This window comes from Cibotium barometz, chromosome 24 (assembly GCF_041138505.1).
Source record: "Cibotium barometz isolate CiBa-2024 chromosome 24, ASM4113850v1, whole genome shotgun sequence".
NCBI classification, from domain to species: domain Eukaryota; kingdom Viridiplantae; phylum Streptophyta; class Polypodiopsida; order Cyatheales; family Cibotiaceae; genus Cibotium; species Cibotium barometz.
The window spans coordinates 10,562,463-10,706,641 of NC_141069.1; the positions used below are offsets into that span (position 1 = coordinate 10,562,463).

At 43.3% G+C, this 144,179-nt stretch overlaps 1 protein-coding gene across 8 annotated transcripts; it reads right to left on the minus strand.

The window, feature by feature from the left end:
• Positions 1 to 40,225: 40,225 nt before the first annotated feature.
• Positions 40,226 to 121,000, minus strand: LOC147624907 (uncharacterized). 8 transcript variants are annotated; one of them, XR_015268882.1, is made up of 13 exons: positions 120,551 to 121,000; positions 119,816 to 120,367; positions 119,529 to 119,718; positions 116,818 to 119,444; positions 116,588 to 116,708; positions 116,346 to 116,419; positions 86,731 to 86,969; positions 79,509 to 79,595; positions 79,273 to 79,372; positions 78,655 to 79,165; positions 78,019 to 78,527; positions 40,389 to 40,541; positions 40,226 to 40,271 (listed from the first exon to the last, which is right to left on the minus strand). XR_015268882.1 is itself a non-coding variant. In XM_086818153.1 (12 exons), the coding sequence occupies exons 1-12, from the start codon at positions 120,620 to 120,622 to the stop codon at positions 78,361 to 78,363; spliced, it is 4,701 nt and encodes a 1,566-aa protein (XP_086674279.1). In that variant the 5' UTR covers positions 120,623 to 121,000; the 3' UTR covers positions 77,979 to 78,360. The 8 variants fall into 8 exon arrangements, 3 of the variants coding, with proteins under 3 accessions (XP_086674279.1, XP_086674277.1, XP_086674280.1); XR_015268881.1 differs by adding an exon at positions 42,602 to 42,905 and having other exon boundaries at positions 40,226 to 40,541; XR_015268883.1 differs by having other exon boundaries at positions 40,226 to 40,541; positions 78,133 to 78,527.
• Positions 121,001 to 144,179: the final 23,179 nt, after the last annotated feature.

Sequence of the window (144,179 nt, forward strand, 5' to 3'; positions counted from 1 at the left end):
AGAGATCGAGAGAGAAAGAAGAGAGGCCTTGTTCCTAGAATAGAGAGAGAGAGAGAGAGAGAGAGAGAGAGAGGGAGAAGGCTTATTCTTGGAATTGACATAGAGAGAGACCCTAATCGTGCCCTTCCCCTTCATTCTACAATCTTGAACTCTGAGAAAGGAGAGAGAGAGAGAGAGATGTACACCATCCTCCTCATTTCTTCATCGCAAGGCCATCGTCCAACTTTGTTGGCTTTTCAACTTTCTCCATGCCACTTGCAGTAAGTGACCACCTTTCTTCACGTGCAAAGCTATCATCCAGCTTTTTGCTTTTTTTACCTTCTACGTGGCCCCTTGCATTAAACAACCACTTGAATTGCAGTTTCTTTCACGACACATCACACACATACTCTTCCAAGATATACTTGCCATTTTAAGAGATCTTATTAATAAGTAATAAATTTCATTTATCTTAAGGTGGAAAGGATTTTGTAATTCATGCGGCTGGGAAAACATGTCATGGGGAGCTTATTCAATGAACTAGAGCTAGGCCACTTAATAAATTTAAATTAATGTGGAGATTACTAGGTGGACCTAAGCTTAGCACCAAACTAAGTAAACTGCTAATAGTTCTCCCATAGAGTATATACAAGCGGTCCATAATGTGAACACGCCAAGTGGAGTGGGTAAGTGTGGACTAGTTGGTGTAGTCTAGCTGTAGAATCTCTGGTGAAGATATGTCGGTGCCAGCTACCAAACCCGCTAGTGATGTAAATGTCGAATGATCATGCAGCCTCATGAGTGTCAACTCATGTTGAGCTTGACATCTCAACACTTGTAACCTCCATTGTTGCTTCCTGTGAACCTTTAAAAAAAAAATCTTCAAAATCAGCAAACAAGTTGTCCCATCAAATAGCCACAACTCATAAGTTAGGTCGGACTCAATGTCATCTAAGCTCGTCATCCTCATGCAGGTGCCTCATGAGTGTCAACTCATGTTGAGCTTGACATCTCAACACTTGTAACCTCCATTGTTGCTTCCTATGAACCTAAAAATCAAAATCTTCAAAATCAGCAAACAAGTTGTCCCATCAAATAGCCACAACTCATAAGTTAGGTCGGACTCAATGTCATCTAAGCTCGTCATCCTCATGGTTTGATTCTCTCTCTCTCTCTCTCCAAAGCAAAAAATACACTTAAGATCTTATCACACATAAACGTAATCGTGAAGCCATCCAAAGTACATGTAATGCATGGTCGCCAACATATCATTGGAATAGGTGGGTTGGCTAGCACTCACCACCCAACCATATGCTCCAATCCGTACACAAAACGTGAAGCCACCCCCAAGCTAGAGACCATACACAATGGCCTAATCTGCATTCTCGAAGTGTGTATGTCACCACATAAGATTCATGCCTATTTGATTGCACAAGGATTTCAAAATAGTCGTACACGGAAAGCACTTTATATGTGAAAAAGGACAAGCAAGATTTGCTTATTGCCATTCTCTATGTAGATGGCATGCTCATGACAACATGCACCAATCAGGATTTCATAACAACCTCAAATTTTGAGATGCCAGATCGTGGTCTTTTAAACTACTATTTGGGTATACAATTTATAAGCAACCTCATCCTTAGTTTAGGGTTGCTGTTCATTTTGTACTTCATTGTACCTTGAGCTCTTGCTCCTACTACTGAACTAGCCTTCTACACTGTCTCTCTCTCTCCTTTGTGTTCTCTTTGATCTGTGAACATTGAGTGAGTGAGTGTACTTCATTGTACCTTGAGCTCTTGCTCCTGTGGGGTGAACTAGCCTTCTACACACTCTCTCTCCTCTATGTTCTCTTGGATATGTGAACATTGAGAGTGAGTGAACGTTTGCGGCTTTGCTTTCATTCAAAGCTAACTGAGATGGTCATGAAGCCACTTGCCCTTAAGGCCGACCATGAATCAGTCAATGGGTAATAAACCATCTAGCCTTTCTTGGGGACTATATCTCATATAGAGATACTTGGTTCTAGTAATGTAGTCTTGCATGGTCTCACTTTCCTCTTGTTTGAGGTTGTATATTTGTGCACATACCCACCATGATACTTGAATAAAAACGAGAGGGGGTAAATAGAGCTATGGAGCACGAAGTTCTTATCCCAAACCTATGACCAAGGGGGTGTACTAAGCTTTGGGATCTTGTTTCAAACCATATAAAGCTTTTTTAATCTTGCACACCTTCTGTTCTTAACCAATTTGGGCAAATCTAGTTGGTTGACTCACGTGAACTTCTTCCTCTACAAGTAACTATTTAAGAATGCTATTTTAATGTCCAATTGGTGCACTTTCCATCCATAATGACGGCCAAAGCAATAACAAATCGGATAGTGGTCATACGACAAGTGGGAGCAAAAGTTTCATCATAATCAATCCCTTTCTACCACTGGGTAGGACCTTTTATTAACAAGTTTGGCTTTGAATTTTTCAAGGGATATATCTGCCTTTCTTTTGACTTTGAAAACCCACTTAGTACTAATAGCTTTCTTGCCAAGTGGTAGATCCACAAGTACCATTTTTCTGAATGGAATGAATTTCATCTTGCATGGCCTTCAGCCAATTTGGATCTTCTTGAGCCTTTACAAAAGACTTAGGTTCATCTACATCATGTAGAGAACTAAGAAATGCAAACTCAGCAATATTTGTGAAGAAGTGGTTCAGCACCGGATGTGGTTCTACTCTACAAAGGAGCATATAATTTGCTATCATGCAAGATGCTTCTAACCCATCAAGGTATAATCTTAGATTCATTAATTGCTGATATTTCAACATTTATTGCATCTTCCAAGTGATCTGAAGTCAGTGCATCAATTCCTTGAGCATTTTTCCCTTACAAAATAAACAAGGATCAGTAGACAAAATCTATTGAGAATCAACCAAAACTGTCCGGAGAATTGGCATAGGCATACTTATTGAATTCTATCATTAGATAGATAAAATCCTCTATAAAAACAACATCCCTACTGACAATAATCTTCTTAGTGAGAGGATTGTAGAGATGATAACCTTTGCTTTCAGCACTATAACTAATAAAAATGCATTTCACTACCTTGTCACATTGAGCTTAGTTCTGCTTTCTCCTAACATAGGTTCATATGCCAAATAACCAAAAACACGCATGTCAATTCCATCATTGGATAGACAGAATCCTCTACAAAAACGACATCCCTACTAATAATAATCTTCTTTGTGAGAGGATTATAGAGATGATAACCTTTGCTTTTAACACTATAACTAATAAAAATACATTTCGTTGCCTTATCATCGAGCTTAGTTCTGTTTTGTGCTGGCACATGTGCATATGCCTTCAAAGCTTTAGTGAGACACCTATTCAACTCACATAGGTAGCACTGTTGTATCTAACTGATAAGAACCAAAGGAAGAAAGCTATTGAAAGCTTGAACACAAGATATAGAAGCTTACACACAATGAAGATGAAAACTAGGAAGCAAGCTATGGAAAAGCTTTGCTCTGATACCACTATTAGCTTTGAATGAAAGCAAAGCTGCAAACTCTCTCTCTCTCTCTCTCTCTCTCTCTCTCTCTCTCTCTCTCTCTCTCGCTACAAGTTCTCTTGGTACTATATTAACCTTAAAAAATCCTTCTAAATCCTTTTAGGATAAGGCCATTAATATTGATATTGACATTCTTAACTAGAGTGTAACAAAAGCTATGAAAAGGTGACTATGTCTATGCCTACTTGACTAAACCTTAAGCTACACACTTGATTTTTTTTTTTGTGAGAATGTTTTATATATGTTTGAGATGCTTATGGGACCAACGAGATGCCAAGTCACAAATGCATCATCTTCGATTATAGCGGTTCAATGCCCATTTATCTACATATGCTAAACTTCAAGGGGTATATTCTAAGGTTAGATCCCATTCATATCACATTCATAAAGTGCTAAGGATTATCAAATGAAACCTAAGGGTGACTATTCATTTATTTACTAAAAGGATATGGATCACCATGCAAAATGTAAGGTCATTAGCATCATGAGTTTACAAAGTTAAATGTAGACTTTATGGTACCTTAGACAAGTATACGACATAATTTGTTGCTAAAGTTTTTGCATAGGTCAAAATGTAGCTTTTAAGATACTTAAGCTTCCATAACCAAATTAAACACATTTTGCATCATCCTAACTTTGGAAGCATGGGAAGGTGAAATGATTCTCTACAAAGTGTATGTAAAATATGCTTTCTCAACATGACTCTCAAGGAGAAGGTGTATGTGGAACAACCACCATAGTTCATGGTTTTCCTACTCCAAAATAAAGAAAGGTATACAAGTAATAGAAGGCAGTCTATGTGCTAAAATATCCCCCCTCCCAACACATCAATGAAATGATGCTTACTTTGTGATTATTGGTCTCTCTTGCAAGATACTTTAGCTTCCCCATAACCAAATTAATTTTGCATTATCCTAACTCCGAAAGCATGGGGAGGGGAAATGATTGTCTACCAAATATATGTCAAAATATGCTTCCCTCAACATGCTTCTCTGGGACAAGGTGTATGTGGAGCAGTTCATGGTTTCCTATTCCAAAAGAACAATATACATGTAATAGCATTCTACATACAAAAATTACCCCCCCCCCCAAGCATGATGATGAATTAACTTACTTTGTGAGTACTAGTCTCTCTTGCAAAATACTTTAGCTTTCATAGAAAAATTAAGCACATTTTGCATCATCCTAACTTTGGAAGCATGGATTTTAAGCTACTTAAGCTTCCATTACCAAATTAAGCACATTTGGCATCATCCTAACTTTGGAAGCATGGGGAAGGGAAATGATTATCTACCAAATACATGTAAAATATGCTTCCCTTGACACCAAATGTATGTAAACTATGCTTCCCACAACACCATTCTCAAGGAGAAGGTGTATGTGGAGCAACCACCATAGTTCATGGTTTCCTATTCCAAAAGAAAGGCATATAAATAATGGAAGGCACTCTATGTGCTAACAAAGGAGAGGTTCAAACTCACATAAGAGAGGAGTAGTGGAAAAAAAATATTTTTTGCTTCCTTACCTACTTCATCAAATTGAGCCAAAAAATAGCATGTAATGGCTTGCCTCTACTTATTTTAGCATGATGAAGGGTGAGAGAAGGTTCTATACAACTCTAGAGAGAGGAGAATGACAAATGTCATCATGCTACATTGCTTGCTAAATTAACATTATCTCATTAATATTATTTTTAATAATTTCTATTAACCATAATCTTCAACCTTAGTTGAGGGTTGTGCCTTTTAATTTTTGCAAGGCTTTAATATTTCAATGATTTTTCAAGAATAATTTTGCTTTGCTAATGAGGTTATGAAGGTCATTAAATTCAGGGAAAAATCCCCTGACAATGGGCACCAAGGCTAACTTTCGATGACGTCAATGGCTAAGCTAGTTAATTTTGTATATGATTTTTAATAGTTTGAAAGGGTCCAAAAGAACTCATTTTTCTTCTTCTTTTAAAGCCTAATCTCTACTAATGAACCTAGCAATCAAACCAACATTTGCTATTATTAGCTAAAAACAGCAACCAAAATATCTCACAAAAAATTATCCAATACAGGGTTCTAACTACAACCTTAGACACATAAGAGAAATTCTAAATTTATACCGTCCACTTATAACATCACACACTCGCCCTAATTAATTACGTAAAAATGAGCCCTGCTATGACCACCAAGTGATGAAATCAGGCCCTCGATCACACGAAAGTAAGTTAATTTCTCATTTTTATCCTAGACCAATTGTCTAAAAATTTACATTACATATTACTTAACCCACAATACCTAGAGTTTATACTACCAAGAAAGTGAGAAGGGTAAGGGTTACCTTATAAGCTCCCTTACTAAAAGAAATTAAGTTGTCCTCTCACAAAGGAAGGGAAGTATGGATCTCATCAAGTTGGTTCCAAGTAGCATTTTCTATTGGGTATGACTTCCATTGAATATAAGAGCTCTCTAATAGAGTTTATACTACCAAGGAAAGAAGGGTAAGTGTTACCTTAATCCCCCACTAAAAGAAATCAAGTTGTCCTTAAAGGAAGGGAAGTTTCGATGGATCTCATCAAGTCATTTCCAAGTAGCATCTTCTATTAGGTAGAACTTTCATTGAATTTCTTGAATATTCAAGATTTTCTTTGGTCCGGTGGGAGATTCTGCTTGGCCTTTAAGACGAGGAGGTAAAAGGAGCTTATAAGCTTGCTCTCCAATTTTCTTGATTATGATATACGATCTATAATATCTATTTGCTAGCTTGTAAATTTTTCCCGATGCTATAGAACTTCTTTTGGGTTGGACTCAAGGAATACCATATCTCCTTCTTCAAAGGCTTTAATATATCTATTTAAATCAACATAGCTTTTTTGAAGGTCTTGAGCTGCTTTCAGGGTTTGACGGATGAGTTTCATTTGAATTTCCATCTCATCCAATATTTGTTTAGTAGCTTCAACTCTGATCATCTTGTGGTGGTCAACAATCGAAGGATTTGGAATCCAATTTTCCAGATCTTATCTATACAAAGCCTTAAATGGAGACATACTGGCTCCTATGGTGGGAAGAGGCATTATAAGAAAAATCAACCAAATGGAGGTCCATTATGGGGTTCTTGGCTATAATAAGCTCTAAGCATATCCTTGATCACTTGATTTACCATTTTGATTTCCCCCCCTGTCTTAGGGTGATTAGCTGAGATCATATTTATACGAGTTCCAATGGACTCAAATAAAGCAGTCCACACCCTAGAGATAAATTTGGAATCTTTGTCACATCACTAACAATTTTGTTAGGTAGACCATATATCCTTAAGAAATAATTTGGCTATATCAACAATTGTATAAGTCTTCTCTATTGGAATAAGATCCGCCACCTTAGTTAGCCTATCAACTACCACCCTAATGGCATTGTGTCTTGCTTGAAATTTAGGGATCCCTTGTAACAAAATCCATGCTAATGCATTCCCACTTAATTTAGGGGGATCTAAGGGTTTAAGGGCTCAAGGTAACTTGATTCTTTCTGCTTTGGCTTTTTGACAAACTAAACATCTTTTTACATGATTTAAAACATCCTTTTTCATGCATGGCCAAAAGAAACTCTTCCTTATAGAAGCATAGGTCTTATGCTATCCAAGATGAGTAGACATATAGGTCCATAATAATGGGCTTCCGCCAAGAATCTACCTCCCAAGCTATCTGGTACACATAATCTTTTGGTGAAATAAAGATTTTCTTCTTCCAAGATGAATCCTTTTGTCTTAGATATTTCTTCTCCTTGCTAGAGTTTCTAAAGAATAGGTTTGAAAAATTGGTCTCCTATCAATCCTTGTTTGATTTAATTAGGAATTGAGTTAGACGGCTTAGAAATAGCAGCAATAAAAAGATTTCCTGCTAAGAGCATCAGTGGCTACATTTTCTTTCCTAATCTAAACTTAATCTCAAAATCATACTCATTCAATCTCTATGTTATGTTTAGACGTAATCGAATAAAAATCAATTTCAAGCTCTTATGATCAACTAAAATTTGTTGCCCAGCCTCCAAAGCTTGAGAGCATGAATCATATTCAATAACTCCAAGTCATGGGTTGGATAATTATTTTTGTAGGATCGGAGCTTCCTAGATTCATAAAATCCCTTGACTATGCATAAAATATCAACTTGCTTTGCTATAAGCCAATCCATTCCCAAGATTCCATCATACATTCCTAGAGGTAGGACCTGTATTTTTTGAGAGGTCTCATTCCCAGTAAGGGTAAACTTAAGGTTTTCATTTATTAAATGGGCCTTCTCTTCCCTTCCACTAGCTAGTTTTACACTAAGCCCACAAGAAGATTTTTCTATGTTGAGATTCAAATTTTTCACACATGATGGAGATAAAAATGAATGGATACTCCCAAAATCAATAAGTAAACATAGTAGCTTGATAAGATCCCTCACCCTCAATCATTGAGCTTTGCTTGTTTCACCCTTTGCCTTTAAACAACATCATGAATCTGGCCTTGCTCGTCTTCTTCTTCATCCAAGAGGGTAATTGCATGGGCAACATTGGCAGCATAGGCAACACTGACCAATTGGCCTCAGTCTTCTCATTTGATTGATATAATTAGAGAGATTAGGTTTGGTATTGGCATTGGTGAAGGTAGCCAGTGCATTTTCTTGACAGTTAAAGGGCGATTGTCACAACCTTGGCTTCTAGTATTAGGGGTGGAAAGGTCTCTTTTTTCCTTTCAAAGGGGGTAGAGGGGATGGCTTTGATTAGAGGCTCTTAAGTTTAGCTTTGGCCCTAATAACATCATCCATAATTGACATAGGACTCAAAGATTCTAGTTCACTTGGAGCTAAGCCAATGATAAACCTACTCATCTCATAAGCTTTTCTTCAAACATATCATGAGCATATTTTGAAAGATAAATAAACTCTTCATGGTAAGCTTCTAGTGGCCGGTTCCTCTGTGTATAAGAAAAGAATTTGTTCATCTTTATATGGCTATGAGTGGGGAGGAGGTAGTGACTCTTTAGCATATCTTTAATCTAAGTCAATGAGAGGCCACCTTCATTCAAGCCCTAAGTTCGACATGCCAATTTCCATCGACTCTTGGTTAGACCATCAAGTTTGAGTCGAGCTATGACAACTTTGTTTTCGTATAGTTAGTAAGTTTGAAATCCTCTTCCATGGAGGTTACTATCCACAAATGAATAGACATGCTGAAAGTACGAACAAGGTCCTATGCATTGTGCTTACAAAGATAGTCATATTGAGAATAGACTCGGAGTAGAAACTCTCATCCACTTTATGGGCTTATAGAACCACGTACAAAACCTCAATGGGAACTACGCCAAATAAAATAGTCTTCAAACTTGACACTATACTCCTAGTTGAATTCATGATCCCAACCTTTAGGGTAGCAAAGCAAATGGAATGGACGGGCAATGATTTGTCTGAATGACTCATAGAAGATCTCGAGAAACTAGACGAAGCAATGCTATAGGCATGTATGCTAAGAAAAAGAGAAGGAAAAGGTGGTTCGATGCCAATATCAAAACCAAGAGGTTCAAGGAAGGGGACTTAGTCCTACTTTATAAGCTCAAGAAAAATAAAAGGAAATTGAAGTTGAGAGGGATGGGTCCTTTCAAGATTGATGAACTCATGACTAGAGGGGCAGCACGCCTAGAAACCCTTGATGGAGTCCAAATGGAAGGATTCCTCAATGGGAGTAAACTTAAAAAATACTATAGACCGTTTTCCTATAAGCAACTTTAAGCTATTTACAAGGCTATAGAAAAGAAAAAACATGAGGCCGAGATGAAGAGACGAGCCCAATGGCGAGAAGCTAAAGTCTAGGTAGAAAAAGAAAGGCACAGGAGAGCTATTATACCTATCCACATGGCTGAAATGCATAACGATCATAAGGAGGAAGAGGTCAAACCTGTAAGGCTTTGCCTAAAATTCCTTGTAAACACACAAACCTAAGCCCAACTTGCTTTATTGGATATAGGAGAAAGAAGAAACTTAATGTCATATGAGACTTGGGCCGCACGAAAACCTGCCCTTGATCCAACACAAGCTCTAGTACAAGCAGTCTCAAACCTTTATAAATGAATGTAAAGGGATGTTAAATCTTAAGTTCCACATTGATTCTTATCCAATGGAAGGTAGTTTTTATGTTATGACTATAGGTATAATGCCATAAGAGATCATCCTTGGAAGAGGATGGATTGCCAAACATGACTATAGCATAGATTAAACCATTGGACCATTAGGACGACCATAATCAAGCTAGCACAATGGACATTGAGTGTTCTTCTCATTAAAGGAGAGCTAGAATAGATCTTTACCTACATCTAGAAGTACTTAACATTACTACAACAAGAAGGTCCCATCAAGCCATAGGTGGGTAAGTGCAATCATGCGTAAACTCAAGCCCTCATCCAATCAACCTATTGAGCCATGGGCGGGTAAGTGCAATCATCCGTAAACTGAAGGCCTCAACCAATCAACCCTAACCACATCCCTTAAAACCGAAGGCCAAGGAGCCAAAGGCCCAACCAAAGGAGGAGAAGCCTTGTCAAAAACCAAGGAGGAAACAATGCAGGAGAAACCAAAGCTCAACAACCAAGGAAACACTGCAAGAGAAACCAAAGGTCAACAACTAATACTTCCAATCGTGCTACCTCAGTTCCTCAAAAAGCAGTAAGGAACCAAATGAAAATCCCACCTTCTTTACCTATTAAATCCTCTAATAAGCATGACTGCCCCATCACAAGAAGGCCCAAGGACAATCAAAGCCTCATCTCATTACCTTGGAAAAAACCCAAGCTCATCAAGATGATGTTGACCCATTGATCTCCCACACTTGCAAAATTCCACATCAATCATCACCTAGCTGATACATGCATTAGCACTCTTCTATCCATTGTCCTAAAAACTTACAAAATGCTATATCACTCATGCACTGAACACTAAAAATCCTCTACATTGAAAGCCTCATTGAACACTAAAAATGCTATATCACTCATGCACTGAACAATAAAAATCCTCTACATTGAAAGCCTCATTGAGTATCTTGCATGAGCATCTTACATAGCATGATAAAACTACATTAACATAACTAGGGCACTAAGACACTACATGGTGCAACATTATGCACAAAAAGTTATTGAGACACCCAGGCAACAACACTTCAAAATTTCCAAAAAGTAACTTCTTAAATCAAAAGTAACTTCTTAAATCAAAACAATTAAACTCTCAAAACGACCCTACTTCATGAATTCCCGACCCAACTCTCTAAATGACCCTACTTCATGAATCCCCAATCCAGCTCTAGGATTGCTAGTTTCAAGGATCACTAGACGTCTGGAATCATCATCTTATAGATCATCGATCCTACCCCTTAAATCACCTAATCCAACTTCTTGTATCACTAAATTCTTAAATTGATCCAACCTTATGCCACATCATCAAGTGGGTGTAAAATTGCTCAAATCCTTGAATCGTTTGCTTCTGAGATCAGTCAAATTAACTAGTGTGGTCGCCCAATCCTACTCCAAGGATCACTGATCCAACCTTATGCCACATCATCAAGTGGGTGTAAAACAAAGCATTACATCGATCCGACCCTATTACTTCACTTAAAGCTATTGATGCCAAGTGACCATACTGTTTTGAAACATGGTACATGTAACCAAAAGCAACCACACAAATCGACTACAACTCGTATACTCAAGGTAGGCACCAAGCCTTGTCGTTTCTCTCATATTTATCAAGTTTTCTTTCATTCATGGTGCGCACATAAGTCTTATTGGAAAAGCATAGAGATTTATAGATTTTGAGTGTATAGACACATTGAGGTACCTTGAGTCATTTTGGTGGCAAAGAATAGAGTCACTTACATACACTTGTTGCAGAGCACTAAGCAAGGTTAAACAAGATAGGCCTTATTTCCCTTAGTGGTCATACAAACATACAACCACACATAGTGAAATCATCCACCTCAAGGATCAGTTTGTTATGCAAGATCACCGCCACAAGATGGATGGTTTGATATTTGGATTGCCCTGTATAGAGAATTCGTGAGCAGACTGTAATCATTCATAAAGTGGAATCATTTGGGTTCAAATGAGGAATTGAGAATCACCATCTCCTTTTGATGATTAAGTCTACGTTCCTCCAGATCCTTACCTCTCTTCTCTCCCATTATTAACATCTCTTAGCATCCCCCACTACCACGAATCACATGTAACATTACTTATGATTGCAAAAAACAAAGTGAGCAAAAAGCCCAAAAAAAAACATGCTCACACAAATATGCAATCATTCACAAAAAACCCCACCCCATTAGGAATTCCCAATAAACCACTAACCTTTTCATTCACTAACTAGCTTTTTTTATTCCTTCCGAAGGGCCAAAGACCATTAAGTGTCAATTAACTTCAAAGCCATCAATAAAGCTTGTCCATTCTCCCCACACAAAGGTCTTCAATGTGATCACACGAGGACGCGATCGCCATCAGGAAGGGGGGGATGTTAACCCAATTCTAGGGTTAACAAGATCTACCGCCATTATCTTATATTAAGGAGTCACGATAGATACACCAAAAGGTTATACACTCAAGATATAAAGCAATAGTGTCCAAAGCTACAACGTGGAAGGCGGGCTCCCGTAATGGTGTGATGGAGTATTTATGGCGATTCCCGCTTTAAGAGCATGTGATAACAAGTTAGGATGAAGTCCTAAGTGATGTACTTCATGGATATATTATGAGAGTAGTCATTGTAATAGTATTAGGCCTCTTATAAGCCTAAAGTTCCCAGTCACCCACAGTTTAAATGAGTGTGAACACTTATGGCCATGTATATAAGTGGATATCTCTCACATAATACAACAAACTCTCCCATTGTGCAATTGAGTCTTGCTCTTGCTAATCTTTCTCCCTAATGCATGTTGGTGAGTGTGTGTGAGTTAAGGCGAGAGGAGGACGAGTACCTGTAGTGCAACTCGGCGGTGTGATAATGCTTGCGATGGGAGGCGTGGTGGAATTGCTTAAGGAGTTGTAGAGCTTGGAGACCTCAAGGGTTACAAGCTTGGCCATTGGAAAGATCCTCACGATAGTTACGGTTCACTAGGTAATCTCTTTTGGATGTGTTTCAAAGGAGGGTTAGGGTGAGCCATAACAGGTATCTTCTTTGGACCCATCCTGAATTGTGACCATGGTATCGCCCTTGCACACTTTCTTCACTCTTCTTCTTCTCCCAGTTTTAGAAGTTGTGACATCTACTGGGTTATTTCCCTTGCCCGCTTGTTTTGCTTGCGCTCGTGTCAAGAATTCAACGGCGTGATATTCCCAGGCTGCACACTTATAGTCTTGATAGTGGTATGGTTAGAAGTGGAAGCTGAACCACTAGTGCTATACGTACATTCTTTAATCAAATGATCGACCCCACACTGAACATAGGAGAGTGTTGGCATGGTGTTGGTCGATGCTTCCAAGGGCTGGGTGTGGCTTGCATTAGTTAGTCACATTCTTATTAGGGCACTCCGCTATTCGATGAGGTCCACCACAGCCAAAACACTGTAGTGGCCCCCTTCTCATCATAGTTGAGTTTATGTCTTTACCTTTCTATTATACCGTGGTTTGGAACACTGGACCGATGTGTTATTCTGTAAGACATAAAACTTTGGCGCAATCTCCGTGGCCTCCTCATAGTAATCATCATTGATTTCTACCTCACGCATGACTTCATCCCTCATCCAAGGGCTCCTCAATCAATACTTGGTTGATTTTAGCATGTGAAGGTTGTGGTGGTAGAATAGGTGGCGGCAACGATGACATGTCCTATATCCAGAACATCCCTCTTGGTAAGTAGGATGGGTTTGGTTGCCCTGTAGCCACATTGGTTTGCACTGGTGGTGGTGGAAGGGCTAACGGCACTAGTGCTGGCGATTGTGCTAAGGGCTGGGCCCTTGGATATTGGCACATGGCAGTGTCATGGTTACCCAATCTCACGCAATGAGCACAATAAAGTAACTGCCTTATTCTTAATTGAGCACAATAAAGTAACTGCCTTATTCTTAATTAAGGACATTCGGTGGTTGTGTGATTTTGTATACAAATAGAACACCAAATTAGATCTCACCAAGGGTAGAGATAAGCATGCCCTAATGCTTCTCTCCCATCCATGACCTTGATTTTTTCTAGGATGGCATTATTGAGCTCTTCCATTGTCATATTTTCAACTTGTTTATCTTTGGCCAAGGCTGAGCACGAGGCTAAAAATGCTATGGCTCAGACAAAAGATGAGGAGGATGACAGACCAGACCTACTCTCAGTGCCTGACAATTTTAAGACATACAACATTGACAAATGAAAAGTGGTTCGACTGACGGCTAAAAGGGTAAAGGAAGATAGTCAACCTACGTCTTACGATGGTCCAGCTGAAGTTAAGTAAGTTGACCTTGCTGAGCCAGGGGAGGATCCCAAACATGTCTATATTGCTAAGGATTTAACTACAACTGAAGAACAAGAACTCATTGCTCTCCTCACATAATTTAAAGATTGCTTTGCTTGGAAATATACGAAAATGAAGGGTGTACCACCCGAGGTGGTCTAACACATGATTCCAATCATGGACGAATAAAGACCATCTAGGCAAAAGCCATATCAAATGAATCCGAAATATGCAACAATTGGAAAGGATAAAATCGATAAACTCATTGCTGCGGATTTCATCTATGAAATCGAACACATAGAATGGCTCTCACCAATCTTGATTATTCCAAAAAAGAATGGAAAATTGAGAGTGTGTATTGATCTTAAAAAGGTCAATGCTAAAAGACCACTAACCATTGCCGTATACTTAACATGTATTGGAACGGGTAGCAGGTGAAGAAGCTTTCAGCTTCTTAAATGGGTTTTCATGTTATAATCAGGTGTCCATAGCACTAGAAGGCTAGCAAAAAACATCCTTCAATATGATGTGGGGAACATATGCTTATAAGGTTATACCTTTTGGCCTCACCAATGCCCCAACAATGTTCCAACAATTGATGTACATAGTCTTTAAAGACTACTTGCAAAAGTGGCTAGAGGTATTCATTGATGATCTATGTGCACACTCACGGTGGACTGAACATTAGGCTTGCTTGAGGAAAGTGTTTGAGCGATGCCAATTATATCAGATATCCTTAAACCCTTTAAAATGTCAATTCTAGGTCAAACATGGTGTAATCTTAGGGCACATTGTGTCTAAGAACGGTATTTCCACGGATGAGAGCAAGGTAAAATTGATCTTGGAATTACCCCCACCAACCAACTACAAAGGGTGTACATAGGTTTATGGGCCACGTTGGGTATTATCGTCATTTCATCTTATTCTATGTTAAAATCGCTAGACCATTGTACAGATTACTCATTGTCTTTGAATGAACTAATGACACAAAGAAGCGTACAATAAGTTGAATGAACTAATGACTACAAAGAAGCGTACAATAAGTTGAAGAAAGCATTGGCAAGTGCACCTATTCTTAGGCCACCTAACTGGGATCTTGTATTCCATGTACACATCGATGCATCAAATTTTGCGATAGAATGTGTATTGGCGCAACCTAGGGGATTCAAATTGGATTACCCAGTTTGCTTTGCGAGTCGTCAACTAAACATGCAAAGATGAATTACACCACTTCGAAGCGCGAAGGGCTAGCCATGGTTTATGCTGTAAAGAAATATCGACATTACTTATTACTGGCTAACAAGTTTGTATTCTTTGTGGATCATCAGGCCTTATTATATTTGGTGAACAAACCCTGCACACGGGAAGAATCACACGCTAGTTACTTTTATTCTTGGAATTTGACTTTACGATCACAGTAAGAAAGGGAACACAATATATATTGGCTGACCATATGTCTAGAATTCCAAACAGAGAATCAACAGGCATTGATGATGACCTCCCTGATGCTTGTCTGTTCAAACTTGATATGGTGCCTAAGTGGAGCAAGGAAATTATGGACTATCTAGCTTATGGGCTTCCATAAGATCGACCTTTGAACAAGGATAAGATGCGTCGCTCATTAACTTGGCCGCACCTTATTAATTGATTGCTGGAGAATTATATAAGCTAGGCAAATATGATATCTTGAGAGAAGATGTGTGCGAGACGATGAATTTGTTATGATATTAGAAGAAGCACACTCAAGAATAGCTGGAGGACATTTCACAGGCGAATCTACAGCTCGCAAAGTGCTTCAAGCAAGTCTATGGTGGCCTACGTTATTCGGGGACGCCATAAAGTTTGTGACAAGATGTGAAGAATGTCAAAGATTTGTTATTCTAAAAAGATAGGATGCCACTCACTCCTGTAATTGTAAGACAACCCTTTGAGAAATGGGGGATTGATTTTGTTGGACCCATTAGTCCAGTAGCGCATCCATGGGGCCACATATTTTTTCATAAAATGGGCAGAGGCAAGGGCTTCTAAATAAGCCGATGCTCGAACCACAGCCAACGAACCACAGCCAAGTTCTTATACGAACATATCATTTCTAGATTTGGTTGCCCACTTAAGTTAGTCAGTGACCTGGATTCACATTTCCTTAATGAGGTGATCAAACACTTACTTACAGGATTCCTTATAGTACATCGCGAGTCATCACCTTCTTACCCACAAGCAAATGGTCAGTAGATAGCACCAACAAGATTCTATGTGCTATTTTGATGAAAACCTTAGAAGTCAGTCGCACGAATTGGGAAGACAAGCTGACTGCAGCTCTATGGGCTTATCATACATCGTATAAGGTAGCAACATGGTAGCATCACATGGGCTTATAGTTGAGAAATTCCAAAGAAAATGTTGGTTTGATCATAACCTATAACACAAGGAACTAAAAACGAGAGACCTCGTCCTCTGGTATGGTGTTGGGAGCACCAAGAAAAAGAAACTCAAGTACAGAGGGTTAAGACCTTATCACCCCTCAAGGGTCAGTTCGAATTGAAACCATTGAGGGAGTAGAAATGGAAGGATACATTAATGGGAGAAAACTCAAAAAGTATTACGGACCCCTGACCCAGGAAATGCTCGCCGCCGCAAGAGCATCTTCTGAAACAAAAAAAGGAGCTAGCCAAAGAAAAATTCTCTCAAGCTCTAGAAGAAGCCAAGGCAAGGGAAGCCAAGGCAAAATAGAGACTCCAGGGAAAATTACTACATGTGAACATGGCTTCACTCACCTTGCTTGATGAGGAAGACCTGGACATTGAGCCGGCACATCTCAATGTAAGAGTTTATACAAAAGAGAGTCATACCAAAAGCATTGCATTGATTGATATGGGATCAAGTCATAACTTGATCTCCTATGAAACATGGGTTGCCCTAGGCAAACCTCACCTCGAGGCATCTAATGCACAAGTTTGCAGTGTGCATTTTTCAACCACAAAAAATCGTGGGATTTTTTACTGTTAATATTTCTATTAGAAATAATCCCTTGGTTGGAAAGGTATTTGTTATGCCTACAGGTTCCATGGAGGAAGAGTTGATTATGGGGAGATCCTGGATATGCACCAATAATTGTCACATCTAATGGGATAAACGGGCATCACAACTCAATGACGGCCAAGACACCATCACTATGCAGTTATGGAGTCCATATGTAATAAAGGAAAACAGGCTGTGACATGTGACATGCAGTTATGGAGTCCATATGTAATAAAGGAAAACAGGCTGTGACATGTGACATGCAGCCACCAGTACCAAGGAGAACAGAGGCCACAACAGACAAAGCATCCACGTCACAAACTCATCTCCATATAAGAAAACCACAAGCAAAGTAGCAAAAGTACCCAGTATGTCAACAATGGATTCCCAAAACCTAGCTTTAAGCCCAAGGGTATTATGATATAGGCTACAAGCAAGGGGCCAAGAAGGCACCCTAAGGACAAAAGAAAATATTCCAAGCAAGACTGCAATCAACTTAGCATTCAAAAGTGGTGGGTCCGAGAAAGGACTTCCTAACAACACAGGGCTACTATTAAAGGGAGTAAAACAATATGGTTACCAAAGACAAATCCTAAAACCAATGTTGTGAGCACCTTCAGGACAATGGAAGAGACCAAGAACAAACAAAACCAATCCATTTCTAAATCAAGTGCTAAAGAACAACCAACATTGGTTTGGCAAAAGAAAACGGTTCAACCAAGTAAACAAGGGAGTGCGCCACCACCAATGTCATCCACCAAAGAGAAAGAACTAACTAAATTTGTGGACTAGGGGAAAGAAGACGTGCACTCACATGCACAAGAAATAGAACAGGTGCACTAGGATTCGGTGGGGATACACTTCTTAATTGGATGGAGGGAAATATCTGAAGCTCTCACTCTGAACTGAAGCGGTTACAACAAATACCCACAAGTTCCAAGGCACCCCATTGGTTTGCTTGGCCATATAAAGGAGGAGGATCATAAGAGGCACCCATTCCCAACTAATCTAAGTGGGCGCACGGTAAAAAAGTATGCCTTTCATGTTATGAAACATGTTCCTTCATTTCACGTGTACTAATCTCCTCCTCTGAATGCATAATGTGTGGCATGGAGTGTTTGAGCATATAGGCAGCCATAGGGTATTAATTTACATGCATAAGGGTTGGAGATGGTTTCACTCCATGAACTGGTCTGGGATACTTCACGCCATGAAACACTCAGAACCATTTCACACTTCAACATAGTTCATGACATGAACCAACTCTTGCACTTCACGCCATGAAATGGTCACAAGCCTTCCACCTATCTTCGCAAAAAAGGACACATGGCATCCCTAATTAAGCTGGCCCTGTCGGGACCGACGGCTGAGTTATAAATACTATTTCTTCCCTTTTTGTGCATTCTTTTTCGACCTACTCCGTTTTATCTCGCTACATTCGCTCTTCATCAACCTTCATCGCTTACCTGGCTGAATTACGTCCGAGTTGGTGTGCGTCCATACTTCCTTGTTTGTGATCGTCCTCCCAGGTAGGAGCTTGTAATCCACCCATGTTTGTTTCATTTATATGAATAAAATCATTGTGGATACATTGATTGCATATGTTACCTTCCCTTTATTTTGTTTGTTTCATTTCTTCTCAATCAATTGCTTATGTGACCTTCCCTTTCTTTTGTTGCTATTTTCCACAATGCATTGCATGTAGAATTGTTTGTCTCTTACCAAATCAAATAGCTTCTAAACCTGTGAAATAGCAGTCTTCTATTTTACGAGGTTCACACCAAACCCTCTGGAGGAAATACTGCACCTAACAATTAGTTGTGCATACCACAAAACATCACTAACCCCTCTTCTCCACCACTAATAATCAGGACACACCAAACCTTGCACTCTCACAAATTAATAATCTGCTATTTCACGGCTTAAGACTTTCACGAATTAACACTGCATTTTCACGGCTTAAGCACTTTATGTGCTAAGCCTTTCAAGTGTTAACAGTTCACGGCTTAAGCACTTCACGTGTTAAGCCCCTCACGAATTAACACTCCGTGCTAAGCCTTTCACATGTTAATAGTTCACGGCTTAAGCACTTCACATGTTAAGCCCCTCATGAATTAACAACATTTCATGGCTTAAGCACTTCACGTGCTAAGCCTTTCACATGTTAACAGTTCACGGCTTAAGCACTTCACATGTTAAGCCCCTCACGAATTAACAACATTTCATGGCTTAATCACTTCACGTGCTAAGCCTTTCACGGACTAAGCACTTCACGTCAACCATTTCATGCACTGTTATCTCATGACCTACACTTTCACATATTAAAGCTCATACCCACACACATATGTTATTGCTCACTCCACTAGCCCTCTTTACATCAGCATCCAATACACACACACACACACACACACACACACACCCACCCCGCATCTCCACCAAAAAAAAGAAAAAGAAAGAAGAAGGACTACGGGCTCCTACTAGTCATCCAATACACACACACACACACACACCCCGCATCTCCACCAAAAAAAAGAAAAAGAAAGAAGAAGGACTACGGGCTCCTACTAGTCATTATGACAAACACTTTTTTCAATATTCCAAATGGCTTCCTCTACTACATCAAACCCTGAGGTAGAAGAAAATTCGGCAATAACTCAAGCCAGTACAACAAGGTCACCAGTGGGCAAAAGGAAGAGACCACCCCGCGGCACTAAACTCAGCTATCTTGGGCCGTATGTGTAACAGTTTTTTTAGGGCTCTATAATCAGCACAAATATACACATAGCTCATGGAAAGATTTTGCTCCAATACCACAGCCCATAATGTTTATAGATATTGCAGGATGCTAAAGTCAAAGACAAGCTGGAAAAGATGGGCCTGGGATGAATAGCGGAGATCCTCCCCGCACCATCAACACAAGATGATGTGCAGAGTACTTGAAGACTTAATCCACCAAGAGGGGTACAGTAACAAAGGTAGATGGTACAATTGAGCAGGTACTCATCACATAAGAACTGCTACGCAATGCTCTGCAGTTACCACCACCAATTCCTAAACATGTACACAGCTTGGAGCAAATGCCCATGGAAGATATGCTAAAGCGGGTTTCTTATAACTCCGATGGGGTGAAATATGATAACATCAAGGAGGAGGTGGACGAAAAGGCTTGCAGAGCCATGTCCATTATCATACAAGTCAAACCCATGGACATGTATAATACGGTCCCCCCCCTAAACCGACTTGCTAAGGTTCATGAAGAAAAAGAAGAAGACTGGGCATGGTATATTCATCGGGAGATGGAGAATTATCTGAAATCACACCAGTCCAAGGTGTGTAACCCTTACCTCCTTACGAGAGTGCTCAGCCATGCAGCTAACCTTCCAGGCACACAGGAAGTACAGGTACCTCAAGCTGCAGCACCCTTGGAACCATCTACAAACATTCATGTCAAGCTGCAACAAGGACAAGCAGTCTTGAAAGAAGTAAAAGATCTCTTACAGGAATTGAAGAAGGGTAAGCGAACAAAGATTGGGATTTGAGATTAAGTGAGCTCTATTAAAGTGTATGAGTAGTCCTACATCCACTTGGGTCATGCGATGTGGCTTGTAAAAGGAGAGATAGGTGTAATACAACCTATATGGCATGTTAAGATATGGCAAAATCACATCCTCCTAATGCAGCTTATTCTTGTTAGTCCTGAAATAGGCTACCTTCTCTATGCATGTGTATTTATTATTTGGAAATCCCATTCCCTACTAGTGACCATGGGGGTAAGTTAAATGTCTATCAGATCAACTCTTATGTGAGTCTTACTATTATTCTTTTCATTGCTTGTTGGTGGCTCCAGTGGTGGGGTTGTATGACAAAAGATTTAGTTCATTTCCCATGGCGGAAACTCATGGTGGCAACTCAAACAAGGGTAGTAGCCCAATCTTCTACAATACCTATCTTGTTGGCTCATCTTCCAATGTAAGCTTGTGGCATTCAGGGGTGGGGAAAGTGCATGAAGACTAGTGGACCCCAGAATTGGAATTTAAGGATCATGCCACCATGGCTTTAAGGCTTGCTACCTCCAGATAGCTCTCTATGGCTTCAAAGAGCTCTAGGGGTACATACAACTCAGGTGGGGGCACTTGGCTCTCTTCTATCAACTTCTTGCCCTTCCCTTTAGTAGGGGATTCATTATTTGAATAAATTGGCCTTCGATAATGTCCCTTTGTGTGGCAGGATTCTTGTCAAATATTGTCTAGTAGGACCTGTTCTTGCTTTCTTCTGCCCATGTGCTGTTTATGTTTTTATATATATTTAAGTGCTCTTATGAAGCAAATATACATGGAGTACTAGAAGTGAGTCATATAGACTCTTATTGAACTGCTCTGTGTTGAAGTAGCCACTTGTTGGTGAGGATTGAAAGACTTACGTCGACTTGCAAGGCTAATATAGATATCTTCACTAAGGATTGAAAATCATTGATTTGTGAAGATGGTTACATCGTTTGGAGAGGTTTGTAATTTGAAAGAAAATTCAAGGCGATGGGTTGTACCATTGACCAGGCTTTTGCCCACCATGGCCCCCCCATTTAGAGATGTACCTGAAAGTTGTCGATGTTGAGGCTGTGGTGTAAATGTTCTCTAGTGCTTGAGTATGGATATGTACTCATGCAGCTGGTGCATTAATTTAGTCATAAGAATAGTAAGCAATAAGTTTAGCAAATATATAATGGCTATTGAATAACATTGGGAAAGTGTTAGTACGTGAGATGGCTTAATCCATGATGTGGATTAAATCGTGAAAGTGTAGCCTCTTAAGCCATGAGACTATAATTCGTGAGAAACCTGAACTCGTGAGATTATAGGTTTTCTGGCCGTGAAGGGATATTCTGTGAAATGGTCTAATCCGATGAGATTTCATGTTTTTTGGCCGGCCGTGAAATGAAGGGAAATTCCGGGAGATGGAATTCCGAGAAGTTTAATTCCATGAGATGGAATTTTGTGAGATGGAATTCCATGAAGTTTAATTATGTGAGATGGAATTCCGTGAAGTTTTTGGTTGCTTTTTTAGGATTGGCATTGTGAGGCTCAATCACAACCAGAGATCCTATAAGACATTCAAGCAAGCTAGGCATGCTTTCCTGAGCTTGCTTTCCGCGCATTCTGTATATGTCATGTGATCATTATTATCAATTTGGGGTGGTTGGGTGGGTTCTAGTTTCTTGATTGGTCTATGTGGTGCACTGAGTGAAGAGTCATGTGATCATTATTATCAATTTGGGGTGGTTGGGTGGGTTCTAGTTTCTTGATTGGTCTATGTGGTGCACTGAGTGAAGAGTCAGAACTTGTTTCATCGTCACTTAGTGATGTACTAGACCTTGTTTCATTTTCTCACTTTCTTTAGATTGTCAGTTTTTCATTATGTTTACCCATGCGATGAGATCGAATTTTCTTTTGAGCTTTTGTACCCTGTGTCGCACCTATGGGTTTTCTGGTTCATGTGGTGGCCTTTGAGGTGGATGCTTCTGCATCATGTATAACTTTGGCTCCTTTGGGTTTTTGTCCTCTACAGGCTCCTTTTCCCTATCTTTTAATTCAACTTTGGTTTCGATAGTTTGTTGTCCCTTGTCTTTCTTGGGTTTAGAAGGTCTTGCTTTTTCTATTGGGTTTTGCTTTAAAGCATATTCTTCTACCCATGTTGAGGTATTCTCTTTTGCGTTCTTTTTTACTGTTCCTCATGCCTTGGCTTGTAAACGTGTAAGCACATTCAAGGGTACTGTGGACAATTTCCCATTTTGTATACTTAAGATGTTAAGAGTTATACTTTATGAGGCAAGTTGCATTGAAGCAATTCTTCTTGGGCAATCTTGGAACATGTGATCAATGCCACATCGTTTACACATGGGTCGCAAAGTGTTAGTGACTATGGGCATGGAAGTATTCCAAACTATGCAGTCTGCCACCTTGTGAGGTCTACAACAATAGAAACACTAGAGTGTTCGATTAACTACTTCCTGAGCAGTTTCCACCCGTTGAACTGTTTCTGTTTGTTGCATGGGAGGTTGCATGGGAGATGGAGGTTTTGAGTCAATTGTAGATGAAGTGGGATACAAAGTTCATAAAGCTTATTACCACTTTATGAGAAATTCTCTTAAAGCAAGAACAAGATAATTAGAAAGCCAACCTAGTGTTGGTAATAAGACAATAGTAATGTTATTATCCTTAAGTGAATTGCATTAGTGCATACACATGAATTTGATTTACAACAATAGATAAGCATGTATGTCACTCAAACCTTAAAATATGAGATAAGGTTTAGTAAGCAAAGTGTTATAAATAAATCAGTTATATACAGAAAGAGATCATTAGAATTTGATAAAAACTAATTACTTTTTGTCTCAGGACGCCTTGAATCGTCTAGGTAGACAAGCTGCACTACCTTTAGAGGAAGAACTTGATAGGGATACACTTCACATGTCCCAACCCGGTCCTTTCAAAGGCGAAGGAAAATATTTGGGTGAAACACTATAGACTTTGATTGATTCTATGGACGAATACTTTGAGGTAGCCGAGTACAATGAAAGGAGTAAGATGGCACTTTCTCAACTCAAGGTCCTCGGAGTAGCTCGTGTAGGATGGAAGAATTACTATGAGTCCAATCAGCTAGAGCAGGTACACTTAAGATGGGGAGACATGAAAGCATACCTCTACCAAAGGTTTTGTCCCACAAGATTCCAAGAAGATAAGATGAACAGATTCTTAGAGCTATCACAAGAAGGAAGAACTATAGAGGAGTATCACCAAGCCTTCGCTAATCTCTTGAGGTTTGCCCCCCTATAATGGATGAGGCAACCTTACTACACATATTTTTTTGGAAGCTCAAACTTCTTGACAGCCTAATCAAAAATACAAAGCCCTCTTCCATTTCAAAAGCAGCATTGATGGTCAAAGATTTTGCCAAGGCCTTTCTAGCCAAAACTTTATAGAAGCCTATGCCATCATTTTTCCCAACAATAGATCCTTAGTTTTGGGAAATTTCTCCAACCCTCCTTCACCAAATAATCATGGTGGGGGCCAAATTTTAGTCAAGCCCAAGAGACAGGACGGTTTAGAGTTGAGGAGAAACCTCACCCCCAAAGTTTATTTTCAAGAGTGCCTTTCTTAACAAATAAATAGCGTGACCAATTCCATCAAAAGAATGGATGTTTGAAATGTTAGGAGAGAAGACAATAAATAAATATTGCTCGAACCTTCCTAGATCAATGTGTTAGTATGCACTCAATGCATGCCTCTCACCATGTATCTCACTTTGATGTATAATACACATTTGTTAGGCCCCCATTATGAGGAGTAGCCATGGTGCACATGTCTTTAGTGGGACCCCCGGCTTAGATGCCGATGGGGTCATTACTGTGATCATTGATGATGGTTAGGAGATGGTCATGGTTATGAGCACATCAGGTGACAGTATGAGGAATATTTCCTAGAATATTCTCTCGGGATACCAAGTCTATCATTAGTGGGCGGTGGTCAGTGGGCTGTGTTCTTGATACCGGGCGATGACTGTGTCTATATAGTGTAACTGCCCTCGTTGTATACACGTCTACCACTTATATATGGACATGGTTACTATGAGCTAAGGCATCCAATGCTCGTGAGTATTTAACCCCTTCTACAGTTAGTACATCCTCCATCTAGAGTCTGTCTAGATCACCATATAAGCTCTACTTGAGAGCGCATGGGTGGACAACACCATCATTTGTACCTCTTTGGTATAATCAAAATTTCTAATTCTCTCCATTGTGTATCTCTATTACATTGTCTATTGTGCTTTGTCTTGCTATCTCTCTTTCCGTTGTGCCATATTCTTATATGGTATCAGAGCTTCGGTTCTCTTAGCAGGAATAGTGCATAAAGTTTAGTCTTTCTTTGCATAGAATCCTACGAGTGATGGCTTCTATCTTTGCTGCTCTACTGCACTAGTCTTGCACATTCGTCCACCTTCTCGGAAGGCAAGCTTGATGGGATGAACTACACTCTCTAGAAATTCAAAATCAATTCCATTCTAGACTCTTATGAGCTCCTAAAAACTATTCTGGGAATGGATGCAGAACTAATGGGAAGTCCCAACCCCAACAACCCTGCAAACATGCTTCTGCCAGATGCTACACTTATTTGGGCATGGAGAAGGCGCAATGCTGACGCACTTTGTGCCATTTTCACCAACATAAGTGATTCTATTCTCACTCTGATTCAACATACTACCAAGGCTACAGAGGCTTGGATCATATTGAGAAATCAATATGAGACTCGAAATCAGACTAAGATTCAGAACCTGGAGAATAAGCTTGCTGCTGAAAAGTTTACTGAAGGAGAAGCTGTTGAAGCATTTATCTCGCGGATCAAAAATCTGCAAGATCAAATGGCTGCTGGGATTACACACACTAGTGAGAAGTTGGCCCAGAGGTGCATCTGAATTCTTCCACAGAAGTATGATGGCTTGGCTACATCAGTAGACACTTAGGTTAGAGTACCAACTTTATCATTTGATGAATTTAGTGCTATGTTACTTGAGGAGGAGATGTGGTTGAGATCCGTGATGGTGGTGATGCTGCATTTTCGGCCAATGTTAAAGGCAAAGGCATGACATCTTTTGAATGAGAAGAAGAACAAGTTTCAAGGGAGCTGCTATTACTATGTGACAAGAAGGGTCATGCTGTCAAAGACTGTAGAAAGAAGTTGAAGTCTTCATGTAAGGGAAAGGAGTTAGTCAACAATTTCGAGACCAAGCTTGAACTTTGGGTCACCATTGAAGAGCTATGGTCATCTGCTCAGGCTCCAGTTGTTGATGATTCATGGATTTTGGATAGTGGAGCATTCCGACACATGATCAGTAAGAAGGTTTGGTATATTTCTTGTTTGGAAGCCTCTCAGGAACCCATCAGTGTTGTTGTTGGGAATAATGCTAAATGTCCAGTCGAAGGGTCTTGAACCATATCTTTTTTGGTAGCTCTACAGGTGAAGAGAAGAAGCTGTTAGATGTGCTCTATGTAACCCAAATAAAGAGAAATCTACTATCAGTTACTGTGCGATGAATGGATCATGGGCTTGAAGTACGCTTCAAGAAAATTGAAGTAGAAATTCTAAATGTTGTTGGCAAGGTAGCCGAAAAAGGAGTAAGGCACAACAATCTCTACGAGCTGAGTGCCCTTATAGTGTCTGCACAGCAGACAAGAGCACAAGCAAGCTTTGGCACATGAGCGATTTGGTCACATTGGATTTGCAATGCTAAAAAAGATGCAGAAAAAGGGTATGGTAGAGCTGATTTGCCTACATTTTTAGAATTGTAGGAACCATGTGAAGCTTGCATGATGGGAAAGCAACAACGCAAGGCATTTCCACAGGAAAGCAGCAATCAGGCAAAGACTCCTCTAGAGCTAGTACATGTTGATCTTTGTGGTAAAATGTCTACTACTGCATTATGGGGATATTCTTACTTTATGCTATTAGTCAAAGATTACAATAGGAAGATGTGGGTTTATTTCCTTTGGGAGGATAAGGCTGAAGCTTTGGGCAAATTCAAACAGTGGCATAAGCTTGTGTGCACCTTTTTTGGTGAATATTTTAATGAGAAATTAGTAGTAGCATTGTAACTATCTATTAATATACATTAGCTAGGGATAACATTACTCATTGTGTAATTCACATGGGCACTCATGACCATTGTGGGTGAGGTTGGTATCTCTAAATAAAATGTTGCACATGTTGATTGAGCATGGTAACAAGGCTACACGCAAGCATATTAAGTCAATGTAGCATAAGACATTATGACAGAGATGTTGGCTTCAAAGATGATGCAATGATTTCTTAGATAGTTATGAACTCTCTAAGGTTATTGAGACAATCACACCATTATTTGAGAGAGGAAGGTATATTTATTTGTCTAGTATTTCCATTGCTTGGGACATATTTTGTAAGTGTGACTTTCTAGCATGTTTTGTACTATCCCAATGTAGGAAAGATAGCATTGAGGGGTGTTATTGACCTATCTTAAGCATCAATACATGTACCATTTTTCCAAAGTGTTGTTTTCCTAGGTTAGATTGATGGTGAGTGTGAGCCACCTATATTTAAAATGAGCACAATTAGTCATGGATCAGGTGTGAACTTGCTTAAAGGAACTGATGGATATTTTGAAAAAGGCAATGGATACACTTTAATCATATGGACCACGATGTCAACTCATGTTTATTATTCCTTTATTAGGGAGCTCCAAACCATTGCCACATGTGGGTTCAAAGTGGAAAATATAAGTGCAATTTCGGGGAATGCTTAATGTTCAAATGTAGTTTCATTTATGCACAATTGAGAGGCTCATGGAAGATGAAACTATTAAAAAAATGGCTATAATGAGAGTTTTAAAGAAAGTTCAAAAAAATTTTGCGATTTTGGGAGAGAGAGGTCTTGCCTTTCATCAAGAATGAAGAATTGTGCATCATGCTTGCACTTTTATTTTACCCCAGTTCCAAGAAGAACAAAAATTTATTTTTCACAAAACAAGAGAAAAAATTCACCTTCCAAAGTATCATTGGTGTACTATTGAGATGAGTTTCATACTTGATGATACTTAAGTCATGCCAAAAATGATAAGATCATCTCATTGGAAGCATGGATTTTTTGGTGGGATGTGAAAGCTTCCCATTGGGAGATTTTGTTCAGCAAATTGATGTGACCAAGAATTCAAACCTTGTAGAGAGAATGTGTGAGGGCTCTACACAGATGCTCAAACCAAGTTTCACTTTATGAGGCATATGTTGTTAACCTTGCTATGGTTGTTTTGCAAAGTGCACATTGTAATGCATACTTGATAGGGAGACATATTGGGATAAGGCCAAGTTTAGTTATGAGAATACTTCATGTCATTAGATTTACCTTTTGCTTTGGGAAAAGTTTGGTTGACTTGGCACTTGTTGCAATTGACAAGTCACAGCATATCAACGCCTGAGATGTAGAGAGAAGAAGAATGGGAGTAAATAATTCTTAGGAGAAAGAGTAGTGTGACTAACCCTTGTGTTATGTTGAAAATATATAGTAATTGCTTGTAGTATGTTACCACATCACCACAAAATTCTAAGAACCTTGTATAATTGAGCCAACAACCATGGGTGATGCTCCTAACACGTGCATGGAGAGCCAAGTATATGATACACATTGACATATTAATAAAACCCTATTCAAAGCATTGTTACTTGCTTTGGTAACATATCTAATACCAAAAGTATATGTGGTGCACTTACCAACCCCCCAAAGGGTAGGGAAGACGTATTAGTAGTTTACTATATGTGTCCATGATTGGTAATATAGCATGCCACTAAGATACTTGTTCATGTCTTTTTGTTGTTTTCATTGGTGTAGTTAAAAAACTTGAAAAAGGAACCTCATTGAGAAGCGGTTACTCAAAATTTGGTAATCCTAGATTAGTAGCCATTTCAAAGTTGCATATTGATTGCAATTAGGCCCAAATGGGTGCTTAAAATCCTAGGCATAGTTCATAAAAGTTTAGCCTAGTTAAAATCCCAAGTGGTAACACCCAAGAATCGTAGATGCATAGGTCTATGGTAAACCTTCCAAAATGACATAAGAATTTTAAACACTTTGGAGGAGTAAGGAAAGGTTGGGGGGGATCCTTTCCCCATATGAAAATGGGGAGCCATATTCGTAACATGACCGAGGACAATGATAAATATGACATGTAATCATTATGTTCTTTTGAAGTAAAATAAGTGGTTACGGGTTGCGGGTTGAAATCTCCTCTTTACATTTAAATAGTTACTCACACTTTATGATGCAAGCCTACAAATCCTCCCTCCTCTTCTTGAGGCATCCTGTGTCCCCTATAGCAATTTAGGTACTACCAAAATCTCTATACTATTATTCTCACTATTCTTGCCCTTACCACAACATTCACCCACGTGTCACTCTGTGTGGCCATCTCATTTTACCATGTGTAAGAAGGGAGAATTAAAGAGTGAAGGATAATATTTATTCTCATTTTAAACTCAAATTTTAGTGTAAAGAAGGGACACTGTTGTAGGGAGGTCGCTTATATGATGACACTTATATGATGAAAATGTATATCTCTTTCTCTCGATCATCATTCTTTAAAAATAGAACAGCCCATCATTATATATGTAAGGTGCATCTATTCGAGGATATAATAAGTGAGCACACCTCACACCACATCTCCACCAATTAAAAAAAAAAAGTAATAACCATTTCTATTTTTGAAAAATTATTTTTCATTACAAAAATTCTACATACATGCACACATACATACACATGTACCCACACAAATAGACACACAGGCATACACACTCTTACGTGAACACACACACACACACACACTCGCGTGCACATACACACACTCCCTCGCACTCATGCACACTCACATACACAATACATACATAGACACATGCAAGCATACATGCACATAGTCATACACTTATATACACACATGCACATACACACACACGACTACACATTTACAAAGTCAAACACACACATGCCTGCACACAGAATCGACACACATCCAATCACCCACATGCACATGTGTGCACACACGTGCACATGACGCACATATATACACTCACACTTACACACACAACATAGACACACAGATACACACACTCTCGTGCACACACACACTCGCACCACACACATGCACTTACACACAACATAAATGCACACACACACTCTCATGCACACACATGCACTCGCATGTACTCACACAAGAGAGACACACATATGCACACACACACACACTCGACACACACACGTACTCGTACGTACTCATGCACACTCACATACACATACACACATACACACACAAGCATGCACACACATAGTTATACACTTGCATATACGTACATGCACACACACGACTACGCATACACGCAAAGTTACACACTCACATACGTGCATACAGAATTGATACACACCCAATCACCCACATGCATGTGCGTGCACACACCCATACCACGTGCACACACACATCCACACATGTGCACACGTGCACATGACGCACATACACACTCTCACGCTTATACACACACATTTGCACAACACGAACACATACAAATACATGTGCGCATGCACACACTCGAGTATAGACACACACACACATGTACGTATACATACACATGCATGCACACACAAGTGCACGTATATACATGCATGCATCCAACACATAGGCACATAGAGGTGCACACACACACACACACTCTTGCTCATGTGCACACAAAGACACAATGCACAAAGAGTCGACACACAGTCTCAACGATAGAGTAACGTGAGCCACCTTTATTAAGGCTTTAAATAGATGAGGGTGCACTCACACAGACATCTGCACACACTATTGACACATAAAGGCACACACACTCGCATGCATGTCCGTATACACAGAGTTGGCGCGTGCACACACTCGGCACACCCATGCACACATGTACATACGTAAACTTCCACTCATGTGCACACACATGCACACATGTACATACGTAAACTTCCACTCATGTGCACACACATGCACTTCCACTCATGTGCACACATAAACATAGAGAATCGACACACATTTGCACGTACACACACACACACAGATGCACACCCACACTCTTGTGCATGTGCACTTAGAGACATACATGTGCATACATCTAGGCACACACACACACACACACACACACACACGCTCTCTCTCTCATACGTGCACACATCCCCACATGTGTGCGCACACACACTCGAATGCTTGCACACACACAACACACAGACATACACATGCACACTTGAGCGTGCACACATACACATGTACACAAGTGCACGTGCATGCGCACATATACACAAACACACACACATACACATGTGCATCCAAACACATAGGCACATAGATGCACACACCCACACTCTCTTGCGCATGTGCATACAGAGATATCCATGCACATACATATATAGGCACAGACACACACAGTCTCATGCGTGCACACATCTCCACACGATGTGCGTGCACATGATGCACATACACACTTGCACGCTTACACACACAACACACATACATACACATGCAAATACATGCACATGCACACATGTGCACATATGTAGGGACACACATGCACATATAAGTGCACGTGCATGCGCACACGTACACAATCGCGTATATACGCTTGTGCATCCACACAGAAGCACACAGATGCACACACTCTCTTCCATATTGGCACATAGAAACACATGCACACATAAGCATACACACGGTGCTGCACATGCACATATGATTTTTGTCAGCACACACAATCATATGCGTGCATACACAAAGTCGAAACACACAATCTCAGCACGAGGATAACATGAGAGACACCTTTATTAAGGCTTTAATACATAAAAGTGCACTCACAGACATGTGTGCGTATGCACACACTAGCACACACAGGGTACTCGACACATATACACACATACACATACAGTTCTGCATGTGTACACATACATACACAGAATCGACACACACACAATCACACCACTTGCGCGTGCAAATACAATCGATACATACATGTATATGCATGCACACACCCACACGTGCACACATGCACATGATGTGTATACACATAAATGCATACACGTATATACACATAAATGCATACACACGTATACACACACTTGCATGCTCACACACACACACTTGCACACACACGCATAACACAAGCATACACGTGCACATGTGCACTCGAGCATGTAGCAACACACGTGCACCTATACACACACATGCATACACAAGTGTTCGTGCATACACACGTGTATCTACACATAAGCACATAGATGCACAACCATACTCTTGCGCATACACATCAACGTGCATGCACCACTATGCCCGTAGTGGTGTTACAGTAATCTAATATTTGTATCAAAACAAAGGGTCAGGGTCCGTGCGCGTGACCGGGGACCGGAGCCCACTCAATGGTTTTCAACCATTGAATAAAATCTTATCCTTATCTCCACAATCGAGTGTGTGGAGGGAGGCGGCCATAGCTGGAAGGAAGGGTTCTTTCTCTCTCTCTCTCTCTCTCTCTCTCTCTCTCTCTCTCTCTCTCTCTCTCTCCGTTGCACACACCCAAGCGCTCCATTGCAGGTAAGCAATTTTATTTTATTTTTTGCTTTGGAGCTTGTCTACGAAAGAAGAGTTTTTTGCTTTGGAGCTTAACTACGAAAGAAGAGTTTTTCATCTGGTGTAGAGAGAGAAGTCGGCTGTGAAGAGAGAGGCGACTGGAGCTTTTCGTCTGGCGTATGTAGAGAGAGAGGTCGGCTGTGAAGTGAACCGGCGGCCTGCCCAATGGGAGGCCTACCTGGTGCTGCCGCGACGGCCAGCCCATACGCGGCCAGCCAGGCAGCGCAGTCGACGGGGCCAGCCCATAGGCGGCCAGCCAGGCCAGCGCAGCCCCAACGACGGCCAACCCACAGGCGGCGGCCAACCCACAGGCGGCCAGCCAGGCCAGTGCAGCGGGCGGCCAGCCACAAATTTGTATTTTTTATATTTTTATATTTTTTTTAGAAAAAAAATTTAAAAAAAAAAGAAAAAGAAAAAAATCAAACGAACACCTCTCTCCCGGCGGGAGTGGAGGGATAATCCCGACGAGGGATAATCCAGGGTGGTTCGAAACAGGTTCCCGCGGGGATTAATTTTTTTAAATGAGTTGCAAGCACCTTTCTCTCGGATCGGAGCATCCCGGAGTAGCGACGCTTGTAGATGCTCGCAGCAGCGCAACACAAATCGGCAGTCGAGGACAGGCGACCGTAAGGGGGGTGACTTCTCTCTCCACCACTCCTCATCTTATTAGCGTTTTTTTATAATTTCTGAGTTCTCGTATTTTTATTTGTGCAAGAATTAAAGATGTCTGCTAGGCGTAGTGTGTCCCCACCGCCTTCTACTTCTCTAGGGTTTTCAGGTCTCTTATCCTCGATTGCGGGTTTGACCCCGACTGAATTATCAGGCCGTATATACGCCCGATCGTTGTCTGGTCCGGAGTGCGCTCGTCGATCACGCGTGATCCGCCAACGCCCTCCTCGTCTGTTGACCCCACCTTAGGACCCAGCGAGCCCGCAGCGGCCGCAGTAGTAGCAGATGACCCCTTTCTGGCCAACGAGCCAGATGACATGAACACCGACATCGTCGAGGGGTCCGAGGAGGACCTCTTGGAATATGAGGACGACGATTATGACCTATTGGACCTTGCTGACGTCCTGACAAAGACGGAGCTCTCTAGTGGACTTTTTAAATATCTTAATGCAAAACTGAACAATATGGGTAAAGTCCAGGAGGTTGACTTAGTCACGATGCTACAAAGCATCTCCACACGGTTAGATGCACTGACAGCCGCCTCGGCTAGTACTCCGACTCCTCGTGATAGACGAGCTCCTGTGGCACGGGTGAGTGTAGCCTCGCCAGTGGTTGCAAGAGTACATGACGATGCGCCTGCGGGGCCGTCCGTAGAGACAGCTTCGTCATTATTGAAAGACTTGAAGCCGCCTAGTTTTAGTGGCGAGGAGAAGGAGAGAAACAAGGACTCGATCAACATGTTTCTAGCGAAGTGGTCAGACTTGCATGCGCTCTCCATGCGCTGTGACAGCAATCTAGCCGGATACAGCCCGTTAGAGGCTAGCCTCTCATTAACCGGCAAAGCGTACAAGTGGTGGATGAGTTTGACAACTCGTCCTGCCACTTGGACGGCGTTTGAAACGATGTTTCGAAAAGAGTTTTTGCCTGTTAATGAGGTGGAAAGAAGCTGGGAGTTATGGAACAAGTGCTCGATGGAGAACAAATCCCTGACTCAGTACATCTCAGACTATAGGGAGATAGTACTCAAGCTAAAGGGGATCGATGCATTCCAGACATTGCGAGGCTTTAAAAGAGGCCTCAAAGATGATTACCTTGAGTACGTAGAGCCCTTATAGCCTAAAGACTTAGCGGAGGCAATTTAGTATGCGCAGATATTTGATGACATCAAGCACCGTAGTGCATGTGGTGGTTCTAGCAGGGCCGAGGGTAGTGAGAAGAGGAGGTCAGGCCTTAAAAGAAAAGGGTTCCACAGTGATAAGTAGGGGGATAGGATGGACCAGGAAGGACAGGATTGGTCTAAAAAACCGCGACCATCCAGGAAGAAAAGAGACAGCGAAATCCAAAAGAAAGAGCAGTATATTAAAGCGCGAAAGAAAATTTGCTGCTTTAATTGCAACGATGTAGGGCACACGAAGCTGAGTGTCCAAAGCCTAAAGCCAGCACGAGTGGCAACGAGCCCAAAAGAGATGGTAAATCCTCTAGGCAGTTGCATACAGTGTAGAGACTCCCTCTCAGTTCCGCAGAGTTCAGAGAGGTGATAGTGTGTCATTGTGATGAGCATCACGCTTATTCAGTGACACCAGCGATATGGCAGCCTACTGTAGGTTTGCATGACATGGTGCGCATGTATGGCACCATAGGTGGCCGTAGAGTCACAGTTTTTATCGATGATGGAGCTAGCCACAACTTCTTGAACTACTCGTTAGTTAAGAAGTTGGGGTTGACTGAGACCCAGAGCGATCATGAGTATATTGTTGGCCTAGCCAACGGGTATGACAAAACGGTATGGAATACCATAGTATTGGGGGTCCCATTATCTATGCAGGACTACGAGGCTCCGCGTGACTTTCAGGTCATGCACTTAGCCAGAGCAGACGTATATCTAGGCAAGGAGTGGCTGTATGGCTTGGGCCCTAGTCTAGCTCGGAATTACCTACATAATACGCTACGTTTTGAGCATGGAGGTAGAGTCATTACCCTGCAGGGCGACCGTACTGTCCCCGCCACACCACTTATTCCCTCCATGGAGCTGTGCACAGCGGTCCGCAGAGACTAGATAGCAGAGGTATATGCTTGTTACCCTCTTTTAAATTCTGTTTCCGTAGATGAAACTGTAGATGATGTTTGTGTAGACAAACAAGGAAAACAAAATAGCCTTGGACGAGACCCACTGTTTGAAAACCCTGTTTGGCATGCATGCGATTCAAACAAGGAAAAATCCAAGGCGAAAGAGACATTAAAGAAAAAGTACGTAGATACTTTAATGAATTTATTAGAGGAATTTCAGGATGTTTTTCCTGATGATTTGCCAGATGGCTTACCACCATCTAGAGAAGTAGACCATGGCATCGAAGTTATGCCAGGATCAAAACCTATAAGCAAACCTACTTATAGATTAAGCCACTCCGAGGCACAGGAGGTGGAAAAACAATTGACGGAATATTTGAACAAAGGCTTTATTCGGCCTAGTTCAAGTCCGGGACACAGACGCTAGTAATGAGGCCATTGGGACCGTACTTATGCAAAGGGGACGCACAATTGAATTTGAGAGTAAAAAGTTAGATCATGCGTAGCGTAACTACTCGGCTTACGAGCGAGAATTACTAGCGATAGTTCATGCACTGAAAAAGTGGAGACACTATTTATATGGTGCTTCTTTTGAGGTTCGGACGGACCATGAAAGTCTGAAATGGCTTTCAAGTCAAAGTGAACTGAAGGGTAGAAAAGCTCGGTGGTGGACGGAGATTCTACAGGAGTTTGACCTTCAGATACGTTACCAGAAAGGTAAGTATAACGTGGTGGCAGATGCACTTAGTCGCATGTCACAAATTAATGAACTTAGTTTCACAGTCTTCAAGAATGATTTCTTGGAGTCACTACGTGGTTTATGTGAGCACAATCCATCTTTTACAGAGGTCTGGCGCGCTGTACGCGTACGCACTTCTTCACAGATGCGACCACCTCCCTCGTTGGCACAGATTGCTAGTCCGGAGAGACTGGCCGAAGGTGCAACGGGAAGGGAAGCGAGAGTTAGTCCGGAGAGACTAGCCGTGTCTTCCGGGTATAGTTTGGAGCCGGAGAGCTCTGACGTAGGCCCTTCATCACCTTTGACTGCCACGGCTTCAAAGGGCAGTGATAAACTTTATCGGGGAGAAATATGCTAATTACTCCATTGACGACGGGTACTTACTCTACAAGGGTAGAGTATGTGTACCAACTATTGGACTTTCGGGCCCAAATTCTTAAAGAAAGTCATGATAGTCTAAGTGCGGGTCATCCCGGGATTCAGAAGACCTATGCACACTAGTAAAAAGACAGTTTTATTGGCCTAGTTTGTTTAAGGACGTCCAGACTTATGTGCTGAAATGCAATAAGTGCCAGGTCAATAAACACGAACGTCTTAAGGTTGGAGGACTACTCCATCCGCCGCTGGAGATTCCTCAAGAAAAATGCGAAAGCATTTCCATGGATTTCATTACCGATTTACCCAAGACGAGTCGAGGGAATGACTCGGTGTGGGTGGTAGTGGACATGTTAACTAAAATGGCAAAGTTTATCGCCACGAAGAAAACTGTTAAAATGCCAGAGTTGGCAAAACTCTTTATTGAACATCTCTACAAGCTATATGGTCTGCCCCCGCAAATATAGTGTCGGATAGAGATAGAAAGTTCAACAGTCATTTTTGGAGGGAAGTCTTCAAAAAGTTGGATACTACTCTGAGTATGATACGGCAGATCATCCGGAGTCTGATGGTCAAACTGAAAGAGTTAACCAAATTCTAGAGGATATGTTGCGTTCTTATGTTAGTAAGAAGCAATCTAATTGGGAAGAGTACTTGCCCTTATTGGAGTTTGTCTATAACAACTCCAAACACTCAGCGACGACTGGATTTACACCATTCATATTAATGTATGGATTCCAGCCGAGATCTCCGATGGCTGTAGGCCTAGAAAAGGAGAAAATTCAATCTGTCAAGGATTTCCTTGAAGATATGAATGATATGCTCAGAGCCGCACGTGAGAGCATTCGTAGTGCTCAGGATCGCGCTAAAACTTATGCGGATAAAGGACGTAGAAAGGTGACCTTTGCAGAAGGTGACTTTGTATTCCTTAAGGTTCCTGCGCGCAGTCAAAAACCATGAAAACAAAAAAGTGTGATAAACTTTCTCCAAGATATTGTGGTCCTTTTAAAATCCTTAATAAGAAGATTGGGGACGTAGCATATAAACTTGAGTTACTGGAGAGTTCTCAAGTCCATCCTGTCTTCCATGTCAATAAATTGAAGAAATCAGTTCACGGGTTAGAGAACGCAGTTTCTCCAGAGATTTTGGTGGACTTGATAGAGCCACCAAAGATACCACATGAACCTGAAAAGATTCTAGAGTATCGTGACAGACAAACCCAACATAAAGTGTACCAGGAGATACTTGTTAAATGGACAGACAGGGATGAGGAGGCAGCTACTTGGGAACGTCGTAGTGCAATTTCCAAGAGGTTTCCCCAGTTTGTTTTCGAGAACGAACACTCTTCTTAAGGGGGAGGTAATGTCACGTAAGCTGTAACGCCTGTGCCGATGGGGGCAGACCGGATGGCCAGACGGGGCTTTAGCATCAACGCCTCGGTCGGAGCGCCGAGGACGTGGCCATCTGGGGTTCAATTGGAGAGGACACCCATGCGGAGTCATAGGCAGCCAGGCTAGTGTGGACGACATGCCACACACTATATAGCCTGGGGGATGAGTGGCAATCCTTATTCTTCCTCTGCGGCTGGGTGGTGAGCCAGAGGCCGTCCCCTCCTGTGGTAACACCCGTAGTGGTGTTACAGTAATCTAATAACCATACTCTTGCGCATACACATCAACGTGCATGCACACACAAACACACACATAATCGCACACGTGTATACACAAGGTTGACACACACAATCTGAACGTGAGGATAGCATGAGTCACTTTTATTAAGGCTTTACTACATGACAATGCACTCACACACGTGTACGCACTATCGACATATAAAAGTGCACACACAAAGTTGGCATGTACACAGTTGACACACATGCACATATATGCACATATATGTCCACGTGTGCACACGTTTATTTACAAAAAACACACATACATGTGTGTGTTTTTATGTGTGTGCGCGCGCGCGCACACACACACACACACTGTGTGAGTGCAAGGGTATATAGTTGCGGTAGCACGAGAGTGTGTGAGGGTGCACGTGCAGGTGCATACATGTGTGTGTGTGAGTGAGAGAGAGAGAGAGAGAGAGGAGTGTGTGTGTGTGTGAGAGAGAGAGAGAGAGAGAGAGAGAGATCTATAAACTTACACACATGAATGTGCACACACATGTATACATACATATTTATAGTTACGTTTATCCCAACAAAACATATGCACATCTCACACCATGATTGTTTTCACACATATAGTCACTCACATTTGAATATAAGCTCACAAGTTGGTACACAGTGCAATTTTGAGGCAATTGACGGTGTTGACACCCTTTCTTCAACCAATGTTCAGGCTTCGGTTCTTTCAACTACTTTGAAACACAAAACTAAAAATATATACAAAGAAGAGGAAGAGAGGGAAAAGAATGATAAGTAAAGTTATATCTTTTTGCCAAGTAGAGTAAAAACTAAACTACTTACTAAGGTCCTCTATGAACAAAGCAAAAGAAACCCTCTTGTAGGCCTCTCCCCAATTGCTAAAATTTATTGGCTATTGCTATTGTTTGGATTGAATCTACACTCTCTTCATACGAGTCTTGCCAAGGTTAGCAGGGGGAGGAGGGGCAAATAGCATGAGGTTGCCCATGCAAGGGTTTGGTGAGAGAGACAAGCACTCCTACCCAATACACACAGCAAGTGGGTTTGGTAAGAGGGACAAGCACTCCTACTGCCCGATACACACAACAAGACAGCAAGAAGCGATGGTTTTAGTGGGGATTGACTCAATGGGGTGAGTAAAGCTACGTGGAAAACAACATAGTACCTAAGTTTTTCAAAGAAAACTTGGAGAGGCTATGTATCCATTTGTGTTGGTTGTGTTTTGGCATTCATTGTATTTCCCTTCTATCCCTTTGTAGATAGGGCTCGCAACATGAGCTCATTCTTGTGCTAAATCCTAACCCTAAAGAGCAACCCTACCAGGTAACCTAGCAAGGTTGACATGTGCATCCAAAAGTTGGAGCCGATTCATGTGACATCATGTCATCCATTGTTTCAACCATGCACTACAACAAGAAAAATGCAAACTTAGACACATGAGCTTGACAATACTTTTAAATAGCACCTCTCTTTCTCCAATATGATTGTTGTTGTCAAGCCCTTGCTCGAGTTGTTAGTTCACTACCCACCCTTCACGAAGGACGTGAATTCAAACCTTGACACCTATGGCGCTTGTTCCGGTCTCCACCCAAAGGAAGAGATGTGCATTCTAAAACAAACAAATGAATACATAATTTCGATCTTGGAAAAAGGACAAGAGTCCAACTTTTTTCAAACCACCTATGGACATGAGCCAAATTACCCAACTGATTGAGTGTGCATCCTCTACGAGGAGAATGACACAGAAGGTGCCCAAAGATGAGCCAAACTTGCGTGTGGATTCCTTAGAGACGAAGGAAAGGTGAATGCAATGCCCATGCATACATGCCACTTGGATTGCTAGGCCATGCCTTTAGTGCGTGCTTGAGATCATTAAATGATCTCTTAATGCAAGGATATTTAAGAGAGGACATAGATAACACAAGATATTTAAGAGAGAAAATAGATAACATAAGGCAGAAAAAACCAAGCCTACAAAATTCACATCTCTAAAATACAAGCACCAACTTGGGATTTAACATTGTGAGAGACGGCTTGCAAGCTTAAAAATGCACTTCAATGTGATTCAACGCGCACACCATAATGCTCGGTATCAAAAGATGCATTTCAATGTCCGACATTGTAAGGTTGGACATTTAACCCTTCCAATAGAGCTAATGCCAAGACTGCTCGCAACGAGCTATCAAAACCATGTGAGTAGTACATCTTTCCTTTTAATGAGCAGACGAAAACATGTGGTATTGAAGCAAAGCTTAATCACAACACCACCAATTTAGTACATCAGAATTTACTCTAAAAGTGAGGGCCCATTACAAGATTCTGTTTCCCTTCATCTGTTCGCTAATCAATTTAGGAATGGGTGTATGATGAAACACCCAAAACAATGTTTCATGATCTTTCTTGACCTGTACAGATAAATAGATAATGTCAACTTTCTTCTTAAACAAGAGAAAAACAAGTCTGTAGATAAATGCAATATGATTTACCTCGAACGATCCTAGCCACCATATATTTGTTTCAGATTGCACGCTGAAATATTGCGGATTATCATCCTTCATGCATTTATTGAGTGCTCTTATTGCTAGGCAAACAAAGAGGTTTATTTTGACATTAGTCTTCAAAAGGATAATCTTTGCACCCGATTGAAATTGCAAATTTTTGCTTTGGATTGCAAATAAGTGATTGATGCAGAACACACCTCCACTGTGTGTGGTGTTGAATGTCCAACATTGGTGGCTTTGCCTTGCCCTCTCTACCAAAAATTGAAACTCTTTGCCATGCCCTCACTTTCACGTTGCAGTGTTGCCTCTTTGAAGAAATTCAAGTGGAGACTCGGGCTACAACATCTCACCTGTAAAATAACAAATCCCTATGTCATCTGTTGTATGCTTGATCATTAATTTTAAGCACATCACTCCCAACAAGCATGATCTGGATATATTAAGTCCGCTGAAGGGTGACTATTGCAAAACAGCCACAAGTCCACATACTTTGAATTTTAGTCATCTTGCAAGTCATGGAACCAACCAAGCAAAGTTTCTCAGGGCTGTTTCATCAAACCATAAGTGCCAATGAAACAACTGAATTCAACCATAGCAAAACTTTTTTAGGTCTGTTCAGCACAATGCTTAAAATGCACACGGAGAATGTCAGCCAGCCCTTGCTTAAGTGGCTAAAGATAATAGCTCAGAACGGGGGGTGAGTTCAAACCCCAACACCTGATGATAGTACCACACTGGAAGGGGGGGGGTGAGTTCAAACCCCAACACCTATGATATAGCATAAACCCACTACAAATGAAAATTGCACACTTGTACTTTCCTAGAATGCACACTAATACTCTGCTATGTCGTGAGCATGCGCTTGTACTCTCCTAGAATGCACACTAATACTCTGCTGTCATGAGCATGTGTAGGGATGAGTTGGTGTAGCTCAATGGCTCTCAAAGCCAAATAAAACCGGAGTTAGAACCCCGTCCTTGAATCTAGCCTCAATGGCAAAAATTCCCATAAATCATCATCGCAATAGAAAAAAATACTCTGATATGTCCATGTGGAGAGCCTGCAATCTTATTTGAACCCCCCCCAAAAAAAAAAGCCAACCTTTTACAAATAGCAAAAATTATAGCTGAGAATGTTTGAAGTCAAGCAAACAATCATCACGAGTCTCCTATGAGATGAAGGATTTTATTATTTGTCAAAGATTGGAAGGGTTACATGGTTATAAAGTTCTCTAACAATTTCCTCTGGTGAGCTAATGAGATCAGGCCCCTCTACGCCAATGGGATGTGTCCAAGTGTAATCAAGACGCCTAACTTGGGTCCTCTGACAGAGATCAGGTCTCCAACGTTAACTGCGTAGGCACCTAGAGGCAGCCAACCGTGTGGTCATGGTTGCTCTAGTCACACTCTGGTCAAGCAGCTTTGTGCTATATCGTCATCCTCTTCCAAGTGTCTCGCTGGCTCTACTCTAGACAGAATTCAAGGAAAAAGATGTGAGAAGTGGCTGATTGCAATCCTCTAGTCCCCCACTCTCTGATGAGATTGGCTGGGCCACAAATAAGAGGACCAGATCCCTTAAGCAATGGAATCTCCCCCGCACCACATAGAATGTTGGGCATCGCAAGACAGCATGCTCCAACTACTAAATCTTTTGTCACACATTGCCCATATTGTTAGCACCTGGTTCTCCGCATCACATCTTCCTTGCTGCTTGTCTGAATATGGATCTTGTTGTGATGAGACCTTGAGATGACCCATTGTGATCCTGAGTGGATGTAACCTCACACTAGCACTTGAATAAAACCGTTGTTAGTCACTGTTGTGGTTTTCAATCCATTTCCTGTAGATATACATAAGCCAAATGTGGTCTACGCTAACTCTGTTTATGGGATAAACCAATAAACTGTAATAGGCAATGCATGTGGTCATAGAGCAATTCATCAAGCAAGAGAGCCTATGTGAAGTCATCCATGTTATTCCTCTTATTTCACCCTCCTTGCATTCACCAATAAAACGTTGCCTACTTCAAAAAGCCCCTTTGCTTCTATCGGAACTAGGCTTCAGTTCATCACAAACACTACTAAGGCACGTCCCTGAATGTTGCCTTAGGTGTGGCTGTCTACATGCAGACTTTTAGCTCAATTTCACCTTTGCAAATTCTCCATCTACACCTCACATGTGCAGGGTTTGAGGCAGAGCTGAATAAACATGCCCATGGAATGTGTAGGAGATTAATAACAGGAATACCTGTTGTTTTAATGCCTGTATATCGACGTGTTCTAACATTTCATTAGCAATAGAAGTGCATCGTTTTGTGAGACCACATTGGAAAAAGCTATCTTAAGATGCTGAATCTGGTACTGAAATCTGGGATCCAAACCCATGGGCTGCAAGAAACCAAATCTTACTACCTGCGTTATTGAGATTGGGTCTGAATCATGGTGCCTTCAATCCATCCTCTCCAACTACCCATGAGTTTCTCTGTAGAGCACCATGAAAAATCTGACCAACGTTGTCTTGTTTTTGCTAATGCCATAGTAAGATAATCAAGAGTCGAGCATTATTCTTCCAGAGTCTCACCCTCCATCTGCCACCATCCAATCCCGGATCTTCACATGGATGGGCTCCTTAAGTAGTGTGCCAAAAGCCTGTTGCTTGGCTTCATAACCATATAGCTTCATTCCAATGATTGTGTTAAAAACACAGCATATATACCTGCTCCAATGATTGTGTTAAAAACACAGCATATATACCTGCTCCAACCAACCTACTTATGTCATCATCACTCACGTTTGCATGTAAAAACATGTCCACCTTGCTAATCTTATCATTCTATAAACGAGCAATGTGTCAAATTCTGATCAACACTGTTTTTAATGAGGTAGAAAACGGTATAAGCACATACTAAATTCTAATCACTAATAGTGAACATGCATGCGCACACATGGACAAAGATGGTATCAGCAAACACTGATTTCTAATCACTAACAGCACGCGCGTACACACACACACACACACACACACACACACTGTTTTAATGGGGAGAAAATTGGTATTAGCACATAATAAATTGTAATCACTGACGGAGACAGAGAGAGAGAGAGAGAGAGAGAGAGAGAGAGAGAGAGAGTTTTAATGGGGAGAAAATTGGTATTAGCACATAATAAATTGTAATCACCAACAGAGAACATGCACGAACGCATGCACACAGAGAAAGACGGTATTAGCACATACTGAATTCTCAAGCAAACTGAAATCTAATCGCTGAGCACACGCATAGAGAGAGAGAAAGAAAGAAAGAAAGCTGTATTACCGTCTACTAGAGGCCGACCTCGACCTATGAGACAAATCAATGTACAACTGTCAATGTCTTTTGGATGTCCAAAAAAAAAGGACAAAATGAACATGAAATAAACTATGAAAGTAATGAGCTAGTGGGGGGGTGTGATGGATGGAGCACTACTGCTAGAGGCTCAGTATGCAACCTATATGCGTAGGGCATACAAGAATGCAATGCAGATCTGTCTAGCTCCAACCAGTACCATAATGGGGGTGTAATATGTGATACATACGCGATAGCGAGGCAAAAATACCTCGGAGCATGATCTCCGGGTGTGAGTGTAAGTGAGCTAGCCGCTCCTGGATACGGTGCTGATGTCGAGCCTGTATCTCTGTGATCTCCCTCTGATGTAGTCTGGGAGTCTGGTAGCCTGGTGCTCTCGGTCTCCGTCTGGCTTGGAGGTCTGCAGCGCGTTGAAGTGTAACCCCCTCCTGTGTCAGGGTAGGCACTAGGATAGATCTCTGGAAGAAATCAGTGAGCTGGAGCTCGAGCTGTCGCCCACCTCTCCCTGTGGTATGAGTCCGTAGCAAGTGTCTCTCTGTGGCGCTGTCTCTAGCAAGAACTGGCCAAATTTGCGCTGGTCTGCGGACTCCATGATCTGGCGGAGTGAGGGATGTCCACTGAAGATGGTGGTGTATCTCTCTCTAATGACACTATATGCTCTGCATCTGCATACATAATGTTCCTCACTCTCAACCTCCTCTTGGCATAGTCTGCATATCCTCTCTGCTCTCTCGGGATCCGTGCTGCCCTACCTGCCTCAATCTAAAGCTGGTGTGATGACACTCTGAGCTGGCCAATCACCACTTGGGCACTGTGAGGCATGTACACATCCATGTATCCGGGTCTCTGTATCCGCTAAGATATGCATAAACTGATCTCTGTAGTATAGCATCTTCGGCGGTAGAGGCTGACTCAGTGTAATCCAAGTCTCTTGAGTGTATCGCTGCCATAAATCCTGCCTAAGGACTCTGTTCCTCTCACTGTGAGAGCTGGATGTGTGGTGCATGTATATCATACTGGAAAGGTGGCAGGTGATCTATGTCAAGACCATGCTGAGTGAGCCACTGTATCATCTGTAAATACCATGATCTCCTATCTCCACTCTCTGCGAGCTGCCTGGACGCCTCAAAAGCTCTATGTGAGAGTCGATCTGATGGCATATCTCTGATCCTCTGTATGAAGCAGATCGTCTGGAAGAGGGCCTCTACTAGCATAGGAGGTGCAGCAAACTCCGTCCGGACAGTGTCATGTGGGACGGAGGGCTTGCTGCGGATCATCCGTGTGAGAGCATGAGAATCTGAGGCCTCTCTATCTGAGACCATGTGGAGGTGGCGAGCCCAGGTGCCCATACTGCTGCAGCATACATCAAAGCAGGGGTGACTAGTGTGTGAAACAACCACTCCTTCGTGCGGGGCTCCTAGAAGTGTGCCTGGTGACACTGTCTCTCTAGCATGGCCAGAGCTCCATACCCTCGTGTGAGTCTATCCCTGGCTGCCTGTGCCATAGTAAATCTTCCTGGCGAAGTCGTAAATGTAATCCCGAGGTACACATATGAGTCTACCACCTCTACCTGTCCTCCTGCTAGTGTGAAGATGGCCTGTCGTCCAACCGGCCCTGAGGTGTGGAAAATCATGGCCTTGGTTTTCCCATGGTTCACTGTAAGCCCCCTTTGTGTGCAGAAGTCATTGAGTGCATGGAGATGGTGCTATAGTCCCATCCGTGACTCAGAGACCAGAATAATATCATCTGCATATAGCATAATGTGGATTGTGGTACCTGAGATGTCTACCTCGTCCCCACCACCGTGACCAATGAAGTCAGCCACCTCATCGATGTATAGCCCAAATAGTGTAGGAGAGAGTGGGCATCCTCGCTTCACACCTATGGTGCTAGCAATAACATCAGATAGCCCCCCGGGGCATCGTATGCGCCCGAAGACCTGCTCATATAAAGCATAGACGCCCCAAACCATCTCTGATGGGATCCCCAATGACTGTAGGCGCTGGAAGAGTCTCTCTCGTGGCACCGTGTCAAATGCTTTGCCGAAATCCACAAAGCAGTAGTATAATCTCTTCTCCCGTGCCCTAGCCTGGTCAATCAGACATCTCAGAGTGAATATATGGTCAATAGTGGAGAAAGCTCGTCGGAATCCAGCCTGCCCCGGTGCTCGCAGTCCCTCCTCCTTTGCATATGAGCTCAACTCTGCCTCAAGCACTGCGCCATAAAGTTTGGCCAATGTATGACCAATCATGATAGTCCTGTAGTTGCTGGGGTCTAGCATGTCTCCCACTTTGTGGAGAGACACGATGGTGTGCATAGTCCACTCAACTGGTAGGCCCTCCACTAGTGCCCTATTAAAGAGGTGAGCAACAAAGGGTCCCAGTGTGTCAGCTGCATAAATAAGATGCTCACTCTGTATACCTGTGTGGTCAGCTGATCTCCCATGCTGTGACCATCGAGGCAGTAAAGAAAGTAGAGGTGGTAGGGCGGGATTCCTGTGGCTGTGGTATGGGTGGCTGCTGAGGGATCTGGTAGAGGCTCTTTGCATATGTGTGCCATGTGTGTGGATCCTCAATCGGGGTACGAGGGCGAGGCTCTCTCATCCTGCGCCATGCAGTGGCTGCATCTCTGCTCATGAGTGGGTGGTATATATCCCAGTACTGTGCCTCCTCATATGCACGCCTCTTACGGCGTGAGAGGATCCTCATCTGTCGGCTCGCCTATCTCTGTGTAATGGTCCCCAGTGCTCTATGGGCACGGAGGTGTCTATATAGCTCTCTGCACTCATCATCATACCACCGATTCTAGGGCATGCTCCCAGATCTATCTGTGTGTGCAAAGTGTGTATGATGGGGGAAGCTGTGGGTGGCGGCTGTATGTAGTAGAGATGACAGCTGGGTGGTGAGTGTGTCTAGAGGTGACAGGGGATCCATCTGGAATAGCCCGTCATATACATGATGCTCATATATGTCTGCCAAGTCATGGGTGAAGTAGAAAGTTGTATGTGATGCCTGTGTGGGTGCTGATGTGGAGCTTGCCAGTGACAATAAGAGGTACGTGTGATCCGCACCAATAGGACAGGGGGGGATGGTGAAAGATGTCACTGCCTGTGTGGTCTCCATGGACCCCATGATGTAGTCCACTGTGCTACCTACCCCCCCCCCCCCCCCCCCCCCGATCGTGGAAAGCATGTCAGTGCTCTTGAATCCTGCCACTGTCTCATCCCGTTATAAATAACGAGATGGTGTCGCGCTCCCAGCTCAAGTAAGTGATGACCATATCTAGTGTTATCCGGCCCCATGTCCTCTGACACCCTGCAAGCTCCCGTGTCCTCCACCTCTAGTGTGTGCATCACCTCGGGGTGCTCGAAATCATAAATGTCGCACTGTCGGCTCTGTGTCCATGCATTGAAGTCCCCCATAAGGAGGACTTCCCCCAGGTTGGAGTAGTGTATGATCTCATCTGAAAGGGCTGCATATGGTGACTCGCCCAATGGCCCTGTGTCCTCCTCCTCACCTCTACTCTCATCCTCTGCTGTCATGGCATATCTCGATCCTCTAGGAGAGAAGTAGCATAGAGCAATGTATAACACCCTGTCTGCTGAGAGCTCCAGTCTAATCCACATGTATCTAGCCTCCTGGTCACGTGCTACCACCTGTAGAAGGCGCTCCTGTAGCTCTCGCTTGAAGAGTACCGCTATACCTCCAGATCCTCTCGATGTGCTCTGCCGTGTGGTCCCCCTATATGTAAACTCCCACTGATAGCCCTCTACTTTGGGTAGCCCCCTCTCTGGGCTCTGGTGCGTCTCTGTAAGTAGTATGATGTCCCGTCCCTCCTCCATCCACCCAGGATGTGTCCAAAGTGCTCCATTGCAGTTCCAAACTACTATGTGTATCTGTGAATCTGGATCCTCCATAGCCGATGTCCCATAGACCGCCTGGCGCTAATCGGTGGCCTTGCGATCGATGATGACATGGCCATCGCGATAGAATGCTCTCTTTCCCTCTTTCCGGGCCTGTAGGACTCTCGGCATGCATGTTTTCCTATGTTCTATCTGCATCCTTGTAAGCTCGTCATCCAACTAGATGGGATCTCCCTGTAATCCTCATAGAATCACCCTCTTCCTCATGAAGGTGACCCTCTCCGTCTCTCTTGCAAATTGTAGGATGAGGGCTTTCTTGCGTGTTGGGTCTTTCCCAGCTCTCCATGCTTTGGTGAAGGGGAGAGGGTCCTCTTCCCTGTAGCCGAGCTTCATGCATAGATGCTGTCCATCTTTCTCGGGAGTGGAGTCGGGTGTCTCGGCTATACTTGTGACTCGAATGTTGAGGCGGCGGGCATGCCTCATCTTCTCCTGCTCAATGGTGGTGTGAATGATCTGGTGTTCTTCCCTTTGAGTCTCCTCCCTCACTTCTTTACGGATGTTCTTCTTGACCACCTCAACCCATCCTGACTGCTTGGCTTCGAGTTTTCCCTCCATGTCCTTTGTGATCTCCTTGGAGATCTCTTCTTTGATGGCCGTGAGAGTGTTGTCATTGATCTCCCCTTCTTCCTTCTCAGTGTTCTTGACGGCTACCGGTTCCACTTTCAATGCACTCACCTCCTCCTTGAGTGCCGTGTTCTCTTGTTCAAGGTCCGTGACCCGTGCTTCGAGGGCCATGATGTGCCGGTGTAGTTTGTTCTCCACCTCATTGAGGTTGGAATCGGATGTCTTCTTGTTCTCCTTGATTAGTGCCTTCATTGCCGTCTCGAGAGCCTGGAGCTTCTCTTGGAGACTCGGAGCCATTCCTCGAGATTACTCCATAGCGCTTCCCACAGACAGGGAGGAGAGAGAGAGAGAGAGGGAGAGTTATGTTGCTGCCTTGGGGGCTTGAGAAAGAGTGGGTGGGAAAAGAGACACGGAGGGACTAGCAGACAGGGAGACGGGCCAGGATAGCGCGAGCAGGGCAGCGAGGCGAACAGAATAGCATGGCGGGTCCAGACAGAACAGAGCCTGTCCAGGCGGCTACGCACAGAGGCGCGAACAGAGCAAATAGAAGGCGGCGGCGAGGAGGGGAGAGAGAGAGAGAGAGAGAGAGAGAGAGAGAGAGAGAGATGAAATGTTATATTAACGTCTTCAAAAGGCCATAATGACCTATGAGACCAAAAAGTTACATCATGGTGGATCTGATACAATGTCTGGATAAAAAACCAGAAAATGAAAAATAAAGATGATACTACTGGCACCTAGAAAATGAAACTAGAACGGGAAGGTAAACAGAAACTCTTATAGGGTGTGAATATAGTGAGGGGGGGGGGGGGTACGCTATGGAGGTGAGTGGAGTACAGTGAGGGGATACAATATCATGTGGGACGGGGGGGTACACTATGGAGGTGCCTCCATCTCATAATATATGCCGCATCGAACGCTGGCAGATCTCCTCAATATATCCTCTGTGGTCAGCACCCTGACTGGGTGTCCCGCATGTCTACAAAAGACCCAAATGGTATATGAGACCAAAAAGTGGTACACGTAATCCATGAGTAAACTCGAAACACGAAAATTTGAAACAATATCTGCCAAAGGAAACAGGACCCCCGTACTTTATATACGTTGAAATGGGAAGAACTCATCCCGTGTCACCCTCATGTTTTAACGTTACAAAAGACCCAAATGGTATATGAGACCAAAAAGTGGTACACGTAATCCATGAGTAAACTCGAAACATGAAAATTTGAAACAATATCTGCCAAAGGAAACAGGACCCCCGTACTTTATATACGTTGAAATGGGAAGAACTCATCCCGTGTCACCCTCATGTTTTAACGTTACAAAAGACCCAAATGGTATATGAGACCAAAAAGTGGTACACGTAATCCATGAGTAAACTCGAAACACGAAAATTTGAAACAATATCTGCCAAAGGAAACAGGACCCCCGTACTTTATATACGTTGAAATGGGAAGAACTCATCCCGTGTCACCCTCATGAATGGAGTACAAACCTTCAATGTCCACCTCCTATGCCAGTGCCTCTATGGCATTGAAGTATGTTGTTGGGGTCGGGAATGCAACAGTAGCAATGCAGACACACACATCAGTAGATGCAAAGAAGCGTGAGAGGGAAGACGAGCACACAACTCGATGTAGATAGCTTGATAATGAAATGTGTACAAAGTACAAAAGATAAGTACACCCTAAGAGGGTGTTCACACGGTCAGGAAAAAAAACCTCCTAAAGAGGGAAAAAGTGCCCTAGCTTAGTCCTATATGGGTTCACATATCACTACCATCTACAAATCCCCCCCCCCTCCCTGGAGTGATGATGTGAACATGTACAATATCAATCCTCAAAAGGCAATCGGCCCAAAGCTTTGAGAAAAGCTTCAATTAGGTGCATGAGAAAGAGCCTTTGTGAACAAATCCGCCATGTTGTCATGTGCAGACACATAAACCAAGATGATCTCTCCTGTAGAGAGAGACTCCCTATGATAACGATAGTGCGAGCATGGAACACAATGTTCCTCCAACTGCCAAAGCATTCTTGATTGTCAGTGAATATGGTAGTGGAGAACAACCGTTAACACCCAAATCATCTCAGCCAAGCACACTCAACTTTGGCTATAAAAGCTACCTTGTACTCAACTTCACAGCTCGAAGTGGCCACTGTTAAATAATCCAAGGTATTGAGTGCCCCGTATGTAACTTCGGGAGGGCCCACGGGTTTCGCAAAACACTTGACCATTAATACAATTAAACACTGAAATTGGCCACAGCCTTAAACATATGCCACAGAACTGTAAAAGAGAGATGTGCACGGCTGACACCGCATAGAGACCAGAATGGGCCGACCCCCCTCCACCGGAGTAGTTTATTACCCAAGGAGAAATTATCATGTACAAGCTTTGAGGCCCCGTGGGAGATGCCGGATTATCCATATACAACACCATACACACCGGCTATCATCAAAAGAAGCCCCTAAATACCATGAATGTGTGTAAACCACCTCTTCCCATGAGAGTACTGATCTTCAAGGGTCTTCAAGATGCCATATGTGAGAAAAACTCAGCTGAAGCAAATAATATACCATATACATCACCATGAACAAGTCAGGTAGCACCATCGGCAACCAATAGAGTTGGTACAACAGCTACAGAATCTGAAACAGTAGGTACGGCCCTCCACTCCTTATGTTAAGAAGACTACAGACTCCAGAGGATTTTTTGGTCATCGTTCTATACGTTGATGACATGCTTCTCACATGTCCTTACGATGAGAAGATTTTAACCATCAAGGCATGAATTACATGTGTCATTTGAGATGATAGATTTGGGCTCGTTGCATTACTATGTGGGCATTTAGTTCCTTCAGTGGTGTGACGATACCCTCCTTAAGGCCATACAAAGCTTTATGTAACATGCATACTTTCTTCTCCTGTCCCTTCTGAACAAAACCACGAGGTTGAGATACATATACTCCTTCATGTAAATCATCGTTCAAGAAGGCAATCTTAATATCGAACTGATATACATGCCAACCATGGTGTGCTGCCAATGCGGTGATACACCTAATGGTAGTCATACGTGACACGGGAGTAAAGGTTTCATTATAGTCAATGCCCTATTGAGTATAACCCTTTGTAACAAGCCGGCTTGTAGCAATCAACACTACCATCTGCCTCCCTCAAACCTACATTGTACCACTGGTTTTCCTCAAAGGAAACAAGTTCCTCTTTAGGCAATGAGAGCATGATCTACAACATAAGTAAATGCATAATGAGAACATGTGTGTGTTCTGCTAGGCAAAGGAGCTTCCATTCTTCTATCACTTAATGCATCCAACTAGATGGTCGATGCAAAACTCTAGTATGACTCCAACAAAGCATCGAGGACAGTAGACACCAAAGAATTATCCAGATAGGCCTCATAAACACCACTAGCAAGTTGCTCTCCGAAATCCTTGATCCTAGTAGCTATTTGGTCCCCCTAGCTCTATTTCACATGATAAAACCCATGCCCAAACACTAGACAAGTGGAAGAAGACCTGGGGAACAGGTCCATAAGGTTTGATTAAGAAAAAATACGAGTTTTGGTCAAAAAACGAACTAAATGTAAAAAGTCAAACTAGGTTGACCGTGAGCAGGGACACCACTGGCAAGACAAGACTCAGCCGGACCAAAAAGCTGAAAGCCGCTTTTCCAAAAAGAGCTCCAATGCCAAAAGACAAGGCCCTAAAGTTAGAAAAGCAAAAGCTAAATAACTTTGAAAAAAGTTGAGTAATATTTTATTATTAAAAAGCAAAGAGTAAAAAGGCAACAGCAAAGCATGGATAAGCTTTTGGCAAAAAGCAGGACCCTCTTCAAGTATAAAAGAAGCATGAGCCTCTCTTGAGCATCAAGTTGGAGAACAACCTCTTCATCTTTAAATTGTTGTCATCTCCGTTGAAGCTTGGAAATCATCTTCTTAATCATGAACGAAACCATGGAGTTCTTCATCGTTCTGCTGCTTTTTGGACGTTTTTATCACTTGAAAACCATTAAAACAACTTTTATATCAGTTTTCTTGCCAAAAGGAGCTTTTCCATAGTTTTCTTCATCGACAAGGCTGTAGGAGTTGTGGAGATTATTTATGGGATGAGCGAGTGTGATTCTTGGAGTTGGATTTGGACTTGGACTTGGACTTGGATCTGGACTTGGACTTGGATTTGGATCTGGATATTGGATCTGGTACTAGCCCGATGAGAGATTCTTGTGGGTCATCCCCGTGGTGTGCTCGACATCAGAGATCTTGTGCCTCGACGCCAACTTTAACTTAGGGATTCTACATCGGCATCATAGTAGCCAGGAGTTTCATAAAAAAGGTTTTTGAAACGCGTTTCGAAACGTTTCATTGCCCGACCCAAAAGTATGAAACGGGAGGGGTACCTTGGGGGGGGGGAGACCCAACAATAGGGACCCTCAGCAAGTTTCATATCAGTTTATAAGACTGCAATGTTGAAAGTTGAAAGTAAAAAAAGCTTCCTGTTGAAAGTTAATCACATTATGCTGCATGCACAGACTCTCTCTCAATTACACAATGCAATTTCTCTCTCAATTTCAATCTCTCTCTCTCTCTCTCTCTCTCTCTCTCTCTCTCTCTCTCTCTCACACACACACACACACACACACATCTCAAATTTCAATTTTCAATTGAGATGTGTGTGTGTGTGTGTGTGTGTGTGTGAGAGAGAGAGAGAGAGAGAGAGAGAGAGAGAGTCTTGAGAGAGAGAGAAAGCTAGAGGGGAGAGAGAGAGAGAGAGAGAGAGAGAGAGAGGTAAAACCTGCTAGTTGCAAGGCTGTAGCAAACACGCACGCACGCTCTCTCTCTCTGTGAAACTCGCACGTAAGCTCTCTCTCTGTGAAACGCATGCGCAAGGCTGAAAAAGGCCCAAATTTTGAGCCGTACGTTTTCAAACGGCAAAAATCCCCAATTTTGACATTAAAAAAAAATAAGCATAAAAAACTCGTTTCAAATTTAACGAAACGTTTCGGAACGTTTCGTACTTCAATGGGGATGCGAAACGCGTTTCATTGCTACTATGATCCGCATATTTGTTTGCTTTTGTATTCATTGATTGTATTGATCCTAGCCAACGTGCCCGTGGATTGTTCCTGAATAAACTCCTAAAAGAGAGCGGGACCTGTTCCTCGCTCAGTGGTGTACTATGCAAGATCCCTATTCTCTTCTCCCTCTCCCCTCTCTCTCTCTCTCTCTCTCTCTCTCTATCATTATATCTTGGACACGTGGTTGAATCTGTCACGACACGTCCCGCAGTGCTTACAAAACTCATCCATCGCGTCTCCTTCACTCGTGTTCAGACTTAAGTTGCGTGCATAAGTAAGCAACATGTGCTTCATTACGTACATGATACATTGTTTCAAGTGCATCCGAAGCGTCTTTGTGCGGAATAATACCCCTCTTCACCGACAACACAATCAAGGCATGTGCATTTGCATCTCTGCCATCTCATCTCGCTTTCTCTGCAGTAGGAGGGGGTGTGTCACCATTTGGTCCCTCACCCATCTCGACCAGTGTTTTATACACTAGGTGGAACCAAGGTGTGAACGGGGATCTTTCCACAAAAGATTAGCAAAGGGGTGGACATATTAGTATTTGGGCATGGCTCGAAAAGTCAATGAAAGCCAGGCGCCTACCTTTTATAAGGTATTTTCATAATCTAGACTCTAAAGATGGCAAGTTTGGTCATTACTAGAGTGATTGGCTATATAAAGCACAAATTTGGATATTTTTATGAGGGAAGGCCACTTTTAGCTAAGGGAAAAGCAAGCACATGCTGAAAATAGAGGAGATGACTCTATGAAAAGGGGGAGAAGGGATGTGCCTTTCAGGATCAGCAGGCGGACAGTTCTCTCCCTCTTTTCTATCTCTTGGGGGTATGCGCACAAGCTCTTCAGAAAGCAACCAGCTTTTATCTCTCTCTCTCTCTCTCTCTCTCTCTCTCTCTCCTGCACTATTATGTCCATACAGCAGTGCCGCACAGTTGCTGCCACTAGAGGAAGAAGCCAGCCGTACAGTTGACAGTTTTGCTCCCTCTTATCCTTTGCTGGTCGTACACAGCAGGTAGGGACTGTCGAGTTTTGTTCTCCCTGACTGTACAGTGGGCAGCTGTCTGGGTACTTGTGTTCTCTCTTTTGAGTCTGGCTGTACAGAAGAACTGCAAACAGAGCACCATACTTTCTCTATCTTTCGTTCCCTTTCTACGCCGACTGAACTTACCCGTACAGTTGACGGTCACCGTACCTCTTCACACGTGTTGAGGGTGGCTGTGTGCAGGCTATACAACGGATCGGTGGTGTCAGAGGACCCTTTATCTCTTGCATATCTGGTTGATCTTGGAGCTGAGATTTGGGACTGTTTTGAGGACTGTTTTGGAGGAATCCGGGACAGTTTCCAGGCTCAATTTCGGAGCTGTTTTGGCACAGAGTTCGGGACAGCTCTTGGCTTCGTACTGGGCTGATTTATGAGCTGATTTGGGAACTGTTTTGTGACAGTTTTTGGACAGCTTCTAGAGGTGTTTGCATCTTGGCACCGGATAGTTTATTTGGACAAGATTCGTGTTGATGCTTTGGGGAAAGATCTGGAGTTGTTCACACCCGTACCTTCGTATCTTGTAAAAGCTTCTACGTGAATAAAGAAGTTCCTACAGAGGGCCAGCCGTTCTGGCTCAGTGTTGTGTTCCTTTTAGCATTGTTTATGGTCATTTCAGCTGTGTTTTCACATCTTTGTTTGGCATTTGAAGTGTTTGTCCATTGTTCCGGGTTCTCATCCGGTTACATTGGTATCAGAGCGCAACTTCTTGCCTATTCTATCTAGGCAGCCGGTCATATGGCTATGGACAGGACCCAGAGTTGCGAGGAACACAAGGAGAGGATTAGAACTCTCGAGCACATGGTGGAACAGTACATCTGGATCATCGATGAACAGCTTGACCATCATAACTCTTTGACGAGGCAGATTCGTCAAGAACTTCAGGAAAAGGATGCAAATTTGAAGATGTACCAGGAAGATCCTCATGTGAGGACAGTTATGGAAAGCAAAAGGGTTATGCAGACCAATGCGACAGATGTTTTCCTTGACCTGGCATCAATGTTGGAAATGAATCCCAAGAAATTAGCTTTTCACTATCTTCTTCAAGAACGGGATATTGTTCTTGATGCACGGACGAAGTAAGTGAGGTAAAGCCGGTTTTGGGGTTGGTTGAACCTCATCAATCTTTGGTTTCTGAGGAAGCTTCCATGTATTCTAATTTCTTCTAGAAAGAGAAAGATGGCTCCTGTTCCCGGAACTACCTATTGTTCGAGGTGGAGACAGGCATTCTTTTAGGGAGGCAATGGCTTGGAAGATGTCTCGGAAGGAGCACAACGAACATAAGATGCAAGTTCCTCTAGTGGAAGATGGACCAACCGGTTGTTCCAAACCCGACTATTTTGGGAGCCAGTGTTCCGGCCACAAAAGGAACAAAGTTTCAGAGGAAACTTAGACACTCTTCTGCATGTTTTGGACTTTGGTTTTCTCCTCGATATTTATGCGATGTTATCCCAAAAATTTTGATTGTACATAAATATATTGGCAATAGGCTTTTTATCGAGGTAAGTATTCATATACCTAGATGAATCCAAGAACATGCCCAAATTCACCTTTTAGGAACGTGCGTGTTATATAGTCATGGTAGTCAACCCACAAGACTACATAACTATTAACTCCATTATGCATAGTATGGCCTAGATACTACGACATACATCCCCACTAACGTCATTAGTGCCCAATAGTGGATGTACAACTCTGTATCAAGATATGGTCTCACACACGCACTCCACACACACACACACACATAAGAGCATATATTCACACAAAGCCCTTCGTACTGAGTTTCTATCAAACCTCGAGAGACGTAGGGCAGACTCAGCCATAATGAAGCGTAGCACTAAGGGAAGTAGCAAATAGAAAGAGTTAGTACAGCAAATAAGTAGTTGATAGGAAAAATGCACCGCTAAAGATAGAAAGAATTAGCGCAATATCAACTCGCCGCAACTCAGACGAAAACTTCACAGTGTGAAATTTGCATGTCCGCTAATACGGCTGAATTATATACCTAGATGAATGCCCAAATTCACCTTTTAGGAACGTGCATGTTATATACTCATGGTAGTCAACCCACAAGACTATATAACTATTAACTCCATTATGCATAGTATGGACTAGATACTACGACATCCCCACTAACGTCATCAGTGCCCAATAGTGGGTGTAGAACTCTGTATCAAGAATCAAGATATGCTCTCACACACGCACTCCACACACACACACACACACACACACACACACACATAAGAGCATATATTCACACAAAGCCCTTCGTACTGAGTTTCTGTCAAACCTCCGGAGATGCAGGACAGACTAAGCCATAATGAAGCCTAGCACTAAGGGAAGTAGCAAATAGAAAGAATTAGTGCAGCAAATAAGTAGTTGATAGGGCAAATGCACCGCTAAAGATAGAAAGAATTAGCACAATATCAACTGGCCGCAACTCGGACGAAAACTTCACAATGTGAAATTTGCATGTCCGCTAACACGGCTGAATTATATACCTAGATGAATCCAGGAACATGCCCAAATTCACCTTTTAGGAACGTGCATGTTATATACTCATGGTAGTCAACCCACAAGACTATATAACTATGAACTCCATTATGCATAGTATGGACTAGATACTACGACATCCCCACTAGCGTCATCAGTGTCCAATAATGGGTGTAAAGTATTCATGTTTAATGCTTTTCTTTTGCCAATATTTTGGATTTTATACATGTTAAACTCCCTTACTGTAGCAAGTGGAGAGTGTTTCTCATGTCTATCTTGAGATGTGTTTTAGGAAAATTTCTTTTTCTGAAAGACGTTTTCGTTGGAAAACATTCTGATTCTGGAAAAGGTTTTTCTATGGTTTTGATAAATAGTTTATGGTTTTGGTCTTGTGTATTGGACGCTCCTAGCAGTATGGAATGCTAGAACTGTCGCCTACACAAGGATCTCATATGGGGGAGTATTCTAGTGGTATGGGATGCTAGAACATGTCGCATATGCGGTTACAAGACTATGAATTATTTATCAGAATCATGGATTGGTTGATTCTAGTATATGAGCTGTTTTGAAACCAACATGGCAGGTATTCTGCGCTCGTATGGTTGGTCGAAGATATGCAAGGCTGTCTTGGACAATAGAGTGCCAGTTGAGCTTCCCTAGCGTGTGTGAACATGTGCTTATTTTGGCAACTTTGCAGAGAAAGATTTGCTCGCATTGATCATGCCATGGCACATCTGTTTTGCATGTATGTGGATGGATCCCCAGAAAGACTCCGATGTGTGCCCACTGACATGTCAATAGGAGTTTACGTCTTTTGCATGTATGTGGATGGATCCCCAGAAAGGACTCTAGTGTGAGCCCATTGACATGGCAAGCGAGCATGTATGGCTTGTGAAGCTTGACATGACACAGAACATGTATGGCTTCTGAGGCTTGACATGACAAGACATGTATGGCTTCTGAGGCTTGAGACGGTAACATGTGTGGCTTGTGAGGCTTGACATGGTAACATGTATGGCTTGTGAGGCTTGACATGACAGAACATGTATGGCTTCTGAGGCTTGACATGGTAGAACATGTGTGGCTTCTAAGGCTTGACATGGTAACATGTATCGCTTGTGAGGCTTGACATGATAGAACATGTGTGTCTTCTGAGGCTTGACATGGTAACATGTATGGCTTGTGAGGCTTAACATGATAGGACATGTGTAGCTTGTGAAGCTTGACATGACAGGATATGTGTGACTTCTGAGGCTTGACATGACGAAAACATGTATGGCTTATGAAGCTTGACATGACAAAACGTGTGTGGCTTATGGAGCCTGACATGACAATACATGTATGGCACATACAGCCTGACATAATGTGCTTTTCTTACAGTACATGTATGGCAGATGCAACCTGACATGGTGTGATCTTTCTCAAGACTAGCAACCCTTGTGCTCACTTCGTACTTATGTTTTGGGAAGAATTCAGCATCCCTGAACATTTAGAAAAGCAGCTTATGGATTTATGGATATTTGGAACACAATTGGCTCTTGTGCTTGTGTCTGGTTATTATCAGAGTTGTTGGCTCAAGATATGGATAAAGTTTCTTTCTTGATATGGTTGGCTCTTGTGCCCGTATGTGGCTTCTGATTTGTGCAATCTACATTTATAGCTTTAAATGCATGGATTGTGCATTCGCAGTAGATTTGCTATTCTTGAACGATATCTCAGTGGTGCACTTGCCGACAACTGCTTTATAAGACGGAGGGGATATCACCATTGGGTCCCTCACCCGTCTCGACCAATGTTTTATACACTAGGTGGAACCAAGGTGTGAACGGGGATCTTTCCACAAAAGAAAGCGGGAGCATTAACCGGCAAGGTTTTGGCCTAGAAGATGGCATCTGGACAAAGATGGCATGGGATTTTCATCATTAAAGTGATGTGTTAGTGTTCTATGGGTTTGGTCATTAATAGAGTGATTGGCTATATAAAGCACAAATTTGGATATTTTTATGAGGGAAAGCCACTTTTAGCTAAGGGAAAAGCAAGCACATGCTGAAAACACAGGAGATAACTCTATGAGAAGGGGAAGAAGGGATGCGCCTTTTTGGATCAGCAGACAGGCAGTTCTCTCCGTCTTTTCTATCTCTTGGGGGTATGCGCACAAGCTCTTCAAAAAGCAACCAGCTTTTATCTCTCTCTCTCTCTCTCTGCTGCGCTATTCTGTCTGTACAGCGGCACCGTACAGTTGCTGCCACTAGAGGAAGAATCCAGTCGTACAGTTGACAGTTTTGCTCCCTCTTATTCTTTGCTGGTCGTACACAGCAGGTAGGGACTGTCGAGTTTTGTTCTCCCTGACTGTACAGTGGGCAGCTGTCTGGGTACTTGTGTTCTCTCTTTTGAGTCTGGCTGTACAGAAGAACTGCAAACAGAGCACCATACTTTCTCTATCTTTCGTTCCCTTTCTACGCCGACTGAACTTACCCGTACAGTTGACGGTCACCGCACCTCTTCACACGTGTTGAGGGTGGCTGTGTGCAGGCTATACAACGGATCGGTGGTGTCAGAGGACCCTTTATCTCTTGCATATCTGGTTGATCTTGGAGCTGAGATTTGGGACTGTTTTGAGGACTGTTTTGGAGGAATCCGGGACAGTTTCCAGGCTCAGTTTTGGAGCTGTTTTGGCACAGATTTCGGGGCAGCTCTTGGCTTCGTACTGGGCTGATTTATGGATGGTTTATGAGCTGATTTGGGGTCTATTTTGTGACAGTTTTTGGACAGCTTCTAGAGGTGTTTGCATCTTGGCACCGGATAGTTTATTTGGACAAGATTCGTGTTGATGCTTTGTGGAAAGATCTGGTGTTGTTCACACCCGCACCTTGGTATCTTGTAAAAGCTTCTATGTGAATAAAGAAGTTCCTATGGGGGGCTGGCCGTTCCGGCTTAGTGTTGTGTTCCTTTTAGCATTGTTTATGGTCATTTCCGCTGTGTTTTCACATCTTTGTTTGGCATTTGAAGTGTTTGTCCATTGTTCTGGGTTCTCGTCTGGTTACAAGGTGCAAGATTTGTAGCCACAATGGACACAACATCACCCTCCAATGCACCTGTAACACCCTGCAGACTTGCTGGTAAGGCTAAGCGTGCCTCAACCCCACTAAGCACATTCGGGTGTTGGAGCGAGAGCGCTGAACGTCGGGTGCGAGCAAGGGTGTGAGTGCAACTGCCACACAAAGGGGCCAGAAAACGGGGTTCCTCAAGTAGGGCCCTGCGGACTCTGGTTGACCGGAGCTGGCAGATCACCACCGTGCACCGCCCAAATTCTTGCCCCCCTCCCCCTAAAGAGCGGAGCAGAGTGGAGGAAGCAGAGGAAGTACAAAGCGGGGCAGAAGTGGAGGTGGAGCGCTGGGCACATTCATGAGGTGAGCGGCCAAGGTGTGGACTGTAGGGTTCTTGGGGACAGCGACGACCGCGGACAGCAAGGCAGCTGGAGATGGCGCGCACGACTGGTTTCCAAAGGAGATAGTGTGCTATGAACAGAGGCGGAGATGCAAAGAAGCGTGAGAGGAAAGTGAGCACACAACTCAATGCACATTGCTTTATAATGAAATGTGTACAAAGTACAAAAGATAAATACACCCTAAAATGTGGATAAGAGCATGCTCACATGGTGGGGGAGAAAAACCTCCTAAAGAGAAAAATAGACCTCACCCGTTCCTAGATGAGTTCACATATCACTACCATGCCATACAGTCTACATATGTTCCAGATCTCGAGCTCGCCAGGGGGAGGACTTGGATCTCTAAAGACAGGGTAATCTAGCTCTTTGGAGGGACTGTTCCCTCTCTCTGATCACTCCATTCGTGCATGGGGCCAGGATCGCGTGCCGTCCATGATATGTATGCTTTCTCTCTTCCTGTTGGGGCTGAGAGTGACCGCCTCCCTCCAAATCACCAATCATCCATCTGGCATAGTCTTGATGGCGAGGAGCCGCATCCCTCCAAATCACCAACCATCCATCTGGCATAGTCTTGACAGCTTCCATACTCAACATGTTGTTGAACTTTAAGCAACTGAAACTCACCTGAATTAGCTGATTTTGACCACATTGACCTCCACCAGCCCTGGCCACCTTTTTGAGATGTGGTTGCCCATCCCGAAGCTGTCCTGAAGTGTGTTAACTTGCAGGCTGAAAAAGACTTGCAGTTTCCGCTCTTAGGGATGCCTAATGATGGGTAATTTTCTCTGGAGGATGGTTTGACTTTTCTTGAGCTTGGAAACCTTAGGAATGAGCTAGAAACTCCGATATGACCCGAAAGAATTGGCTGCTACAGCAAAAACGAAAACCCTAGCTTTGTAGGTCCTTTTGCTGCATGCTATGATACCAATGTAACATGAGTGCTGCATTCAATAGACAAGATAAATGTAGTGGTAAGCAACTATCATTACTAACATTTATTTACAATGATTGCTGCTGATGAGAATCTAATGGTGCTCACGGTATGTCAAGTGTGGCCTTATCTTGCTTGCCCATCACTATCTCCGAGCACATGCCTAAACTCATCAATGACCCTCAGCCCTAGCCCTCTATTTATAGTGTATTATGGGCTAGTTGGTGTAAAAGAAGGGCAGCTGTAACACGGAAATCTTATCAATCATGAAAAACTGAATAAACACATAAGCATGCCAGATAAAAGAAAGATGTCAGCTCTGCACAATACACCACACTAGGGGCCAGAAGATGGGCTGACTTGCCCTCCCCCTTATGGTTAGATTACCAAAAAAGAGTCTGCTTCCGAATACAACTTTGCACATGCCCAGGGATTCTCCACTGGCTAGCACCCATTTCTTTCAGTACAGTATGAAAACAAAACAAAACATATGCTGAGTTTTGATGTCAATCTTCAGCACCAAAGAGCATTAAGCACATGTAGAACAACCATGGACAGCCCATAGCACTCCCACATCAGCCCGGGACAGCCCTGAATCTTCATCTTCCTCCTGTCTGGATCACAAAGCAAGTAAGTTGATCAGCTCTCAGAAGTCACAAGGGAAGTCGACCAGTAGCAAATCACAAGCCAGATAGTCTCCTATCAATAGAGGATGTCTCTCCCAAAAATCGGCTAGCACTTCCCTGCCTCCGAATGCTGTGACCAGCAATTTCTTAGGGCTGTAAACAGTCGGCCAGCATCAAAAACAGCCACCAGATGAAGTCGACCAGCCTTGGCCACACGCATGGTTGAATTCCGTCACGGTCGGTAGTGGTAGATGGCTGTAGGAGAATGTAGAAGCAATCGACCAGCTCCTCCTATGCACCAGAAAGGAGGCGCCTATCCAAAACTGGAGTTCTCCCCCCATTAATAGAGTTCCACCCCCATAATAGAGTTCCACCGCTGAAAATAGCCCAGGCGTGTGCTTTTCTGGTCCAAAAGGGGTCGCCTAGAAGAGATTGCTCCAAATCTTGTCCAGTGCCCATCTATTGGCTACCACGTGTATTAAATTGGTCCTGCCCAGTGTGAATAACTTATAATTTGTCCACTCACTTATACGTGAGTGTGGACCTACTTACAAACTTACAAAATTGTAAATAAAAGCAAGATACTGCAATTTGCATATATCAAACTGAAGTCTGAGACATGCTAAAACTTAACACTCAAGTTTCACCAGCCCACATAGCACAACTTACAAGTAATCAAAAAGATTGTCTAAAGACTCGAGAGTAGCAATCCAGAAAATCAAAAATGTGACATGGGCCATGGCCATTGGCCGAGGCAACTAACAATCTGGCACATGTGACATAATACATTTTAAAAAAACTGAAGGCTATGGGCTAATAGCTACAACAATGTCCAATGTGAACATGTGACATGCCCATAAATGAACCTGTAAAAAAAACTGAGAGACTAAGTACTAAGTCGATACTAGAGTCTAGACTCTAGAAGCCTAGTCATCCTCCTCTGCATCATCCATCTCCATAGCCTCATCCTCATCAACATCGGATGCCTCAGAAGCTGTAACCCAGCCGGACAAGTCATCCACATCCTCTGCCCCCGCTGCCTCAGCTGCAACACTCGTGCTAGCACCATCTGTGCCAAGTGCAACCCTTGTACCAGCACCATGTGTACCCACTCGAACTCCGACCATGGCTCGAGAACAGCGGCAACGGGTTTGCCTGGTTCCCTGCATCGCCTCCTCATATAACATGGTGTAAATGTCCTCCTCATCAGGTGGGATCTCCGGGATATCTCACTTTCTCGATGTCGATTTTGTCGACATTCGGGCTCTGTGGAATTGCCTCTATGTTGCAATGACAATAAACCAACCGCTCTAATTGTGCAGTGGTAAATTTGTTCCTTTTCTTTGTGTGGAAAAGGGCCAATGTACTCCAATTTCTCTCACAAGGACCTCTGCTAAAGTCCGTTGAGAGCACTCTCATAGCAAGCCTCTTGTCACGACCCTGTGTATTTGTACAACGTATCCGAACGTTGGGAATGGTGGTCAATGTGCAAGACACAAGTGTGCAGAACATTTATTAAATGTGCACACTTGGGGTGAAGAAGTGACACTAGGAATTAAAGTCCCTTTTCATAACCCCATGTGTGTGTGGGGGGGACTGGTTTGGAGGGGACAAAGGTTTAAAAGCCCATAAAAATAATAGAACCCCTTTTTGGGGAGAATCGTGGCCCTTTGGGGAGTCACACTATTATTGGGGAGACCCTCTTTTTGGGAGGAGTCAGCTGCAGCTGCACGGGGTATGATTATCATGTGAGAAGGCTAGCGGGCAGGGGCTGAACAGCAGGCTTTTCTGGCTCCCTCTCTCGGTGGTGGAAGGCGGCTGCAGGGGAGGAAGCACACAAGGCGACTAGTGGGCTGGATGGAAGCGCAAGGGCTGGACTGCTCTTTCCCTCTCTTGGATGCAGGCGGGCAGTTTGAAGGCGGCCACAGAAACGAACAGCTGAAAAGCTCACTCTCTCTCTCTCTCTCTCTTTTGGAAGCGGCGGAGGACTGCAGGCAGCCACAAAGGCGCAGGGCTGAACAGCACGCATAGCTCTCTCTCTCTCTTGGAAGGAGGCAAGCTGAAGGAGGCACCCAGGGGCTGACAGCCGAGAGCATATCCAGACAGGGAAGCCACCTAGATCCGGGGACATGCCTCAGAATAGATGGTATGATAATGAGTGCAGAGAGCTTCATCAACATCTCCGAGCCCAGATAGCGAAAGGGGAAATAACACAGCAGCGGGCCAGTAGACAGATGCGGTCTCTTACACGCCCCGTAAGCGACGCACATATGAGGAGGCTCAATACTGGGACATCTACCACATGCTCATGAGCAAAGATGCAGCCACTGCTTGGCGACGACTCAGAGAGCCACGCCCCCCCACCCCGATTACTGATCCTCAACGCTGGCAAAGTTATGCAGAAGGGCTTTATGATGTTTCGCACCGGCCACTCATCCCTCGCCCCACCAAGACTCCACCGACCTCATCGGTTTTCTTTACTACCGATATGGTATCTCGAGCTATACATAGATTCCAACATGGGAGAGCTGAGGATCACACCGGCTTACAGGGTGAGCATTTCATTTATGCAGCCGACACACTCTCTCCTTTTATTGCTTACCTCTTTAACAGGGCTCTAGTAGAAGGTTTCCCGGCTGAGTGGACGATGCACACTATTGTACCGATCCACAAAGCTGGGGACATGTTGGACCTCGGTAATTACAGGACTATCATGATTGGTCATACCTTGGCCAAACTCTATGGGGCTATCCTGGAGGCAGAATTGAGCACACACGCTAAGAGGGAGGGGCTTCGTGCCCCTGATCAGGCAGGTTTTCGACGAGCCTTCTCTACTATTGATCACATTTTCACCCTGAAATGCCTGATTGACCAAACTCGGGCACGGAGACAGAGACTCTATTGCTGTTTTGTGGACTTCCGCAAAGCCTTCGACACAGTCCCGAGAGAGAGCCTCTTCCACCGCTTACAGACACTGGGGCCTGGGCATACCCCCCGACATGATGTGGGGGATTTACAGATTATATGAGCAAGTGTTTGGACGAGTTAGATGCCCAGGGGGACTATCAGATATGATTGCCAACACCATTGGTATGAAGCAGGGCTGCCCTCTCTCCCCGACACTCTTTGGCTTATACATCGACGAGGTAGCAGACTACATCATACACGGAGGAGGCTCTGGGATTGACATCTCAGGTACGACTGTACACATTCTATTATATGCTGATGACCGTACTAAGGGGTGGCTATTTGATACACTAGTTACTCCAGCATTGATGTATGCAGCAACAGTATGGGCACCAGGTTTGGCTACATCGTCATGGACACAGATAGAGCGCCCTCAGATTTTGATGCTCTCACGGATGATCCGCAGCAAACCTTCAGTACCACATGATATCCTTCGAGTGGAGTTTGCTGTACCACCTATGTTAGTAGAGGCCATGTTCCAGACTATCTTTTATACACAGGATGTGGGAGCTCCCACTAAATCGGGTATCTTGGGCTGCTTTTGAGGCATCCAAACAGCTTGCTGAGAAGGGGCATACCTGGTCATGGTACTCCCAGGTGGTACAGTGGATATCATCACACAGGATTGATATTGACAGATTACCACCCTTACAGTATGACCTAGCTGCACCACACATACGCCTCTCTCAAACAGAGAGGAACAGAGTCATGAGACATGACATTTGGCACGGCCACATACAGGAGACTTGGCTATCTCCCAGTCAGCCACTCCCGACGAAGATGCTCTACTACAGAGACCACTTCTTGAGCACCTCCACATACGGCTTCATCCAGCGACCACGATACTTGGAGGTCCACTTATCACATGGAGCCAGAGTAGCCATTGGGCGACTAAGGGTCTCATCACACCAACTAGAGATCAAGACTGGGAGAGCAACACGCATCCCTCGAGCAGAGCGCATTTGCAGATTATGCCAGACGGGGGTAGAGACAGAGGAGCATTTTGTTTGCCAGTGCCGTGCTTTGCAGGAGATCAGGGCATGCTATCCTGAGGTTTTTAGAGGGACCACATCACTTAGACAGATCTGGGAGATATCGGACCAGAGACAGCTAGGCAGACTACTACTAGCACTACAGAGACATAGGGAGATCTTACTTCAGACACCCGCACATCATATCGGAGGAAGGCAGTCCCAGTTGACTGACTTCTTCCAGAGATTGGCACCAGTAGCCCAGCCACACACACTGGGAGTGACATCTCAGCGAGCGGAGGAGATTCGAGCTAGGCGACGACCCAAACTAGCCGGCTACCAGACACCACGGCTACACCACAGAGAGATCGCGGCCATCCGGTCTCGACACCAGTAGGAGGTCTAGGAGCAGCTGGCACATTTTCGCTCTGATCCAGGACGCATGTTCCAGACATTTACGGCATCCTCAGATCGGATGTATGACATATTGTACCCAGACTGGATGGAGTAAGGAGTAGATAACATATCATACTTGTATCACCCCTTCAGCATATAGAGATGCATTAGTAGCCCTAGTACTCCATCCACACCCTCTCATTTGTACACCACTATTGAGTCCCCTATGGTCGTGTTGTCATACTTGTACATTTTATTCTCACTCCACATTTTCCTCTTGATGACTGGAGGAACATCATTGTACTACTTGTTTGTCTCATAGGCCAATTTTGGCCTTTTGCAGACGTTAATATATCTTTCTCTCTCTCTCTCTCTCTCTCTCTCTCTCTCTCTCTCTCTCTCTCTCTCTCTTTGCGAGCAGGTGGGACTGCAAGAAACGCACAGCCGAGAGTCTAGAGACCTCTCTCTCTCTCTCTCTCTCTCTCTCTCTCTCTCTCTCTCTTCCGGCTCGTGGGCTGTTTGGGAGTGTTACTCTTGGTCCCTTGTGAGAAGAGGGATTTGCAGCCTAAGAGGGCAGAAACAGGAGCAATTCTAGCATGTTTTGGAAGGGTTCCTAGGCTGTTTTATGGCAATGTGCATGGGCCAATTGGCTAAATTTTCAGGGCCTTGTGAATGTACCTTCTTGGTAGATTAGAGGTGAAGAACATTGTGGTGTTTTGAGCATAGGGCTGTGTGAAGCCTCTATGCTGAGAAGACCAGAGGACTGGCAGTTTGGACATGCATAGGTATAAGCCATGTTTGGCCATGTTGTACTCAGTTGTACTCTTCTTTGAATGTGAATAAAGAAATACCGAAAGGGATGCCAAGCTTTGGGGCCAACAGGTGTCATTGTTTCCTTGTAGGAGCGCTCTAGCTCCCTTTTGTGTGTTTACTTTGCTGATTTACAGCCGTGTTAGGGCGACAGTTTGTCCACCGCACTTTGGTTTCTACTAAAGGCTGATTCCAAGGTTCCATTGCCGAGACCATCACCAACTTTCCCAAGGGGGTGAGCTCGTGGTTGTCTTGAGGAAAGTCACTGCTGTAAATTTCAGCAAGATGTCTAATCAAGAGGAAGACTATGATTATGATGAAGAGGAAGAGGAGGAAACCACCCCTGAGAGGACTGAATTTGAGGATACACATGCAGAAGAACAGGCTGCAACACATGCACGTTATGAGGATGTAACGCAGCCAAAAGAGATGCCAAGTAAAAAAGAGGAAGAGGATGCCCAATTCAAAGCCCGATTGGCAGGTGCAGTGGATGTGCTCATGCAGTTCACGCACAGTGAGAAGTTTGCTGAATTTATGAGGGCCCCTTCTGAGCCTAAGAAGAAGAAGAAGAAGGCGCGTTCTAAGAACCCACCTCAGGTCAACAATAGTGCTATCCCACAAGATCCGGCTTATGGACAGTTTTCCAACATGCAGAACACTTATGGTGCTAACCCACAGAATTTCTTTTTCGGGCAGCTTCCTCCTCTTCCGCAGCAAACTTTGCGTACAAGCTATTTTGGCCGAGGTTCTGTGTTCCAATCTATGACTGGGGGTTATCCTCAAGGAGACATGGGAATGCAAGGGAATTTTGGTGCTAGTTTCAGCCTGGAATGCAAGGCAGCATGTATGGTGGTATGCGGCCTGGAATGCAAGGAAACATGTATGGGGGCATGCAGCCCGGAATGCAAGGAAACATGTATGGTGGCATGTTTGGAAACATGGGTGGATCAGCAGGACTGCACGGTATGCAGGGTGTGGGAACTGGCAAAGTTGACCCTAGTATGGGTATGAATGCAGGGGGTAGCAATGTTGTAAAGCCACTTCCTTACGATAATCTAACACCTTTGGATAAGGCAAAGGATTATAAGGAAGGCAGAGCTACAGTGAAATTTGACACATTCATTGGGGCAAAAGACAGGCTCAATGCTCTTAACTTTTTACAGCAGTTTGATGCTTCTTTTTTTGGTGGCAATTACACTGAGTCCTCGAAAGTGAGAAAAGCTGCTACTTTTCTCAAGAGCAATGCATTGTAGTGGTGATCCACTCTTCTCTTGCAGGGCATAGCACCAACTACTTGGGTACACTTTAAACAGGTGTTCTCTTCTGTGTGGCTCACATCTACATTTGAGGTGGATGTAATGACAACGTGGCATAAGTTGGATGCATCGAAGTGTCAGAATCTAGAGGATTACAACAAGAAATTTTGGGAAGCTTTACTCCCAATTATTTCTTATCAGGCAATGCCACTGTCTGAGCAGGTTGAGAAGTATTGTTGTGGTTCGCCCAAGGAAGTGCGTGACGATTGCATTAAGAACCGAGTAACAAATATGTCGCAAATGATGAGAATGCTATGATAGCAAATGCGTTACTCACTAGGGTTTCAACAGGATTTAAGGGCAGCAAAAGCACTGGCAAGAAAACTGAGAAGTCAAGGCATGCACCTCGGGATGCAACAGTGGTTGCAAAGAAGCGGCGTAAAATATTACCCATGCCTAAGTGAAGTCCTAAGGAGAAGCAAGCATTATTGGATGCCAAGAAATGCTTTTTCTATACCGAAGAGGGACATATGTCTTTCAATTTTCTTAAGCGTAAGTCTAGCAAGGACTCTGACACTAAAGAGGATCCCAAGCCTAAGAAACCGAAGCCTTTTGTAGGGCTAGTTCTTGATCTTGATAGGGAACAACCACGTGGTGAGGAGACAGAGTTGTGCAGAGCATGGGGCAAGGTCAGAGATCAGACAACTTTGATTTGACACAGGTACTAGAGCCAACTTTATCTCACCGGATTTGGCAGGCAAATTGAGGATCCGTGTAGAGGAAATGGGGCCTATGTATGAGGTAAATATGGCTTGTCCTTGGTATGCAGAACCCGTTACCCCTATCATTGGGAAGCTGAGGCTTCATGTGTAGGGTTATGTTGACGGTGCGGAGTTTTATATCATGCCACTTGATGGGTGCAATGTTTTGTTGGGTATGCCATGGTGCCATAGGGTACATGCAGTGGTGGATACGTACAACAAGAAGATTACTTTGACTCAAAGAGCACATTTTGGATGTAAAGCTTAAAGGGGAATCTGTTCCTATTGTATCGGCTTCGGCCATTTCATCCGTAATGAAAAAACATCTTTCCCCGTACTTGGTTTTCGTTAAGGATGCAAAAGATGATGAAACTTAGTCTAATTTGTCTATGTTAGATAAAGACAGGACCGATTTCCTACGTGAGTATCAAGATTGCTTTTCCGAGTCATTGCGATGAGAGCTTCCTCCGAAAAGGCCGGAAGATCATGCTATTGATCTTATTCCGGGGAGTACCCCACCAAATAGACCGCCATACCACGTTAGTGCAGTCCAACAAGAAGAAATTATGAGCCAGGTACAGGAGTTGTTGAAAAAGGGGCTGATTCAACCAAGCTCCTTGCCTTTTTGCTCACTTAAGCTCTTAGTGCAGAAGAAAGATGGTTCTTGGCGCACGTGCATAGATTACAGGGCACTAAACAAGAATACCATCAAGAATCGATTCCCAATTCCAAGGATCGATGACATTTTGGACCGTTTATAGGGCTCTACGATCTTTAGTCGGACAAACTTGAAAAGCAGGTATCACTAGATCCGCATTAGACCCGAGGATGTGCATAAGAAAACCTTTCGAACCACCTTTGGGCTATATAAGTTCTTGGTCATGCCCTTTGGCTTGACAAATGCTCCCGCCACCTTTAACAGGATAATGGACAGGATTTTCCGAACTCATCAAGCGTTTGTGGGCACATTCTTTGATGATATGATTGTGCATTCACGCTCAAAGGAGGAGCATAGGGAACATTTGGCCACAGTGTTTGAGGAACTCCAGAAGCATACGTTGGTCACAAATGGCAAGAATAGTGAATTCTTCTAGGAGAAAATACATTTCTTGGAACACATCGTATCAAAAGATGAAGTCCGTATGGATCCGTAGAAGCAATTCTTAATTGGTCAGATTTGAAGACCGTGCATGATGTACACAGCTTTTTAGGATTGTGTTCCTATTACAAGCGGTACATACGGTATTTTGCTGAGATTGCTTCACCCCTTCATGCTTTAACAAAGAAGAGAACTATGTTTCAATGGGCTGATCGAAAAATTACAGCCTTTAAGAAGCTTAAGGAAAAGGTTACTTCGGATCCCGTATTGGTGCAACCGGATCTCCGAAAGGCTTTTGTTGTACATGTGGAAACAACATTGGGACAGTTCTCATGCAGGAAGGACATGTGATAGCCTATGAGAGTCACATATTGTAGAATGCCGAGAAGCATTTACAAGTCTATGAGAAAGAGATGTTGGCTGTAATTCATGCTCTTTCTACATGGAAACACTATTTGCTTGGGATTGATTTCACTGTGCACACAGATCATCAGACCTTGCGATAATTTCTCACGCAGACTAAGCTTTCTGAGAAGCATCTCAGATGGGCCAACTTTTTGTCTATGTTCCACTTTTAAATTGTGCATGTGGAAGGCAAAAAGAATGTTGTGGCACATGCTTTGTCACGCAACCCACAGGTCTCAGCAGTTTCACTTGCTTATCATCATAAGCTTGATGAGATGAAAGTGCAGTATGCGCGAGATGAGAACTTTGGCAGGGTCTATGATCAAGTGTCTTGAGGGACACCGGCACAATCATTCTACTCTCAGGGATGGATTTTTGTTGATGCATGGTAGACTATGTGTTACCGAGCAGTTACGGCTCAAGGTTATGATTGAAAGTCATACTCCACCGTATGTAGGTCATAGGGGCATTGAGGCCACGATAAAGGCAGTTGAGGCTTTCTTTTATTGGCCGACCTTGAAAAGGGATGTTGATGCTTTTGTTAGGGCATGCATCATATGCTAGAAGGTGAAGTTTGACCATCAAAAGACACCAGGGTTACTTCAACCTTTACCTATTTCACATCGACCATGGGAGAGCATTGCCATGGATTTTATATTTGATCTTCCAAGGACACAAACGGGGAATGATGGCATTTGGACTATCATATGCACATTCAGTAAACAGGCTCATTTCATTCCCGTGCGTAAGAAGATCAAAGTAGATCACATGGTGAAGTTGTTCATAGCGAACATTTCAAGTATCACAGCATGCTTTCATCTATCGTCAGTGACCGTGATCCACGGATGACTAGTTTATTTTGAAGAGGGTTGTTTGACAACATGGGTACAACTCTCAAGTTTTCATCATCGTTTCATCCACAAACAGATGGGCAATCGGAAGAGGCCAATTCCACAGTGTTAGATCTTCTCAAGTGCTCTGTGTCAGAGCACAAACAACAATGGGAAAAGTATCTTCCTTTGGTGGAGTTCGCTTATAACAACACCGTCCATACCTCAACAGGCAAGGCGATTTTCGAGATTGTGGAAGGAGAGAAGAAGGTACCACCCATTTTGCACAAAGGATAAGATCTTTCAGGCTGACCAGTATGTGGAGAGTATGGATGAAGCTTTAGGAGAGTTAAGTTGGCACTCCAAAAAACTCAACAAAAGCAAAAGAAGGCAGTAGACCTATCGGTGAGGTGGCCTATCGTTTGAAGCTACTAGATCACTGGAGGCATTTCATGTGAGTCTTCTTAGACCTTTCTGAGGGGATGTGCCTGAGGATGTATCAAATGAGGCTCAGCCGGAAGTGGAGGAACTTGATGAGGTTCTTATTCCCGAGCAGATACTAGCACACAAGGCAAGAAAGGTACGAGGTAAAGTTTTCCGTCGCTATCTTGTGAACTTCAAGAACTGTTCACCGATGGATGCGAAGTGGATGGAGGAGGGTGACTTAGCAGATTCACCTCAGGTATTGCATCTTTATCTTGATGCCTTTGAATTGGAGCCGACTCTTGCTACAACTCATTCAGGTTCAGCAGTGCATAGGTCTGTAGCATTGCCTAATGCTCAAGAGGGGGATAGCACCTCCACTCCCTTGCTAAAGACAAGCTTGGATGTCATCTGGAGGTCGCTTGGTGATTTTGTCTCACCCGAAGACACTGACAGCTGACAGTACATCTGCTTATGGGACTTCTATGATATATGTCTACAAGTCACATTGGATGCTATGGTTATCTATGGTTCATAGTGGTATAAAACTTGGACTATTACTATTCGTTTGTAGAGAATGTTGCAACATATGTATGGCTTAGAGAGATTGGGATGTTGATCTTGCCATATTCTTCTTTTCACTTTCTTTGGGATCACATGGCTAATATCTTGCTGTATGGGTAGCCTTCATTATCAGTGTGATTCTGCTTTGGATGTCTTGATGTATTACCAGGATGCAATCAAGGATGCTTGCCATTTTTCAAAAGGGGGTATGTCACGACCTTGTGTATTTGTACAACGTATCCGAATACTGGGCATGGTGGTCAGTGTGCAGGACACAAGTGTGAACAACATTTATTAAATGTGCACACTTGGGGTCAACAGGTGACACTAGGAATTATTAAAGTCCTTTTTAATAACCCTATATGGGGGGGGGGGGGGGGAGAGGACAATGGTTTGGAGGGGACAAAGGTTTAAAAGCCATAAAAATAAAAGAACCCCTTTTTGGGGAGAATCGTGGCCCTTTGGGGAGTCACGTTATTATTGGGGAGACCCTCTTTTTGGGAGGAGTCGGCTGCAGCTGCACGGGTTATGCTTGTCGTGTGAGAATGCTGGCGGGCCGGGGCTGAACAGCAGGCTTTTCTGGCTCCCTCTCTCGGTGGTGGAAGGTGGCTGCAGGAGAGGAAGCGCACAAGGCGACTGGTGGGCTGGATGGAAGCACAAGGGCTGGACTGCTCTCTCCCTCTCTCTTGGATGCAGGCAGGCAGTTTGCACGCGGCCACAGAAGCGAACAGCTGAAAATTCTCTCTCTCTCTCTCTCTCTCTCTCTCTCTCTCTTTTGGAAGGGGCGGAGGACTGCAGGCGGCCACAGAGGCACAAGGCTGAATAGCACGCATGGCTCTATCTCTCTCTTGGAAGGAGGCAAGCTGAAGGAGGCACCCAGGGGCTGACAGCCGAGAGGTCTCTCTCTCTCTCTCTCTCTCTCTCTCTCTCTCTCTCTCTGCGAGCAGGTGGGGCTGCAGGAAACGCACAGCCGAGAGACTTCTCTCTCTCTCTCTCTCTCTCTCTCTCTCTCTCTCTCTCTCTCTCTCTTTTCCGGCTCGTGGGCTGTTTGGGAGTGTTACTCTTGGTCCCTTGTGAGAGGAGGGATTTGCAGCCTAAGAGGGCAGAAACAGGAGAAATACTAGCAGGTTTTTGGAAGGGTTCAACATCCCTGAATGCAATTCCACAGTAGGTGACCCATAATGTTTTCCTGTCTTGTTGCGGAAGGCAAGCCATTGCTACTCCAAGATAGCCAGCTCAGCCACATCTCCACCCACCCACTGCCCTCCATGTTGGTGATACGCTGCAGAAAGGTTGCAAAATTTCACCAACTCCTCTGATGTTTCCCACCACTCACCACCCATGATAGTGCTGGCAAACTTATCTGACTTTGGAGACTTATTGTCAGCCTCCCAATCATACCACTCCTTGGCCACCACTATCCGTAAGAGTCCCTTTCGGACCCTTACTACTCTGTCAAGCACTATGAACATGTATGCAAACCTAGTGGGCAAGGGTTTACACAACTCCAACTCACCCTATGCCTTGTAAGTAGAAAGTATCTTGGGCCTCTTTGTGAAAAATTTGACAATGAAGCAAGCTGTATTCAATATGTTCTGCACCCAACAAACCTTGCCCATATCCTCCATCATAAGATCCATGCTATGACTGGCACATGGTGTCCAAACAATGCGTAGGAACTCATCCTCAAGCATGCAGCCCATACTAACACAGTTTGAACCATTGTCAGTTACCACCTGCACAATGTTTTCCGGCCCAACTTCCAGCACAGCCTCGCGCAAATGGCGCCAGATAAACTCTCCTGTCACCACTGTACCTGCCTGGGATGCATCATGCATCAATGGCACGCAAGAACATTGTGCCCTTGCAAGAGGACACCAAGATGTTGTAAACACTCCTCTTGCGTACATCGGACCACCCATCACAAAGCAATGAACAACCATACTTCTCCCATGTCTTCCTCAATGGCTGAATTTCATGATGCACCTGTGCACGCTCTCTACGGAGCTCTTTTGTGCGCATAGTCTCATAGCTGGGCCCCTCCCACTCATATCCAATTCGGCTGATTGCACGCATGGCACATTTCCAGCAATGAGTGCGTAGTATATTGAAAGACAAGGCACACTGTATGAAAAGTTTAGTCAGCTCCTAAGTTGACTCTTTCACATCCTGTTTTTGAATACCAACTTTGACACTACCTCTCTTGAGAGACCCCACAATCGGCAATTTAGAACAAGCCACTACTGGCATAGAGCTCGAACCTCCATGTACACCACCTGCATATGAGTCTTATCTCTTGACCACTGGTGTTTTGCCGCTCTTTGTCACCACCTCAGAATTCTCTTCTTCCTCGACACCTGTACTTGTTTTAGAGTCAATAACCCCTTCTTGCATTTTCTTCCAAGTTTGTAGAGTCATGCACAGCCTTTGGCACCTTGGGACAAGCAAAAATATTCTCCCCCTTCAAGCCAGACAAATGGGCTTTGATGCGGGTTACACTCTCGCCAGCCACTAACAAACAGAAATTGCATCTCCATTTTTCAGCCTGGACCCACCATATCTTCCAAGAGAAGTGACGTGTGCCCACACAGCATCACGAGTTCGACCCATCTCTAGCAAAAGAAACAAAAAAAAAAGCTCGCTGCTGAAAATCCCCAATCTCAGGAAGCTTCACAAAATGGCCAAAAAACATTTAAATTGATAACCTGCTTAGCACAATACGCTGTGGGAATGCCCTGCGCAGTAGAAATCTCCCTCCCAAAGGGTGTGTGTGTGCAGGAAACGTGTATGCAGAACGCGTAGTGGTTGACGGTCGTGAGCAGCAAAAGCATAAAAAGGGCCAAAAATTTCAGCTGCACGTTTTCTACACGTTCCAAATCCCCAAAATCTTTTATAAAAAAAACAACAGATAAAAAACTCGTTTCAAAAACACCGAAATGTTTCGTACTTTCAGTGAAGTATGAAACACATTTTTTTGCTACTATGCACCTGACATTATCCTGCCTCATCTATGGCCCTTTGTCTCCACCCTATGTGCCCATGAGCTAATATAAACCTTGAGTGTTGCGCCATATGTATGATCAATCATGATGGTTCAGTAATTATTTGGATCCAAGAGGTCTTCTCCTTTTTTGTGGATAGTGACGACGATGTTCGTAGTTCAACAAGAGAGGAAGCCTTCACAATAAGGCCTATTATAGATGTCAGCCAAAATTTTCTGGCCCTAGAATGCTCCATGTGGTGGAGGTCTTTGTGATCCTTAGCTCTACCATTACGTCACTTTAAATATGGCTTTTGTGACACTGGATATGGTGAAAAGGGTGGCAGATGTGGAGCATGGCATGTGTGATATGTTAGATACAGACTAATTTGGTATGCCTTATAGCTTATGGGCATAAGCTACACATTTTCTTTTCTTCAAGGATACGCCAACCATCAGAGCTAGCCAAACTCTGAAAAAGTAGGTATGATTCCTCCTCAGTCAAGAACACATGCTTTTTCTGGCAAAAGAGGTGGCAGAAGGATCTCTCCATCAGGCATGCAAAGAACCAGACACATTCCCTTTCCCTGCACTTCGTGAAGCCACATGGCTCCACGCTCATCATACCAGCCATTCTGAGGCTGAGCCAATAGGGAATTTGGCAGTAGAGCAGACTGTAAATGGAAAACTAGATTGTGTGGATTCATGAAGAATAAAGGTGTGTTGTGAGGTGAGGACGGACAGAGGTGATGAAAAATTCAAATCTGTTGTACAATAATATAGGTGGAGCCGGGAATCTGGGGAGGGACATTCAGAGAATATGGATATTGTGAAGACCAAGTATGTGTGATCATTACCTTTAGGATGGTGAAGTTCTAGATGCCTCGTAGAAAGGCAACGTATACCATGAAATATATTGTCCACAACGCTCACGCCACCTCCATGAGGGATGGAGGTGAGTCCAACATACTGAGGCCTAGTGATGTGTCCAATGTCCTCCATCCACTGCTTTCCCAACTCCCTTGGCTCTGTCTCTGAGGGGATCTCTCAATCCACCTGGAAGTCATACATATGCACCTATCTACTTGGTGTCCGAGCATTGAAGTTGCCAAAAAGGAGGTGGTCTCCTTGTTGGGAAAACTCCACAATGTGTACAAATAGTGGGGCATAAGGTGACTAGACATCCTACACAGTAAGTCGTGTACAAAGGTGGGCATAAGGTGACTACACATCCTACACAGTAAGTCCTATACAAAGGCTGACGTGAGTCCTATACAAAGGCTGAGTAACAATCGCAATGTGTACAACCCTGGCTCCTGGTAGTGCTAAGCGGACCCACATAAACCAGGCCTCCTCATCCGGCTAGAGAGAGAGAGAGAGAGAGAGAGAGAGAGAGAGAGATATATTAAGACCCAATGGGCCTATGAGACCAAAGTGGTACAATAATGTCCATGGCATACCTCATCATGGAATGGAAAATAAAACAGAATGAAAACATAAATATAGCTATCTCACTGGGGTGATACAAAACTGTCCATGGAAACTCGTCATGGAATACTAAGAACATAAAAACATGGAAGTAACATCAGCTCCGAGTAGATGGTATACCACTCTCCAAAATGTCAAGCATGGGGTTGACGAGTATGGCCGAGAGGTCTCCCTCAGCTATGTCACGTGGAAAGGTAGCTCAATGACAGTGGAGCATGTCCTAGATCTGGAGTGATGAGGTGATCGTGGCCGACGGGGGGGTCGAGGGCGTCGGGCACGCTGGAGTGCAGAGGCTCGGTCCGAGGTAACTCCTCTCGGGCGAGGTAGGTCCAGAGCAGCTCGTGGAGGGTCCACAAGATCCACTATGTCGGTGTCCTCCACCTCCTGGGTCCGGAAGAAACTGGTGATGGTTGGCTGCCAAGGGAGGGGGCGGGGTGGTTGGGGCCTGTGTCTCAAGAAGGTGTCCCTGTGTCTGCGGAGCTCAAGCAGGAAGAGGCCCAGGCAATGCTGGTCCTGGAAGTCAATGATCCTGGAGAGTGGACCGAATCCCTCACGAAATAGACAGTGAAACCTCCCGCAGATCTCATAGTATACTGGGCAGCGGCATATGTAATGCTCCTCCGTCTGAACCTCTGTGTGGCATAGTCGGCAGATCCTCTCCTCTCTGGGTGTCCGTACGAGCTTCCCGGCTCTAAAGATGCGCTCAGCTCTACCTGTCTCCACTTTGAGGCGGTGGGAAGAAACCCGTATCTGGCCAATCACAATCCGCATGGCATGGGACATGTGAACACTCAAGTAGCCCGGCTGCTAGATGAAGGAGAAGAGAGAGAGCTGGAATGTAAATAAAGCCAAATTTTGAATTCAAGAGATTCTCCAGACATTAGCTTTAAAACACACACACACAGACACATTCTGAAGGAGAAGGGCAAATGAGAAAATGATTGTTAGTTTTCTGTGTAAGTGGACATGTACAGGGAAAGGTGTGACTTACCAGTGTCCAGGTTGACCCTGTTAAGGGTACACAGCAACAAACTTTCTGAACTAAGAATAACAGCATCATTCAAAAAAACTTTATAAACTGAAAAGGCTCTCAAATTTATTCAGATAATCACACACTTCAGAATCTTCAATAGCTGAACGGTCGTTCAAAAATCCTTATTCCTCACTAGATCTGGCATCACTCCTTTTATGGTTTGATTATGACAACCCACAGAAATATGCGCTGAAGGAAAAATGAGTTCTTTAAAGAATGTGGTTAAGAAAGAATGAACCTAACACTACCACAATACACATACCAATGCACAAGGCAAGAAGCTTTATATTTCAAGAACAAGTCACTAGACCTTCCAAAAAAAAACTGCAATTGAGAAGGCTTAAGACAAGAATCGGTTTTCAGATTAAGAGAAAATTGAATACTTGCTCTCCATAACAACGGTGCTCCGCTTCTCAGGAGCAGGTGAGTGTGTCACTGCATGACCTAAGGGATTCAAAACCGGCTTGAGGCTCTTCAAGCATGCCGTCAACTCTCACCTTCTAAAAGGGTGATTCTACACAGTCTAACTGCTGACCCCCTGCAGGTGAAACTGGTTAAGTACTCTGTTTGACCATATGCTGGCTCCCTTGAGTACTCTGTTTGACCATATGTTAGCTCCCTTGAGTACTCTGTTTGACCGTATGCTGGCTCCCTCTACTTTGCATGAGATCAAGTTCTTTGAAAGACCAGAACAATCCATCACCCCTTGTCTTTCCAAAACGCAGTCAAGTGACCTGTGTCCTCCAATTCGTCTCCCTGAAGAAATCTTCTGCAAACTCCACTGCGTGGAAGCCAGAACTGGAAGCATTTCCTAGCATCCAATCCACCAAACCCGTGGATATTGAAAAACCCACACTTTTGAAAATCCTTTCATCAGAATTCGGGTGTTCAACTACAAACTCCCAAGAGAGGCCATCATCAGTATAACCCTAACATTGTTTTTCTCAAGTCACAAAATCTTCTGGAAGACATCAAAGAAAAGAGAGATGATATATAATGGTATTACATTCAAACACCACCTCCTAGTGATGCAGGATCAGTTTGGATAGGCTCTTCGCTTGGTTCTGCTGGAAATCCTGGATCGGTTTGGACAGGCTTTGCACTTGGTTCTGAATTCTGAAACCCGTCATCTGTTACCTCGTTGTGCCTCACACTGCCTTCTGCAACCGGTGAACAATCCCCCCTTGCACTCCCTAATAAGGTATTCTGCAGCAAATCGGTTCTGACAACTGTCACGCTTAAGTCTGTGTTTTCAAACCTTTGAGAAGCGTCCAATTGCCTATCATCATCACGTTGTGTAAGCTCTGAACCTGAACCTGGTTTTTGCAACACTACTGCATCCCCCGTAAGACTTTCTAATAGGGGTTTCTGCAGTAATTCAGTTCCCGGAAATATCATCATGCTCAAGTCCGTAATTTCTGACCTTTGAGATGCATCCAAAGGTCTAAAACCAAAAGCATGTGTCCAAGTTTCAAAGAGTTCAGGAATTGCAGGTAAAATGAAGGAGGCCACCTCTAGGGAGCGCAAAAGCTGCGAGAGAAACAAAAAACAGAATACATAGTAGTACTGCAAGTCACAAAAAAAAAAAAGGAGATGCTCCGTAACTTTAACTAAAAAATAGATAAGTAAGAACCCACCTTCTCAATAACACCAACAAGTAATCTGCACATGCCCTGGCGACGATACTTCTGCCGAGTCCCTATAAGGGGCATTTCAGCTAACCGCGCACCATGTATTCTATGGAAACACCATAAGCATTATCAAACTCCAAAATGAGTAAATTGATGCAAATACCAAGTTTACCAATTCATATTTGAGTTAATTACAATCAAACACTCCTTACAAGCAAGACTAACATATAAAGGTGAAATACCTTATTGATGCTACTGAGATTATTTCACCTTCCCTCTCCAAAACTGCCGTATAAAACCCCACATAGTTCAAACGATCAAATTCCAACCTACATGTAGAGGAGAGAGAAATGGGTTGACTCAATGCTTGAGTAAACAGAACATGGAACATCCGATGTAGGCTATTAGCACTTAAATTTTTTGAAAGAGGAGAGAACAGCAGAAGATTTCCACCACCTCACTCGAACACCAAACTGACCCACTACAATGTCTAAATTGCAGAAATGAAAGAAAATGCAGCTCAGAAGAATTACAGCACCTACTTGTCAACCCTAATCTCTCCAGTCAGGTTCCTCATTAGTGCAATTGTAAGCACCTCTTGAGAAAAGGAAGCTCTAACTCCTCTTCTAAACCTTACACTCTACCCTCGCCTAGTCAACGCATACTACAGAGGAACCCTCTTGCGAAGCACCTCTCGAGAGACCTCTTGCCGCGAGTAGTGCCCTGATCACTCCAAGTCCTTGGAGAACCACTTTCTTTCCCCAGGAAAAAGATCCTTCTATTAGTTAACAAAAAACCAGCCTCAAGGGGCTAAATACAACCACGAAGGGCTAGATACCAACTCACCTCCATGTACGGGGCGGGGATCCGAGAATCAAAAGGTGGAGAAAGATGCTCTCCCCCTCTGGCTGGCCACTCTATGAGGAGAAGGCTATCTCATACAAGGGAGGGGGGCGGGGGGGGGGAGGGGGGGGGGGGTGGCTGTTGTGCCAAGTGGGATCACCACCTCTATTTGTGAGAGAAGGGCCCAGCTGCCAAAGCCTCAAGAAGGATTCCCGCCACTTCCACATGCGGTCACAGCCACACCCTGCAAGCCAAATGCTCCCGATGGACTTCGCAAGCAGAGCATGGGTACCCTCAATGGCTTCGCTGCATCTAGCTCTCCATATGTGCCAAGCTGCAATGCTACTGCAAATCTCCCATCTCTAGCACGAGCCCAAACTCTAGTGATCAATAGATGGGAGTGGGACGGCCGAAATGCGAAGGTGAGAGACCTGATGGGCTAGCCCCCCACCTTCCTCCTCAAAAGCCATGACAACCTCAGTCCCTGTGGCCCAAGTGACAGTGCCCCATGAAATGATACGCGTCGAGTACCTATCCATCGTGAAAATGCAGAGAATCCACTGCCAAACCTGGTGAGCCTTTGAGCAATCCCAAAGACAGTGTCGTTGAGATATATATATATATATATATATGTATGTATATATACATATACATATGTATATATACATATACATATGTATATATACATATACATATGTATATATACATATACATATGTATATACGTATATGTATATGTATATATGTATATGTATATGTATATATGTATATACATATATACATATACATATATATATACATATACATATATACATATACATATATATATACATATACATATATACATATATACATATACATATATGTATATGTATATATGTATATGTATATGTATATGTATATGTATATATGTATATACATATACATATATATATACATATACATATACATATACATATATATATGTATATATATATGTATATATCTATATGTATATGTATATATACATATACATATACATATATACATATACATATACATATACATATACATATACATATACATATATATATGTATATATCTATATGTATATGTATATATGTACATATAGATATATACATATGTATGCATGTATGTATGTATGTATGTACACACGCACATATATATATATATATGTGTGTGTGTGTGTGTGTGTGTGTGTTCGTACGTATGTATGTATACACACATAAGTATACATATATACATACATAAGTATACACATACATACATACATACATACATATATATACATATGTCGAGACACACACACACACACACACACACACACCCACCCACCCACACCATAGTTACGAGAAACAAGAAACAAGAAACAAGAACGGAAACGTTGAGGAATGGAAACGGGGAAACGAGTTTTTAGGAGAGGGGGGGGGGGGGGGGGGGACGGCCGTTTCCTGTGACAATATCACTTGGAAAACGAGAAACGGCCATGGAAACGGATGGAGTCGTGAAACGGAGAACCGCGTTTATAGGATGGAAACGGCCGTTTCCTGTGACTATGACACACACATACACATATATATACATGTATGTATGTATGTATGCGTGAAACCAAACGGGGACCCGGAGCATTAAACAGACGCTTCCGATGCCAAAGAAAGATATGAAAACACCGTAGGCTGTTTCATTCCAACGAATAAACAGATACAAAAAAACCAAGGTGTGGGTGCAGTCCTACACCGGATTTTCCACCAACACTTGCTCAAGAAACTAGGCACCATTCATCACCATAAACCAGTGCAAATCAGCCTCGAACAACAGCCCGGTATAGTACCAAAACCCGCCCTGAAATCTATGCCAAAACAGTTCCCAAAACGGAGCCTCAAATCTGCTCTTGAGAAGTTCTCAAATCTGTCTCTGATGTCTCCAAAAATAATCCCCGAAAAAGCTCTCAAATCACTGTCCCATATTCCTCCAAAAACAGCCCTTGAACCAATGGCCAAGAGGGCATGGTGAAGGGAGAGTAGTAGTTGCCCAGCTTGCCGTCCACTGTACGGCCAGCGCAAGGGGAAGAGGAGAAGCTGTCCAGCCCGTTGTCCACTGCAAGGGGAAGAGAGAGAAGCTGCACTACTGCCCACTGTTCAACCAGCGCAAGGGGAAGAGAGAGAAGCTACCTTCTGCCCACTGTACCAAGGGGAAGAGATGTTGGAGAATGCACAGGCGGAAGCATAAACTGAACAAGAGAAAGAGTAGAGAGAGCTTGTGGACAAGATCACCTTTTATAATAGCAATCAACTTTACAATGGCAATAGCCAGCAAGAGATGTTAAACAATGTGCACAGGATTGGATGAATAAGTGAATAATGGGAGGCCTCCTTTTATAGTGCAGTGTGGGAGCTGGCTGACAGCTCCACAACTCCCTAAATAGGAGTAAATGAATAAAATACCCAAAAATGGGTAAAGCCCATAAATACACTGAGATGCACTAATTCTACCTCCCCCTCTGCAGCTCATGGTGTTATCATTCGCTTAGATCGCTTGACAAAAATGGCTACATTTTTACCAATACAAAAGACCATTACAGCTACGCAATTAGCACGGCAGTTTATCGAGCAATTGTTTAGACTGTACGGGTTACCGCAGGACATAGTCAGTGATAGGGACTCTAAGTTTATAAGTGACTTTTGGAGACTTGTTTTTGAGAAGTTGGAAACAACGTTGAATTTCAGTTCCTTAGATCATTCTCAATCTCATGGCTAGACTGAAAGAGTGAAACAGATTTTGGAGGATATGCTTCGAGCATATGTATCCAAAAGACAGAGTTCATGGAAGGATTATCTTCCTATGTTAGAATTTGCATATAATAGTACTAAGCATACGAGTACAAGTTTCAGTCCTTTCATGCTTATGTATGGTTTTCGACCTAGATCACCTGTTACAGTAGGATTCTCAGGATTTCAACATGATGCAGCACGTAATTTTTTGCAAGATATGCAAGAAATGTTACAAGTTGCGAAAGAATCTATTAGAAGTGCTCAAGATAGAGACAGATTTTATTCTAATACACATCGTTCACCCAGAGAGTTCTGTGAAGGAACGATGGTGTATTTGCGAGTTCCGAAAGATTCTGAGACTTTACGGACAGGTCGATCTCCGAAATTATCCCCTAGATATTGTGGACCATTTCGTATTACACGACGGATTGGTTCAATCGCATATGAATTGGATTTTCCTTCTCATGTGAAAGTTCACCCTGTATTTCATGTCAATAGACTTAAGGAAGTACTGGGTGGAACTGACCAGTTAGTTACTCCTCAAGAAATCATAGATGTCGAGGACATGACATTTGTTCCACACGAACCTGAAAAGATTCTTGGATTTCGTGAAAGAAGATTGCGTAATACGCTTATCACAGAATACAAGATCAAGTGGAAGGATCGTGTTGAGGAGGACGCTACATGGGAGACATTGACTACTCTTCAGAGAGATTACCCTAGCTTTTTAGTGAGCTCAAGAGTGAGCTCTTAGAGGAAGGGGAGTATGTCATGTGCACAGTGTGTATCTACCGTGTGCTACATGCACACAAGACTAGCTTCGAGGTTTGGAGAAGCTTGGAGCTAGGCAGGCTGATTGGCGAGCTGAGTTAGGGATAGACTAACGGACGGGCACCCAAGTATGGACGGGCGGGCGCCCAAGTGTGGACGCCCGATGACCGGCCAAGAGCCTACATAAAAAATAGGGCAAGTCGGCTTTGTAAAAGGAGGGAAGGGCCTTCGTGGAGCGGGGGGCATGCGCAACCACTTTCAGGACTAATGGTACGGATTTGGTAGGCCGGCAGCAGCTTATGATCTTCTTCACTCTCCTGCGTTGATCTATCCATGCAGCAGGCAGCTTCTTTATTTTCCCCTTGTGCTGGCCATATAGTGGGCAGCAGGCAGCTTCTCTCTTCCCCTTGTGCGGGCTGTACAGTGGGCAGCAGTGCAGCTTCTCTCTCTTCCCCTTGCGCTGGCTGTAGAGTGGATAGCGGGCTGGGCAAGTACTTCTCTCTCTCTTCACCACTCCCTCCTGGTCATCGGTTCAAGGGTTGTTTTTGGAGGAATTTGGGATAGTGATTTGAGAGTTTTCTCTGGGTTTATTTTTGAAGACATAAAGGACCCATTTGAGAACTTCTCTGGGGCAGATTTGAGGCTCCATTTTGGGAGTTGTTTTGCCATAGATTTTGGGGCTGGTTTTGATACCGTACCGGGCTGTTGTTCGAGGCTAATTTGCACTGGTTTATGGTGCTGATTGGTGCCTAGTTTCTGGAGCAAGTGTTTGTGGAGCTATGTGGAAAATCCGGTGCAAGACTACACCCGTACCTTGGTTTATTTGTATCTCTTTATTCGTTGGAATAAAGCAGTTCCTACGGGGGGGCGGCGGTTCCGGCTCAGTGTTGTGTTTTGATATTGTTTATGGTTATTTCCGCTGTGTTGTCATATCTTTGTTTGGCATCAAAAGTGTCTGTTTATTGCTTAGGGTCCCCGTCTGGTTTCATTGGTATCAGAAAGCACAATTTCTTGCCTATTCTATCTAGGTAGACGATCCTATGGCTATGGACAGGACCCAGAGTTGTGAGGAACTCAAGGAGAGGATTAGAACTCTCGAGCACATGGTGGAACAATACATCAAGATCATCGATGCACAATTTGACTATCATAACTCTTTGACGAGAATATTTGGGACACGGTTGGCTCTTGTGCCCGTGTCTGGTTATTATCAGAGTTATTGACTTAGGATATGGAAATAGTTTCTTGATACGGTTGGCTCTTGTGCCCGTATCTGACTTCGGATTGTGGATGTGGAATTATGCAATACTACTGATGGACAGTGGATCTGCTATATTTGCAAGATATTTTAGTGGTACAGTTGTAAACAATTGTCTTATAAGATGGAGGGGATGTCACTAATTTGATCCTCTCACCAGTCTTGAACAATGTTTCACACACTGTCCGAAACCAAGGTGCGAACGGGGATTTTCCACAGAAGAAAGCTGGAGCATGTATTGGCAAAGTTTTGCCTGAAAATATGGCTACAGAACTATTGGTCATGTCCGCCCGGCCACTCTCGACTAGTTCAGGCGTGAAGCCAGCTTACTCACGGGCATTTTTTCCCTGTGGCTAGACACAGGTTTTTTCTCCGTGTGAACACACTCTTGTGCGTTGGGCACTTAGCCCTAGGCTTTTTAGTACTCTCACATTGTACTTGCATATTATTCGTAGAGTACATCTTTTCCAACACACGTTTCTCTATGCTTGAGCTTGTGTGTGTGTGTGTGTGTGTGTGTGTGTGTGTGTGTGTGTGTGCGCACGCTCTATGGAGATCTCCCATCTTTGTAAATTTGTGAACATATAAATATACTGCACTAGACATTACCAAAAAAAAAGTGTGTGTGTGTGTGTGCAGGCTAGTTTCCCTCCTACCCAACATTGGTATCAGAGCCTGTCGGTTAGGGTTTCCCCTTCTGCCCTCTGCTCTTTGCTTTGGCCTATCGCGCACAAACTCACACTCTCTCTCTCTCTCTCTCTCTCTCTCTCTCATCCGTATAGTTCACCCTTCTCTGCAGCACGCCATTGCTTGCAGCTGTGTGTGTCACTTAGCGCTGCTGAGCTGCTCGTTTTCTGCAGCTGCGCGCTGAGGCTGCACTTGTGCCTGCTGTTTGCGTGCTGCACACTAACCTGCTTGAGCTGCTGCTGTTGCGTGGCTGCCCAATGCTGCTGCTGCTCATCGTGTGGCTGCTGCTGCTGTGCATTGTTGTTTTGTGCACACTGCTGCTCTGAGCGCGCTGCTGCTGCTTTGCATTCCTGTGCTGCTGGTGCTACTGCCTTGTGTGGCTGAGCTCCTCCGTAGCCGAGTTGCCGGTGCTGATTTCACTGCTATTGCAGCTGCGCAACCTATTCAAGGTTTTGTGGATTGTGCCCTAGCTTCTGTACTTGCAGCCCGCATTCTCCACTATCTTGTGCACATGTTCCATCTGCTTCAATCATGTGTAGGTGTTCTCCTGCAATAATTTCCTCTTCCCGAAAGCTTTAAAATTGACCAATTTGTCTGCAAAAATTTGGGGGTTTTCAACATTGATCCTCGATTTGCAGCATTTTATCAGATTTACAGCCCTACAGGTCAGTCTATTTACACATACAGCAATACAAGCAAATACACCTACATGTGGGGGGCCTTATGAGGGTTACTAGGACCCAATATTGTGTACTCTCTCTCTCTCTCTCTCTCTCTCTCTCTCTCTCTCTCTCTCATAATTTCAGTTTTGATGTTCTCTGCTTATCAAGAAAAAAGTTCCATAAGCTTCCACATGTAACAATTTAGAGTCCCCTCTTCCCCTGAGATTAACATTATTAATGTTTGGTTATCTACCTTCTCTCCTCTTTCCCTTGAACTAACTGATTGATTTTTTATTTTCCAGAAACTACCGGCCATAATTTGATGTGAGGGACTCGTCAAGAGACCAAGTTTACATTCACATAATTGAATCTGTGTGTGACAAGGCAAAAGCTATTTCACATGCAATGAAATCAACATATGAGAATGAAAGTCACAAATTACAAGTGAATATTGTCAAGTGAGAGAAATATACCAACGATTGTACAATGCATGTGTGATCATGTCAATGTTTGTCCGAGGATCATCCATGGGATTAAAACACTCCTTTATGACAAGGAGTGCCACCGCAAGTTTGCTATGGTATTCAGTTGCCACTTTAATTTCAATCGATTGTGATTCCTCATCTTTCTCCATACATCGAAGCAAAGTCCATGAAAAGCCTCCACCAAGAGGGTGTGTAATCCCAACGAGTTTCCTTAGACCTGAAAAGATCTGCTAAACCAAAAAAATCAGTAAATCAATTCCATTATGAAACATCATCGCCATCTACATACATTTGTGCACCCTAGGAACAAGTAAACCATTTCAAACCCACCCAGTAAGCCATTTCGAACCCACCCATAAGCCAAGGTCATCATCACCATGCCCTACCAATTCATTCTACATATTGAATAAACAGTCAACCTCAAACCATTAATTCCATCATGGATATCACATCTGCTATGGAAGAAACAAGACTGGGAACAAAACAAACCACTGGATTCTTCTCTATTACCAAGCTCAGATTGAAGCTTCAAAACCACCGGTCCTGCCCGGTCCTGGCTGATGGCTGGAGACACTAATCTGGATGTTTTTGGATGTGCAAAATCAAGTCGCAAACAAATCCCGGTTGATGTTTTGGATGCGCAAAATAAAGTTGCAAACAATTTGCTTCTGAGAGGGTACAATACTTGGGCAGCAGCTGCAGGCGAGTTCAGCAGGTACAGCAGGCGTGGGCAGCAGTCAGGTACAGCAGCCAGATACAGGGCAGGTACAGTCGGGTACAATAGGCATGTGCAAGGCAGGTACAATCGGGTACAGCAGCCAGGTACAGGGTAGGTACATGTGGGTACAACAGGCATGTACAGGGCAGGTACAATCGGGTACGCAGCCAGGTACAGGGCAGGTACAGGCGGGTACAACAGGCATGTACAGGGTAGGTACAACCAGCAGCAAGGAGGCGATGCAAAGAGAAAATCCACCAACCCACCACACGTGAGGAATTTTCCAATAATGTTCCATGCAAAAGCCTTATCAAAGGTTATAAAACCTTAATACATAATTAACACTTATGGGCACCATCCAAAAGAAAATGTCCAACCCCTTTTTAAATGTGCGTGAACACATTAGCTTATAAACATTAAAGTTAACCATAGTTTATGGATTTTACATTTTAAAAGGGCCAAAATGGTAATACTTACCACATGTTCACACGCCACACCACCAAGTCAGCAAACAGCATTCCACGGTACACTGGGGGCGTCCCCATCCAGTGTACTGGCACGACATAACACGCACACACACGCAAACAAGTCATGCAAAAACAAATTTATGCATGCAGGCATAAATGCATGTGCACAAATAGTGGACGAAATCTCCCTTTCATGAAACTTGTACAAGAGGTTCCTGTCGGGCAAAAAACTGGTGCAACAAATATAAATAAATATGTCCTGGTCTTCCTATGGAGTGACAATCCCATAGGTAAGACACCATCCTGGCTACGGGTGGCACCAACGGGCTCCCGTCCATACAACACGAAGCAAATCACACACGGGTGATACGAAACTGGTTTCCGTCCATGTGACGCAGCACTGGTCGCACACGGGTGGCACTCATCTGGCTCCCGTCCATGTGACACCATAAAATTGGCCCTTTCACATGGGACACTGGCCTAGCCCCATGTGAACATGGCACAAATCTGGCCGCTCTATGGAGTGACAGTCCCATAGAAGTGGCTCCAGAAATGGAGATGGACCAAATAATGACATCCCCCCGAGCTTCTAAACAGTTGACCTCAACTGAAAAGCCTCAAGATATGCCTGTAGAAGCTGAGGGTAGTCCAATGGCTGTCCGCACCTGAGCAAAGGCTACATCCAAGTCACGCACACACTCATCAGCTGCAAAAACAACAGGCAGACACGCAAACAAGTCATAACAAGCACGACATAACAGGCAGACACACGCAAACAAGTCATGCAAAAACAAATTTATGCATGCAGGCATAAATGCATGTGCACAAATAGTGGACAAAATCTCCCTTTCATGAAACTTGTACAAGAGGTTCTTGTCGGGCACAAAACTGGCGCGACAAATATAAATAAATATGTCCTGGTCTTCCTATGGAGTGACAATCCCATAGGTAAGACACCATCCTGGCTATACACAGGTGGCACCAACAGGCTCCCGTCCATACAGCACGAAGCAAATCACACGGGCGACACGAAACTGGTTCCTGTCCATGTGACGCAGCACTGGTCGCACACGGGTGACACTGATCTGGCTCCCGTCCATGTGACCACAAAAAACTGGGCCTTTCACATGGGACACTAGCCTAGCCCCATGTGAACATGGCACAAATCTGGCGTGCTCTATGGAGTGACAGTCCCATATAAGTGGCTCCAGAAATGGAGATGGACCAAATGGTGACAGATTCCGTGTAATTTCCACCAGAAAAAGCAGCATCAAACTGCTGTAAAAAGGTAAGTGCCTTTAGCTTGTCTTTGGCCCCGCTGAATGTGTCAAATTTTACTGCAGCTCCCCCTTCCTTATAATCCTTCGCCTTCCCCATAGGCGTTAGATTATCGTAAGGAAGTGGCTTCACAAGATTGCTACCCCCAGCATTCATGCCTATCATAGGGTCAACATTGCCAGTTCCCACACCTGGCATACTATGCATTCCTGCTAATCCCCCCATGTTTCCAAATATACCACTATGCATACCGGGCTACATGCCCCCATACATGTTTCCTTGCATTCCGGGCTGCATGCCCCAATACATATTCCCCTACATACCAGGCTGAAAATTAGCTCCAAAATTCCCTTGCATTCCCATGCCTCCGTGAGGGTAACCCCCAATCATAGATTGGAACACGGAACCACCGCCAAAATAGCCTGGTGGATGCATAGACTGTTGCAGAATAGGTGGTTGTCCGAAAAAGGAGCTCTGTGGGTTTGCACCATAAGTGTTCTGCATGTTAGGAAACGGTCCAAAAGCAGGATCTTGTGGGAAGGCACCACTATTGCCCTGAGGTGGGTTCCTAGAACGCTCTTTCTTCTTCTTCTTCTTAGGTTCGGAAGGGGCTCTCATAAATTCAGCAAACTTCTCACTTTGTGTGAGCTACATAAACACATCCACTGCCTCTGCCAGACGAGCTTTAAACTGAGCATCATCTTCCTCTTGACTTGGCATGTCTTCTGACTGCGTTACATCCTCATAACGTGCATCTTCTGCAGCCTGTTCTCCTGCAAGTATATCCTCAGATTCATTTCTCTCAGGAGAGGTCTCCTGCTCTTCCTCATTATCATCCACGCCTGCCATCAGCCCAGCCTTGTATGCACCTCTTTTTCAAAAAGATCTCCACGCTTGGAGCCTGTCCACTATCTCCCCAAAAACAGGAATCCAAGGGGCGCAGCCTGCAGCCTATATGCGCTTTTTCTCTTTTTAGAAACTCCCACGCGTGCCCATCCACGCTTCAGCCAACCTCACTCTTTCCAAAAGCAAGAGAGAGAAAAAAGGGAGAGAGGCGTGTACTTCCAAAAATGGATTAGCCCCTTCTCTCCATAAAAATCCTAAGGCCCTTTTAAGTTTATTAAAACTTATGCCTAGGGGCCACTTATGCATAGGGGCCACCCAAGGTTATAAACATTAAAATATTAAATCCCTTGGTCCCCCTTCACACTTGGGGATGTCCACACATGTTACCATTTGTCCGAGCACCCAAGTATGAACAGTTAAATTTTTATCTTGCTCACCGACCACCATGCTCACACTTATGCTGCACCCATTTTCACAGGGTCATGACAATTTGTGCAGAAGAAACAGGTATTTGAAGAGTTATAACCAAAGATGCTCTCAGTCATTAAAAATGATTCTAGGCACCTTTGTTGTAGTGTGGGTCCCTTCATGGAGCTGGTCGCCCTCTTCTATGAAGCATATGATCCATCAGAAGAACTTGTGGAGATTAGAGGAGGGGGGGGGCTATCCACTCTCATCAGAGGAGGGGAGGCTATCCACACTCTACTTTCAGGGCTGTCCACTTTTTGCTCATGCATGTGCATGCCTACATCATGCATCATGCAAAGCTACCTACATACATGCATGCATGCATGCTACATGCAGAGCTACTTACATGCATGCATGTGACATGGAAGCCCACCTACATGCATGCATGCCACATGCAGAGCTACTTACATGCATCCATGTGACATGGAAGCCCACCTACATGCAAAGTTATCTACATGCATGCAACATGCGAAGCTACCTTCATGCATGCATGTCACATGCAAGCCTACCTACTTGCATGCATGCTACATGCAAGCTCATGCAAGCCCATGCAACCATACAAGCAATGCAAGGTCATGCAACCTCACCTTTTTGCATGTAATCTCATCCACTAGCATGTAAAGCTATCTACCCCACCCAAGTCTAAAAGAGCACCTACCAGCTAAGAGAAACTCATTCATTCCATTTTCCTCTCATCTACTTGATGCCTAGAGCTGGGTTCCCTACGCCAGCCCTCTCCTAGCACTGCCCTCAGCTAGGCGCCCTGTTTTCAGCCCCCTTCTCGTGCCCCAATAGCTGCACAATCTGATTTCAGCCCCTTCTTGGCATAGCTATTGCTGTACAACCTGTTTTCAGCCCCTTTTTAGGCAGCCCAAAGCTGTGTGGCAGCATTAGAGCTGTACTACCAGCAATTCCAACCATTTCTCTACACATTTGCTATGCTTGGGAGCTCTCTATTGCTGCCAGACTGCTGCTGAACCTGATTTGTACCCCTTTCTGGCATGAAATCACAAGAGAAGGGTATTATTGAAGCTTGGAGGTGAAGAAGAACAAGTCTTGTACTTGCCCCTAGTATTTTCTGTGAAGAATCAAGCAGGGAGACTCTTGGGAAGTGCTAGGCACCTGCCTAAGGTGGTAATCAGCTATTGGATAGTTGGATCTTGGGAAGTTGGGCTCCCCTCTGACATAGTGATAATTTATATGTGCTTGGTGGGAGCATGGAAGATTGGATTCGGTGCTATAGCCATAGCACTTTGATTGTGAGTGAGAATGGGAGTGGGTATACCATGAAGATTTGTCATCAATCTCCCCAACCATACACACTCAATTGTAGTAGTGAAAGCTACTATGTACTCATCTTCACATGAAGATATAGCCACAATTCTTCGCATGAAGATATAACCACGGTAGGTTGCTTTTTGATCAACTATGATATGCATGAGCTCCCAAGGAAAAAGCAATTGTGGATTGCCTTTTGTCATAATCACCAGCCCAATCTAAATCACTTCAAACATGGAGCTGAAAATCACCCCCCGTGGCATAGAACAAACCAAGAGATTGGGTGCTCTTTAAGTACTTGAACACACGCTTAAGAGCTTGCCAATGCTTTGTCGTTGGGCTACGCATAAATTTGCTCAATTGGGACACTCCAGACTGAATGTCTGGCCTTGTATTACACAAGTATATGAGGCAGCCAACCGCATAGCTGTAAAGAGTGGCATCACAAGGCTCTCCATCATCATACATACTCAACCCAAAATAACGTCATCAAGTTTTCAAAGCTTGTATAACTATCTAGAACACATTGGAACACTTCATAATTAGAATCCTTTACTATATTACGAAGTTCAATTGAGTTTACAAGTGTAGTTAGATGGGACATCAAACTCACTGGACACTGTAATTCACCCCGCTAGGTGTGAGTACGTTTTGGGCATCATCCTGTAAATAACACTCACTACACTTAAATAAAGGGAAACATCACAAAACATAACAAAGCTGAAAGCTGAAGACTGAAAACCGCATACACTGATGTCCCGAGGTGGACAAAGCTCAATGTACATCGCCCAAACCCTATCCCCTTTGTACAAAGAGAGCAACCAGCCAAGTATCGGCTTTCCCTTGGACCCCTACTCACTCTCTCTATGCCTTGTACCTTAGGTGGATATCTCATCATCTCTTTCTTCTCCCCTCTCTCTAGAAGTTGACGCCCACTTCTAGAGGCCTTTTGGTTGTATTTTATGCACTTTCTCCTTCCCTACACAATATCCAAGCTTGTTAGAGTGTTTTCCAAGCTTCCAAGAGTGTTTCTAGGCCGTATTCACTCCCCTATGCACTCCCAATGGCTCAAATTCAGTAAAACAACCCTTTTATTTTCTGTAATTTTTAGTCTTTTGGCCGAAAATCCTAATTTCAGCCTTCCTTTCTCAAGTTGAACCATAGGGGAAGCTTTCCTAGGATTCACTGTAACCACTTGAAGACTTTTATTGCGAAGGAATTGTATTGTTTACAATATTGTATTCATATGCATTGTTATGAAAATTTGGTTAGAAATGCCCATGATCAATATACAGTATTTGAGAAGGGGCCGGCCATTCCGGCTCATTGTGCGTCTCTTGTCAATTCAGCAAATTAAATCTTGTATTGTACTTGTTGTCCATTAAATCTTAAGTGTATTTAAGTGTATTGATTACCATTGTGTTCAACCAAACATTCCACACCGACCGGCGGAATTAAACTCGTATTAGAGTACACAGTTCTCTTTCAGCTCCATCGTGAAAGACGATCCCCACGAAAACTAGCTATTCCTACACTTAGAACACTACGGACAACCATACAATGAATGTTGAAGATGCCAACTGTCATGACCCTGTGAAAGTAGAATAGCATGAGTGTCAGCATGGTGGTTGGTGAGCAAGATAAATATTTAATGATTCATATTTGGGTGCCCGGACAAATAGTTATATGTGTGGACATCCCCAAGTGTGAAGGGGGACCAAGGGATTTATTATTTATAATGTTTTAACCTTGGGTGGCCCCTAGGCATAAGTGGCCCATAGAAACTTTAATGAACATTAAAAAGGGGCCTAAGATATTTATGGAAGGAGGGCCACTCCACTTTTGGAGATACACGCCTCTTTCTTCTCTCTCTCTCTCTCTCTTGCTTTTGGGAAGAGGTCGTGCAAGTTGGCTGCGTGGAGGAGAAGGGAAAAACAGTCGGCTAGCTGCATAGAGAGTACTGCTGGTTTTCCTGCGCGGAGAGTAGCCGTACATTACAGCAGCTGTGAGAAGGCTAGTACAGACTAGTACACGTGCTGCAAGTTGACTGACGGCTGGTACATGCGGTGCTGGCGACCAGAGTACGGACAGCAGGTACAATCAGGTACAATGCAGTCCCGTACAGCTGGTACAGGCGACGGCTGCTGTACGACAGCTGGCACAGGCGGCAGCTGCACACTATCTGGTACAGGCGACTGCAGGGCGACCAGGCGCAGACCTGTACGGACAGGTGCAGGCGACTGCAGGGCGACCAGGTGCAGACCTGTACGGACAGGTACAGGCAGGTACTGCAATCCTGGCCAGCAAGTACAGGCGGGACTGTTCAGTTCTGAACAGGTGCATGCGGCGCTTAAAGAAGATTGCTGCAAGTACTGTTCTGAGGTGGCTGCAAGGGGAGAAAGTACAGACAAGTACACACATGTGCTGCAAGTACAGATCCGTACAGACCAGTGCACACGTGTGATGCAGAGTTGCTGATGTAGGCAGCTGCAAGTACAGACTGGTACCATCAATCCCTCTGGTGCAGAACTGCGCATAAAAATTGGTAAACTCTGAACATATCTTTCTTTCCTTTTTTTTCCACTGGCTTATGTCTGCTACAAAGTTGTTTCTTTTGGGCCTTTGTGAGAGGAGGGGTATGGCAGTTTGAAGGGTGGAAACTGAGATTGGACAGTGGATTTGTATTTAGGCTGAGTTTGAAGCCATGTTCATGGAACAGCTAGATGTATGCTCAAGGCTGCCCTGTTGAATTGTCTTGGTTAATCAGAGGAAAACACAGTGTGTTGCTTTTGTGGGACACAAATCTGTATGTGAATCCTCTATGCTAAGAGGTCTTGAGGGCTGCCAGATTGGACATGCAGGTTTACTTTCTTTGACTGGCTTTGTTGTACTCGGTTATACATTCCATTGAATTTGAATAAAGAAATACCGAAAGGGGCGCCAAGCTTTGGGGCCAACAGGTGTCGATTTCCTTTTAGTTCTGGAGCATTCTAGCTCCTACTAATTTGTTACTTGTTTGGACTACAATTGGAAGGGTGACTGCTAGTCTACCGCACTTTGGTTTCTACCAGAGGCCGGTTTCAAGGTTCCGTTGCTGGGACCCATCATCAACTTTCTTAAGGGGGTGAGCTCGTGGTTGTCTCGAGGAACGTGTCATTGCTGAAAAATTCAGCAGCATGTCAGACACAGAAGATGAATATTTTTATGATGAAGAGGAAGAGCAAGAGGCCTCTCTTGAGAGAAATGAATCTGAGGAAATTCTTGCAGGAGAACAGGCTGCAATAGATGCACAATATGAGGATGTAACACAACCGGAAGACATGCCTAGTAAAGAGGAAGATGATGCTCAGTTTAAAAATCGTTTGGCAGGTGTAATGGATGTGTTTATGCAGCTCACTCAAAGTGAGAAGTTTGCTGAATTTATGAGATCCCGTTCTGAGCCTGAAAAGAAGAAGAAGAAAGTGCATTCTAAGAACCCACCTCAGGGCAATAGTGGTGCCTTCCCACAGGATCCATCTTTTGGACAGTTTCTGAACATGCAACATGCTTTTGGTGCCAACTCACAGAGTTCCTTTTTCGGACAGCCATCTATTCCACAGCAGTCTATGCATCCACGCTATTTTGGTGGTGGCTCTGTGTTCCAATCCATGACTGGGGGTTATCCTCGGGGAGGCATGGGTATTCCACGGAATTTTGGAGCTAGTTTTCAGCCTGGTATGCAAGGGAATATGTATGGTGGTATGCAGTCCGGAATGCAAGGAAACATGTTTGGGGGCATGCAGCCTGGAATGCAAGGAAACATGTATGGGGGCATGCAGCCCGGAATGCATAGTGGTATGTTTGGAAACATGGCTGGAATGTATGGAATGCCAGGTGTGGGAACTGGCAATATTGACCCTATGATGGGCATGAATGCCGGGGGTAGCAATCTTGTGAAGCCACATGTGATAGCCTATGAGAGTCGTATATTGCAGAATGCCGAGAAGCATTTGCAAGTTTATGAGAAAGAGATGTTGGCTGTAATTCATGCTCTTTCTACATGGAAACACTATTTGCTTGGGGCTGATTTCACTGTGCAGACAGATCATCAGGCCTTGCGTTATTTCCTCACGCAAACTAAACTTTCTGAGAAGCATATGCGATGGGCCAATTTTTTGTCTATGTTCCACTTCCAGATTGTGCATGTGGAAGGCAAAAAGAATGTTGTGGCAGATGCTTTGTCACGCAAACCACAGGTCTCAGCAGTTTCACTTGCTTATCATCATGAGCTTGATGAAATGAAAGAGCAGTATGCCCATGATGAGGACTTTGGAAGGCTCTATGATCAGATGTCTGAGGGTCAATGGCATGATCATTATACTCTCCGAGATGGTTTTTTGTTGATGCATGGTAGACTGCGTGTTACCAGGCAATTACAACTCAAGGTTATGATTGAAAGTCATGCTCCACCGTATGCGGGTCATAGAGGTATTGATGCCACGGTAAAAGCAGTTGAGACTTTCTTTTATTGGCCAACCTTGAGAAGAGATGTTGATGCTTTTGTTAGGCAATGCATCGTATGTCAGAAGGTGAAGTTTGACCGTCAAAAGACACCAGGGTTACTTCAGCCTTCACCTATTCCAGATAGACCATGGGAGAGCATTGCCATGGATTTTATATTTGATCTTCCACGGACACAAACGGGGAATGATGGTATTTGGACTATCGTCTGCAGGTTCAGTAAGCAGGCTCATTTCATTCCCGTGCGTAAGACGATCAAAGTTGATCATATGGTGAAGTTGTTCATGGCGAACATCTTCAAGTATCATGGCTTGCCTTCGTCTATCATCAGTGACCGTGATCCACAGATGACAAGTTTATTTTGGAGAGGGTTGTTTGACAACATGGGTACAACTCTCAAGTTTTCATCTTCGTTTCATCCACAAACAGATGGTCAATCGGAAGAGGCTAATTCTACAGTGTTAGATCTTCTTAAGTGTTATGTGTCAGAGCACAAGCAACAATGGGAAAAGTATCTTCCTTTGGTGGAGTTTGCATATAACAACACCGTCCATACCTCAACGGGCAAGGCGCCTTTTGAGATTGTGGAAGGAGGGAAGAAGGTACCACCTATTTTGCACACAAAGGATAAGATCTTTGAGGCAGATCAGTTTGTGGAGAACCTGGATGAAGCTTATCGGAGAGTTAAGTTGGCACTCCAGAAAACTCAGCAAAAGCAAAAGAAAGCAGCAGACCGTCACAGACGTGCATTAGAGTTTGCATTGGGTTCTTTTGCGATTTGAAAAAAGGGTAAAGAGCCCTTATTCCCTAAGTTGAGCATGCGCTATTATGGACCTTTTCAGGTATTGGAAAAGATTGGTGACGTGGCCTATCGCTTGAAGCTACCAGATCACTGGAAGATTCACAATGCATTTCATGTGAGTCTACTTAGACCTTTCCACGGGGATGTGCCTGAGGATGTATCAGATGAGGCTTAGCCAGAAGTTGAGGAACTTGATGAGGTTCTTATTCCAGAGCAGATACTGGCACATAAGGAAAGAAAGGTACCAGGTAAAGTTTCCCGTCGCTATCTAGTGAAGTTCAAGAACTATTCACTCATGGATGCGAAGTGGATGGAGGAAGGTGACTTACAGATTCACCTCAGGTTTTGCAGCATTATCTCGATGCCTTTGAGTTAGAGCCGACTCTTGTTACGGCTCATTCAAGTTCAGCAGAGCATGGGTCTGAAGTATTACCTGATGCTCAAGAGGGGGGTAGCACCTCCACTCCCTTGATACAGACAGGCTCAAATGGCATCTAGAGGTCGCTTGGTGCAGTTTTTGTCTCACCCGAAGGTACTGATGGCTGACAGTACATCTGTTTATGGGACTTCTATGATATATGTGTACTAGTCACATTGGATGTTGTGGTTGTGTATGGTTCAATGTTGTTACATATGCATGGCTTAGAGAGATTGGGACGCTGATCTTGCCATATTGTACATTTCACTTTGGATATTTTGCTGTATCACCAAATTGCAATCGAGGATGCTTGCCATTTTTCAAGAGGGGGGTATGTCATGACCCTGTGAAAGTGGAACAGCATGAGTGTCAGCATGGTGGTTGGTGAGCAAGATAAATATTTAATGATTCATATTTGGGTGCCCGGACAAATAGTTATATGTGTGGACATCCCCAAGTGTGAAGGGGGACCAAGGGATTTATTAGTTATAATGTTTTAACCTTGGGTGGCCCCTAGGCATAAGTGGCCCATAGAAACTTTAATGAACATTAAAAAGGGGCCTAAGATATTTATGGAAGGAGGGCCACTCCACTTTTGGAGATACACGCCTCTTTCTTTTCTCTCTCTCTCTCTCTCTCTCTCTCTCTCTCTCTCTCTCTCGCTTTTGGAGAGAGGTCGTGCAAGTTGGCTGCGTGGAGGAGAAGGGAAAAACAGTCGGCTGGCTACATAGAGTACTGCTGGTTTTCCTGCGTGGAGAGTAGCTGTACAGTACAGCAGCTGTGAGAAGGCTAGTACAGACTAGTACGGGTGCTGCAGGCTGGTACAAGCGGTGCTGGCAACCAGAGTACGGACAGCAGGTACAGTCAGGTACAGTGCAGTCTCGTACAACTGGTACAGGCGACGGCTGCTGTACGACAACTAGCACAGGCAACAGCTGCACACTATCTGGTACAGGCGACTGCAGGGCGACCAGGCACAGACCTGTACAGATAGGTACAAGCAGGTACTGCATTCCTGCCCAACAGGTACAGGTGGGACTGTTCAGTCCTGAACAATTGCAGGCGGCGCATCATCAGGTGCAGGCGGCGCTTGAAGAAGATTGCTGCAAGTACTGTTCTGAGGTGGCTGCAAGGGGGGCAAGTACAGACAAGTACACACATGTGCTGCAAGTACAGATCCGTACAGACAAGTGCACACGTGTGATGCAAAGTTGCTGATGCAAGCAGCTGCAAGTACATACTGGTACCGTCAATCCCTCTGGTGCAGAACTGCGCATAAAAATTGGTAAACTCTGAACATATCTTTCTTTCTTTTTTTCCCATTGGCTTATGTTTGCTACAGAGTTGTTTCTTCTGGCCCTTTGTGAGAGGAGGGGTATGGCAGTTTGAAGGGTGGAAACAAAGATTGGACAGTGGATTTGTATTTAGGCTGAGTTTGAAGCCGTGTTCATGGAACAGCTAGATGTATGCTCAAGGCTGCCCTGTTGAATTGTCTTGGTTAATCAGAGGAAAACACAGTGTGTTGCTTTTGTGGGACACAGATCTGTATGTGAATCCTCTATGTTAAGAGGTCTTGAGGGCTGCCAGATTGGACATGCAGGTTTACTTTCTTTGACAGGCTTTGTTGTACTCGGTTATACATTCCATTGAATTGTTTTAGTTCTGGAGCATTCTAGCTCTTGCTAATTTGTTACTTGTTTGGACTACAATTGGAAGGGTGACTGCTAGTCTACCGCACTTTGGTTTCTACCAAAGGCCGGTTTCACCAACACAAGAGGTAGAGACAATGATATGCCCGCTTCCAATGCTTTACATACTCATGTGGTACATACGAGGGGACAAGAACATGTGGGACAGCCATCCTGTGGTAAAGAGAAAATGCATGAAGGAGAATCCATAGCCTTAAGGGCTAAACTTACCCATATGCAGGCTCAGAATTGAAGCATTACTGCCAGGATCCATTGGTACATGATTGTTTGAAGGCCAAGAAAGCTGAATCATTTATGGATCATGCCATGGCAGTGATAGCTCTTGCAAGAGTTGCACATGCAACCGAGGGATATAGCACATGTATACTTGGCTCGTACTGAGGGTGCTTATGGAGAAAATGCAACTATCCCACAGGTGGTTGAACAAGAGCACGTCTAAGAGAATGAATCCTCGTATAATTAGAGAGGAACCATCGGCAACTGCACGCCTTGTAGGTGTATCGTATGTAGCCCGTGAAGAATGCAATGTTTATGGCAGTGGTCAAAATGTATATCAAATGTCATTGAAGACTGAAAATGTACACGCGCAATACCTGCAATATGGGCTGCAATTTTCTGTTGGTGCAAATTGAAAGATGTAACTACATGGTCCAGTGTTGATCATTCCGGATTTACAAAAGCCATTCAATATGGAATGTGATGCATCTGGAAATTGCAAAGGAGCTATCTTAAATTAACAGAGACATGCCGTGCCTTATGAGAGCCATAGATTGCATAATGCAGAGTTCTCTTGGCATTTATAAGAAAGAGCTCTTCGTTGTAATTCATGCACTAACCATATGGAAACATTACCTTCTTGGAGCTAATTTCATTGTGAAGATAGATCACCAGAGTTTTGAGGTATTTTCTTACCCAAACTAAATTGTCAGAGAAGCGTATAAGCAGCCAACTTTGTCACGTGCATCCCGCACTTGGATGCCACGTAGACATTTCTGTACAGAAGGTGCAGGACCTGGGATGGCGAACTGGTCCCATGTGAGCCCAGTCCGGGACGAGTCAGCCAGGGATCCATCTCAGTTGTCCGAGGTCAGGTGTGCATCGTCCTGCACATGAGTCCAAGGTCAGATGTGCATTGTCCTGCACAAGAAGCAGTGCCAGTCCACGCTGTGAGTCTCCCTCTGGAATGATGTCAGATGTTCTGTGTATCTGGTTTGCAACTGGATGCCAGGCCTCTGTAGGCATGTAGGTTTGCATGTAGAGAAGGGGCCAGCCCATCGGGCTACCCCAGTGAGAAGGTTTTGCACTTGCACTTGTAGTATGGGCATGGGGGAGGTGTAGAACCACCCCCAAGGGGCCAGGAGGGCCCAAGCCTTGCCCACCAGCCAAGGCAAGGGCTGGAGGGGCTGTCGGCCAGCTGTACTACTGCTGGACAGGCAGCCGACTGGGTCCAAAGCCCTAATATGCAAGTCGGCCAGGTGTAGGGGCAGTCCCCACACCTATGCGCAGCATGCCCAGCAGCCAGGGGCTGTCCCAGAAGCATGCGCAGAATGGCCAGATTATTGCCTAGTGTGAAAACATGGGTTATTAAAGTGTGAAGGTATTTTATTGAAATATTCAGTCGTGGAGCTTCCTGAAGCCAGCCGACTGGATGCAAGAGGGGGTATAAAAGCCCAGCCAAGATCTCATTCATCCCATCTCATAATTCACCAAGTGCTCCAAGCAACCAAGGGCCAGGACAGCCAAGAACATTGCTAAAGCTAAGGGGTGAAGGACTGAAGGTCAAGGGCAGGTTTTCCAGCCAAGAAAAGGTCAAGTACTTTGTATTTGTTTCAGATTTACATCATTCTAATAAAGCAAATACACCATCCGTGGTGGGGGCCCTACAGAGGGTAATTGGGACCCAATACTGTGTCCTTCTCCATCTCCCCCTTCTCTCTCTATTTTTTGCACATCGTCTTTCAGTTTGTGCGTTAATTCCGTCGCGAAAAGAGTGCTGTTTTCTGAGTTTTGAAGTACCGATCCTTCTCCGAAGCTTCCGCATATTACAGTGGTATCAGAGCCTACTTCAAGGACAAAGATTCAGCAAAGAAAACCAGAAAATTTTTTCGCTCGTGTGGTTGGTTTTTAGACGCCGGTGGACTACCCCTTTCGGAGTGACTCCTGTCCCTCGAAGGACGGTTGGTTTTTAGCCTCCGGAAGCCTCCGGAAGTCTCCCACACAGATAGTGGATGGTCAGATTGCGTTCCGGAAAGGAATTGCATATTCCCGCTATGGCGAGCTTCGGCGACGAGAGAGAACCAGAACCATGGGACCAGAGTGCACCAGGCAGCCCAGCGAGGGCACCCGGCTTGAGTGTACAAGACATGTTCCAGCAGATGATGCGAGCAATCGCAGACCAGACAACCAAGTTGGATGAGCATAAGGCGCGGATTTTGGCTCTGGAGGAGCGTTCTCGCTCTCCAGCGTCGCGTTTTCCATCTCCTCCTCCCTCTCCTTCCGTACCCCAGATACCAGATCCTCGTCACAGGGACCCTCTCGAGGGGTCACAGCCGCAGCCAAGCTCCTTGCTTGAGATGCAGTTGCGCGCATTGGAGATTCGACAACGCGAAGACGACGCCATGCGACGAGTGGAACACGAGCGTTACCTCAGAGCCTTGGACGCCAGATTGACACCGGCGGCGCCCTCGAATCATTTTCCCGAGAAAATGAATTTCAGTAAGTATAATGGTAAACTCGATCCCACTACTCTGTATTCATGGTTACATCGATTTGAAGCTTACTTTGCCGCAGTTAGGAAATCAGATATTGACAAAGTGATCTTAGCCAGTTGGTATTTGGAAGGTGAGGCCATTCCTTGGTGAACTCAGTGGGCTCATGCCCACACCAGATCAGGTATGGCAGCTTATGGGTGGGACGAGTTCGTCCGTGACCTTAAGCAGCGGTTTTTACCGCCCCACTACCTTGAGCGACTCGAAGACGAGTTCAGGGGAGCGCGTCAGAACGCGCAACCAGTCCTTCAGTTTGCCAATAGAATTTCGACCTTGTGTCTGCAATTAGGCTTATCTGATACGGACAAGAAAGGGCAGTTTTTGTATCGCCTGGACACGCAAATCCAATGGGAGGTGCGTATGTTTAGACCAGCCACCTTTGAGGACGCACTCTCGCTTGCGCAGAGTGCAGAAATGAAACACAATGGTGGCAAGCCCAAAACTTCCCAGCCGGCTTCTCCCAAGGCTAACGCCTCGGGGGGCAAAAGCCAGAACCAGACGGGGTCTTCCCCAGGACAGAGCCCGGGAGCCTCTGGCTCCAAGAACTCGAACAATGCGTCTAAGCTTACTCCAGACCAGAAAGCGGAGGCTGGCAAGACAGGTGGCAAGTTGAGTGCTGAGGAGCTTTCTCAGTACAGGAAGGAGGGTAGATGTTACTTTTGTCACACAAAAGGACATACTTCTCGGGATTGTCCGAAGAAGCCTCCAAAGGCCGCCGCCGCCTCCACAGCTTCCGTGGTGAGCACAGCTCCCCCACAGATCCCAGCGGCTACCCCTACTTCTTCAACCCCCGGTGCTTCAGTTGGAGCAATTATTAGCCGGGAGCTCGAAGATAAGCAGAAGGGCGCCCATGACCAGGAGTATGAGCGCAACGAATTGCTCAAGTCCTTTGGCTACATAGGTGGCCAGAGAGTCGTCTTGTTTGACAACGGCAGCACGGAGGATGTGATCACGGAAGAGGCCGCTAGGCGTGCCCGTTTCGAGCTAACTCCGGTGGACAAACAAGTTGAGGGTTTTAGCACAGGTATGACAACGAGCGTCAAGTATGAAGCTCTAGGTGCTAAGTTAGTAATTCAGGGCATAGAGTTTGTGCGTGACTTTATGGTTGCCCCTCTTGTAGGAGCAGACATAATTTTGGGTATCCAGTGGTTTCACAAGTTTCTTCCTGATGTCAAGTGGGACAAGCACACGTTCCAGATTGATCGGAATGTGTCAAACACCCCGGTGACCATTAAGTGTGAGCCAGGTATTCCAAACTTTCCGCTCATAAGCCACTTGCAGGCTAAGCGAGCAGTCAGGAAAGGCGCACAGTGTGCGATGATTTACATCCAAACAGCCCAGACGGTGGCCAGTGCTTCCGAGAAGTACTCGGTTCTCCATGAAAAGTTCCAGAAGATTTTTCTTCGGGACAGTCTCCCTCCCCAGCTTCCCCCGTCTAGACCGGAGGATCACAAGATTGACCTCCTCCCAGGCTCGGAACCCTCGAGCAAGTTTCCGTATCGCCTTTCTAAGGCAATGGAATCGGAGTTGGACCGCCAACTCCAAGAATTGTTGCAAGCTGGCTTCATCCGCCCCAGCGTGTCGCCATTTGCAGCACCGATCTTATTTGTCAAGAAGAAAGATGGGTCTTCTCGGTTGTGTGTCGATTATCGTGCACTCAACAAGCTGACTATCAAGAGCAGATTCCCGATGCCTCGAATTGACTATATTCTCGAGAGGCTGAATGGAGCTAAGGTGTTCTCTAAATTGGATTTAAAGAGTGGGTACCACCAGGTTCGGATTGTTGAGGGGGACATCCCCAAGACAGCTTTCCGTACAGAACGGGCCCACTATGAATTTGTGGTCATGCCATTTGGTTTGACGAACGCCCCAACTACATTTAACCGCATGATGATGCGTATTTTCCGGGAGTTGATTGGAGTGTGTGTGTTCATATTTCTGGACGACATACTCATATTTTCAGCTACAGTTGAGCAGCATGACATTGATGTGGAGAAAGTCCTTAAGTTGCTGGAAAGCAACGAGCTCTATATCAATGAAAAGAAATCAGAATTTTATCTGTTCCAGGTACATTACTTGGGATATATAATCAGTGCCGAAGGCATTCGACTTGATCCGGCTAAAGTGGCCGAGATTGTTAACTGGGAAGTACCTCAGACTGCTTATGACATTAGATCATTTGTGGATATATGCCAGGCATATTCCACCCACATTGACAAGTTTTCTGATCTCTCGGCAGACCTCACCGATCTGCTAAAGGGAGTGAAAACAAGGAGGCACAAGATTCGAATGACTCCACGAGCGTTGGAGGCATTCCAGAACCTCAAGGTGGCTTTGTCTGAAGCGCCTTGTTTAGCCCTTGCCACGTGGGACGAACCATTTCAGGTGATCACCGATGCGAGTAACATCGCAATTGGAGGTGTATTGCAACAGAATGGTCATCCAGTAGCTTACATGTCTCGTAAGTTACTGCCCGCCGAAAAGAATTACTCAGTCTATGATCGTGAACTCCTAGCAGTCATTCAGGCCTTGAAACATTGGAAACATTTTCTGTATGGCCGTGACTTCGAGGTTCGCACTGACCATCAGGCATTGCGCTGGATTCAGACGATGCCAAGTGCACAGTGGAGTGATCGACAACACCGCTGGAGTCAAATATTCCAGCAGTTCGGTGGAATGATTAAGTACCTTCCAGGAAAGGCCAATCCAGTGGCCGATGCTTTGAGCAGGAAGGGACAAGTATCTGCGATTCAGACCACTAGACTTGCCCTTGTTGGTACAGGACTAGAAGACATGAAGCACACGTACGCGGATTCCGAGGAATTCGGTACGCAGTGGGAACAGGCATTGGATGCCACAGGACCATGCCATTTTCTGATACGCGATAGTTGGCTTTACTACAAAGGCCGACTGTGTGTCATGAAATCATTTCGGGCAGCTCTTCTCCATGATGCCCATGACGCCATTACAGGTGGTCATAGGGGCATGAATTCGACTCTGGAGAAATTAGAACGGCAATACTATTGGCCAAAGATGAGGCGTGATGTGTTTACATATGTACAACGCTGTGACATTTGTCAAAAGGTGAAAGCTCCTCGTGGAAAGAAGATAGGGTTGTTACAGCCTTTGCCAATTCCTGAGGGTCCTTTCCAAGACATTTCGATGGACTTTGTCACAAATCTGCCTCCCAGTCCGAGTAAGCGTAATACACAGTGTTTGACTATTGTTGACAGGTTCAGCAAATTTGTGATGATTATTCCTTGCAGGGCCAATGTGACCGCCGAGGATGTTGCCTAGCTTTTCATTCGGCATTGGTACCCGATTGGTGGGATTCCTAGGACCATAGTGTCAGACCGAGATGCCAAGTTTACCAGTCATTTTTGGAGGGCATTGTTTGATAATTTTGGTACTAAGTTGAATTTTTCCAATGCATTTCACCCACAGACAGATGGCCAGACAGAGATATACAACCAGTTGGCCTTTGATGTGCTGAAGTGTTATGTCCACGATCAGCAAGGTAAGTGGGAATCGTTTTTGCCTTTAGTTCAAGCTGTTTTGAATGACTCTTTTTCTTCAGCTATTGGCAGGACTCCATATGAGGCAGCGTTTGGAAGGCCTTTCCAGTCGTTGTTAACCAGGACGTCGTCTTCAGTACCAGAGGCGAACAGAGTGACGGAGTCTTACCAGGAGATCCTAGAGTCCGTTAAAGACAGATTGGCTAAAGCGCAAGAGGCCTACACTCGACAGGCCAATAAAGACCGAAGGGACATGAAGTTTTCGGAAGGAGATTGGGTATATCTTCGGATTATGAAGCAAAGATTAAAGCAGGTGGGCAAGCGATGCCCAAAGTTGTCTTTCAGGAGCTTCGGACCATTCCCCATCCGGAAAAAGATTAATGAGGTGTCTATGCAGTTAAAGCTACCTCCGAGTTGGACTATGCACGATGTATTTCATGTCAGTTGGTTAAAGCCATATGCAGGTCCACCCCCTTCAGAGGTCAAAGACGAAGCGGAAAGTAATGGTTCCAGAACAGATCCTTCTGCACCGTTTCAAGCATGGCTCAGGCCGAAGACTACGACAGTTCCTCACGAAGTTTCAAGACCGAGGAACTCATGAAGCGGTATGGCTCGACAAAGAATTTTTCGAAGACTATCCGGCATTATTGACGGATTATTTGGAGGCTATGCAGCTTCCGTCAAGTTAAGCAGAAGGGGATGTCACGTGCATCCCGCACTTGGATGCCACGTAGACATTTCTGTACAGAAGGTGCAGGACCTGGGATGGCGAACTGGTCCCATGTGAGCCCAGTCCGGGACGAGTCAGCCAGGGATCCATCTCAGTTGTCCGAGGTCAGGTGTGCATCGTCCTGCACATGAGTCCAAGGTCGGATGTGCATTGTCCTGCACAAGAAGCAGTGCCAGTCCGCGCTGTGAGTCTCCCTCTGGAATGATGTCAGATGTTCTGTGTATCTGGTTTGCAACTGGATGCCAGGCCTCTGTAGGCATGTAGGTTTGCATGTAGAGAAGGGGCCAGCCCATCGGGCTACCCAGTGAGAAGGTTTTGCACTTGCACTTGTAGTATGGGCATGGGGGAGGTGTAGAACCACCCCCAAGGGGCCAGGAGGGCCCAAGCCTTGCCCACCAGCCAAGGCAAGGGCTGGAGGGGCTGTCGGCCAGCTGTACTACTGCTGGACAGGCAGCCGACTGGGTCCAAAGCCCTAATATGCAAGTCGGCCAGGTGTAGGGGCAGTCCCCACACCTATGCGCAGCATGCCCAGCAGCCAGGGGCTGTCCCAGAAGCATGCGCAGAATGGCCAGATTATTGCCTAGTGTGAAAACATGGGTTATTAAAGTGTGAAGGTATTTTATTGAAATATTCAGTCGTGGAGCTTCCTGAAGCCAGCCGACTGGATGCAAGAGGGGGTATAAAAGCCCAGCCAAGATCTCATTCATCCCATCTCATAATTCACCAAGTGCTCCAAGCAACCAAGGGCCAGGACAGCCAAGAACATTGCTAAAGCTAAGGGGTGAAGGACTGAAGGTCAAGGGCAGGTTTTCCAGCCAAGAAAAGGTCAAGTACTTTGTATTTGTTTCAGATTTACATCATTCTAATAAAGCAAATACACCATCCATGGTGGGGGCCCTACAGAGGGTAATTGGGACCCAATACTGTGTCCTCCTCCATCTCCCCCTTCTCTCTCTATTTTCTGCACATCGTCTTTCAGTTTGTGCGTTAATTCCGTCGCGAAAAGAGTGCTGTTTTCTGAGTTTTGAAGTACCGATCCTTCTCCGAAGCTTCCGCATATTACAAACTTCCTCTCCATGTTGCATTTTTAGATCTTACATACGCCAGGAAAGAAGAATGTAGTGGTAGATGCATTGTTACGAAAGTCGTATGTGTAGCTATCTCGGTTGCTTCTCATGGGAACTTGTCTGCCATGCGTGATTTTTACCATATGGATGTTACATGCGGAAGCTCTGAGATGCTTCTTTCAGCCCTAAACACCATCTAGAACATGCTGATGCAAAAATGCATACAGAAGGGAGAGTAGAGAGAGAGAGAGAGAGAGAGAGAGAGAGAGAGAGCTGGAAATTCAGTATTTCATATGGTACAGAAAGGTACATAATCCCTTGCAACCATGGGCTGCCTTCTGGAAAAGGTAGAGAAACCCTATCCCTAGTCCTATGTCTAGACCCAACTCAAAAGGAGTTGAATGAATGAAACAATGAGCATATAAGCCTTATATAGGCTTAAGAACACCTCATGGACTAGCCAACTGCTGGGCATCAGGCCCTTAAAAGCTTGTCGGCCAGGTGTGGGGCAGCCCACACAGGCTGCCCAGCAGCCCATAACAGATGTGCATGCCGGCCAGCCAGCCAGATATGAATGCGCATGAATTTCTAGCATTTAATGCTACTTTAGCAGTCGTGATGCTATTTTCAGTCAGCCAACTGGGTAAAACCAGCCGACCAGGATCAGTGAGGGGTATAAATACCCAGGGCATAATTCAGTTCCACCTATCTCATAATTCACAAAGTGTTGGAGCTAACTCAAGGGCCAGGACAGCCAAGGAGAAGCTAACGCCAAAGGGTGAAGAATTGAAGGTCAAGGGCACAGGATCCCCCTCAGCCAAGAAGGTTCAGGTTCAGTCTTTTATTTTCAGATTTGCATCATTCTAATAAAAGCAAATACGTCATTCGTGGTGGGGGCCCTACAAAGGGTATTCGGGACCCAATACTGTGTCCTCTCTCTCTCTCTCTCTCTCTCTCTCTCTCTCTCTCTCTACACGAGAGACATGGATATCGCCTACACAGCCTCTTCCACCGAAGATGCTATACTACAGAGATCACTTCATGAGTATCACTGATGATGGATTTATAGAGAGGCCTAGATACATGGAGGGCTTTTTACCACACGGCTCCCGAGTGGCTATTGGTCAGCTCAGAGTTTCATCACACCGATTGGAGATTGAGACTGGCAGAGCAGCACGGATCCCCCGAGAGGAGAGGGTATGCAGATTGTGCAGAGAGGAGGTGGAGAGTGAGGAGCATTATGTATGCAGATGCAGATGCAGAGCATATACAGCCATCAGAGAGAGATATCCCATTTTATTCAGAGAGCCACATTCCCTACGCCAGATCTTTGAGACAGCAGTCCAGCGCATACTGGGGAGATACATTCTAGACATACAGCACCACAGAGAGACATTATTACAGGCTCAGACAGCTCCAGAGGGGGGGCGACAGACACAGATTACTACATTTTTTCAGAGATCCATACCCCTCCCAGCCCCTACACGGCAGGGAATTACTCTCCAGAGAGCAGAGACACTTAGAGCCCGCAGGAGACAGAGGACACCTGGCTTTCGGACACCACGCCTATACCAGAGAGAGATGACAGAGATCAGAGCTCAGTTTCACAGAGAGGGTGCGGAGCGACTGGCTCGCTTCAAAGCACACCCAGGCATGTTCTTCAGGGAGCTGTGGACACCCCCTTCACTGATGTATACCATTTTATACCCCCAGTATGGTACAGGATGGAGCTAGCTAGGTTGCATATCATGATTGTATACTCCATGCATATAGCTTTGCATTCTCCTAGTAATAGAGCTCCATCCCCTGCACACCCAGATTCAGCTTTTTTATTCAGTACTTTTTCATTTTGTTGGGATGACAGAGGATACCCCATACAGGTACTCCGATTTGTCTCATAGGCCGAGTTCGGTCTTTTGAAAGACGTTAATAAAATCTTTCTTTCTTTCTTTCTTTCTCTCTCTCTCTCTCTCTCTATTTTTCTGCACATCTACATTCAGTTTTGTGCGTTAATTTCGTCGCGAAAAGTGTGCTAATTTTTAAGTATTGAAGTTCCTGATCTCCCCCAAAGCTTCCGCATGTTACAGTGGTATCAGAGCCTACTTCAAGTGTAAAGATTCAGCAAGAAACCAGCAAATTTTTCCTCGCTCGTGTGGTTGGTTTTCAGACTCCGGTGGACCACCCTTTTCGGAGTGACTCCTGTCCCTCGAAGAACGGTTGGTTTTCAGCCTCCGGAAGTCTCCCGCACACATAGTGGATGGTCAGATTGCACTCCGGAAAGGAGGTGCATTTTCCTACTATGGCAAGCTTCGATGACGAGAGAGACAAAGAACCTTGGGACCTAAGTGCACTAGGCAGCCCTTCCAACCCATCCCATGGCTGGCAGGCACAACCAAGGCCCTCCTGGCCCTTTGGGGGTGGTTCTACACCTCCCCCATGCCCACATAATTGTTCTTGGGGTAGTCCTATGAGCTGGCCCCATCCCTATATGCAAATCCTACCTGTCTACACAAAGGTTTGGCATCCAATGTCATACCAAATACACAAAACCACTGACATCATTCTAGAGGGAGACTCACAACGCGGACTGGCACTGTTTCATGTGCAGGACAATGCACACCTGACCTTGGACGCATGTGCAAGACAATGCACGCCACACCTCGGACGACTGGAGTGGAACCTTGGCTGACTCGTCCCAGACTGGGCTCACATGGAACCAGTTTTCCACCCCAGGTCCTGCACCTTCTTGTACAGATATGTCTACGTGGCATCCAAGTGCAGGATGCACGTGACAATGGATGCTGATTTTGCCACTATTTGGGTTGATTAGATGGCTGATCATGCACATACCTCCTTTGTGATCAAAATGGGTTATCTTATGAAAGATAATTGTCTATGTGTGGTGTCTAACATAAGGCAAAAGGTTTTGGATGAGTGCCATGCTCCTCCATATGCTAGTCATAGAGGCATAATGCCTACTACGCACATGATTGAGCGGTATTTCTTTTGGCCAGGTATACGGAAGGACATACAAGCATATGTACGTGCAAAAGGCAGGGTTGCTTCAGCCGTTGCCAATTCCCACACAACCATGGGAAATTATTACAATGGATTTCATTATAGATTTACCATGCACCCAACAGGGTAAAGATGCTATTTGGATAATTGTGGACAGGTTTTGTCACCAAAATTGGGGACCCGGAACAACAGACCAACACTTCAAATATACCAGACAGAGCTTTGAAAACATAGCGGAAGAACCATAAACAATACAATAACACCGCACTAAGCCGGAAGAACCGTCCCCCCCCTAGGAACTTCTTTATTTAGATAGAAGTAAACCAAGGTGCGGGTGCATACAACACCAGATTTTCCACAAAGCATACACGAGAATGTTACAGAGTTCTCTTCTCAGAATCAAGACAAATCAGTCAGGCAAAACTGTCCAAAAACTGTCTCAAAACGATCCATAAATCAGCTCATAAACAGTCTCTTAAAAACAGCCCCAAAAACGGAGACTCAAATCAGCCCCATAAGAGCTCTCAAAACTGTCATATTCCTCCAAAACAGCCCCATAATTGTGGCCAGAAGGCGGCTCATGAAGAAGAAATACCAACAGCTGCCACATGTGCTCTCTAGTGCATAAGAGAAAATCCAGCTACCCTCGGCCACACCCATGCGGCCAGCACTAAAAGGAGCAGGAGAGAGAACCACAGATTAGCAGCAGCCCACCTGTATGACCAGCGCAAGAAAAGGCGAATGCTGTACGGCCAGCGCTGAAAGGAGCAGGAGAGGGTATGCTCAAAAATAGCTGGGCTGGCCCAAAATATCCACTTTATGCTTTTCCAGGCTTGTAGCCCAAGTTTCATGTAGGTGCCTTCTTTTGTCCACCTCTCCATGCCCAAAATAATAATATGTCCAACCAGATTTTAATAATGTGTGGACACACTCGTCTTTCAAGCCAAACTTTGCCAATAAATGCTTTAGCTTTCTTTTCTGGAAAATTCCCATTCACACCTTGGAGGTGAAGGGACCAAAAGGTGACATTCCCTCTGTCTTATAAAACAGTTATCCGCAGCTGTATAAGCTTGATACCATTGAAATATTCTTCAAATAAAGCAAATGCACTGCCAATTTATAATATTTCATAATCCATGCATTAAAGCCATAAATCCAGTTCCACGATCCGAAGTCAGATACGGGCACAAGAGCCAACCGTATTAAGAAAGAAACTTTATCCTATCTCGAGCCAAATGCTCAAAAATAGCTGGGCTGGCCCAAAATATCCACTTTATGCTTTTCCCAGGCTTGTAGCCCAAGTTTCATGTAGGTGCCCATGCCATAGTTACCACGGAACGGGAACGTTCCGGGAACGTCGGATGCTAGAACGGGAGCGGGAACGGGAACGGGAGCGGATCGGGAACGTCGCGGAACGCCACGTCATATGACATGTCAGCATATGACACAAAAAAATGTAACTTTTTGTATACGGATAGCCAAATATGCTTCCTAATATTTGCTCCCCCAAGACATGAACATACATTTCTGCAAGCAAAACAAACGTTCCGCAAAAAAACAAAAAAACAAAAAAAAAATGGTGGAACGTTCCGGCGTTCCGAGAACGTGCCTTCGCCCGGAACGGCGTTCCGGCGTTCCAGGAAGGCGGAACGACGTTCCGTGGTAACTATGGCCCATGCCCAAAATAATAATATGTCCAGCCAGATTTTAATAATGTGTGGACACACTGTCTTATAAGCATTATAAGTCACTTCAATAAATAAAATCCCATGTTGCTCATGTACTGTAGCCGTCTTCCAAGCCAAACTTGCTTTAGCTTTCTTTTGTGGAAAATCCCCGTTCACACCTTGGCGGTGAAGGGACCAAATGGTGGCACCCTCTCTGTCTTATAAAACAGTTGTCCACAACTATATAAGCTTGATACCATTGAAATATTCTTCAAATAAAGCAAATGCACTACCAATTTGTAATATTTCATAATCCATGCATTAAAGCCTGTCCACCACCTTGTCCTGAGTGAGCTCCCAATTACATGTAATTAGCACCAAAACATGTCCTAACATGTGCTTGAAGAAGCCAAAGGCTTCCTTCTAGTCCAAGCTCCAATGATATTGTCATTGTTCTTTCTTGGGCCCAAAGTGTCAACTGTTCACTATCCCAATCGTGCACCACCTTAGTTATCCTGACCTAGGGTTTACCCACCAATAGCATTCGGGTATGTTGTCCCGACTCCCAACATCCATTATGATGAATGTTGCTATTGGAATGAAAGTTGCAGCCAAGCACAAAAACCCCCACACACACAAAGAAGCAATCGTGAGAGTATAAGGAAAGGCACAAACAACAATGTATTGAATAAAGTACCAAAGTACAATATAAGTGAACCTTATAAGTAAAATAAGGGCAGGTTCACATGCATAAGATGATAGATCTCGGGGAAAAAACCCCTCTTATGGAGGGTAAAAAGTGTCTCATTTGGTCCTACTGTTCACCCCTAAGTACCCTGCATCTGACAACAAATCCTCCTTGGAGTGATGAAGTGAAAATGTATAGGGATGGCTTATCAATCCCCGAAAGGGGACAAGCCCAAAGCTTTGCGGAAAGCTTCGAACTTTTCACGAGGAAGTGCCTTGGTGAACAAATCTGCCAAGTTATCATGTGTAGGTACATAAGCCAAGCCGATCTCTCTTGTAAAGAGTCTTTCCCTGACATAGTGATAATGCACCTCAATATGCTTAGTGCGAGCATGAAACACGGGATTCCTCGCAACTGCCTGTGCAAATCAGCCATAAGGCATTTCACCAAACACACTCAATTGACATTGTAAACGCTGTCTTGTACTCAGTTTCACAGCTGCAAGTGGCCAGTGTTGGTTGCTGCTTGCTGAGCCATGATATACATGATCCACCAAGACAAAAGCAAAAGCCCCTAGGGGACACTCTAGTGTCATAAACAACCAGCCCAATCCAAATCACCAAAGACATGCATCTGTGAATCACTCCCCCGGGATAGTATAAGCCAAGAGGCTCAGTGCCCTGTAAGTAGCAAAAAACCCGCTTACAACCTGCCAATGCCTAGAACCTAGGCTGTAAATAAGCCTGCTCAACCGTGAGACCCCAAACTGAATGTCTGGTCTCGTATTGCATAAATAAATCAACCATCCAACAGCCATCTAATACAATGTGGCATCAAATGAATCTCCAGGTTCTTGAAGACGAAGCCTGGCACCTATCTCAACTGGTGTAGCCACACGCTTACAATCTTTAAGCTGAAACCTTCTTAGTAGCTTCTGTATATACTTAGACTACAACAAAACAATGCCAACATCACGCTGGTATAGCTTCTGTATGTACTTAAACCGAAGGCCCAAATAATAGTGCAACGGACCCAGATCTGACATCTCAAATGTATCATGTAACTCAGCCTTAAAGTCTGAAATCTGATCCACATTAAGACCTGTGTGAGCAACAAGACCTGACGGGTGGCACTTCTGCTAGGAGTCGGCGCAGAGGCATTCGAAGGCTTTATTAAGCCTTTTAATAAGATTTTGCTAAACCTTATAAGACTTTTAATAAGCCTTACATAAGGCTTGTAAATGGCTTGAAGCCTTACTTTCATGCGGCAGGGATAGATGACAACTAGTGGCAAGAGCAACGGGAGAGAAAACAATCAGTTCGTGGCAAGAGCAATGGCAAGTGGAGGCGAAGCGGACGGAACCGAGGGTTTGCTGCAAGTACAGTCGAATGAAGGATGCAGGCCTCCACCTTGTTCGTGACTTACATAAGGCTTGTAAATGGCTTTAAGCCTTGCTTCCACGTGGCAAGGATCGGCGGCAAGTCGTAAGAGCAACAGAAGAAAAAACAGTCAACGGTGAAGACGTCAGTCCGTGGTGGCAGAAGCAATGGGAGGTAGAGCTGAAGCGATTGGAACCAAGGGTTTGCTATTGTAACTATTTGTCCTTCCTAGCACTCCTTTCACATGATGGAACCATTGCCCGGACATTGAATAGATAGAAGAAGCATGGGGACAGGGACCATAAGGTCCATTATGGTCAAAAAGCTCCATTATGGTCAAAAAGCAGATAAAAGCAAAACGTCAAACTATGTTGACCACGAGCCAAGAGCACCACTGGCAAGAGGGGACTGAAGCCGAAAAAGCAAAGCACAAAAGAACTTTGAAAAGCTGGTTTAATTTGAGTAATATTTGAAAAGTAAAAAGTAAAGTGAGAAAAGCAAGGCAAAAAGCATGGATAGCTTTTTGGCAAAAGGCAAGACCCCTCCTCTAGTATAAAACTAGCATGAAGCTCCTCATCATGATCATCAATCTCATCGTTGAAGGGTGGAGTTAATCATTGTCATCATCATCAACCTTGGAGCGTGGAGTTTCTCACCGCCGCCGTCCATATTGTGCCTCATAGCACAACCGCCTGGCTACTGTACGTTCTAAAGCGCCGCCAACACGAGCTGCCTCCACTTGCTGAACCACCACCTGCCTGTGTGCTGCTAGCGCCACCATCACTAGCGCTACTGCCTGAACTGTTGTGCACTGCCTGGCTACGCCACCTGCTGACAACACTGCCATTGCCGCCGCCTACGCCTTCTGTTCAACACCTCCTGAGCCGCCAGTGCCCGCCTACAATCACCTGACTGCCGCCAACTAAAATGCCACCTGCCTACTGTACTGTGGTCGCCCGCTGCCACTATGCACCGCCTACAGTACCTAGAGCCGCCGCCACCTACCGTCACCAGCCACGTGTCTGGCTGCTATCTGCCACCTGGCCGGCGCCTAACCTACACAATGCCGTTGCCTGTGTGCCACCTGCCACTCGACAGCGCCGCCTACCACCGCCCACTGTTATCTACGCCAGTTGTCCTACTGCCACATATACTTGATCCTAACCGTACACCCTGGTGCGTCCTTTTTGAGGATTGCTTCTACTTCGGATTGGACACAGAACTTACTTCTGAACATCAAATACTTCGTCATCTGGTGTATCTTGTGTACAAGCTTGGGGTGCCTTGGACTTGGATTTGAACTTGGATTTTGGATATTGAATCTGGAACTAGCCCCGTGAGAGATTCTTGTGGGTCATCCCTATGGTGTGCTCGGCATCATGATCTCATGCCTCGACATCGACTTTCTACATCAGCATATTTGTTTGCTTTTGTATTCATTGACGTATTTATCCTGACTTACGAGCCCGTGGATTGTTCCTGAATAAATTCTTGAAAGGGACGGGGCTTGTTCTCCGCTCAGTGTGTGTGTCCTATGCAAAGTTCCCTAAACCCTTCTCTCCCCCCCTCTGTATCTTCTCTCTCTATATTTCTCTCTATTGGATATGTAGTGGAATCTGTCACAGCACGCCCCGCTGGGCTTACAATGGTATCAAAGTAGGATTTCTCTTGAGAAATTTTTCTTGGGGTGACAAAGCCATGTCAAGAGTAGAGAGAAACCAAGGGCCTAATGAAGGGAACAACTATGAAGCCGATCCAAGACTTCAAGATGGGAACCAAGGTCGTCAATCCATATTTAGTGCCAGAGACAGAGGCTATGGAGTCTCAAACGCGAATGCCATGGCTGCCAGTGTGCAGAGAGAGAGAGAGAGAGAGAGAAATCTTCAAGAGAGAGATTGCATGACTCAATGATCAGTAGATTAGACTAATATAAAGCCTTCACTAAGTACAATGCTTTTATAGCCTTTGGAGGCTCATCTAGATGACATCATTGCTTATGTCAAATAGGTATAGTATCTAGATGTTCTAAACACCCTAAGAGTGGTTTCACACACACACACATAATATCTAGCCTTAGAGGCTGTTCACACACAAACAGTACACATACATGGACACACTAGACGTTAACTCTCTCTCTCTCTCTCTCTCTCTCTCTCTCTCTCTCTCTCTCTTTTAAAAAAAGAGAGAGAAAAGGTCACATCTCTTGGGACGACAAGAGCTTCACACCTGTAGCAGCTGAGAAGAAAGAGAATACTCCAAATAAAACAGACAGCTTCAAAATTTATACCTTCTCGCAAGGATGCCCACAGAAAGATTCTTTCCCAACCAAGATATGGCCACCATGCAAGCAAGCAATGTGATCTGTGTACAAACAAATGAGAGCAAAACAATGAGAGACTTAATCCTCTCTAGACCCTATAGCACACTGAAGAAATCTGTACATTCCAAAACCTAGATAAAAACTGTGGAAAGAAGTGCCTCGCTGCATACATTAACAGGAATGAGAATGAAAGAAAGTGTACTACTTACATCGATGCTCACACTGACTGCATAACACCACAGCTAGCTCCGCCTCTTCTTCACCATGCTGGCTACCACCGCATGCCCCACACCTACACTTCGGACAGTACCAATTCCCTTCTGGAACATTCTGCACCATAATGTTAAGAAATTAGAGCATATTTCACAGGTTCTATAGAAATAAAGTAGCATCAAATGGATGCCATTCTCTAATACCAATAAATCAAGAAAATTCTCACATCAATCTGTAAGCAAGATGCATGGAAAGTTGAAGGACAACGATCACAGCAGAGTAAGTCTCCACCATCTCCGCAAAGCACACAGGTGTCATCGTTTGTGTCATCCGCAGTCACCCCTACATAATTCTGTGTCTTTCTGAAATGGGTTTCAGCATCCCAAGCTTCTAGTTGACAGTCCAGAAGAGATCTTCCTGAGGTAAGAACAAAGGTCGGCTGCGACTCTCCCACATGACTTCCACCATGTGCTTCAAAATTGTGGATAGTGTAGACGCTCTTGCAGCATCTGCACAATATCCCCTCCCGAGTCACCACCCCTTCCTTCAATACCTGATTGTTCATCCGATCCACATAGAAAATCTTCTCTCTTTCCAAAACTGCACCCCTATCTATCATCCATGAAAAAACTGTTTGCTTGCTATGGCATGATAGCTCCTCAGACCCGTCATCCATGCTTAAGCTAGCAGGACGGACCTCAAGTCTGAAACCGGACCGTACTCTTGGTTTTTTTCCCTTCTTGCATGAAGCCTCTTGCTTAGAAACTGTCACTTTAGTTTCGTTACCTTTAAAAAGGCCTTTCTTCAACACCTTCTCTTTTGAATTGACTCGACTCTGATTTGCAATGGCCTCACACCGAGAGTTGGCTGGTTTAACCAGAGCTTTGTTGGCACCCTTGAGCACACAAGATGCCTGTTTCAATATCCTTGCAGTTCCTTGTTTCAAAAGCATCCTATCCTTCTTCGACCTAGGCAGAGACCCACTTTGTAGTTGTTTTGTTCTCGAGGAGACTCTGCTACTTAACATCCTCCTACCCGATTTTTCCAAAAAGCTTTCGCTGTCCAGCTTCCGCTTTCTCCCCCTTCTCTCATCAACAGAATCAGCTGATGTAAGCCTATGTGTATTGGAGTCTGCAGCATTCATCAATTTGGGACTATTTATTTTGCTTTTATCTAGTGTTTTTCTCTCTCTAAACTTCTTTGCAAACCTTTTCAAAATACCCAAGTCTCCCAGCAAAACATCTGTCAATTCAGCATTTGTCAGTTCTGCCTGCCTGATAACATCTTGTGCATTCTCCAAGCGTGTACCTGAAATACTGCCTGACTTTTTAAGAGCTGACTGCAGCCGTTCGTCCTTGCCAAACCTTGAAAAAACTTGTTCAATCGCACTCTTGTCAGCTTTAACAAGACCTTTCCTCCGTTCTCCTCCATGCATAGAAGTTCGTTTGCCCTCCTCATGAGTGCCAACCACAAGGGATGCATCCTTTGAACTCCACTTTCCGACGGTTTTAAGGGGCTTCTCAGCTTGTGATTTCTTGAAAGCTTGCCATGCTCTTGGAAGAGACCAATACGTATGACCTTCCGGTGATCGATACACCGCGTCTTGGTAGTCCCTACTCTTCCTAGGTCTTAACTCAATTGTGAAGCCCGCCTCTAGAAGAGCTTTCTTTGCAATGTCCCGAGTCAGAACCCTCAAACTTTTGTCTCTTATCATGGGAACTTTCTCACATGAAGCTGTTGCTTGATCCAGCTCAATAGAAGACCTTGACGTGTCCTTTCCCTTTTCATTTTTCTCACCCATTTTCAATGCTGCACCCATATCTAATGCCTTCCTCTTCAAAGCATCAGCCTGCTTTCGAAGCACCAAACGGTCTCTGAAAAACCTCAGTGTATCAGTATCTCCTCCCCTCTCGTTTTCGCTGTCAGATACTATACCGTCCTCTTGTCCTCCTGTCCTCACATCTTTCTCTTGCAAACCATCCTTTACTTTTGTCTTCCCCTGTAAAGTGATTTTATCAGAATCAACCTGTGCCTTCCAGGGGAAGGTCCCTTTTCCTAAACCCAACTTCTGTTCCTTGGATGTTATTGATTTTGCTAACTTGTTCCCCTTCTCAATCCTATCCTTCCCATCAAAACTATCTCTATCCAAAGAACTCGAAGTTCCTTTCTTGGGTGTTTCCAACTTGTCAGATCCCACAGATTGCTGTGTATCCTCTTTTTGAGGCAGTGCAGGTGAACAGATATTGTTTTCATTATCCACATCTGATTGCACCCTACTGTGGATAGTGCCATTGTCTGATATATTGCCCCTGTCACCGAAACCTGATTCCTGTGGCATCAACTCACAGATTCCCTGTAGGTGGACTTGTGGACTAGGAATGACAAGCATAGGATGAGAGACCAGCGATTCTGCGTCTTTCTCACAAGGGCTTACATTTACTTCCCCATTCCGTCTCCTATTTTCACAATCGATACCATCATGAAAAGATTCCTCCTTGACAATAGTTGAAGTGCACTCTCCTATATCCTCTCTTTCAAGAAAATCCTTCCCAACACCCCTAGCTTTGATGTCATCACTGCACGGCTTGCTATCTTCATCAATGTGTTTTGTACGCCACGGTTCTTCATAAGTAGCCTCTTCACTCCTGCAGCCTGTCACCTCAAGCAGACAATTTGAGTGCAATCTAAGGAGAGGAAGAACCACTCCACCACTTTCTGGGCATGTCAACTGCAGAGGCTCTTGACAGATATCCTGGTCATTGCTCAAACGATCCAACAATAACTGTTGATGAGAATGAGAAAGCTCAGTGTCTCCACTCCTTTCCTCACCAGCTAAAGCAGCTGCCGCTGCACCTGATGCATACAATGTGGATTGTAAGATGAGCATTGCAAAACATGGGCATGGTCAGACCACTCTTACATTAAAAATGAGACTACCTTGGATGAAATAGACAGTGTCCTGACGTAATTCGCCTCCTGCTGCATTCCCACCTTGAAGTCCAGCATCTGGAAATGGACACTCTCGATTTGTTTCGGTCCTGCAAACTTTCATTTCACCTTGCGCATAATTGTTTTGATGCAGCTCCACTTCACGACCTTTGCACTCAGTGTCTGTGATTGGAATCACCTGCACCAGCAAAAAGAAAAGAGACACTGAGAAATCAAAGCATCCACCACAAGAACAAGGACATTGAACACTCCTGTGCTGCAGTTTGATAACCTGCCTCTTTTCTTCCAATGCCTCGTCTTTTCAAGAACCTTGATAAATTGCAGCTTCCTTTCATACTCCATCGCCCTGTCACCTCATCCCAACATTGTGACACCCTCAGGTCCTTGGCTCGGACCCTTGCCAGATCTCCTTCATCAGGGTAGATGACATTGACAAATGCGTCATCCTCCAAGGAAACAACGTCATCAAGGAGGACAGCCTCCCACCAAGCATCTTGGAAGAAGACGTCCACAAAAAGTCCCCCTTTCCAGGTAAGAGGAGAGGGCTCTGTGCACGAAGGGGGTGAAGGTCTCAGTAAGCCACGTTTCTTGAAAGGTGGGGGAGACGGCATGAAGGGGCCTGGTACAATATTCTTCTGTGGAGTGGAGAATGTAGCTGGGGAGATAGGTTTCTCCATGCTTTTGGCTAATGGTATGGACTCTCGGAGTTTGCAAAGGCCATCATCTGTGAGCAGCTCATCATACTCAACCAGGCGGCGGCCAGCTTTGAGACCAACTACGGTGGCAGCGTGCCAGGAGCCCCGCAACCCTATATCCTTCTGTCTCACCTGCATGAAATGACACGACATGAGGGCAGAAAACCAAGGGGCAGAAAAAACAAAAAAAGCTAGGGATATGTGCAGATAAAAAAACTAGGGTTTAGTTTACTGTGCGCAGCAATCGAAACTTGTGAAGAAACCGACTCTAGTGTAAACATCTAGGGTAGACAGAAAGGAAAGCTTATGGCTTACCTCAACACGCTCTCCTTCTCGAAGTTTCGGAAGGTCTTGCGGAGAGGAACTCTGATCAATATCCATATCCATATTGATGTGTATTTATGCAGAAGAAAATCACCCAATAACTCTGCCAGCACGGGGTGGCATTCCTGTGCACACACAAGAAGGGGAAAAGAGAGAGAGAGAAGAACATAGAGAGCCCAATCGCCCTTAATCACAATATATGGTTGCTTACCCTCAGCACTCTCTCCCTCTCTCTCAGAATCGTGATGGATGGAGTCGAGCTCTCATGTATATTTTGTTATGAAATTTTGTTACGAACATGCTTTTTTTTCACCGACCCTTTTTCCCCACTCGTATTTTCTATTTGTACCTACTCGTGGAGCTCTCTCCTTCCATGCAAAGACCCTCCTCGAGTCAAGTAATCTTATGCTGAGTATTAACCCATCAAATTAAGTCAGTATCATTATCATTATCATTCTTTCAAAAGACAAGGACATGTTCTCATCAACGTACACATCACATCACCCTTAGATAAAGCTATAAGTTTCTTCACCTTAATGATTGGTGTCCAAAGGTTAAACTCACAAAGCTGTAACCAGCTTTTTGCTTTGTCTTCTCCCATGAGAGTTGACATAGTAGCTCCATATCTTTTCCCATAGATTGTGTGTAGTATGTACCTAAGTACCTATCTATATCTTTTCCCATAGTATGTACGTAAGTACCTATCTATATCGTCCCATAGATTGTGTGTGATATGTGAAATGTGCACAATAGAGAAACCCTCTTCGAGAAGACTCTCCTCTATAAGAACCATCTTTCTTTATTTGGTGTCTTGAAAGGAGAAAGGATTGATGATGAGAGTGTGAGAACCATCTCTCTTTATTTGATGTCTTGAGAGGAAAAAGGATTGATGATAATGAGAGATAAAGACACAAAGAGTGTGCTTTATTAGTGTATGTTGAAGGCCAAAATGACCTTTTTAAGAGCAAGTATAAACACTAGGGCCTTAAGCAAAGTTGCACACAATAGAACAAGAGAAAGACTACTAGCAAGCTTGGTCTAAAGTCACATTAGCTAAAGACTAAGTGTCTACAAGTTTAGGGGTATGATAAATGCCCTTCCAACTCTAAAAATTGCCTACATGCTTGTGATGTTTCATGGTCTAAAGTCATGTTCGCTAAAGACTGAGTGTCTAGTAGTTTAGGGGTATAAAATTCTGACATAAATGCCCTTCCAACTTTAAAAATTGCATACCTGGTTGACTTGCAAGTTGCTCCAAGTTTCTCCAATTCTACTCCCTTTTCTGCTTTAATTGTGCTGGGTGAGCTCCTCTCATATCCACAACTTTGTGACCTTCGTGTTTTATTACATGTTTACCTTTTTTATTGATCTTCATTACGGTTGGTACATTCTATTTGAGCACCTCCCATGTCTCAAAATATGTGTTCTCTATGTACCACTCCTCGAGTAGCAACCCCACCCAACTTGAATTGAGAGGGCCTCCTAACATTGATTCTTTGTTTGGATTCCTCGAGTTCTTTGTGACCTCCATTTTCACTTTCATAAACATCTCTTACAAATGCCATACGTTAGAGAGTTCAAGTTGGTTAGTGCCGCAAGGTAGTCTTCAAACTTACAGAGCTCAATTATAACTGAGCAATCATCTCTTACAAATGTCATACATTAGAGAGTCCAAGTTTGCGAGTTTCTAGTGCAGCAAGACAGTCTTTAAACTCACGAAGCTCAATTATAACTAGCAATCTTTTGTGGCAAGTAAGTTATCCACTCATCTTGGCAAGTGAGAGGGGTGGGACTTCCTAGATTAGAGCAATGCTACCAAAAAAAAAAATCATCTTCTTCCCTTTCTTTATAATATGTATAAGGGACTCACAAATATTATAGAAGCATGCGAAGGGCTTCTTACTAAGTGGTGGCATGAGACGTTCGGGATAATGTTTCTAGGGCTATTCTGAACAATAGAGGGAGGCAAATTAGTCAACTAATGACTCAAACCCAGCTTAAGTTTTGTAACAAAGCAATCTTTTGACTATCATGACATTTCTTGGAGCTACACAAGCTTGCATGAGGTTGATTCATGGCAGTCTTTCCATGTTTAGGTGCTACTCCCTATGATGAGTGAGACATGTATATATACTCTATGCTAATGAGTACAATCCCCTATTGTATTAGTATCAAAGCCATGGATTCCCTTCATTGCACTGGTATCAAAGCCATGGATTCCTTCGTTGCATTAGTATCAGAGCCATGGATTCCCTCGGAAGGTAGGTAGGCCTAAATGCATGAAAACTTGTAATGCTCGATGGCCATCCCTACCCTCAAGATCATGCCCATATGATATATCTCACACACAACACTATCATATGCATCAACATCATGTGCATATGTATCCCTATCATCATGTGCACATATATCGCTATCATCATGTGCACGTGTGATATATATCAATATCATCATATGTGTGTGTGTGATACATCATCATTGTATGAGTGAGTATCATATACATCATCATCATCTAGATCCATGCAATATAATCTACACCATCATGAACATAATCGTCATATAGCTCAAGATTGTGGGACACTCGTACAAGTCACCAAAAGAAGACTCGACCAATGCGAACCAAACCAAACCATTTATGTTGAGGTAGCCAAGCAATGACTCGATGAAGTCACTATATGTAGACCATCCGGACCATATATCCTACTAATCAAAATAATGCCTCATATAAAGTTATCGTATGTAGACCATCCACATATATCCTCCTCGTCAAAATAACACCTCATATGACTGGCAACAAACTCGAAAGCTCAAACGTCTAACCATGGCATGAGTGTGCCACCTCGTCATAGCATGAAGTCTACAAATGAGGGTATAGAGGTCTAAGCCTCGAAGTACCAAATGTATGTGTGAAATTGGCGAAAGATATGTGAACCATGACACAAAATGGCAACTCAAAATATCGATTATAGAGCCATGGAGTCAATGCATAAGCGACACTCCTAAGATCAAGATCTGAGATGGTAATATGACGATGTAAATTCTCACCATGGCGATCAAATGAAGGGTAAAAATAGTAGAAATAACCCATTACCAAACACTTTCCACAAGGTACCCCCAAATGTGCAAACACTCCACAGAGCACACAAAAATGTGTAAACATGCTCACAAGGCACTAAGCGTGTGAACGATCTCTAGAAAACCCAAAAGTGTGTAAAACAAGCCCAAAATGCACTGATACACACGAACACACTACTCCCAAAAGTGTACACAAGTAAATGGAACGTGGAAGGGTGTAAATGGGCTGAAAGATGGGCAGTGTATAGGCATGTAAAAGATTGAGGCTTGTAGAGTTTAAAAACCAAAGGAAATGTGGAAAGGCCAAAGCCTTAGGGTAAGTCCAAGGTGTGATGACCAAGGTGTGGAAAAGGCCAAAAGAGAGCCCTAGCTCTCTTAGAAGGTTGTCAATGTATCACTTCTTTATGCAAGATTTTTCTTGTCCTTCTTCTCTTTGCTAACTAGCAGTTCTCTCTACTAGTTGTAACTCCATGCCGATATTAGGTTCTTTCTTCCTTCTCCCTACTTTGCCACAGAAAGTTATGTTCTGTGTGAGCCTCTAAGAGCCAATGATGTGCTCTTTAATGATTCTGGTTTTTTTGTTTTTACCTATGTGCTATGTTTGTTTGTTTAAAAGAGGCATTGAATGCTACTGTGTAAGGTGTTGCATTGAGAATTCACTTAAATAGATAAACCCCTTTTTTGTTAAAATGTTTATTGTTGTGTGTCTATTTGTTTGCTTAAAAGAGGTGCTGAGCATTAAAATGTAAACTGCTTTTATTCTCTTAGAGACGAATCGTGATGGCACTCGTTTGCACCAGGTAGAGATTTGCCACTTCCTACTAAATGCCAAGTGCCTTTGATCTAACTTAATGTTTCAAGTTTCAGCGTACTACAAATACCACTGAATGGTGCCAAGCGCCAAGCTTCCTACTTCAATTTAGTGACTGTCTCCCCTGATGGCTCTATATGTGCCAGTGGTGGCAAGGACGGTGTCGTGAGATCATGACAGAGCTCACTGCTAGTGGTTGTGTATGGACAACATGATAAAAACAATAAAAATAAAGAGGCAAATTTAACATTATTGTATTGGCAATGTGCATTGATGATCCAAGCGATGAAGCCTTGCTTGATGATTTCTTTGCTATGCACATACTACACAAGATCCTTGACCCTTACACTAGCTATGGCACATCAAGAGTGAAGCGTTGAAGTATGAATGGTTGAGTTGAGCCTTGAACAACACAAGCAATGAAGCTTTATGAAAAGTTTTAGATGTTACAATTCATGCGGGTGATGATCTATGCAGGGGTGGTGATGTCAACAACACTCATCCCAAGTTCACCTCCACATAATGCTTCAAGTAAGCTTCATGTTAGAAATAGGGTTGCAGGAATACGCACACACACACACACAAAGTGGAGAAGCTCAAGGGAGCACATCATGAGATAATAGATAGACAATGAATGTGTGACGTACAAAGATGATAAGTATACCCCAAGATGGTTGTATACTAGCACGGGGAAAAAACCTCCTAAAGAGGGAAAAAGTGGCTTGATTGGTCCTAGTGTGTTCATACACATCACTACCAAATATGGCTACAATCCCCCCTTGGGAGTGATGATGTGAATAAGGGGTAAACTTACACTAAAAGTACAGAGATGTGCCATGCTCTTTAAATTGTGAGAGGGAGCCCAGAGTAATTCCCAAAGGGAAGTAAGCTCAAAGCTTTGCAAAAATATTCAAACTTCTCTCGTGAATAAATCTACCATGTTTTCCTGTGTTGGCACATAAGCCAAGTTGATTTCCCCTGCGGAGTATCTCTCCCTCACATAATGATAATACACCTCAATGTGCTTTGTGCTAGCATGAAAAACTAGATTCTTTGCAACTCCCATATCACTCTGACTATTAGTAAACAGGTAGTGGCCAAGGACTCGCTAATACCTAAATTAACAATAAGTTATCTAAGCCAAACACACTCAACTATAGCTATAAACGTTGCCCTCTACTCAACTTCACAGCTAGAAGTGGCTATAGTGGGTTGGTTCTTGCTAAGCCATGATATATATAAATCACCAAGGTAAAAGCAAAAACCACTCATGGACACTCGTGTGTCATAACATCTAACGGGCCAAGATTTAAAATTTCAAAAGACTTTTGTAAATCATCTATAAAAGTTGAAATATAATCATCATCAGGCATGCCATCTCCATATAGCATTATGACAAAAAAAATCATCTTGAGTCCTCTTAAAGTAGAGGGTACTGTTCCAGTAGGACTATTTGCAAAAACCTTGTGCAACCAAGTATACATGTATCTTCTCATACCATGCTCTGGGAGCTTGCCTAAGACTATCCAAATCTTTTTTCACTCTACATACTTTTGATTCCTTACCTTTTTAAACAAAACCACAAGGCTGAGATGCATAGACCTTTTCATGCAAATCTCGATTCAAAAAAGCAGCTTTCATGTCCAATTGACGTACATTCCAACCTTTATGTGCTGCAAATATAATGATACTCTACATGGTAGTCATACAACATGTGGGTGCAAAGGTCTCACCATAGTCAATGTCTTTTTCATGTGCATAATTCTTTGTAACAAGCCTAGCTTTGTATAGCTTGACACTATCGTCAACTTTATGTTTAAGCTTGTAAACCCATTGTGGTAATGGTCTTCTTGCCATGTGGCAAATCAGATGACTCCCAAAAGTAATAAATTATCATATTTAGATTGCATATCACTCATCTATTATTATGATTCCTTTGCTTTATCAAAGGAGATAGATTCCTCTTCATTACATAAACTTGCAATAAGAGCATGACCTGTGTCAACATGAAATGCGCGATGAGAACCTACACGTGTTGTGCTAAACAAAGGAGTGGTCAATCTGCTATCACACAAAGTGTTTGCACCAGCCATTTTAGCATACTTTGACTCTTCAAATTCCCTTCTTTCCTCATCAACTCCATCATCCACATTTGCATCAACTGCATCAATTTCCCTTCTTTCCTCATCAACTGCATCATCCACATTTGCCTCATTAACAAGTTGTGGGCTGAAAAACATAATGATTTTTAACCTATGTGGGCTGATTTTCAGCATTCCTTTGAGCACATTTGCCTCGTTAATAGGTTGTGGGCTGAAAAACATAATGATTTTTAGCCTATGTGGGCTGATTTTCAGCATTCCTTTGAGTACCCAAATGCTCTACATCAATGTGTCCTACATTGAACAATGAAAGGAGAGTAAAAAATGTCATGCAAACATAATTTTGCTATTTTTTTACACGAAAGTAAGGACTGAATTGTATCTTCCACAAATACAACATCTCTACTCACAAGAATCCGCTTGGTAGCAAGATGATAGAGACGGTAATCTTTACTTTCTGAGTTGTATCCCACAAAAATACATTTAATAGCCTTATTGTCAAGCTTGCGCAAATTTGCAGGTGTACAAGTACATAAGCAAGACAACTAACAATGCGTAAGTGAGCCACGGAGGGCTTTCTACCATTCCAAGCTTCAAAAGGCGTAGTTGTATGCAAAGCCTTTGTAGAACACTTGTTCAAAACATATGTTATACACATGACTGCTTCTAGCCAGAAACCATGAGGTAACTCCTGACTTTTGACCATAAACGTGCCATCTCCATATGAGAGACCTATTTTTGCATTCAACTACACCATTTTGTTGAGGTGTATAGGGTACGGTACATTGGTGTTTTATCCCATGATCAACCATGTGTACATGAAATTCTATAGACATTTTGCTAAGGTGTAAAGGGTACAATACATTGGTGTTTTATCCCATGATCAGCCATGTATACATGAAATTCCATAGACATATACTCCCCCCCTCAATCAATACACACACAAGGTACCAATCTTACATGTAAAAACATTTTTAACCATAGAAACAAAGTGCTTAAAGCAAATAAAAACCTCTCATTTTTGTTTCAATAGATATATGCAAGTATGTCTGGAATAATCATCATTGAATGTGACAAAATAGAGGTAGCCCCTAATGGATGGTGTCCTCATAGGATCTCATACATCAATGTGTAGAAGCTATAATTTCTGGATAGCTCTAACTAAACCATCTTTGGGAATGATGCCTGCTGCATTTTTCCAAGAATACAACCCTCATAAATAGGTTTGATAGGGGCTTCAAGATGTGGCAGCTCAGACACCATGTTATGCTTATGTAAACGTAACAAAGTGCCAAAGTTCAAGTGACCAAAGCGTGCATGCCACATTTTAGCATCACCCATTGCCTTTGTGGCACAAACTGTGCATACAACATGATTTTCTCTTTCAGATGCAACTCCATGAGAAAAAAACTAGAAGCAACAATTGTATTCCCATTAATGCAATCACGAACAATACATTTGTCATCCACAAATTGAACCACTAAGCTAGCCTTAATAATAGCAAAGACAAATGACGAGTTTTTCTTGATTCTTTGGTACATATAACACATTTGAGAACATGATTATTCCACCATTTAGAACACTGAGAACAATTTTACCAACTCCGTTTACATGATATGAGGAGTTATCTGTACATGTAACAATGTTTTCCTATGGAGCAGATTTAAGTGATGAGAACAAACTGCGATGTGAAGTAATGTGCTTATATTACTAGTACCACTATCAAAATACCAGACATGTACATCTGTATAACAACCATGCATATAGCCTTATCCGAAGGGTCAAAACTGTATCGCATAATGAAAGTCCAATCATCATGTGCATAGTTTGCAAATTATTTGTTTTCTATATTAGATGATGCATCAGCTATACAGCCATACTCGAGGCTTTCTTTTTCTCCTTCTCTAGCCGCTTCCTGCACTCATTAATGTAGTGACCAAATTTCCTACCAGAGTTATATTTTCTCTTTTTCTTTGGCTTGTCGCCTTCCTTGTATGTGGGCTTGCCCGATGACTATGATCTGAGGAAAGTATTTACCTTTGCCTCTTTGTTGACTACTAGCATCAAAAGCCTAATCTCCTGTATGCATGGCAGATTTGGATTGCTCTTCTTGCAAGAGCACAGGAACCAACTTCTCAATCTTCAAGGCATTTATATTTCCTTTCATCATGAGTCTGGTGGCATGGCATATTTGGATTGCTCTTCTTGCAAGAGCACATGAACCAACTTCTCAATCTTCAAGGCATTTGTATTTCCTTTCATCATGAGTCTGGTGGTCATAGAAGTAAATCTTTGATAGGATTTTGGAAGCGCATTCAAGATAATAGGCACCAATGAATTATCAAGATATACTTCATCAACACTGGCCATATGGTCCTTAAAATCCTTGATTTTTGTAAGGGAACTATCCATAGAGTCTCTGTCATTCATATGCTTTGACTCTAATTGCTTAGGTAGATACGCAACACATGCTTTATTACGTACATGGTATAATGATGCAAGTGCATCCCAAGCATGTTTAGCAGTCTTACATGACCAAATGTGAGGAATGATACACCTCTTGAAATGACTGACCTATTTAGCAAGGACTCGACCAAGTTAGAGATCATGGTTAGGGAGGATATACTTTAAAAAAGTAATTAGCCATATGACAGCATTGAGGTGTGTCACATGAGAACCACACACATATTAAGGAAATTCCATTAGATAAAAGATCAGCCACATGGCAAGCATTAGTGGGCAAGGGAGCATGTGGCTTTTATCACACATGAGTACTAAGGAAACTCCAGTAAATAAGTAATTGGCCACATGGCAAGCATTGTTGGGCAAGGGAGCATGTGGCTTATGACATGAAATAACACGTATTAAGGAAATTCCATATGTAGCCTCTATCTAAGTGTGGCGTGTATGGGAAATAGACACACTGTGGTTGGGAGGTGAAGAAGGAAGGAAGCCCCCCTCTGATGAATTTACGATTTTCCCTAGGTTTGTGTTAATCATCAGGTTCTTGTTCATTATTGAAATTAGGGTTCTATTATAGCAATTGTTTCACCAATGTGAAGTATAATTTTTCTAATTTCCTTTTTTAAAGCTATAGGCTCCTATCAAAATAGTTTTTAAAAACCCTAAATTTTTTAATGTATACATAACAAGGTACTTTTTTGCATGAAAATATACTTTTTGGGGAGAAACTAAAATTCTAAATTTTGGGTCCCTTAAGATTATGAATTTGGCACATGGGAGGGGAGCTGCCACACCTTTATACATGTGTTTACACCTATGACACATGCACATGCACATAAAACGCATGTACACGCACATGAACCACACACACATAGAAAACAACCAACACACACATGCACATAAAATAAGAATATCTTTGATCAATAAACGTAAAACATGCAAAGAATGTCTGTGCTTCATAGTGATGAAAAAGATCAATATCCAAAAAATAATAATAATGAAAGAAGGGAGAATCAATCGATTGATCTAGTTGTCACAAGAAAAATAAAGCTTGTGCTTCCTAGAGCCATTAACAAAATGAGCAATACATGACACACCCAACCTGGTAGGATGGCGATGTTAGTATACACTCAATGCCCGCCTCTCAGCATGTATCTCACTTTGTTGTATAATGCACATTTGTTAGGCCCCCATTATGAGGAGTAGCCATAGTGCATATGTCTTTAGTGGGAACCCCGGCTTAGATGCCGATGGGATCATTATTGTGACCATTGATGATGGTTAGGAGATGGCCAAGGGCACAAACGATATTATGAGAAATATTCCCTATAATATTCCCTCGGATACTAGGTCCATCATTAGTGGGCGGTGGTCGGTGGGCCGCGTTCTTGATACACAGGTGATGACCATGTCTATGCAGTGTAACCACCCTCGTTGTATACGCGTCTACCACACTGCCTACAGTACTACATATGGACATGATTGCCATGATTGCCACCATGAGCTAAGGTACCAAATGTTTGTGAGTATCCACCCCTTTTACACCTCGTACATACTCCATCCAGAGTCTGTCTAGATCACCATCTAAGCTCTACTTGAGAGCGCACGGGTGGACAGCACCATCACTTACACCTCTTTGGTATAATCAGAATTTTAAATTCTCTCCATTGTGTATCTATTGCATTGTCTATTGTGCTTTGTCTTGCTATCTCTTTCCGTTATGCCATATTCTTATAGGCGATGCATCTCCACTACATTGAGCATGCGAAGTGGATGTCTTTTTCTTTCGTGGATCTATACACAAAAGAGATAATTATTACTAAAATACCATTTAAAAGAAAAGTAATATAATTAACCTTAGTAGACACAAACTAAGACCTAAATAAAACTATGCCAATTGGTGCTACAAAGAACTCATATCGAAATGAGTCTCTCCTATTTGCACTGAATAGGATCCAACCCTCTAGTACACAGTAATCCTCAAAACAAGTAACACATGTATGTACATCATGGATAGTGTCAGAAACATACTCTTTCCTATATAAAAGCTTCTCATTAAGATGATTAATTCCATATCTCTCAAAACCCTCATCCATAACTTTGACTATGAAAAATTTCATCGTAGGTAGAGTCCTAAAACAAAGTAGAAATTAAGAAGTTACAAAAACAAACATGCAAACATGTATATGTTAACACATGTTATGATTTATTATAATTTACATGCCCATCCCTATGGTTGTCTAGCATAATGCCTACAACATGTCGAGAAGGAAGGGGTGCACACCAAGAGAGGTGGATCTATAGAGAAACTAAGTTACATAATGTCATGTATTTAAAAAAACTAAGAATAAATTATATATATATATATATATATATATATATATATATAAACCTTTAACACTCAACTCCAACATATGCAAAGTGAATATGATTTCATACATTCTTTATCCCTAAAACAAAATATATTTTCTAAAATACATACAGAAGTGCCACGTGGCCTCATATAGAGGCCCCTTTTGGCATGCAACCTCTCTTGCCATGTGATAAGGGGAGGTAGCATGCATATTAAAATAGATACGTAGACATACAAAAAGGCACACACAAAAAAATAAAATGCATAACTTTAATAAGAGACCTAAAATTATCACTTGGAAGCATCTAAGATCTCCTCGTAAAACAATGTTGCTTATCTCATTAGCCTACGACTCTCACAAGTAGAGGTAGTGTTGACATATTTGTTCTAATGGACCAAGGCAGGTCGATTGGGCAGAGACGATCGGGCATAGACCGAAGGATCTCCACCCCTTAGGAATTAACCTCGCATGTGATCGTGTAATTCTAAGGTTTGTAAAGAGTGGCAACACAAAACAACACAAATCAAGCTCGTGTATGATCGTGTAATTCTAAGGCTTGTAAAGAGTGGTAACACAAAACAACATTGCGTGTGATTTTCAATGCCCACAATCTTAATATAAATAGGGCCTTGATGGATAATCTCACTGACATATGTATGTGTATAAACTTTTAGTTATTCCAACAAATGGGCCAATATACAATGGATAGAGTTGTCAAGTGCCAAGCTCCATAAAATTTTATAATACATTGGGATGAGTGGATCCACATCTATGAAATCAATAAAAGTTCTACAAAATTTTGTGAACTGACATAAAAATTTAGTTTCTTGTGACACGAATGATGTGGCAAGAATAGTAAACAAATATAAGTTGTTCCAAACAACTCATAAAAAAGGATACTAAAAACAACAACACGCGGTCTAAAAAGGTAAGAAATTGCTTCAAGGTTATTTTTGTCAAACTTCCTTGTATACAACATTTGTAGTACAAATAATATTTAAAGCACTCATGTTGGTCTCACAGCCATTATCATGAAGGAATACCTTGACAGCATTTACTAATGATCGCACAAAGTACTTGCGCACTTTTCTTGGCCAATTCTATCTTTTCTCACATGTAAAGCTTTCTTCTTCTCTTGAGCTCTTATCTTCTTGCTTGCTTGATTGTAGTGTGCATGCTTATATGTATTCATGGTGTATATGAAGTGTGCATGCTTGCTTGCTTGAGTGAGAGAGTGATTGAGCATGATTGTAGAAGAGGGTGGTTCAAGCTTCCTAGCTTAATCATTACCTTTTGAAAGGATTTCTCAATTGATTGGAGAGGAAGGGATTCATCAAGAGAGATTAGCACACCTCTTGGCTTCTTTAACCTCTCTCTAAAGGGACTTCTATGATCCAAGATGAGTGGTCTAACCACTAGCACTATGGTTCCTTGCTAGAGAGCAAGAAGGTCCTTGACATAAAAAAATGATGCCATTCCTAGGGATCGAACTAGTCTTGCATGAGATAAGGAAGTAGAGCTATTTTTTCACTACAAAATCTTCCATTTTTTCCACTCTTACGCTTGGCAAATCCTTGATAGATTGTTGAGAAAACATATTCTCTTATAGGATTAGAGTTACATTGTGTGATTGTTTGTATTATTGGTGTGATTAAGATTATATTTGTGTGATTAGAATAGGTTTTGCTTCTAACCTTAATCTTTTTTTGTGTTTTATGTTGCTTAATTTGTTCAATTCTTTGTCTCATGGGCATAGGTTTTGCTTCTACCCTTAACCTCTTTTGTGTTTTATGTTGCTTAACTTTTTCGATTCTTTGTCTCATGGGAGTGGTGGAATGAAGAGTAAGCTCTCCTGGGTGTGCTTGAGTAAGGTATCTCTCCGCTTAGTTGATTTCATCTCATGATAAAATATTAGCTTAATCAAGCCATTAATCTTAATAGTTATTATTTTTTGTTGAATTAAGTTAAAAACCATGACATTAGAGTGTTGCTAAGTAACCCTAACATGTCATTGGAGTATTGCTATAAGTAACCCTATCATGTCAAAATACCCTAACAACATCAAGAAAAACCTAGAAAAATCGAAAGTATATAAAAAACTGTGAATTTAGTTCTCTATAAATTTTAGATTGCCAGGCTAGGATCTAGATCGACCCGATCCAAGTTGCCAACTTTGGGGTGACAAAGAGTGGCAGCATTACGTGGCTCATGTTGTTCATAGTACACAGCTATGGAGGCTCAAAGGTGAGCAAGGCCATGGCTAGTGAACAATAGATAAAGATAGAGAGAGAATATAATGCTAGAGAGAGAAATGAAATGAAATTTTATTTTTGTCTTCGAAGGACCATAACGGGTCCATGAGACACATGTCGAACATAGCCGATGTGCTCGGGAGCCTCATTGGAAAGCATAATGAAACTGAAATGTGTGAAACTAGAACTGAAATTGAAATGAAAATAAAAAAGCTATGCAGCATGCTATAAGTGTACATCATAAGAAGCATGTCATGCCATATAGGTACTCATGAGGGCTGGGCCCCCTCGTCAGGTGCACCATAATAGTAGAAGAAGTCATGCCCGTCCACCTCTCCTCCCTAGATCAAGTGGATAATCTGGTCCCTTGAGAGCCCGCGATCCGTAGGCGACAATGGAGGGTCCCCCCCAAGGTGTCTCTGTCTGAATGCCCATAATGTCCTCTGGCATCATAAGGCCAATCTCCTGTAGTGGCCTCTATGTAGGTGCTCCATGTGTCTCTGCTCAATCATCTCATATGTGCATCCTCATGGGTACAACAGTGGTCTCTGCAGCCATGTCGGGTCCAGAATTTGCGGATCCTCCCTGTGAGTCTCAGTGTGGTCTGGTGGGCTGTCTAGCTCCTGGGTCTCTCACGCATCGTGAGTCTGGTGGCCTTGCATCTATCTAAGTCTCCTGTCTCTAAAAGTGAAAGCCTCTCTGATGAATAGAGCTAGGCATCTCTGATCCTCATAGTCAATGACCCTGGAAATAGGGCCAAAGCTATCTCTAAAGGGACAGTGAAACCTCCCCCGGATCTCATAGTACGCAGGGCATCTGCATAAGACGTGCTCCTCTGTCTCAACCTCGCCCATGTCACATATGGAGCATGTCTGGTCTTGTCTCCTGACTCTCCTGTCTCTCCTCGTCCATCTCATCCTGCCTTCCTCAATCTCCAATCTGTGGGATGAAACTCTAAATTGTCCAAGAGAGATCCTGAGCGCATGCGAGAGATGTATCCCCGTGTACCTGGAGGCTCAATGAAACCCTCGTTCGAGGTCCTGAGAAAATGATTGCGGTATGCAGCCATCTTCATAGGCAAACGTGGGGAGGATCCATGTACGGAATGTGTAGAGCTGGAGCAGGTCCACACGAATGACCTGACTGATCTGGTGTCGTGATAAGTATAAGTGAGGAGCATCGAGACTGTATCTGAATGGCAAAAGCCTATCTAGGTCTAGGCCAAGAGAGTGAAACCATGTGTACGGAGTCTATGGAACCAGCATCTCTGAGTACTTATATCTGCCACAGCCTGGGATGAAGTCAAAGCAAGCCATGGAAGCCGGGTGCGACCCTCTACTGTGTCTCTAAATCTGAGGATACGTAGGAGGTATATGATGATCTAGAAGGCTGCATCAAGGACCGATGGGTGAGGCTCCAAACTCTGCCAGTAAAATGTGGTGGGGTACTGAAGGCTTGGCTGAGAGAGAGAGAGAGAGAGAGAGAGAGAGAGAGAGAGAGAGAGAGATTACACGACTCAATGATATGACTTGTTGATTGATTTCTTCAATGAAGTATAACAAGGTTACCCCGAATTACATCATTGCTTATATCAAACATATAATAGTATCTTCTTCCCTCTGTAAGAGGTGTTTCATACACAAATACATGCATAAACATTTAAGTGAGTGTTTACATCTTGTTAGAGGATGTTCACACACACACACACACACACACACATTACCACATATTTATCCAAGCTTATAAGCCTTTCAGACATAGGTAAGACCTTAATTCCCAATAATCCCCCCCTCAAAGGATTACCTTATATTGTGTCAAGGATAAATCTTAGGCTCATGGCCTAGTTTCTCATGCCAATTATGGGGTCCCAAGGGTAGAGTACACACGAGATCAGGTCACTCACATTCATAACACACAACTCACATCTGGACAATAAATAACATATAACGCAACACAACACATTTTTTGGACTTTACTAAGCCTATACATACACACAAAAGCAACACATAGAAATTTGACACTGACATAGAAGCACACTTTTATGCACTGTAGCACCACATTTATCATCATCCCCCCTTTGATACCAACTTGGCCTACTCATTTGGTGGGGATGATGATAAAGCAAATTTAGTAAAATTAGGGCTTTTTGAAATTGATGCTACAAGAGGCTATAACAACACTCCAATGCTTGGTATATGCACTCAATTTTAAGGGATTTGAAATTAATGCTTCAATTAAGTAGGATTTTCAAAAAAACATAAAAACCCTAAATTTGTACCTTCTCGAGTATTGTTTTTTAAAGTACTTTGTTAACTCTTTGATGTGTCTGCTAGTTGAGGTAGATCTGTGTAGATGGGCTATTGTTATAGAGATAGTTATGGAGCTATTCCACAAAGTAGAGGTTCTCGTTGGAGGTTGTAGCAACTCAATGGATGGCAGTAACAGTCAGCAACAACTCAATAGCACTCACTCGCTACAGTGGTACTTGCCCCCTCCAATACAGAGGGGCTTCTCACTTGGATCTACAACACCAGATTCAGCTGGCCTCTTTAACCCCCTACCTATCAAGGAGGGTCTCTCTCTTGTTGCCCATTTTGCAGGCACATTACATGGCCTCTCAAGAAGCACCCTTTCTCTCCAACAATAGAGGGTTTCTGTTCCACCTCTAAAGCAAACTATGTAGTGGGCGGTTAATGCTGTCCTCATTTTACCTAACATAAATAAGGAAGCCTTTGCTTGCATCTACAGATTTCACCTCTGCCAACATAAGGGGGGCTTAATTTGGCCTCAATTATTATTTTACCTCTCTATATGTAGAGGGGCCTGCCCCTACAAAGCTCTCTCATGGAACCCATGCTCATGCTGCACCATTTTTTGTGTATGATGCCATCTCTGCATCAATTGTGGTCCTATCATATACTCATGCAAGTCACTCTATCTTTATAGGCCCACAAGCAGATAACTCCGCATGGGCCATGTCAATGGCACCAACACATTGCCCTTGCCCCCTTCCACAATCATCTTCAATAACACTCTCCCAACAAGGACAGTCCTAGCAACTATGGCATCCTCTACTTGAGTTATGGAGGGCTCACTCCCACCTACGATCATCTTCAATAACACTCTCCCAACAAGGACAGTCCTAGCAACTATGGCATCCTCTACTTGAGTTATGGATCAACACCAATCACATCGCCCCCCTCTATTGTTGCCGACACCCAATCACCCCAACCTTTAGTTATAAACGTAAGCACTCAAACCAATTTGCATCTTTTGATCACAAACCCATAATTTTTTGGATTTTAACAAGAATCCTCTTGGTTCTTGTTTGTTTAGGTTATTCCATGGCCACTCTGCCCTTGACCTCAAAATTGGCATCCTTCATTGACATCCTAGGTGTTGACCGCTCGAGCCTTGCTTGTGCTCGCACACTTCTAAGGCTCGCTCCTTAGCATTTCATTCCTCCACTTACAATAAGTGGGGGGAATATCCTACATCTCTACTTTGATGTGATAATGTCTCCACCGTCTCTCCACTAACACACTAAAGACGTGTCTGCTACTACCATGCATAAAGATGAAGTCAGCTGATGGCTTCTCTGACATCATCTCCTATAATCACATTACTCGTACATCCTTAAAGTGTTGTTTGATCCAAGCTTAGCATGCAACTCATTTATACATATATATTATGCATACTTGTATAAACATATAGCATTTATATGCACTTCTCACCTAATGAAACCATTATCCAATTTTAGATATTTTTAGATAGGGGGTGTGTTACAGTATGGTTTTCATCATGCATGTACTACATGCTTAAATTCACATAACTAATTGCATCGACACCTTTCCACCATAACAATATTCTAACTACTTTCTGTTTCTATATTAAGAGAGCCACACGTACTTGTAATAATCTCATCCCATATATCATAACTATTAATACAATCTTGGGTTTTACATCTTTCTTGGTGTTTGTCTCCTTCTTGTTATGTGCTGGGTACAACAGTTTTGGATGCCCACTAAGAGTTTGTCTAGCCCTATTCAAATTTTGTCAGTCTTAGCACATAAGGCAAAAGGGACAAAGAGGAAGAGCACGAGTGGTAGATGAGTCATGTTTTTGTTAAGGAGGAAAAAATGAGTATGTAAGAGGAGATGGAAATTAAAGTGGCCAGAGGGCCAAATTTGAAGAGCACGGGGAGCCATTGGTGGCCATTATCTAGTTGGTCGGGTCTGCACAGTGGATCTAATGGGGGCAAGGTGAGTCTTACACAAGGGCAGAATTGGTGAGAGGGTTTAGGTTGGGTTTGGAGGGAGATGGGGTGAGTATAGCAACACAAACATAAGCAAGACATATCATAGCAAACAACAAGCTTTATAGGTTAGGCATATATATGAGGCCTACTCTTGTGTTTGACATGGCTTAGAAGACTTGGTGCTTCTTTCCCTTGGACAAGTGCCCAATTACTTCAGTTACATCTTCATAAATCGGCCAAGCTTAGTCACACAAGGACTATACCGAGCATGTTTAAAAATCAAATGGATCCTATCCCTACTATAGACGGAAATCGAAAATCAGACAAGAACAAAAGCACCACATACAATTTATGTGCAATCCACTCTAACCATATATAAAACATATGGGCCATATAGGCCATATAGACCACACGAGGATCACATTCAAAGTATGTACACTTACTAGAATACAAAGCATGTATAATTCCACACTACAAACCATTTAGTCCATATAGACCACACGTCAAATGCAAAAACCATTAAAAGATCACATGGATCCCTTGTAAGCTACATCGACCATATAGACCACACATCAAATATGAACCATATAGACCATACATTGAATGCAACAACCATTATAAGATCACATAGTCCCTTTCTAGCATTGCAAGCTACATTGAGATTGACATGAAGATGTAGAGGTAAAGATTTGGTGCTACTTGCTCCGGCTATGTATAGAGGCCATATAAACCATACAAAAACCACACTAGATGACACCGAGCATGTAAAGATTTCAAGAGTCTTGTTGCGACCATGTATGGGGCATATGGAGTGTACATACCACACCAAAAGGGCACCAAGCATATAAAGATCTCGATTAGCCCATTCCGACCACGTGTAAACCACATGGAACATGTAGAGCACAACATTCTGACCATGTGTAGACCACATGGAACATACAAAGCACACCATGAGAAGACCAAACATATAGAGATTACATAGAGCCCATTCAAACCATATATATACATAACCATGGACTATACAAAACACACCTAGAGATGACTAACCATATGGAAATCATTAACATTCTGATTATACAGACCCATGGACTATACAAAACACACTTAGAGATGACTAACCATATGAAAATCATTAACCGTATATATATAGACCCATGGACTATACAAAGCACACCTAGAGATGACTAATCATATGGAAATCATTAACATTCTGATTATACACTTGTTTTATGGACCATGTAGACCACATGGGTATAATGTTGATCGCATAAAGATCTTGTGCAACCCATTGCCATAGTATATTAACCAATAAGACCGTAGGGACCAGACATGGGCTATACAAAACACGCACAACAAGACAAGCATATAGAGGTCACAACAAGACAAGCATATAGAGGTCACATAGATCACATTTTGACCATGAACGGGACGTATAGACTATACAAACCACACCGAGACAATAGTGAGCATATAAAGACCTTGAGTAGCCCTTCCATTTTGACCATGTACAAAGACCACATGGACCATGCAGCAAGCATATAGACACTCATTCCAACCATATGCAGATTACATGGACTATATACAAAGCATAATGGGTGAAGACCATGCATGTGAAGCTCAGACACAACCCATTGCACATATGTATGGACCATATGGATTATGCAAGGCAATGATATATGGAAAATACAACCCATTCCACACATGTACAAACCATATGGACCATCTAGGGCCATATGGACAATAGCGAGTATGTAAAGATCTCAAGTAGCCATATCCACCATACAAGATACACCAAGGTAACATCAAGCTTGTTAAGATCTCAATAAGATTATTCCAGACATATACATAGCATATGCACCGTGTAAACCACACCATGTGGACCATATACACTGTGTAGACCACACCGAGATGACATCAAGCATGTAAATATCTTGGGACCATATGTATAGATCACATAGAGCCCATTTTATATGTATAGATATAGATCGCATAGAGCCATAGGGCCTAGAGCCCATTACGACCATGCAAATCACAATAAGATAAAAAGAGCATGTAAAGATCTTAGATAGCCCATTTTGACCATGTACAAAGACCATGTGGACCATGTAGAGCACATCGTGAGAAGATTAAACATATAAAGATCACATAGAGCTCATTTTAACCATATGCGGATCACATGGACCACAGAGAACACATAGAGATAACATCGAGTACGTAAAGTCCATTTTGATCGTACAAACCACATGGACTGCCATGTAAAACACAATGTGACTTCGAAGACCAACCATATAGATCACATAGAGCCCATTCCAACCATGTACGGACATGTTTAGCCCATTCTCGTACTAACCAAGATAGATTACATAGAGCCCATTCCCACCATGTACAAACATGTTTAGCCCACAATGTGAGAAGACCAACCATATAGATCACATAGAGCCCATTCCAAGCATGTATGGACATGTTTATCTCATTCTCGTACTAACCAAGATAACATTATTATGAGAATTACTCCTTTTACTGGGAATTATATCTCTTATTTTGTATTGAGGATACTCGTGTGTGCCGTGCCTCTTGGTACATGTAATTTAATATCATGACAACATTGAGATTAATTGATGTGTTCAATTGATTGTTTAATTAGCGTGGATTGTACCGAGATGTGTGAGGATACCGATTGAGGTGTCGTATGGAATGAGATGTGCGAGGCTACCAATTTAGGTGTCGCACTACACGAGGGTGTAGTACCAATTGACGTATTGTATGGATTATGGATTGAGCGGTGGTGTGTAGATGATCATTTGCTAATCATGTATTTAAATTTTATTAATCATTTGTAGCCTTTCATGTGGCTATATTATTTTATATGCAAATGTACACAAGATTATTTTATGTGTAAAGGCCCATTAGTATTTATCATTGGGCAAAGGTTTTGAAACACATAAATCTTAGAAACCTTAACAAGGTTATTTATATGTAAAGTAAAAGCCCAAAAGTGGAAAAGCAAGCCTATAATTGTATGCACAACTATTAATAGCTCCTTGGGCTATATATTAAATATAATTCTCAAAATACTCATGTCATGGAAGTGGGATCTACATGCTTGAGGGGGTAGATTTCACCCAATACTTGTCTTCTGTGTGGTGCTGTATTGTCTACTCTATCTCATTTTTTAATTTTATTTTATGTTCAATCTTGTCAATTTGATTCAGTTCTATGGTTAAATCTTTGATGTATATGTGAGTTTTGATTAATTCTTCAAAAAATATTTGAGGTCCCGTGTCACTGGTATCAGAGCATAGGGGTACTTGGATTTTAAGAATAGGGAAAAGCTCACAAAAATCCAAAGGGTAAAGAAGAAAGCTTAGGGACTCTTGGACAAGGCTTGGAAGTTTTATGGAAAATTTTTGAGCCATGGGATGGAGAACAAGATCAAGGGCTATAGATTAATGTCACCTTTCCTTCAAAAACCACTTCTGTGAAGACCAAAACCACCCTTCTTGAAGAAAAGTGGGTTTTCTCAATTCATAACCTCTTTATACGAACTGACCGTATGGATAGAATCACCAATTGGAGGAGGCTTAAGCCCAATTTTCAAATTGCTAAACCCTAGACCATTGTGGAAATCCATAATGGAGCGTGGGTAATTACCCATAAATCAATTTGACAGAAAAAGCGCTTATTGGATTTATAGTAGATTAATATTGGATTAAGAAGCTTAACCAAAGGGAGAAATTCAAGTAGCAAGTGAATTGGGACTATAGACTATTATCTCTGCCTCTCTCCTCTTCCACGGATGGCAAAAATATTCCAGGTAGCATTTTTTTTCCCCTGAGCAAGGCATTGTGCCTGTTTGTTGTTTTATGGAGAAGCTTGATTTTGAGATTTTTAAAAACTTTACTATCAATAAAGCTAATAGTTAAAGCTGTAACTATTGGCTTTACCATAAAGCTATTAGTTAAAGCTTAAAAAAGATTTAATCTATAGAGTTTCAAAAAAAAAAGAGGGCTACCAACTTTTTCCTTCTTTCAATGATTGCGTGCTGCCGGCTATGGGGATATATATCTAAGTTATAAGCTTTAACCCTTTGCCTACTTTAAGCTTTAAAAGCTTATCACCTATTACATAAGCTTTTATTTTCTTTAAGCTTCTAAAAGCCCTCCTTGGCCAAGTTATAGAGCTTTCAAAAGCTTTAGAAAAAAGCTTGGTAAAAGCTTATTTTTTAAAAGAAAAGAACTGTAAATTTATTAAGTTATAAAAAAGAGAGATAAGTAAGCCTTGTCCTTTGTTTTTAAACTGGCCACCTCCACGCTTCATCTTTTCTTTAATTTTGTCTTCTCTTGGTGTTTTTAAACGCATTTGATTTTGATTAAATCAAGCCAAATCAGCTAAGGTTATAGCTAAAGTATAGCTATTCCAAGCTATTAAACCTACCTTGTAGAGTTATAAATTTAAAAAGCCTTGTTTATTTAAACCATTTCAAAAGCTTGTAATCTTGCTCAAATTTAAAGCTTATGGATTGAAAATTTAAGTGGCTCAAAACCTTAACCATAATTGTTATGCGAGGGTGTTAAATAGCTTATGTATATGTATATCTTTACTTCACTTATGAAAGCATAAGTTAAGACTTTTCTCTAAAACCAAGAGATGGTCAAACAATTAGCAAAATCTTCCATCATGTGACACTAAGAGCAAACCTTTTAGAGACTTCCCTCTAGACTTGTATGATAATTGGAAAATTATGACCAATAGGTTGTTTTCTTCAAGTTTGAGGGACACCTATAAATACCTTATAAAGGTAAATATACAAAATTCAATGAAATTTATGTCATAGAATTTGTCCATTGGTAGAAAGAAAAATATGTACAAGTTTAATTCGTTTGACCTAGTTTGAATTAGAGACACTAGAAGACGTGTTAGAAATTTTATCATGTCCTCTTTGTGTACATGTGAGTTTGCATGGAACTTCATAAACACAAGTGCATGATCTTAACTCCTTCTTTGAAAGGTTGTGCTAACCCTAAATCCTACCTAGTTTAGAGACCTTCTTTATGGCCTTGAGTAATCACATATGACATTTCCCTAGTAATGTCTTTTGACATTACTCGCCTATAACTTGAACATTTAATTTTGATTCCTAAGAGAGAGTCATTTGGGAATATAGCATAGATGACGACTCAGCAATATCTAGTGAGGAATTTCTTACTCGTCTTCACATTACCTTAAAACTATGTTACCACCCAAGAAAGTAATTGTACCTAATTACATCTGTATTATTAGAGGATTGTAAAGTTTTTTTATTAAACTTACTATAGTAAACATTATTATTCTTTTCTAATTTCATATCTAATAACAAACAACTCATCAACTCAAGGCAACTTTTTACTATCTTGATATCAATAATCAGTTAAATTTTACTTTATGATGTCAAGTTTTTCTAGAGTTATTGTTTCTAGTAGTAATGCAATAGAAACTTTAAAACCTAACTTTAGTTGTTATTTTTCTCCTTGTTCCATATGTCATTTTAAATTAATAACTTTATATTTTGTATGCATAGAAAGTATAAAGATTCACATGTCTTTAGAGTGTTAAAATTTATTTTGCTAGATAATTTCAATGACATTACAGTAATAAGATATGTATTCTCTACCATTTTTCTCATAAAAAATATTTGTAATTTCGTTAGTTTCAACTATGGCAGATCTATCGCAAACATCCCACACTCCAAGAATAGATTGACTCTCTTCGTGCATTCTTATATAAAAAATGAGAACTTCAAGAGAAATTCCATAAATATCTAGGACGTCTGAGAAGGAGAAATAAAAAAGAAATAAGAAAAGTTAATGAAATCAAGAAAACAGACACTTATAGATCCATTAATAACAAAAAGTCCAAGAAGTCTATCTTTACATGTTACAGATATTCTCAAGAAGGACATTATGCTAAAGAATGTCCGATGAAAAATAAGATCTACATCCACAACTGATGACCATCTCAAGCAAGAGGGTATCACCACATCAATGCACTATTAAATGATGGAGGTATGTATTCACTTTTTTTTTAACAAACTTTTCACATTTGTTTTTGCATTTTTTCAATATTTCTACAACCTAAAGACCTAATTAGTAAACCATAAATTTAACATTGAGATTAGTTCAAATTTCAAAACTCAAGAAGAATTTTAAGATAAAGAAAATTTGTGTTGAAATTTAAGTTTCAGAGGGCCGATTCATGTGATCGGTGGATTTGGTGTGCCGATCTCGTCAATTCTTGTGATCCTCGTAGGAGTCAACAAAATTGATGTC

What these genes read in the sequence shown, in the direction of transcription:
- LOC147624907 (XM_086818151.1), bottom strand. Translation starts at nt 120,622, where the DNA reads ATGGATATGGATATTGATCAGAGTTCCTCTCCGCAAGACCTTCCGAAA. An exon ending in GAGGCATTGGAAGAAAAGAG is followed by an intron (nt 119,719 to 119,815) that starts GCAGGTTATCAA and finishes TTGCTGGTGCAG; the next exon opens with GTGATTCCAATCACAGACAC. An exon ending in TTGTTGGTGTTATTGAGAAG is followed by an intron (nt 79,166 to 79,272) that starts GTGGGTTCTTAC and finishes TTTCTCTCGCAG; the next exon opens with CTTTTGCGCTCCCTAGAGGT.